The sequence below is a fragment of the Ipomoea nil genome, unplaced genomic scaffold, assembly GCF_001879475.1.
Source record: "Ipomoea nil cultivar Tokyo-kokei standard unplaced genomic scaffold, Asagao_1.1 scaffold1576, whole genome shotgun sequence".
NCBI lineage: Eukaryota > Viridiplantae > Streptophyta > Magnoliopsida > Solanales > Convolvulaceae > Ipomoea > Ipomoea nil.
This window is the reverse complement of record NW_017618004.1, coordinates 3579881-3724059: the sequence shown is the minus strand read 5'-3', so window position 1 is coordinate 3724059 and position 144179 is coordinate 3579881. Positions and strand designations below refer to the sequence as shown.

General features: G+C 33.9%; 14 protein-coding genes and 4 non-coding genes across 24 annotated transcripts; 12 read left to right on the top strand and 6 right to left on the bottom strand.

Moving 5' to 3' along the window:
- Positions 1 to 1206: 1206 nt before the first annotated feature.
- On the bottom strand, positions 1207 to 20101 carry LOC109190787. Of its 4 annotated transcripts, none has more exons than XM_019341387.1 (3): positions 19697 to 20101; positions 9088 to 9375; positions 1207 to 1443 (listed from the first exon to the last, which is right to left on the bottom strand). In XM_019341387.1, the coding sequence occupies exons 1-3, from the start codon at positions 19975 to 19977 to the stop codon at positions 1428 to 1430; spliced, it is 585 nt and encodes a 194-aa protein (XP_019196932.1). In that variant the 5' UTR covers positions 19978 to 20101; the 3' UTR covers positions 1207 to 1427. The 4 variants fall into 4 exon arrangements, with proteins under 4 accessions (XP_019196932.1, XP_019196931.1, XP_019196934.1 ...); XM_019341386.1 differs by having other exon boundaries at positions 1207 to 1461; positions 9106 to 9375; XM_019341389.1 differs by having other exon boundaries at positions 1207 to 1628; positions 9276 to 9375.
- A 6269-nt stretch (positions 20102 to 26370) lies between these two features.
- Positions 26371 to 27351, top strand: LOC109190272 (thioredoxin-like protein CXXS1). The gene is made up of 3 exons (XM_019340747.1): positions 26371 to 26516; positions 26666 to 26788; positions 27037 to 27351. Exons 1-3 carry the CDS (start codon positions 26415 to 26417, stop codon positions 27181 to 27183), a joined length of 372 nt encoding a protein of 123 aa, XP_019196292.1. The 5' UTR covers positions 26371 to 26414; the 3' UTR covers positions 27184 to 27351.
- A 4927-nt stretch (positions 27352 to 32278) lies between these two features.
- LOC109190273 (thioredoxin-like protein CXXS1) lies at positions 32279 to 33841 on the top strand. Its single transcript, XM_019340748.1, has 3 exons — positions 32279 to 32511; positions 32634 to 32756; positions 33538 to 33841. The coding sequence occupies exons 1-3, from the start codon at positions 32410 to 32412 to the stop codon at positions 33679 to 33681; spliced, it is 369 nt and encodes a 122-aa protein (XP_019196293.1). The 5' UTR covers positions 32279 to 32409; the 3' UTR covers positions 33682 to 33841.
- A 3515-nt stretch (positions 33842 to 37356) lies between these two features.
- Positions 37357 to 38952, top strand: LOC109190255 (GATA transcription factor 9-like). The gene is made up of 2 exons (XM_019340729.1): positions 37357 to 37788; positions 37992 to 38952. Exons 1-2 carry the CDS (start codon positions 37450 to 37452, stop codon positions 38745 to 38747), a joined length of 1095 nt encoding a protein of 364 aa, XP_019196274.1. The 5' UTR covers positions 37357 to 37449; the 3' UTR covers positions 38748 to 38952.
- Positions 38953 to 49815: 10863 nt separating this feature from the next.
- LOC109190339 lies at positions 49816 to 50940 on the top strand. Its single transcript, XM_019340806.1, has 3 exons — positions 49816 to 49834; positions 49959 to 50058; positions 50146 to 50940. Exons 2-3 carry the CDS (start codon positions 49960 to 49962, stop codon positions 50938 to 50940), a joined length of 894 nt encoding a protein of 297 aa, XP_019196351.1. The 5' UTR covers positions 49816 to 49834; position 49959.
- Positions 50941 to 52881: 1941 nt separating this feature from the next.
- Positions 52882 to 54223, top strand: LOC109190338. The gene is made up of 4 exons (XM_019340805.1): positions 52882 to 52911; positions 53096 to 53395; positions 53473 to 53577; positions 54166 to 54223. Exons 1-4 carry the CDS (start codon positions 52882 to 52884, stop codon positions 54184 to 54186), a joined length of 456 nt encoding a protein of 151 aa, XP_019196350.1. The 3' UTR covers positions 54187 to 54223.
- A 5945-nt stretch (positions 54224 to 60168) lies between these two features.
- LOC109190400 lies at positions 60169 to 60777 on the top strand. The gene is made up of 2 exons (XM_019340868.1): positions 60169 to 60377; positions 60474 to 60777. The coding sequence occupies exons 1-2, from the start codon at positions 60243 to 60245 to the stop codon at positions 60663 to 60665; spliced, it is 327 nt and encodes a 108-aa protein (XP_019196413.1). The 5' UTR covers positions 60169 to 60242; the 3' UTR covers positions 60666 to 60777.
- Positions 60778 to 60944: 167 nt separating this feature from the next.
- Positions 60945 to 61765, bottom strand: LOC109190337 (stellacyanin). The gene is made up of 2 exons (XM_019340804.1): positions 61579 to 61765; positions 60945 to 61295 (listed from the first exon to the last, which is right to left on the bottom strand). The coding sequence occupies exons 1-2, from the start codon at positions 61763 to 61765 to the stop codon at positions 60970 to 60972; spliced, it is 513 nt and encodes a 170-aa protein (XP_019196349.1). The 3' UTR covers positions 60945 to 60969.
- A 10230-nt stretch (positions 61766 to 71995) lies between these two features.
- LOC109190593 (ethylene-responsive transcription factor TINY-like) lies at positions 71996 to 73072 on the bottom strand. The gene has a single exon (XM_019341112.1). It carries the CDS (start codon positions 72979 to 72981, stop codon positions 72205 to 72207), a length of 777 nt encoding a protein of 258 aa, XP_019196657.1. The 5' UTR covers positions 72982 to 73072; the 3' UTR covers positions 71996 to 72204.
- A 7684-nt stretch (positions 73073 to 80756) lies between these two features.
- Positions 80757 to 88208, top strand: LOC109190590 (tRNA(His) guanylyltransferase 1-like). 4 transcript variants are annotated; one of them, XM_019341106.1, is made up of 15 exons: positions 80757 to 80864; positions 81428 to 81500; positions 81866 to 81971; positions 82309 to 82440; positions 82523 to 82567; positions 82726 to 82895; positions 83025 to 83110; positions 83912 to 84022; positions 84562 to 84818; positions 85413 to 85544; positions 85634 to 85678; positions 86729 to 86898; positions 87042 to 87127; positions 87528 to 87632; positions 87971 to 88208. In XM_019341106.1, the coding sequence occupies exons 3-15, from the start codon at positions 81868 to 81870 to the stop codon at positions 88142 to 88144; spliced, it is 1617 nt and encodes a 538-aa protein (XP_019196651.1). In that variant the 5' UTR covers positions 80757 to 80864; positions 81428 to 81500; positions 81866 to 81867; the 3' UTR covers positions 88145 to 88208. The 4 variants fall into 4 exon arrangements, with proteins under 4 accessions (XP_019196651.1, XP_019196654.1, XP_019196652.1 ...); XM_019341109.1 differs by lacking the exon at positions 82523 to 82567; XM_019341107.1 differs by lacking the exon at positions 80757 to 80864 and having other exon boundaries at positions 81364 to 81500.
- A 326-nt stretch (positions 88209 to 88534) lies between these two features.
- TRNAG-GCC lies at positions 88535 to 88605 on the bottom strand. The gene has a single exon. It is a non-coding gene; the product is annotated as a tRNA-Gly (tRNA).
- A 148-nt stretch (positions 88606 to 88753) lies between these two features.
- On the top strand, positions 88754 to 88826 carry TRNAK-CUU. The gene has a single exon. It is a non-coding gene; the product is annotated as a tRNA-Lys (tRNA).
- A 243-nt stretch (positions 88827 to 89069) lies between these two features.
- Positions 89070 to 91262, top strand: LOC109190595 (photosynthetic NDH subunit of subcomplex B 3, chloroplastic). Its single transcript, XM_019341114.1, has 6 exons — positions 89070 to 89381; positions 89491 to 89601; positions 89728 to 89784; positions 90398 to 90460; positions 90580 to 90642; positions 90985 to 91262. Exons 1-6 carry the CDS (start codon positions 89160 to 89162, stop codon positions 91096 to 91098), a joined length of 630 nt encoding a protein of 209 aa, XP_019196659.1. The 5' UTR covers positions 89070 to 89159; the 3' UTR covers positions 91099 to 91262.
- Positions 91263 to 92615: 1353 nt separating this feature from the next.
- LOC109190594 (aquaporin TIP2-1-like) lies at positions 92616 to 94210 on the bottom strand. The gene is made up of 3 exons (XM_019341113.1): positions 93933 to 94210; positions 93322 to 93572; positions 92616 to 93239 (listed from the first exon to the last, which is right to left on the bottom strand). Exons 1-3 carry the CDS (start codon positions 94057 to 94059, stop codon positions 92871 to 92873), a joined length of 747 nt encoding a protein of 248 aa, XP_019196658.1. The 5' UTR covers positions 94060 to 94210; the 3' UTR covers positions 92616 to 92870.
- An 8580-nt stretch (positions 94211 to 102790) lies between these two features.
- LOC109190591 (uncharacterized WD repeat-containing protein all2124-like) lies at positions 102791 to 105086 on the bottom strand. Its single transcript, XM_019341110.1, has 2 exons — positions 104304 to 105086; positions 102791 to 103627 (listed from the first exon to the last, which is right to left on the bottom strand). The coding sequence occupies exons 1-2, from the start codon at positions 104904 to 104906 to the stop codon at positions 102893 to 102895; spliced, it is 1338 nt and encodes a 445-aa protein (XP_019196655.1). The 5' UTR covers positions 104907 to 105086; the 3' UTR covers positions 102791 to 102892.
- Positions 105087 to 109566: 4480 nt separating this feature from the next.
- TRNAS-CGA lies at positions 109567 to 109648 on the top strand. The gene has a single exon. It is a non-coding gene; the product is annotated as a tRNA-Ser (tRNA).
- A 98-nt stretch (positions 109649 to 109746) lies between these two features.
- On the top strand, positions 109747 to 109828 carry TRNAS-CGA. The gene has a single exon. It is a non-coding gene; the product is annotated as a tRNA-Ser (tRNA).
- Positions 109829 to 109944: 116 nt separating this feature from the next.
- On the top strand, positions 109945 to 114115 carry LOC109190592 (peroxisome biogenesis protein 2). Its single transcript, XM_019341111.1, has 8 exons — positions 109945 to 110292; positions 110832 to 110945; positions 111076 to 111229; positions 111669 to 111805; positions 112294 to 112394; positions 112662 to 112779; positions 113006 to 113172; positions 113648 to 114115. The coding sequence occupies exons 1-8, from the start codon at positions 110143 to 110145 to the stop codon at positions 113760 to 113762; spliced, it is 1056 nt and encodes a 351-aa protein (XP_019196656.1). The 5' UTR covers positions 109945 to 110142; the 3' UTR covers positions 113763 to 114115.
- The last annotated feature ends 30064 nt before the right edge of the window (positions 114116 to 144179 follow it).

The following is a 144179-nucleotide window of genomic DNA, read 5'->3' as shown; positions in this document are numbered from 1 at the left end:
TACAAAATACCAATATATTCTTTAAATTAATTGTCTAATTTGGGTAGAGTACAATATATACATTAATAAATGTGCGGACTCACTGTTAATTTACATTTTTAAAATATAAGTAAGATAAAATATATCATTCGATTTAGTATCAAAACAGACAAATTAAAAAGTTATGAATTCAAATCCTCCGTGTATTGCTTGCCTGTTAAATTATATTTGATATTATAGTTTAATAAAAATAGAAATAAAAGCAAGAATAAGAGAGATGAGAGAAGACAGGCCCTTACCGTACTTAAAAGGGTTTTCAATAATTCCTGCTTTTGGAATTAGTGGAATCACATCCACCACTTTTTCTTATCCTTACAATCAATATTAATTAAATCCTATCCTCAAAGAATTAATTAAGGCAAATCTATCTTCAAATCTCAGTCCTAAATTCTACTCCGTATATATTATGGTACGATCCTACTAGGAGGCTACGTTCATCAGATTCCATAATCAAGTTAGTAATATGATGGTGCTGATGATTTGTTGGAGTATTAAAATAATGAAACATTTTAATTAACAGTTTAGAGTAATTAATTGGTAAGCAGATGATTGAAGATACTATTATATTGCTTCAAAATATAATTATTTTGGGTTCTACAATAAGCTAGTATTATGCCAATGATAATCTTGTGGTTGAATGACATGAACGGACTCTCCTAAATGGGTTCGAGCTTCCGTTGACACAGTATTAACTCTTTGTGCTTTAATATGTTAATAAAGTATATATGAATATATACTACAATATAACAGATTCAGTAGTACTAAAAAAAGTTAGTATTATTTTTAATTATATTTAATTTGATTTGGTGTCACTATATCTATATATATATATATATATATATATATATATATATATATATATATATATATATATATATTGATAATATCACTTAGATAAGAAGAAAAGAACATTTTTTTTTTCTTTGTTAATGTTGTTGGGATGAGTTTGTCACTTTTGCCGGGACTGCCAGCTTTCTTTCCCTATTTCCCAGAAAAGGCTGGTAAGAGCGTAACTACTCCCACAAGGCCATAACTTTTTTTTTTTTTTTGGTTAAATTTTTTTATATAATAATTATAATTCTAAAAAGTTAGGAGAATGGTAAAGATATATACTTCAAGAAGTTAAAAAAACAAAAACAAAAATCTCTAAAACAATTGGACATAGGGAAGAAAACTAATTAATTTCCATTCGTAATTTGTACATGCAACAATATAATATTGACATGCACTATTCACATCTCCCATTCTAATATAATCTTCACAATTTCATTGCATTACAAGGAAAAAAGAAAAGGGAAAAAATAACCCGACCCACCCCGAGAACCCGGCCCGTATTATTGCATGCAAAATGCAAACCCACGTAACAAAATTAACTTCTCTCTCTAAATTCATTCCTTTGCAGCCCTCAGGCCTTTGTAGAACCTGGAAATGAACTCCTCCGCCTCGTCGTCCACGTGGCAGTCCACCTCCGCGTCTCGCAACGGGAAGGGCGAGTCCGTCACCCTGAGCTGCCTCACTAACGGAGTCCGCCCGAATCCCGGCAACGCAGGGGACGCCGTTTCGCTCTGCAGCGCGTGCATCTCCAGGGCCTTCATGAATGCATTGACGGTGACGACACCTTCTTCGTCGGTGGGCGGCGCGTGAGCGCACGGGAAGTGAAGCGAGTGCTTGCTGCTCTTCTTGTAGGCGGGGCTGTTGCTGCAGCTGAACTCGTACTCGTTAGGCGGGGCGGGGTAGGAGGAGCGGCGGCGGGCGGCGGCGAAGACGGACAAGTGGTGGTGGTGGTGGTGGTTGCCGTGGTGGAACATGAGGTTGTGGATGGCGGCTTTTCCGGCGATCTTGCCGCGCTTGAGCATTAGATTGAGATCAAGCATAAGCTTCCTCTTGCATATGCCTTGCTTCAACATGAAAAGCGCTGCCCTCACAATGCTCCAAAACTTCTTCGCTATCACCGGCAAATTGTTTGGCTCCATCTCTGTGTATAATTTTCTTTCGGAAGTGAAATATATGAGAGAGAGAGTTAGAGAGAGAAAAGAAAGTTGTAAGGTCCGTATGAGAAAGAATGGGGAGGTATTAGCAGTATATTTATAGTGAGTAAAGTATTAGGGTGACCGGTCGGGACACGCTAATATGATATTTGGTGTTAGTGTTAATTAATGTTTTATAATCCACCTCAATTATTGAGGCGAGTTGGTGATTCGGATCGGAGCTTCTCCTAGTTGAATTCCAAACTTAAGGGCTCCCCGCATCTCGACCCAATAGAATATTTGAGATGAAGTAAATTACGGTGACTCAATGACTCTACAATACTGAAAAAATCACTAGGCGCATGAGGACCGCCTACGGCGCCTAAAGCGCATAGGCGGGCGCCTAGAACACCTAAGCGGACGCCTAGAGCGTCTAGGGCGCCTAGGAGACCGACTGCCTAGCGCCTAGACGCGATTTTTATAACACTGATAGACAAGGCCAAATGTCGGCGAAGAGAAAAGATCTGCAGACAAGAGATTTGTCTATTTAAACATAATCTCTCTACGCTACAACCACAGAAATTTAATTTGAAGCTTTAAAGCTGGATGGGTTGTGTCAGTTTCAGTTATTTCTCAGCTCAAATTCATTTGTCTACCGGCTACTGCAGTGCACATCTTCCACATGATTCATGGTACAAATCAAAGAAATTAATAATTAACAGAATATAATGTAATGTACCATCGTTTTCAAAAAAATTAAAAAAAAAAAAATAATGTAACGTACCAATATTAACGTGAATTATTCGATGTCTTGTTTCATACATTTGAACAGAAAGGGAAAATTGCATATTTAATTTGTGAGTTATACCAAGGATATATATTTATCTTTTTTCGTTAATCATATAATATATCAACACAAATGTATAATTTGACTATAAATTTAGACTTGTAGTTGGAGATGAAAAATATTATATATATAATTCCTCTGTTTTTTATTTTTAGTTTTACTATTATTTTGCTCGAAGTAGCTATTTTGGTCTTTTTTTAATTAATCAATATTCAAATACTTTTTGCCTTATTGATTTTCATCTGCATCTAATGAATCTAGTATTTTCTACATTTTTTTGAATGCTACTAGCTCTATTACATTGTAGTATCTGTTCATATACTTTCTCAACCTACTGAAACACAAAGAACTAATAACGCCTCCACTGAGACTCGAACTCATAACCTTCCAAATGAAAGTCCAACCCGGATACCATTAGTATTTTCTACATGTTTTGCGATAAATTAAAATTTGTGTCTAATATTTAAACTCAGTTTGAGTATTCACAATAGTGGATTTTATGTCATTTTTGCTTTCCAAAATCTGGTAGGAAGGTTTTTCAACAAATGGAGAACAAATTTTTTTGTGGGTTTTTATTATTGGAAGAAGTGGTTTTTAGTGGGCCTGACCAAGAGAGAGAAAATGGAAAACAAAGCCAGAGAAATGCGTGTTGAGCGCATCCATAGCACTAGGGTTGTAAATGAGCCGAGCCGCTTGCGAGCAGCTCGGTTCGAGCTCGGTCAAAATCGAACTCGAGCCGAGCTCGAGTGGCTCGTTTAGTAATCGAGCTTGAGCTGAGCCTAGATATTCTAGGCTCGTGGCTCGTCGAGCCGCTCGCGAGCTATATAATATATAATATATATAATATATAATACATAATATAATATAATATAATATAATATAATATAATATAATATAATATAATATATAATATAATATATAAAATAACAATTAGAAATTAAAATTTTAATCTCAAAATCACTAAAAGATTTTCATTATTTATGTATGGATAAAACAAAGTAGTTTGAATTTTAAATCAAAAGTATTAAAAGGTCAAATTCAATATCAAAATCGAGCTCGAGTTCGAACTCGAACAATCGAGCTGCTCGAGTTAACCCGAAAATTACTGAGCTCGAGCTCGAGCATCAGTTCTCGAGCTCGAACTCGAGCGAAGCCTCCATTAACGAGCTCGAGCTCGAGCCTACCCAGGTTCGAGCTCGGCTCGACTCGTTTACACCCATACATAGCACACACTTACTGGGCGGGTAATAGTAACTTTTTTAAAAAAAAAAAAAAAATTATTTTTTGTCAGATATTTTTTTTTTCCTTTTCTTTTACTCCCTTTTTTTCTTGCCCTCCTTTCTCTCTCTTTCCTAATTGATACCTAAAAAACCTAAAAAAAAAAATCAAAAAAAAAAAAAAAACTATAGCTTTTGAGGTTACTCTTAGTACGTAAATCATTTTCAAATAGATAAAATGCAATTGTAAAGTTGATTGTTTTGAGTTGAAAGAAGTTTCTTAAATATCCACTAAGGTTCGATCATTTTGTGCATGTATTTAAAATTAACACAAGGAATATAAAATTATTGTGATAATCATATACAACTATAATTTTAATTAAGGGTACTCAACGTTGTATTGCAACTATTTTTTTCTTTCTTTGCTTTTTTTTTTTTCCTGATCCTATGACCTTCCCTTAAGGGAAATCACAGATTCACAAAGGTCTAAGCACAATGTGCTTATTAATCACATAAGATTTCAAAATGTATGACAAACGTGGAAACTATTAGATAATAATGTGTTTTATAGGACTTGTTAATTATTTGCTGAATTAAAACTGAAAAAATAAGTAAAAATAGTGATTTTGAATGAGAAGATCATTTTACTATTGTACTCAACAAGTTATCACAAGAGATTAATTCAAACTTTTATAACAAAGGGACAATCCACCAAGTTGGAATAAAGTGTTGATTTAATAACCATAATATTTTAAATTTGATATATATAATAAAAATAATATATTAATCTTTTTTATTTGAGTTGATTCTTTTTGTAAATTTTTATCAACTAAAATTACAAAGTGAGGTGATAGTTGCGATTTTTCTGGTCACCCTTAATTATTAAAGTTGTGCTCTTCTTTCTTTCACAAATTAACAAGGTATGTTACATTAGTGGATTTTTCATGATTTTTAAGAAAAAGCATTGTTTATTTGAAGGAGAGAGAAGGTCTTGGGTCTTTCTGCAATAGAAGGTTTTTGTGGGCCAGGCCAAGAGAGAGAAAGAGAAAGGGAAAGGGAAAGCCATTTGCGCGTGCGTGGGGTGCACATATCACGCCCGTTGGGCGCGTCAAGCGAGGTGTTTTTTTTTTGCATTTCAACGTCAGATTTTTTTCCCTCTCTTTTTTAATTGATATTTTAAAAATCATCCCAAAAATCTCACTATTGAATATGCCCTAACGTAGAAATTGCCCCACCATGGGTGACGGGTGTAAATACACACGTGTGTATTGTTAATTCACGCGCCGTCTCACAATTTCTGCCCTTGAATACTTTTACTTAGCAGGGGGGGGGGGGGGGGGGGGGTTTCCTCTGGGCCCTACACGTGTCTCTTACAATCAAAGGAAGGTATGTTTTAGTATGTAAACTTCTGTCCTACTTAGTACTTATCTAACAAACCAGTTTGAAGGGGAAACTATCATGCATGCATAATTCTAAAACATATGTTTTAATCTTTAAATGCAATTACATAAATAGGCAATAGGAATCAATAGTACTTCTTCAAAATATCCAAGTCTCATCAATATTAATAGGCATTTATTATTTTATATTTATTCTCAAACTTTTGATCAACTTGTTTGTTGCTGTATTATAATTCACTCTTTATAATAGATGTATTTATTAAGTATTCAAGGAAAAAAAAAAAAAAAAAAGAAAGATGCAACTTCAAATATAATTTTCCTTTAATTTATAATACTTTGCAATGGCACCACATAAAAGTTTCTTATTTAATTACATTCATACTTTCCGCCAATTAAAAAAAATTGTTTTGTACGTGCCAAGACCACTCGTTCAAGTATTACTTTAATTTTATGTGCATAATACAATCCAATTTTTTTTTTTTTTTTGGTCTTTTCCTTACCTCAATTTTATAGTGAATTCTACTTTTTTTTTTTTTTTTTTTTTTTTTTTTTTTTGTAGATTATTATAAGTTGTGTGAATGTATGTACCTTTAATTTCTTTTAAAATATAAATGAAGCTAGCATATATGTTACTCCGTACTTGCTAACAAGTTTAGGACCTTTTATATTTATTTATTCATGTATTGCTTGTTTTCCTAAAGGAAGATGCATGTTTACTTTGTAGAGACCACAAGTAGTGAAAAGGTCGCACTACTAGATCCACATAATATATTTTAATTTATGCTTTTTTTTTTTTCTTTTTCATTCAAGTGGAAACAATAATCTAATATGAGTTGCCCAAAAAGAGTATCCGGGTTTAATTTGTGGAGCATAATTTTCTTAGCCAAACATTACTAATTCAATTCTTGTCAATATTCTTTTGGTCGAACTCGTTGTATATGATCTTCTTAATGCGACCTACCTCTACTATGTGGTTTGCAAAATTTACCCACACGGCCACACACCAAAGGATAGTGATCGGGGTTTCCTTCTATCACCCAAAAGTAATCTAATATGAGTTACTATTTTCATTTTCCAATTTATTCATCATATTTATTATTTGAAGAAAAATCAGATCATCTCTTAATTTTTACTTAAAAATACAATTTTAAAAAATAATTTCTAACCTTATTTTTACATTTAATAAAAATTTTAAAGTTCTTTTTTAAGTCATTATTAATATAACAAAACTTGAACGTGAATTAGTGTTAGTTAATTAATCAAAGAGTTTATTACACTTTGCTCCCTTAGATTGAGTATAGTAGTAATTTCATTTATTGTTCTCAACTTTGTTTTGTTCAACGTTTAGCGCTCAATTTAAAAAATCAGTTTTAAAATACCCAAAATGCCTTAGTCAAAATTTGTTTATTTGAGGACATTTAAGATATTTTAAATTAAAAATGAAACGAATCAATTTCAATAATTAATATTTGACTTTTGGCAATATCTTGTAAAATTCAACTATTCGTTTGAGAGAGAATTGTGCTTACACAAAAATCATCAAGCACTCAAGCTTCTTTGAATCATTTAGAATCAAGTGTACAACAGTGGCCTATTTTTACATGACAAAAATAAACTCTGTAGCAGTGTTGAAAGATTTTTCACTCAAGATAACTTTGTTGTAGATCCTTGTAGAGAAGTGGCAAGATAGTGAAGAACAAGTGGCTAGCCAAATTTTGTGATCAAATTTTGCGTAAAATCTATCACTTTATCATTTGTATCAAATACTTAGTGAATTTCTCCTTGTGTATAGGAGAATAATAGAGTAAGAGATTTTTCCAAACCAATATAAAAATCATTAATTTCTCTATACTTTACTCTATTACTTTATTTGCTATTCAATCCATAACACATACAAATACTTACATGCTCAAATCTAACGAGCTACAATATTATTTCTTAAAATTAAACTTGCCAAGTCCAAGAATTCTGCTGTGCACTAAGTGTACTTGTCTTTCAAACTGAAAATTTTATAAAATTTATTCAACCCCTCCATGTCTCTAGACTTTTATTACTTGCTCAAGACCAACAAAATGTAAACTGAAATTAAAATGATGTAGAAAAATAGTAATGAATTATAAATGGCCAAATGGGATGGTATGAGATGGAGTAGAGTCTACTTTTAAAAGTGAACTTAATTATATTTTATGTATACAGTCCAAGTTTATAAAAATGTTGATTATGGAAAGCTTGTCAAAGTACGATTAAAGGCGGGCGTGTTGACAAAAGCAAAGCATGTGGTTAATGAGTTATATACTAAACTTGGAGCTGAGATCTTTTGGTATTTTGCTTTTTGATTTCTTGCCCTTTTTGAAGCTTTATAATTGCTTTTTGGTCTGAGATTTTCAAGGACATTAAACCAATGATATGATCATGCACGTTGCTCGATTTAATTGCCCAATAAATCGCTTTGCATTTGGACTTGGGAGGTTGTATGTTCGAGTCTCAGTAGAGGCGATATTAACTCTTAGTGTTTTATTAGGTTGAGAAAGTAGCTATGAACATATGCTACATTTTAATAGAGCCAATATTCAAAAAAAAAATATGCACACTCTTTGTAAATATTTGCGTGTACCTTCAGCTAGACTACTTGCTACTCCATGCATTTTGTCTTTAATTCAATCAACTACATTCAAGAATCACATATTGCACCTTGTATATATTCCCTCTACTTATTTAATAACATATGAACAATAAACTAATTAAGTACGTAGAAGTGATACAAATGAAAATTTAATTTGAGGATTATATGCTCTTATAAACGAGTAATGTGTACATGTAACAATGTCAAGGGCAAAGTTGGGTTTTATTATTTTTTATTTTTTTTTATAACAATTAATAAATAGGTGAGTGAAATACGTCTCCCTCAACGTGTAACACTTCAACAAACTAAAAAGTACAGTAACAAAATTTTCTTGCAATGTATCGATTGGTCCGCCTTTAGTATAGGTGTTCGCCGAAGGTCTCCCAATCCCAACAAACAAGTAGTGTAAGATTTTCTCCTATAATATAAGATATACAATATATAACACCTTCAGTTTATGGTACAATAGTTGCTCAGAAAATACCAATACACCAAGATTCAGAGTAAGTATAAGTCAAAACGGCTAACATTAAACTGCAGGTCAAGCAACACAGTACAACACGAAATTAAAAGATATGAGAGATCTACAGCTTCTGCTATTACGAGGTCAAGTTCCTCGTATTTAGATTTATTCAGTCAAACTAGAGATATATCTAACAAGTAGTCCATGCGCAATGATTGGTATAATACTAATGTATAATTTAGGATTTTTGATATTATGTCATGATATTTTTGATCGAATTTCATCGTCACTTAACTTTATTTCAACCTCTGCCCTTGAAAAATATAGTATTAAGGTACACTGCAACAGCTCCCATTCTTCACCATTACTGGGAAAAAAAGCAGGCACACACCCCACCAAACCACCCCCCACCCCCCGGCGACCCGACCCGAATTATTGCATGCAAATCCAATCCACGTAACAAATTTATCATCGATCTTTGCTAGCGGCTTCTCTCTCTCTAAAGATTCATCCTACTAATTACTTTGCAGCCTCAAATCTTTGTAGAACCTGGAAATGAACTCCTCCGCCGCCTCGTCCACGTGGCAATCGGCCTCCGCGTCTCCCACCGCCGGGAAGGGCGAGTCCGTCACCCTGAGCTGCCTCGCTAGCGGAGTCCTCCCGAATCCCGGCAACGCAGGGGACGCCGTTTCGCTGTGCAACATGTGCATCTCCATGGCCTTCATGAACGAGTCGACCGTGACGACGCCGTCGTCGTCGGTGGGTGGCGCGTGAGCGCACGGGAAGTGTAGCGAGTGCTTGCTCTTCCTGTACGCGGGGCTGTTTCTGCAGCTGAACTCGTACTCGTTAGGCGGATCGGGGTACGAGGAGGGGCGGTGGGTGGCCGCGGCGGCGAAGACGGACAAGTGGTGGTTGCCGCGGTGGAACATGAGGCTGTGGATGGCGGCTTTTCCGGCGATCTTGCCGCGCTTGAGCATTAGATTGAGATCAAGCATTAGCTTCCTCTTGCATATGCCTTGCTTCAACATGAAAAGCGCCGCCCTCACAATGCTCCAAAACTTCTTCGCTATGACTGGCAAATTGTTTGGCTCCATCTCTGATCTGATCTGTGTATAATTCTCTGTTGGAAGTGCAATATTATTTGAGGGAGAGAGAGAGATTTAGACTTTAGAGAGAAAAACGAAAGAGAGGTTATTTAATTTGTTGTGATTTTCGTATGAGAAAGAGTAGGAGGTATTACCACTATATTTATATAGTGACTAAAGTATTGTGTGGAAGGTTCAACTAGCTAGGGTGACCTGTTGGGACACACTATAATATAATGATATTTCATGTTAATTAATTACTCCGTAATATATTTTTAATCCAGCTAAATTATTAAGGTGGAATCGGGACTTTAATGCTGGTTTGGGTCATAATCACATTGTGTTAATATATATATATATATATATATATATATATATATATATATATATATATATATATATTCATATCGACTGAACATTTGAGATGATGTAAATTAGAGTGACTCGATAACTCAATAGACAATGTTAAATGCGGATGGGCATAATGGATCTATCTATTTTGAGAATTTTTTGACACTAACACAATCTAAGTTTGAACAATGGTCTCTTTCCTTAAATATTGTCTACTAAACTATTAAGTTAAGCTCGTACCAGAACAAGAAGGTATGTTAAGGTACATAGAAATTGCCCCAACAAGCACTCACATATACATGTTGCTATTCAACGGCGGCTGTGGGTTTCATAAATTCCAGCCTTGAATACTTTTACTTAGCAGGGGAGGTTTCCTTTGGGCCCTACACCTGTCACTTACAATCAAAGGAAGGTATGTAAACTTCCCTACTACTTACCTAACAAACCAGTTTGAGGGGAAAAATATCATGCATGCATGCATGCATAAATTTAAAACATAAGTTTTAATCTTAATTAAAATTATAAATCAATAACAAATATGTATTTATTTTAAATACATTGTTTATGTGTACGGCAATTTTTTTATTTTTATTTTTATATATGAAGAATATATATTGTCAAATAATAATGAATGAATATTGTGTATAGAAACAAGGCTAATCATATAATATAATCTTTTTCCATGCAAATTCAAAGAAAGCTCAGTGCCAGTGTGCCACCGACCTTGAATCTAGCCTCCTAATGCACATAGGCGGGTACGGGGTACCTAACCCATTTTTAGGAATCGCATGTCACCCTCAAGGCTTCAATTATATCAGAAAAAAAAAAAATGTTACGTATACTTTCATTCTTTATTATGATCTCAATTTTTATTTTTAATTTACATTTAAAATCTTGATATAAACACTTGTAAAGATGTCTACATAAAAAAATAATATATTAATGTCCGTCACATTAGTAAGTAAAATTCAAAGAATAAAAATTAGATGTACATACAATAAAACAACCCAGCTAGTACTCCAGAATATCTAGCCTCATTCACATAAATACCAGTTATAATGTTGTAATTTTATTTTATAAAATAATTATATTTTCACTTTGCCAAGATACAATCCAATTAATTATGGCCAAACTTTGCACGAATTTCTTTTTTAAAAAAGTACGTGCCAGTACGCCTCATTTGAGCCTTATTTTAATACTAGTTTTTTATGCGCATTGCGCGATTGGGATAATGCCCAATGCCTTTTTTTAAATAAGTACTTTAAAATATATTAAGGCAAGATTATATTGAAATTGTTTATGCATAGATAATTGAAGGTTGAATTTGCGTATTTAAATAGGTAATTCTTCTCCCAAAGGTTGAGTCCCCAACCCCAAAGGCCCCCCCACACTCCGACCCGACAGAGCATTGTGGGAAGTTATAAATCACGGTGACTCAATGGTTCAGCAGACAGGGCCAAATGCTGATATGCACAAGGAATCTGCCCATTTTGGACATAATTCCCGCATTGCCGCCGCCGAGGTTCAAACCTTGGTCTCTTCTCCCAAATACTACCCACTAAACCATTGAGCTAAGCCCGTGCGGGTTAAATAGGTAATTCTAAGTTTACAAATGCAAGATAATATAGTCAATATTGATTATAATTGTCAATAAAATAATTGTATAGGTATGGTTGAAACCAAATAGGGACATAAGGGAGAACAAATAAAAATTAGGGCATAAAATATTAAATATATACTAATATTGTTTGAGGAGATTCCGACATTAGGATTTGTGGTTAAGTTCTATTAAGAATTTAATATTAGAATTAGATTAATGGTGTAGTTATAATTCTATATTAGACTTTAATATTAGAATTAGACTAACGGTGAATTAACGGAAAAGTTAAATGAATAATCATATAATTAATGATAAATTAGAAAATCTTAAAAGAAAAAAATTAAAATCTGAACAATATGAACCATTCATTTGATTTAACAATTTGGCGGTCATTTTTTCTACCAAATGTTAATAATTAAATAAATTCGCTGGTCAAATCCACTAGTATAATCCGCTAACGCTAACCGCTAACTGCTGATTGTCAAACAAGGACATTGCGAGGTAGTTCTCACTTCAATTTGTTGTGTGATTTGAATACTCTCTTTGTCACAAAATCTCTCAAGTAGTTAATATGGTTGGCTTTATTAATTATATTTTTTTAATTTTTTTCATGGTATTAATAAAATACTTGGTAAATAAATACATAGCATTATTTTATGTTATAACTTTGATATTTAATTAAAAAAATAGTGCACAAAAAAGATAATAGATAATGTAGTGAATATAATCAATTGATGAATTTGAATGTAAAAATTTTTACATTTGAGAAAAATAAATACAATATAACTAATGAAAATATTTCTTTTAATTAATTTATTGATAATTAATAATTTGTTTTTCACGGAATAAAGACATTGTAAGGACAATTTAGCGAATATAATCAATTAATAAATTTGAATATAAAGAATTTTTATATTGAAAAAAAATAAAGACAATATAACTAATAAAATTATTTATCTTATTTAATTTATTGATAATGAATAATTTTTTTTTGAATAAAGACATTGTGGACACATAATTCTAAATTAAAGAAATGCATATGTATTATTTTTTGTTGTAACTACTAAATTATTATTATTTATATTAATTTAATAAGAGTAAAATAGAGTACTAATTATGCCAACTTTGATTGGATGAGGTTCGAACCTAAGACTTTTTTTTATTGAAATCAATGAGTAAGTTAACGGTGAACTAACGGCAAATCTTAAAATTTTAACAGAATTAGTAACGGTGTGTGGGTATTTTAGGAAATTTTAGTGTAAAATTTAAATCTGATCAATCTTTTAATCAATCTGAGCCATTCATTTGATTAAAATCTGTAACCGCCATTTTTTCTACCCATTATAGGCCTAACTCTCTTGGGCTCTTATTAGTATATATATATATATATATAGTAGATATTATTATTGTAGATTAAGTTGTCTGTGCTTTAAATTGTTTTAAAATATAAATGAATTGAAGCTAGTTTATATACGTTACTTGCCGAGTGCCGACAAGTTTAAGACCTTTTATTTTTATTTTTATTTTTCTATTTAATATTTTATTGATTTGCTTATTTTGCTAAAGGAGGATGTGTACTTTGTAGAGACCACTACTAGATCCACAAAATATATACTAACAATTTATGTTTGTTTACATTCAAGCACAAAGAATAATTTAATTTGAATTACTATTTTCATTTCCCACTATTATTTATAATATATGTTTATTATTCAAAATTTAAATCATCATCTCTTAATTTAATTAGAATTATTTCTATTTTCTTTTCCCACTATTTATAATGTTTATTATTCAAAATTTAAATCATCATCTCTTAAGTTTCAATTTTATTTTTTTTTAAAAAAATAAATTCTAATAAGTTCAAAACTTTATTTGTACATTTATGGTCCATTTTGAAAACACGAAAAATATTTTCTAAAAAATAATTTCTGAACTAAACACGCAGAGTAATCTTAGATCATCATGAACTCATGCTCTCCTCATAAAGCAATCATAATACCCAAAATAATTTCACGTTCAGTGAACTAAACGTGATCTTTAATATTTCCATTTAAGAGTATTGGTTTAAAATAAGATTAGGGAAGCACATTGTATATTTGTAGTTTGAGTAATGTTTATACGTACAGGCACAGCTGTGCGCAACTAAGTTTACAAAAAACGTTGATTACGGAAAGCCTGTGAAAGTAGAGATTGTTTGCAAAGTTAAGCATTGTTTACTAAACTTGGAGATCTTTAATTTGGTATTTTGCTTTTTGAATTGAAGCTTTAGAATGGGTTTTTGGTAAGGGTTTAAAGGGTGATTGAGCGAATCAGGAGTTCGCATTTCTGGACTTAGTTGCCCAATCCATGGTTTTGCATTTGGACTTAGAAATCAATAAAAAAAAATGTAAATTCCAATTAATTCCTTTGACTAGTTTGTTTTCTCTTGTCTTTCTGGCGAGTATTTCCCTCTCATTTCTTTAGCGAGTTTTCCTCTTGTTTCTTTGGTAAGTTCTCCTCATAAGCGTGGAATGATAAAATGGTCACATCAGAGTGCACCGAGTTCATCCAACAACTTTGGCTTCAAATTTATAAAACAGTCTGCGATCCAAGTTTTCTATAACATTGCTAGAAAATTTGTTTCTATGTTTGATTGTAAAGAATGCACTGTCATTCTAACGATCTGTATTGTAAACATTTCTGTTTATGATTAATGAATTAGCCTTTTATTTTCAAAAAAAAAAATATAATTTTTTAAAAAATAATTTCTAACTTTATTTTTGCATTTAATAAAAACTAGTATTTTCACCCGTGCGATGCACGTAATGGAATTGTTGTAATATATTAAGAATATTTAAATCGATATATAATTATTTAAGAGTTAATTTCACCAGATGTGGCTTATCTCCTGAAAATTCTAAATTTAATCCTAGACAATAGTTATTAATTATTACGATTTATTCTATATCATAATTCTTACGTTAATATTCTTACTATTAATTATTATTAACACTTAATTACTTTTAGATATTATTATTAGTTTCTTTTCAAGTTGTGTTAGTATATAATGGCCGTGAGGCACAATAATAATATAACAATAATTAAATATTCTTGTATTGTATTCCGTGAGTCACAATAATAATGTAACAATAATTAAATATTCTTCAATTCTATATTCTTCTAGGATTTCTATTACCATCATTAATTATTCCTTAATTTTCCATAATTAAATAATTTAACCAATTATGAAGAGAGATTATTAAATAATACACAGGACATTTTTTAATTAAAAAATTTTAAAATTCAAGACAATATAAAACCATTTGAAGACTTGAGTTGTTTATACAGCGAACCAAGGGTGCAGTTTGATGCCAATGAAGTCTTTCTGGATCGAGCAGCAACTTGTGTTGACATGAGGGAGTACTTAAGTGAGTCATACAAAATTAATGAAGGGCTTAGCCTATCAGATTTCAAAATCTTATCACCGTCTGGATAGTACATTCCACCAAGTACACTGGAAGATTTGATCTTGACCTTCCATATTCTTGCATTGGAAGAGCTCTAAGAATCTCACAACTCTCAGCAATATTCATTTCCTGATCCAGAAGGATTATCCGGTGTTTCTCTAGCAAGAGCAGCAATGTATTTTCCAAGCACAAATGATTCAATATTTCCCTTGCAGACCACACTGTCCTGTTCAGATGGAGGTTTTCTCTTGCTCCATATAACTTCTAAACGTGGTGCATTCTTTCCTGAATCAATGAGTACATGTACTCATCAAATGACTGGAAGACAGAAGTTTCCTTTTTCTCCACTGCAATGTTTGGTGTGCAAGGAAGTTGAATGTTCTTCACAAAGGGATAAATTCCATAAACCTTTCTACTTCTCTAGGTTGCCCTTCTGAAGCAAAAGCATTGACTGCATCTTGAATTATCGCCGCTCAGGGAGAAGAAACAACTGTTTTTGCGACAGTGGACATAGGCTCTTTCCCTGAGCGCCGAGTTTGTTCCCTTTGTCCTCAAGACTTAGAAGGAAGCCTAGATTTCTGGTTTAAAGAATTGAAATAAAAATCAGCAAAACTTGAACGTGAATTAATTAGTGTTAGTTAATTAATCAAAGAGTTTATTTCACTTTGCTCCCTTGAGTATAGTAGTAATTTCTTTTCTTGTTCTAAACTTTGTTTTGTTCAATTTTTAGCACTCAATTAAAAAAAATCAGTTTTAAAAAAATACCCAAAATGTCTTACTTTGTCAAAACTTATTATATTTGAGTACATTTAATATATTTTAAATTAAAAATGAAACGAATCAATTTCAATATATAATCAAAATTTGACTTTTGACAATATTTTGAAATTAAAAATCCAACTATTCGTGTGAGAGAGAACTATACTTACACAGAAACCATCAAGCACTCAAGCTTCTTTGAATCATTTAGAATCAAGTGTACAACATACCTATCTTTAAATGACAAAAACAAAAACAAAAACTCCGTAGCAATGTTGAAAGACTTTCCACTCAATAAAACTTTGGTGTCGAGAGAAGTGGCAAGATAGTGAAGAACAAGTAGCGTAGCTCCATTTGTAAAACAACTTTAATTTGTGATCAAGTTTTGCGTAAAATCTATCACTTTATCTTTTGTATCAAATACTTAGTAAACTCCTCCTTGTGTATAGGAGAATAATGGAGTAGGAGATTTTTCCGAACTAATATACAATTCTTTCTCTATATTTTTCTCTAATACTTTATTTGTTAGGCAATCCATAACACACACAAACACTTACATGCTCAAATCCAACCAGCTACAATCTTATTTCTTACAATTAAACTTGCCAAGTCCAAGAATTCTTATGTGCACTAAGTGTACTTATCTTTCAAAATGAAAAATTTATAAAATATATTCAACCCCTCCATCCCTCTAGACTTTTACTTGCCCGAGACCAACAAAATGTATAAACTGAAATTACAATGATATGATGTAAAAAAATAGTAATTAATGAATTATAAATATGATGATATGAGAGTAGAGTCTACTGTCTACTTTTAAAAGTGAGCTTATATTTTATGTATACAGTTAGTCCAAGTGTTAACAAAAGCAAAGCATGTGGTAAATGTGTTATTTACTAATTAAACTTGGAGATCTTTTGTTATTTTGCTTTTTTGATTTCTTGCCCTTTTTGAAGCTTTATAATGGCTTTTTGGTCTGAGCTTTTCTAGGACATTAAGCCAATGATATGATCACGTTGCTCGACTTAATTGCCCAATAAATCGCTTTGCATTTGGACTTGAATGGGATTGGGTATGGAAAAACAAAGGCAATAACATTATTGCAGCTTTTGCTTGGAAAGTCCACATGTTCTTCATATGAAAAATGTTTGTCCAATATGCGCCGACCAGCATCCGTTGGTTACGAGGTCATTCATCAACATGAAAAACAAAGGCAATAACGTTGCAACTTCACATGCATTCTTTGTAATTATTTGCGTGTACTATACCTTAAGCTAGACTACTTCACTACTTGCTACTCCATGCATTTTGTCTTTAATTCAATCAACTACATTGTATTCAAGAACCACATCACCTTATTAGCTTGTATTCCCTCTAGTTATTTAAGTAGATCGAAGTGATACAAATAAGAATTTGAGGATTATATATATGCTCTTATAAACGAGTAATTTGTACATGTAACAATGTCAAGGGCAGAGTTGCTTTTATTTTTCTTTCGTAATAAATAGATGAGTTAAATACGTCTCCCTCAATACTTCAACAAATTAAAAGTCACCACAAAGTATAGTAACAAAATTTTCTTGCAATCGATCGGTCTGTGTGCCTTGTCAAGACTACATGCATTGGTTGAGAATTTCTAATATATCTTTCCTATTTGTATTCCCATAGTTTATGATTGTTGTAACTTCCTCCTACTTCTCCTCATCTATACTCTAGTCTCTATTTATACTATGTTCATTTTATTCATCAATATATGAGTTTTATATAATCTCTACATGATATCAAGAGCCTAAATCTCCAACAACGTTTTTTTTTTCCTTTCTTTCCTTTATTCTATTATCACGGGCTACCATCACTCTTGCAACGCTTATCGCTTATTGCTTCATCACCTGGTACAGCCATTACTGAAATCATCCAACTAAATGCCCCTGCTCACTTTCCCATCAAATTCAGTTCCACAAACTTTCCTGTTTGGAGACGTCAAGTCCAATCAACTCTTATTGGCTATAATTTATTTGGCTACATTGATGGGTCTGTTGAAGAACCAACCAAGTTCACAAACACTGCTCACACCAACAGGAACCCATGCCATTTAATTTGGTATTGCCAAGACCAAATTACGATACAACCGCTTATTTCTTCAGCTGCAACGGCCCACGACGCATGGCAACGACTTGTCGCTAGTTACACTAGTGCCTCTCGAGGTCGAATTATTTCACTCAAGTCAAAGCTAACAAAAAATCCGAGAGGTGCTCGGTCTGTTACTGAATATCTCAATGATATGAGGTCCATCGCTGACGATCTTGCGTTGGCTCAAAGTCCAGTTTCTGATGAAGACCTAGTCCATGCCTAATGATTGGTATAATACTATAATGTACTCCATCCATCCTATTTTATGTGTCTGGTTCTATTAACGGGCTTGACTAAAGTTATTTTTAATTCAATTTTTCATAATGTTAAGTTTAATATTAGTATATAAAATTTATATATTTACAAACTACACTAAAAGTACTATTAAACACTAAAAATTAAATTTAAAAATAGTTTTAAAATACTAAAGAAAATTAGCAAAGAGTTGGTTTGACTAATAAATAATAAACTGGATAGATAAAATGGAATAGAGGGAGTATAATTTATGATTTTTTATCGAGTTGCTTGAATTTTATTTTATTTTATTTTTGAAAATAAAGAAGCTCATTCATTTAATCATAAGTTGAAGCGATTACAAATAGGATCGATGAAACAGTATACCAATCCTTACAATCAGACATAGAAACAACTTCCTTAACCATGCTACAGAGAACTTGAATCGCAGACTATTTCACAAATTTGAAGCTGAATTCATTAGATAAATTTAATGCTTCTTTAATATCATTGAAGAATTGATCAAACGTAGTCAAGACTAACTTTGGTTGAAAAGTCTTGCACACCACTTGAGTATATATTTTCCATCTGTAGTTATCCATCTAGTTGAGATGCAGAAGCTCTTTTACATTGTCATCTTTGTCACCGAGGATGAAGTTCACATACGCCACGACCAACTTATATGTTTCAGAAGAAAAGAACTGGCCAAAAGAAACGAGAGGAAAACAAACTCGTCACACAAACTAGAGAAAAACACTGAAAGAAGCAGAACACAAAAGAAAAGAGAAGCAGCAGTACACCTCTTGAACTTTACTTTATGGATCCACAGGAATCAAACTACTTCTTTATCTAGATCTTGAGGAATCCTTAAGTTTTAGATCTTTTGACGGAGCATCGTTTCTTAGCCGCGGTCGGGCAGAGGCCGGCGGCCACCAGATGATGAAACGTCCAGAAAAGAAGCAAGGTTTTGTAAGATAGAAAGAGAGGTTTCGAAAGAATTGAGTTGCTTGAATTTAATGGCCTGGTCACTTAACTTTATTTCAAGCTCTGCCGTTGAAAATATATAGTATTAAGGTACACTGTTAACAGCTCCCATTCTTCACCATTACTGGGAAAAAAAACAGGCACAACCCACCGATGACCCGACCCGTATTATTGCATGCAATTCAAATCCAATCCACGTAACAAATTTATCATCGATAGATCTTTGCTAGCTAGCTTCTCACTCTCTCGCTAAAGATTCCTTCTACAAATTACTTTGCAGCCTCAAATCTTTGTAGAACCTGGAAATGAACTCCTCCGCCGCCTCGTCCACGTGGCAGTCCGCCTCCGCGTCTCCCACCGCCGGGAAGGGCGAGTCCGTCACCCTGAGCTGCCTGGCTAGCGGAGTCCTCCCGAATCCCGGCAACGCAGGGGACGCCGGTTCGCTCTGCAACATGTGCATCTCCATGGCCTTCATGAACGAGTCCACCGTGACGACGCGGTCGTTGCCGGTGGGCGGCGCGTGAGCGCATGAGTGCTTGCTCTTCCTGTACGCGGGGCTGTTGCTGCAGCTGAACTCGTACTCGTTAGGCGGGTCGGGGTAGGAAGAGCGGCGTTGGGCGGCCACGGCTGCGAAGACGGACAAGTGGTGGTTGCCGCGGTGGAACATGAGGCTGTGGATGGCGGCTTTTCCGGCGATCTTGCCGCGCTTCAGCATTAGATTGAGATCAAGCATAAGCTTCCTCTTGCATATACCTTGCTTCAACATGAAAAGCGCCGCCCTCACAATGCTCCAAAACTTCTTCGCTATGATTGGCAAATTGTTTGGCTCCATCTCTGATCTCTGTATAGTATAATTCTCTGTTGGAAGTGAAATATTTGAGAGAGGGTTAGACTTTTAGAGAGAAAAACGAAAGAGAAGTTATTTAATTTGTTGTGATTTTCGTATGAGAAAGAGTAGGAGGTATTACCACTATATTTATATAGTGACTAAAGTATATTGTGTGGTAGGTTCAACTAGCTAGGGTGACCTGTTGGGACACACTATAATATAATGATATTTCATATTAATTAATATTTTTTTTAATCCAGCTCAATCATTAAGGTGGAATAGCGACTTTAATGCTGGTTTGGTCATAATCACATTGGGTTAATAATTTTTTTTTTCCTCATATCTTCTTCAAACAGAGGATTTGGGATGATGTAAATCACGATGACACAATAGTTTCACAGATATAGTCAAATGTTGGTCCGCTCAACAGAGATGACCAAATACCAAAAAATCTATCCACTTTAAACATTATCCTAATATTATCATCACTAAAGTTCAAATCTTGACATCTTCTTTTAAGTACTGTTTAGTGAACTATTAAGCTAAGCTAGTGCGAACAACAAGAAGGTAGGTTAAGATACATAGAAATTTCCCCAACAAGCACTCACATATACATATTGCTAATTCAACGGCGGCTGTGGGTCTCACAAATTCCAGCCTTGAATACTTTTACTTAGCGGGGGAGGTTTCCTTTGGGCCCTACACCTGTCTCTTACAATCAAAGGAAGGTATGTAAACTTCCCTGGCCTCCTACTTACCTAACAAACCAGTTTGAGGGGAAAAATATCATCCATGCATGCATAAATTTAAAACATAAGTTTTAATCTTAATTAAAATTATAAATCAATAACAAATATGTATTTATTTTAAATACATTGTTTATGTGTACGTCAATTTTTTTTATATGAAGAATATATATTATATTGTCAAATAATAATGAATGAATATTGTGTATAGAAACAAGGCTAATCTTATAATATAATTTTTTCCATGCAAATTCAAAGAAAGCTCACTGCCACCGACCTTGAATCTAGCCTCCTAATGCACATAGGTGGGTACCTAACCCATTCCTAGGCTTCGCATGTCACCCTCACGGCTTCAATTATATAGAAAAAAGAAATTATGTATACATCCATTCTTTATTTTTTATTTTTACTTTTACATTCAAAATCTTGACATAAACATTCGTGATAGGACCTACATGAAACAATAACATATTAGTATTCGTCATATCAAAGTAAAATTCAGAAAATAAGAATTCCGAATGTTAGATAATAATATTAAGACTAACATAAACTGTAGTAAACGAGTAACCTGCCTCGTTACAGCGGAAGCTTTAGGATCGCCCGAATATCCCCAGCCATAGTCGTTGGTATTGCCACGAGATGGTAAACCTGCAGAATAAAGGTTAATGTTTTGTCTACCACTTCTCTCCCGAATACCTGGTGCGTGTATTCTGAACACGGGAGCTGTGGGAGAACTGTTTTACTTAGAAGCCTACATGCCATCAACGTAGGCAGATATTCAGTTAAAGCTTAACTGAATATCCTGAGTTGCCTAACAGATTAAGCCACCAACTGACTTAATCTTCCACTTGCACCACAACCACTTAATTAATACAATATATTATAATATATTATATTAGGAAAAATACTTACACCGAATACATATAGTAGAACAACCAAGCTAATACTCCGCAATATCTAGCAACATCCACACAAATACCAGCTATAATGTTGTTATTTTATTTTTTAAAATAATTATATTTTCACTTTGCCAATATCCAATTAATTATGCCAAAACTTTGCTCAAAAAAAAAATATATGTACGTGCCAATACGGCTCATTTGAGCCTTATTTTAGTTTTTTTTTTTTTTTTTGAAAAGTTATTTTAATATATTATTATGTGCATAATACAATCTAAATTAAATTTCCCGCGCGTATTGCCTTTTCGTAGTGAATTCTACTTTATTTTTATTGTAGATTAAGTTGTCTGTGCTTTAAATTTTTTAAAATATAAATGAATTGAAGCTAGTTTATATACGTTACTTGCCGACAAGTTTAAGACCTTTTATTTTTATTTATCTATTTAATATTTTATTGATTTGCTTATTTTGCTAAAGGAGGATGTGTACTTTGTAGAGACCACTACTAGATCCACAAAATATATACTAACGATTTATGTTTGTTTACATTCAAGCAGGAACAATAATTTATTAATTTGAATTACTATTTTCTTTTCCCACTATTTATAAAGTTTTTTTTTTTTTTTTTTTTTTTGCAAATTTTTTTAAATGTTATTAACTCTATTACAATGTAGCATTTGTTCCAACATATTTTTATACTTTCTCAACCTACTGAAGCACAAAGAGTCAATGCCCACACACTGCTGGAAATTATGAAATTTTCGACCACTTGAAAGTGATCGTAAATCAAGTTGAAAGCCTTGTTCCGACCACTTTTGGTATCCGGAAAAACCTTTATTGCTAGTTTCAACCACTTTTTACTTTCAACTTGATTTAAGATCACTTTCAGGTGATCGGAAAATCCATAATTTCCAGTTGTGGCACTCGGGTTCAGGGGCCACAGCTAGCTCGGCCACAAGGCCTTTAACATTCAAAATTTAAATCATCATCTCTTAAGTTTCAATCTTTAAAAAAAAAAAAAAACAAATCAATTCTAATAATTTTTTAACTTTATTTGTGCATTTATGGTCGATTTGGAAACATAAAAAGTATTTTCTAAAAAATAATTTATGAACTGAACACATAAAGTAATCTTAGATCCTCATAAACTCATGTTACTATTAGAAAGCAATCCTAATACCCAAAATAATTTCACATTCAGTGAACTAAACCTGATCTTTAAAATTTTCCATTTAAGGACATTCGTGTAAAATAAGATTAGGCAAACACATTGTATATTTGTAGTTTGACTAATGTTTATAGGTACAGATACAGCTGTGCGCAACTAAGTTTACAAAAACGTTGATTACGGAAAGCCTTTAAAAGTAGAGATTGTTTGTAAAGTTAAGCATTGTTTACTAAACTTGGAGATCTTTTGGTATTTTGCTTTTTGAAGCTTTAGAATGGCTTTTTGGTAAGGGTTTGAAGGGTGATTGAGCCAATCAGGCCGGAGTTCGCATTTCTCGACTTAGTTGCCCAATCCATGGTTTTGCATTTGGACTTTTGAATGGAAAAAAACAAATTAAAGGCACGCACTTACACCCCAACTTTTACTTGTAAATTCCACATGTTCTTCATATGATCGAAAAATGGTCATATAGATTAACTATTCAACTATAAGGAAAACAACTATTAGGCGTTATGCATTTCACCCTTTTAGTTGGTAAACCCATAAAAATTGTTAGTGAATATTCTCCTAGACAATATAAGAAAAGTGAGGTACAATAATTAATATTTATTTTCGATGTGCAACTTTGTTTTAACTTAGCCCCTAGAACTCCTGCATTCCCAAATCCCAACTACCACTAGAGCAGATAAATCGCGAGTCACTCTATCAGTTCTCAAGTTCCCACCCATTGTCTGTACACTCTACGCACAATGAGTCTTCATCACCTTTGATTAGTCAAGTTCTCCCAATGACTATAGGTACCAATGAGACTCGAACCCTGACCCACACTACTGCTGGAACAAGGCTTTAAGGTAATTGGACGAAATTCATTTGTTATTTTTCACATACGTTGCAGTATCCGGTGGAAGTCATCGACCTATTTGGTAGGTTGTAGTTGTAATTCATCTACAACCTAATTCTTTGACATGCAAAACTCCATGACTTCATTGTTTAGTTGGAGGGAATTAGAATTCATAGCCTACCCCCATTAATAATGGAAAGGAAAAATATGAAATTGACCTATTATATTTGCCCATTATTATTATTAGTTATTACTAGTCTTTTCTATGCGCGATGCGCAAAAATATATGCCCAATATTTATATCTTTTAAAATAACTAACAAATCCCTACTAATTAAAATCTATATGAATCAAATTTATTTATTACAATAATCCAATATATAATGTCTACAAATATTATTATTATTAAAGAATATAAAAAAATATATGGTGGATGCATGTACATGGTAACAATAATGGAAAAGATAACGGAAGTTATAACGGTAGGGGTATTTTTGTCCAAAAATTTATATAGTACAACTCTAAAAGCATAAATGTACAAAATGATTAGCATTAAAAACATGGACATAAATGTGAGATATAACTTTGATTGAGACTTATTTTGTTTTTAGATTATTATTATTATTATTATTATTATTATTATTATTATTATTATTATTATTACACAAGGACATTTTAGTCTTTACATCACCTCTTTCCTCTTTTCATCCATAATCATTCTATTCCTCCCTACCAAACAATGTGATTTGAAATTCTACTTTATTTTCACCTTTAAAAAAAAAACAGAATTACAATTCTTTTTTCTTTAATTTCTTCCTTCTAACTAAATATCCACCAATTAAATGGTAATGCTGGCCTCCAAACATATGGCATATATGCATTATGCTGCACACATATTATCGATCAACTGACGCAACATTCACCTGCATATGACTGTCAAAGGAAAGCAATTGTGATAGCAGATCAGATCATGTTGGGCTGCATTAAGTGTGGCCGTTCAACAATTTATTAACCGCCCTCTTAGTCCCCACGACAGAACTAAGGGCTAGGACTACACCGTTTTATGAATGAAAATATCAATTGATACGATCTCTTATATCAGTTGATATAATTTTTTGTATCATGCAAATAAATACTACTTTGAAAGTGATCATTTTTAAATTAATATTCAAAAACAAAAAGGGAAGAACTAATCTAGATTGGGCAGGAAAAAGTGAATCTAAGAGAGATTAGAGAGACATCATAGGGAGTAAGATTATAAAATGAAAGAATAATATTATTAATGAGTTAATTCCAGCAATGGTCGTCCGACTATTTTGATTTTCCAAAATTGATTATTGTATTTTAATTTGAACAAAATAGACCATTGACTATCAGATTTGTTCCATCATTGGTCCTTCTGTTAAATATCAGTTGGATAGGCGTTAAGTGAAGGGCTAAAAGGGCCATTTCCTTTGTTTGCTTTCTTCTTCCTGATGTTGGTGAGTATATGTATCAACTAGTTACTCACCAACATCAGGAAGAAGAAAGCAATCAGAGGAAATGACTCTTTTAGCCCTTCACTTAATACCTATCTAACTGATGGTTAACGGAAGGACCAATGGTGAAACAATCTGATAGTCAAGTGTCTATTTTGTCCAAATTAAAAGGTGATGACTAAATTTGAAAAATCACAAAAGTCGGTAGAACATTGCTGGAATTAACTTTATTATTAATTATCTAAAGTGACAATAAACACTTTTAATTTAGTAGTTACCATGAATTAACGGATCCCAACGCTTAAAAAAGAATCTATGAATCATATGTTGCATATAACATGGTGAAAATTTGCGGACCATGATCCTTTACAAATTACAATATATGTAGTCTATTATATATAGGGAGGGTTCAGGTGTGAACACCTCCCTGTAGAAAGTGTGGACATATCCTGACGCTTCATCTTGACAAACCAATGGTTATGATCTTATCATAACTAACTTGGAGACAAAACTATAATTCATCTCAATTATAGCTATTTTTAAAAATTTTAAAAATATTAAATTAAACCAAAACACTAGGTCCATAAGATCAATATAAATGGAAGGCTTGGATACATTCTCCTTGGGAGCCAGTGATCGGGTGCTTGGGTTTCAAGACTCAACCCTCCTCATGATAGAAAAAATATATAATCATATAATAAAAGTATACATACACATGCATAATCCTTTTCTTACAACTTGAAGGAATTCCATTAAACCATGAAAGTTGGTAGGTGAAAAAGATGATATGTACTTGATTTTACAAGCGAAGTAAATGGTTTTTCACAGCATACAATACCCCACATTAAATTATTATAATGCTATATGATTTATTAATTAATTAAATTTAATCTTTTAGAGTTGTTTTTCTTTGGCTGTGGTTTCCCTTTTGACTTTAAAAACAGTTGGATTGAAAAGGATTGAGTATGATTGTTACAGCAACTTGCACGACGAACTGGTCTATTCAATTCACGTATAGTACATTATATTCAAGCTGCGCTGTATGTTTAATTTAATTGATACGTGTTTAATTAAGAAAAATATTAACCTTAAGAAAACGAAAATATAATATACATCTTCATTATTGGTTATTAACTTATTATTTATATATCAAGATTTCTTTAAAGAGGGCCCTGCCTAATTAATGTTGTCACTCATTCTTCACATGTATGTTTTCCTTCCACACATCCTATATATAAAACACTCTAAACGTACTATGAGTAATTAACAATAATCTGCCATTCATACAAATTAAAAGAGATCAGATCAGATGGCATTTGAAGAGGGCCAAAAACGCTGCAAAGTCATCAAAATAGATTCCAAACAAACCTGGGATATCTTTATGTATCATGCCAAAAATCAAGCCCGTTCAGTAAGTCTTCCTTTTTTTTTTTTTTTTTGAAAACGTAATAAGTTTTCCTTTTTTTTTTTTGAAAATCGTAATAAGTTTTCCTTAATTACTCCTAAATTTAAGTCTTCGTGACTTCAAGTTTTATTAAATTTACCTAATTTTGAGTGCAGATTGTGATACATTTTACAGCTTCTTGGTGCATACCATCAGTAGCCATGACTCCTGTTATAGCAAAACTGGCCTTCAGCTACCAAAACATCCTTTTTCTGTCGGTGGATGTAGATGAAGTCAAGGTATATTATATATATATATATATATATTATATGTACTTATGTTTATTGATTCATATTTAGTCTAGTCTTACTCAATATGACGGTTCAAATAGAGGATGTATTGATGGAAAATTTGTTTCTTTATCTCAGTATATGAAATGAAACGTAATTAATTAAAAAAATATATATAAGGAGGGATATTTCTGTTATATAATAAGGATATATTAATAGTTATGTTTGTGTTAATTTAATTAATTACTGGTGATTAGGAGGTAGCGGCTGAAATGGAAATCAAAGCCATGCCAACCTTCATGTTTATGAGGGATGGAGTTGAGGTAGTGGATAAGATTGTGGGAGCTAATCCAGAGGAAATCAGAAACAGAATTGCTGCTGCATTCATCAACTCTACTACTTAAGTTCATAATTTTAGTATAAGGTGTACATTCCTAGCTAGTTAATATATGCATGGTTTTAGGTTGGATGATCTACATACTGTGCAAATGGTTGTCATCGATCATAACATGTGGTGCTGATAATAAATCCTTTTGATTGAAGAGTATAGCATAAGGTAATTGATTATTGAGAATACTAATATTATTTTTAATAAAAATATTTGCAAATATATATATTATATAAATTATATAATTATATGTGTTTGTAGTTGTCTCCAGTAATTGTCATACACGGGTACACACTTTCGTGCAAGACTCGAGAAGTATCTTGCACACGTAATTGTATTTTGTGCATTTCTTAGCTTCTCTAAAGTGCAATATCTAATTTAGGTTCAAACAAGTGTGAGAATGCATACAAGGGAATGAATTACTCCCGTAATTTCAACCTAAAATAATGTGAATAAATATTCATTCCCATGATATAAACGCTCTAACAATTCAAGAACAAACATTCAAGATAAATCTTTAACTAAAATGCCATCTCCTAATCTGCAATAGTTAAGTGCAATTGTGAGTGCTCTAAAATATGCGCTAACTCCCAATTAAGACATAAAAATAGCATTGAAACGAGTAATTTGGGGCCTTAATTACTAGCATCAACAAGATAGAACACAATTGCAACACAAGCTATAAAACCCAAATGTAAATATATTAATAAATTTAAGAACTAGGCACATAGGTTCATAAACACTTTCACCCAAAAATCCCAAAGTTGTTTTAGCCACTCATGGCTAGAATAGCATTCATTTCAATAATATAAAAGCGCCTACAAGAAACAAAGAAAGTAAAAGAAAAGGAAAAAATATTCTCCCGAATCTTCCTAGTTTTTCCTCCTTCTTCCAATGTGACTTGTGGCTCTTGATATCTCTCTCTCTTTGTCTCCAAAAACGCAGCTTAGGCCCTAGGGTTTGAGGAAGATGGGCCTTTTATAGCGGGAGCCAAATAAGGGCATAATAGGAATTTATACACAGCCCAATTTTCGCACAGGACGGAAATTTGACGCGTCGAGTCTTGATCTTCATTCTTCAGGACGCCTACTGGAAATTTTCGATGCATTGAATGTGCTTCTGCATCATAGGTCCGGTTTGTAGGCTGATTTTGACCCTTTTTCCTTCAAATTAGATTTTGAAATCTTCATAAGAGTTGTAGCCCTTCGAGTCTTCTTTCCAATGGCGCAAGATTCACTTGAATCGGACATTCCTAGAATGATCTATGATCAAAATTCTAAGATGTCGCCAAATTTAGCGGGAATTACAACTCTTTGGTCTTTTACTCCACTTTTTCCGTGTTTTGTTCTTGTGGTCAAACCCATTGAAAGTACCACTCTTTGGCTATCTTTGAAGCATTTTAGCCACATCCTTCGCTTCATCTTGACTCACATTGACTCGAGATTCACTCAAAATGCCCTGAAAAGCATACGATTGTCTTCAAATCAACAATTTATGCACAATAAGGGTATAAACAAATGAATTAAGGCACATATTACATAAAACTAAAATATCTTTCACTCAAAATAGGTCTATATATGGGATAGAATCAAGGACATAAACACAGTCATCAATAATCATATTATAACGTTTGAAATTGTCATACTTATTATCGAAATAATTTAATAGTTATGAAATTAAGTACAATTAATACGTACTGACTATTAATAACCAATTTCAAAACTCCTGAATAATAAAAAAGTCTATACAAACCGAAGAGTAAACTTACTCTTCAGACCTTTTGAAATTAAATCAAAGAGTCAAAGAATCAAATTGCTTAGCACCTTTCGAAGAGTACTACAACTTAGCACCTTTCGGTGCTATTTTAATTATTCTATGTAATTAAGGTGCACAATTAGCACCTACCACAAAGTGCTAATTGCCTAGTACTCTTCGTGAGTGCTGCATTTGCACCTTAAGTTTACTCTTCGGATGCTCACTAAATTAAAGGTGGATGCACCCTCCTGCATTGTAACATTTGACATCTCTCAAATTGGTTTACATTAAAAAAATCAATTTCTCATCCACTTATTAACCGTTTTGAGCATATAATATATCAAATTTTTTTTCTTACTACGAAGAACTCGAATCTACTTTGACCTGATATAAATCGAAAGTGAAACTCACATATATTTGTACCACAAAATAGTAACTCAAAATTGTCATTTTATCTAAAATTTCTAACATTATATACATTCAATTAATAAATTATGTAGCTATTACAATTAACATATCATTATATACATGCAGTTAACATATTATTGCATAATTTTTTAGTATTGGTATATATAAACTTTTACCTCAAATTTTGTGATGATTAAAAATAATTTTAATATTTTCTCTTTTATTTCTTTGAGTTTCAAAAAAAAATTAAATAATTTATTATTCAACTATATATATTATATATTTGATGGTATAAATTGTTGAATGCTGAATATAATTGATGATTACTTAATATTTTTTAGAATACAATATGACCAATTGATGGTTTTATTGGGACCAGGTATAGGACGGGGTAAGAAAGTACTGACTTTATTACCCAGGGCACTAGGCCCAAAATAATGCGTACAAAGCCCGAGGTACATGCCCAGAACGATGGCCCAAATACAAAGAATAAGGCCCATGTGGTGGGCTATAGCTAACTATGCTACTGGTAGGAATCGAACCCAGGTAGTTGGGTTGAAAGTATAGATCAAGACCACTAGACCGTAGGGCTTGTCGTGTCTGAGTTGCCCTTAGCCAGAGATCCAGGACCCCTATTTATAGCAAGCCCCCCTCCTCCTCTAGCGTCCACGTGTCCCATGCAATCCATCCCCACTTCCCCATTTATCGGTATGCAAGCGGGCATGTTCGCCATACTTCCAAAACTCCCGCGCATACCACCCCGGTCCACCATGCTCGGCGCACCCGCCCAGCACCCCCTCGGGAAGGGGGGGGGTGCCGTTGACCATCTGGGGGGCGCACTGCCCCCACTGGCCGCGCCTCGGCCTGAGGGTCCCGCCGGCCAGTCGCCGGCCGGTGGTCGTGGCTGCCCTGCCCGCATATATAAGGGGTTATATATTATTGCCGCGGCTCAGTAAACAATGGTTGATGTGGGCTGGTGGAATGGTGCGCGCCTACTGTGTTGGAGGGCGTGGGTTCGAACCCTGCTGACCGCGTCCATGCTATTTTACTCCAGTGCCACCTATCTGCCCCCCTTCCCTGGCCGCGCCGGTGGGCGCTGCCGGCACGACTGGTGGCGCACCGCCCCCGCCGGCCACGTCTTGCCGCGGGGGTCCGGCCGGTCACCCCGCCGGCGGTGGTTCTTGTCCGGAAACGTCTTCTCACTTCTTTTTGGGCCACCACACCCCCTTGTTTTCTTAGCCCAATAGGACTTGGGTCAATCTCCTATCATCACCACCCTCACTTGGGTTAATACTATACCAATAAAATGGACCTCTGGGTCCCATATCCCCATCACCAATAGATATAAATTTCAAATTAAATTAATAGTTTAACAAAACTATAATAGTTTTATATTTATTTTGACAATATAATTTTATAATTTTTTTAATCATTATGCAATTTAATTGTGCAGCGTATTTCACTTAACTAGTTATATATACAATTTACTTGCCGACAATTTTAGGATCTTTCTTTATTGCTTATTTTGCTAAATTAAAGGAGGATGTGTACTTTGTTGAGACCACAAGTAGTGATGGCTTTCTTCATCCGCAAAATATTTTGATTATTTATGTAATTATGTTTGTTTTATGAACACACAATAATCTAATTTGAATTACTATTTTCTTCAATTTGTCCACTCTATTAGTTTATTTCTCGTGTTTACTATTCGAAAATAAAATCATCTTTTAATTATCATTTTTTCAACAAATTTTTATAATTTCCAACATCATCTTTCACACCTCTCTCTCTCTCTCTCTCTCTCTCTCTCTCTCTCTCTATATATATATATATATATATATATATATATATATATATATATATATATCACATGTTCTTCATATGACAAATGTTAGTCAATTGGCCAGAAATTCTATAGTAACGACGTTGGATATAGCCATCATTCTCTATACAAAATGAATCAGATATATTTTCAAAAATCAGAAGAAATCAAACTTACTTGCATCAGAAAAATGACTCTTTATAGATGAATGTTAACATAACACAGTCATTTTATCAAAAATTTATTATTTTCAATGTATTATAATTTTTTTAAATAAAATAAAATTAAAACAATTTAAAAAAAAAAAAAAAAAAAAAAAAAAAAAAAAAAAAAAAAAAAAAAAACACACGCCTTCATCTTCTCTGGAGACAAAGGAAACATCTTCGTCTTTGGGAAAACGAAGGGCTTTCCTTCGCTGAACAAAACCTCTTTGTCTTTGGCAAGATATGAAGATGGGATTTTTGTTTTGTTTTTTTTTTAAAAAATTATTTTATTTAAAATTATTATAATAAATTAAAAATAATAATTTTTTAATAGGATAACCGTCATGCCTGCGGTAATTTGGAGAACATATCAATTTTGATTTAATTACACAATTTTGAATTGTTTCAATTGTAATTTTTAAAAAAAAAAATTAAAATTGGATGACTCAATTGAATTTTCGTGTGTTGTTCGTGGATCTATTTGAGCATGATTATATTCCACTATAATATTAAGCTAATTGGTTGGATTTGATCCATGTTTTAGTCTTGATTAAATTGGTGGTCCACTAACTATCAGTAATTAATTTCTATCTTTTTTGTAAGTGACAAGAAAAATCTACCATCACTAGTTCTACTCCTATGTAATTATCTGCAAATCAGAGTATATATAGAAACTAGAAAGACTAGCTCAACCGAGTCATGTTTTCTTTTTGGCTTTAAAAACAGCTGGATTGAAAAAGATTGTTACAGCCAATTGTATGGCGAACTGGTCTATTCACTAGCTATATATATATAGCTGTACGTACATTTTTCATGTGTTTCAGACAACTATTTGATTAAATAAATAAATAAATAGGGGTACCCTCAAAATTTCATCATATTTCTAGCAAATAAAACAAAAACATTCACCTTATTAGGTAATTATTAATGTCGTCACTCGCTATATTCTTCACATGTTTAATTTCTTTAGCTAGCTTTCAGATCAGACATCCTATAAAACACTCGATCCTAGTAATTCACAATCCCAACCTGCTACTCATACAAATTAAAGGAGATGGAGTTTGAGGAGGGCCAAAAACGACGCGAAGTCATCAAAATAGAATCCAAACAAACCTGGGATACCTTTCTGTATCATGCCAAAAATCAATCCCGTCCAGTAAGTGTTTTGAGTTTTCATTTATTGTTTGTTTGTTTTGATCAATGTTCAATGTTCAATTCGATAGGAAAGGCTTATCTTGATCATCAGAAATCCTTTTCTCCCCTTCATTTTGAGTGCAGATTGTGATACATTTTACAGCTTCTTGGTGCATACCTTCAGTAGCCATGACTCCTGTTTTAGCAGAACTAGCCTTGAGCTACCAAAACATCCTCTTTCTCTCTGTGGATGTAGATGAGGTCAAGGTACTAATGTTTCTACTTTCTTGATTCATATTTTGTCTAGCTTTGCTAAATTAACTTGTCCACAAAAAGTGTCCAACAGAATAGTGGAGGGATAATGGTATCTGATATGAAATGTTGTAGAAGGCGCTACTTGGGCGCCCAGGGGCACCTAGTGCCTAGGCACCCAAGTAATTCGAGTGTACTCTCTTCACTTTTTCCACTCAGGGTAGGAGTTGTTACTTGTTAGACTATTATAATCCCTCAAAGTAGTCAACTGCATATATTATAGGGTTAGTTGAATACATGGGTGGAGAAATATAGAAGAGCAGTAGCCGGGTAGGCAAAAAAAAAACACTCAACCGAGTTGAGTGTCAACTTGACCGAGTTAGGCACCGACTCGATCGAGTCGACGCCTAAGGTGCCTAGTCGAGTAGTTGGTCGGCTGACTAAAAGTCGCCTAGGGCTGAAATCGTCTCAGCCTAGGCGGCCACCTAAGCCGATCTTTACAACACTGCTCATTAGAAGCCCATTAGGTCACTGCAGCTATCCGGATTCAATCTTGTGCATTTGGCCACAATCAACCATGCGTTCAGAAATCAACTAAGCTACTCGTGGGAGTTCTAGCTCCGCTTAACTTGATGGATCAAATAAAAGATATTAATAATACTCAATTATTTACCACTATATCAAACAAAAAATAATATTTAATTAAAAACTGAGTTTTTTCTTTTATATATATAAAAGTTAATTGGGTTAATGAAGATGGGATAGTTATGTTTGTGCTAATTTAATTAATGATTAGGAGGTAGCGGCTAAGATGGAAATCAAGGCCATGCCGACCTTCATGTTTATGAGGGATGGAGTTGAGGTGGATAAGCTTGTGGGAGCTAATCCAGAGGAAATCAAAAAGAGAATTGCTGCATTCATCATCAACCCTACTACTTAGTTCATAATTAATTTTAACACATTTTGTACATACCTAGTTTATTTATGCATGGTTTTATGTTAGGATGATCATCATAACATTGTGCTGATTATATATAAATCCTTTTGATTGTAAAGTATAGTTTAATGTAATTGATTATTGAGGATATTAATATTTGTTAATAAAAGTATGTGTAATTATTATATAATCATAATTATCATTTAAATAATAATGATGAATAGTCAATGCAAAATGTATTAAAGTACATAATTCTAACCCATAAAATAGATTATCTTATCCTAAAATGTATATTATTTTAACACGCGCAAAATAAGAAATTTTTTTAACATCAAAATAATAAATTTTCAACACACACTTAAAAAAACACAATTAAACCATGATCTACACAGTGGTGTGGACCTTACAGATGAGTGAGTGTCTGGGCCACTTTCTCTCTGGTGGTAGGTTGGGCCTTACTAGACTGGCCCGACATTGTATTCTTACTTCAATCCTTTGGGCTTTTCGCCTCTTTTATTTTCAATCCAATATTTAAAAGAATTGACATGAATTAAGAAAGATTGGTTGATTTGCAATAAATTTTTTTAATATTGGCAAATTCTTCATGTATCTCAGTAGCTAAAAGATTGGTGCTCAATATTAAAATTATGATTATATTAAAATAAATCTAAAATAATAGTTTATACATTTTTTATTTAAAAAAAAAAAAATGTTATGTAGCTATGTATATAGGGGGAGGGTTAAAGTAAGAACACCTTGTCATGTAAAAAGTGTGGACACATCCACACCCTCTATATTGAAAAATCAAAAGTTAGGATCTTATCATTACTAAATTTTCAAGTTTGCAATAATTATAAAATGAACCCCGTTCTTAAAAGTTTTCAATAATTATAAAACTGACCCTGTATTTTTTACTAAAGTCCTCAACTATTGATGAACCATTATGGACAGCTGAGACCAGTCATCATGTTTTACAGGAGGGGAATTTCATGACAAATGATACAATGTACAATACTTTAAAAACAATGTACAAATCTATTATTAAGACAATTAATATTAACAATATTCCTTCTTCAAAAAAAAAAAATATTAACAATATTCCTATACTTTAAAAATAATATTGAATTATTGACTTCATTTAAAAATTTTCTAAATATGGTACTACAGTCAATAAACCCATTATATTGCTTAAGCCTCTAACCAATTTGAATCAATAATTTGGTGCACAAATGTGCCAACATCTTTATTGACCAGTTACACCTCAATTGATCAATCAACCCAAAATACATCAGTTACTGAAAATCGAGATATGGGCATAAAGAAAATCAAACTCTTTGCTCGTGATAATGAGTTCATAAACTTTGTTTTATTAGTAACAGTAAGGTGTAGGATTCAAATTCGGTATGAATTTGGCCTGCAAGTGCATGGTTCAAGCGCAATTTATCTTATCCACTAGTCTTCATGACATAAACGGTGAGAGATTGGGGTTCAAAGTTATCTTTATATTTTTATTTTGGAATTTAAAAAGAGTGTGGTGATTGATGCTTAATCATTTGGAAGTGCGATCAAGTTGTTATTAAAGAATACAATCAAGTTTTTATTATTAAGAATTAAAATAATTGAGGCATGAATAGGGATTAAAATTTAAATTTTATAAAATGAGTGATGAAATAGAAACTAAGTGCATGCCAAGAGGCACGTGCAAGCTACAGGCTCGAACGTGAGTCTCTCACACGTGCAACCACGTTTAGTCCCATTGAAGTAGTCTACTCCAGTTGACACCCAGGCCAATTAAAATCATAGATCTAAATTCAAGCTATATAATGTTTTTTAAAAATATTTAATTTCTTATTTATCACTCAACACTGAAGCAACTATTAGAATTAATCTAGCTAGAAAATCTAATTTATCAAAAAAAAAAAAAAAATGAAACCTAATGTTATTGCTGAAATTGGTACCCCATTTTTGTTGTTTAATTTTTATTTTTTGTTTTGGAGTACAGAACCTGGTAGAAGTGAACATGAAGGTATGAAAGTGTCACATGATGGCTGACAATATCCCCCAACTCCGTCACGTGCTACGTCGGAGCCCACCACCATTTTTGAAAAGCTTCTTCAACCGCTTATGAATTTATTTAACAGGATTATATTATAGTGTAATGTTTAGGGCAAAAAATATAATGTTCCTTCAGAGCATCTCTTTACTTTTACAGTCCTTTAATTTATTCTTCTGTAATCTGTAATAATTAAGCAGAAGTTTGAGCTGTACGTTGAGGAAGGAAAGAAGAGGGAAATGATTGGTGGTCCGTAATGGTAAACAAACGTTATCCATTTGTTAATGGCAATTAGTATGGGGATTTGTGATTTGAGTACATTAGTATGGGGATTTGTGATTTGAGTATATAAATTAAGCCATATTTAAACTCTATTATAAGGTAGTATGTGTTCTATACTTTCACTACTGTAGTCTAAAGAGTCAATACCCCATCAAAGGGATTCTGTCCTGTGACTTTCTCTCAAGGAGAGTCACAAAGGTGTCATCTAAGCACAAGGTGCTTGCCTGATAAGTTCCAATTCATTAGTGGTTGAGTTGGTAAACATTGTTACTTTACATTTTGCTATATTTTTTTTATTATGGTCTCGTGGAACATATTAATCGAGATATTGAACGCAATCCAAGAAGATAAGCCCAATGAAGGGTGAAGTACTAGTCCAAGAAGCAAACATAGAACCGACGACTTGAGGTTCAATATTGGAATTGACATGGTCAACAAATTGATCAGCGCGAGAGATTTTAGTCCGTGTCAAGGTCAAGGCCATATATACTATGCCCAAAGAATATAAGGTCAATGTTTGTCGTTAGGAGTGCTCGTATTGGTTGATCAATAATTCAAATGATCGAATATTGACACCTCTGTAGCTCTCCTTGAGGGAATGTTACATGATCGAACCCCGGTGATGGGGTGGGACGATATTGACTATTTGGTCTGCAATAGATAGAGAAAGTATAGAACATATACTACCTTGTAATAGAGTCAATAGTACTCAAAAAAAATTAATGGATAAAGTATATTATCTCAACAATTATAAATAGAAAGTATAATTGGTAAACATGAATGGACATGTTAGGTTATTAAAGCTGTGTATGGTATGTTTTAATGGATGATTAGCTAGTTTAACCAAAAGGATATTTAATTTGGTAGGTAACAATTTTTGGAATTTGTTGTCTCTTAATTGGTTAACATAAATTCCTAATGGAATACTGTAAAAGGATAAAAGTGAACTTCTTCATGAGTGACATGTTGCTATCATTATGAACTTTGTTTTTTTATACATATAAGTTTAGCTGTAATGTACTATGTCCTTAAACGTGGTATAAAATGATAATTTTATCTTTCTACATATTTTTGTGTTATTTAATTTAACATTACTAAATAAAATGTATATTTTTTACATAAGAATAAGTATTGTGGGAGACTACTAACGTAAATATGTTTAGTTAAAATATACAGAAAAATATTACACGTTTCAGGTAAGAGTAAGACATTTTATACATTACTCTTTAAAGTTTAAATAAATTCAGTATTCATTATTCCTTTTTTTTTTTTTTAATATTAGAAAAAAAAAGTATTATAATAATATTTTACTTAATATGAGCATTGCCCTTCTTTACCCTCATTGAATTATAACTTGCAGAGTTGCAGGTAGAGCGCTCACTCCGAAACCAAACAGCACCTTTCCATTCTCCTTATTTCTGACACATTTTTCTGCAATGGCTGCGCGAGGATTGTTCATCGACGGCGGTTATCTGCTGCCGGCCGGAGAGGCAGAATTCTCCTCGGAAAGCCGTTATGTGCTGGAAGGAAAGGCGGCGGCTATGGAGAATAACAGCAATAATTTCCCTGTTGATGACCTGCTTAATTTCTCCGTGGAGGACGAGGTCATGGCAGACACTTTCTTCGACAGTGTTACTGGTGACTCCTCCACCGTCACCGGCGTCGACAGCTGTAACTCCTCTATCTCCGGCGGCGGCGGTAATTTTAACGGTAACCTTGGTTGCCGCAGCTTCACCGACGCTCCTTTCCCTCCGCCGTCCGAAATTTGCGTTCCGGTGTGTATTGTTTGTTTGTTTTGTTATTCATAGCCGCGATTTCCGCGCTCAATTTTGTCTAATTATTACACGATTTAAATTTCACACATTCGTTAGAAATTCATGCTTGATATGGAAATTCTCCGGTTTTACTTCAGAAATTTTCCTGGAGATGATGAAATGGTAATAAATTTCATCTATTTTTTTGTTTGGTATGTGTACAGTATGAAGATTTGGCGGAGCTGGAATGGCTGTCAAACATCGTTGAAGACTCATTCTCAAGCGACGAGCTTCAAAACCTTCACCTCATTTCCGCCACTAAAACTGCCTCCACCGCCGCCGCGGCCGCCGCCAGTAACATAACGGATACTCTTTCCTCCGTGACCAATATTGCCCCCAAAGACGAGGTTTCACCTCCGGCATTCCGTTCCGACGTATCTGTTCCCGGCAAAGCACGAAGCAAACGCTCCCGAACTGCGCCTTGCGACTGGTCCTCCCGCCTCCTCCACCTCTCCTCCCCTGCCACGTCATCCTCCGACAGCAATTGCTCAACCGCAATTCCCCGAGCGACGAAAACGGCGGCGTGCAAAAGGAGAGAAAACAGCGAAACTCCAGGCAGGAAGTGCCTGCACTGTGCTTCTGAAAAGACTCCGCAGTGGCGTACAGGTCCGTTGGGGCCGAAGACACTCTGCAATGCCTGTGGGGTCCGGTACAAGTCGGGTCGGCTCGTGGCGGAGTATCGACCCGCGGCGAGCCCCACTTTCGAGTCAAATAGGCATTCCAACTCCCACCGGAAAGTCCTGGAGCTCCGGCGGCAAAAGGATCTCCGGAGACAACACCACCAGCTGCAGCAACAGCAGCATCAATCATTGATCAGTCAAGCCTCGATTTTCGGTATATCCAACGGTGCTGAAGATTACTTGCTTCATCATCATCATCATCTAGAAAGTGGTTGTCCTGATTTCAGGCACATCATCTAGTCTGCCCAGCAACATTAGTTTTCACCTTTACCTTTAAACAACCCTTTTTCCCCCATTGAACCGGACTTAGATTTATTTGAATTATCGAGGAGGGAAACCAACCAAAAAAAAAAAAAAAAGTCACTTGAATTTTGAATTGCGCAATGCTTTTGTTCATCAGAATTAAACCATTTCTTTAGATAAAAGTATTAAAAAGTTTGTGTCTGATCTATCTGCTCATCATCGTCAATCTATCTACCTAAATTTCAGCAACTCTCTTCTCTTTTGTCAATTGTACTCTTATGGTTGTTAGTAATTAATCATGAATTGAAGACGAGAAAAGCTGAAATGGAATTGATTCGCTTGTTGACAAAGTAAAGAGGTGAAAATGGCAATAAGGTGGTGGGGTTAAGCAATGATATGATAGATCGAAATGCAACTTAAAGAAGAAGGATGGGTTGTTGCAGGTAGAGGTAGTGCAATAAGCAGCATCGATCGGGCATGGGCCATGCACGGAGGTGGAGGGTGGGCACTGGGCATGTCTTGAAATTTGAAAGATGAGGAATTTGCACATGGATTGCTCCCGGAATCAACTATGCATGTCTACAACTTGGTCCATACGCTATTAAAACTATATCTACTCTCTTTCTTTTACCTTCTTTTTCCACTTTTTTTTTTTACCAATTATCTGATGGCATCCCAGTTACCCAGTTAAATAAATGATCATAAGTTCAAACTTGGATGATGGGAACTTAATTTCTTTGAGCTGAAATTGTGTGAGAAAGTATAGAACATATACTACATTGTAAACAATTATAAATATTTCAAAAGAATTATTAACTGGTTGAAGTACAATTTTCGGGCATATTTTTCTATGGATCGTAATTAAAAAGATATATTTTTAATATATTAAATATATATATATATATATATTATTTAGGTACTAAATTTATATTATTTGATAATATATAAAATAATGTACATTCAGTACATAAAAAATATATCTTTTATTCATGGACCATGATCCATAGAATAATGATTGAGTTTTAGGTACTCGCATGGGCAGCTCAACTGGCCATAAAGGTGAAAGTTTAGAAGAATAACCTGGAATTGAGTCTCATCAGCGGCAATGTGGGGGGTTCCTTGTGCGCAGTGGGCAAAAGGTTTACCATCGGGGTGTGGGGGGCCCTTAGGGTTGGGGTTCAACCTTTGGAAGAATGATTGAGTTTTAGGTTGGAGCTAGTTTCTGGAGCTAAGTGATGACTACTGATTTTGTATAGGTGTTTTTGTCTCAAGGTTTCCCCTCCATTAATTTCAACCAAAAAAATAAAAAGAAGAAAAAACAATAATAGTGTTTATATATAGTCAAAAGAATCAATACTCCACTATCGAGGTTTGATTCTATGACTATTTATTTAGAATGGTAATAAAATTATCATCGGACAATATAGTAGTTGGCACGGTATCTTTATATTATTATACTTACAAATTAGAATTAAGTCTTGTTTTCCATAAACATAAGGTTTATCGGTGAGTACCAGTTTTTTTAAAAAAATAAAAAATAAAAAATCGGTGAGTACCAAAATGTATAATGTTAATACTGTTAGTGCATTATTAATTCTTAAAATTTTAATACAAAAATCAATTTGGTTGGCATGGGTGACCGTGCACTTTTGTTCCTTAAGAGATCGGAGGTCGGAATTTGAACCCCCTTTCATATAAAAAAATAAATAACTAAATAATCTGGCCTGCACTTTGTCAATTAGTCCGTTAGGGCATACTCATGACACTTTGTGAAAAAAAAAAAAAAAACCTAGGGATTAGTTACGCACTTACGCTACAACCAATGGTTATAAATTCTACCATATATATTAGTTAAAAAGAGATACTAGTAAAATAATCACAAATTTAATCTACATACTGTACATTTATGGATACATGTGCATATTTCATATTCATTATGGGTATTCAATCTCATTATATTTATTATTGTATTTTTATTGTTTTATATCCTAATTTAAAAGAAAAAAAATGTTAAAAATCATAGATTTATATTCTTCATTTTTGAGTACATATATAATAATTCTTTAGTTTAAAACTAAAGAACCGTGTGCCATGGTGCTAGCTACCTAAATTAACTATTGAAATCTTGAGTAATGCTTTTAAAAAAGTTGCTCCGCATGAAACTTAATTGAGACACCTCCAAATCAATAATTATATTGTGGTTCAGAAACTCAAATCTAACATCCTACTATCGAAACGTAACTTATCACTTCGCTAGATAAATATACAAAATAAAACTGTATCTTCACTATTAACTATAACATTTAACATAAAGAAATAAAATTGTACATTTAATAATGGTTATAACTTTTGACTTTTGTCGTAATACAACCCTACCAAATTAGAGCATATGGGTCTGTGCCACCCGGCAATGACCTTGTAGGTAGGCACGTAATTAAGTGCTACAGTTGTAGGAGAAATTGAGGGAATTAATGCACAGAGATAATTGAAGAACATGGTGGTATGCATATATATACGTACGATCCTTAACCTTGTTCGCAGGTTGGGTCGTGCCCATGGTACGACCAATGGGACAAGCATTTAGCTAGCTGTGTTTGTCTTATGTCAATCTCTATCCATCTATCATATCCTCCATGCATGCATACATATATGCTCCATCATATGCCCTGCACTCTGCACACCATATATTATATATCCTATCTCTGCACTCTCTCAACTGTAGCTAACTTTCTATCTGATGACCCGCAACGCCAACTCAGTTAATTTAATTGATCACTCTAAAGTTTTACTTTAACAATATTTAATTCTACTATCTAAAACCTAGAGTTATTAGAAGACATCGATTGATTAGAGGTGATGAAAACTCCTTGTATATAGAGTGTATAGGCAATTCACCTCTCCAAATTATTATTGGGCGGGATTTTGGATTTTAAGGGTCCAAGAAAAATGATTTCAAAAATGAGTCATATTTCAGAAAATATTTTCCTACCAAAATGGCTTCATTTTCTCCTGTAAACGGAAAATGTTTTCAATTGACTGAATTTTCCTATTGCATCCAAACACTGCAAATTCGAAAAACATTTTCTACAAGTCATTTTACTACTTTCCAAACTGACCATAAGATTAGTCTAGTCTAAATTGAAACTTTGTGTATCAGGAAAAAAAATGTATATATATATATATATATATATATATATATATATATATATATATATATATATATATTCTATCTGATCTATTTCAGTCCATCCGCCGACGACTCAAGCATAAATTAAAAAAAAAAAAAAAAAAAAAAAAAAAAAAAAAAAAACAGTGTACTTCAAAGTACAATGTATGTACACCAACACAGAACCCTCCAGCAAGATGTAGGGGCCAGATCATGTGTTTGTGTTTATTGGCCCTTTTCTCTTATCTCTGTGATATGTATACATATCGAAATGGAGATCAGATGGAAAGATAGATAGATGTAAAATAAAACTCATGAAATCCTAGCAGAAATAAGGTAGGATTGATTAAGTAAGATTAGGGTTAAAATAATGGAATAGCAGAAACCATCACGTGCAGGTGACATGCATGTGGAGGAGCACATGCAGTAAGTGACATACATGACTGGACTGTACTGTGTTTATATATGTATATAAAATATATATATATATATGTAAGGAAAGGGTGGTCTGAGTATATGGGGGTTGGCTTAATACTTTCATGTCTTGGGAGGATCTTTCCACGTTATTTAGTAACACTGCAATTATTCTTGTCCCCAGCTGCGCTTAATCCCCCCCTTTCCTCACACGCTACCTAATCTTTACTATGAAATAGTGTCAACAAGTAAATTACCCAAGTTTGAACAGAGTCCTAGCTTGAAGAGTTCAACAATATGCTCTCCTAGAATCAAACCCTTACCATCCATTATGTCAAAAACACTCTTGTTGAAGGTTTAATCAACCACTAATCACTACACCAAAAGTTATAGTTAATAGCGAAAACGCAACTTTATTTTCTTATACTGTCACATTTACGAGAAGCAATGTGTGTCAGGCCTCAGCCCAACAATCCCCTAACCACTTAGTGTTGGACTTAGTCTTTCACTGACCTACGCCCAACATACTTGATCTTACCACAGGAGTGGCTGTAACATGAAAAAGAGTTAAGCGTCATGACTTTTCATATTTATTAATCGGTCATATGTCAATTAATCGATTATATTATGTGTTAATAATAAGATATACCAGGCCAGCTGTGTCACCCAAAAGAGATGGCTACAATTCAACGAGAGGATTAATCATTGTGTCCGAAGGTGGAAACCCGGGGTATACCCAGAAAAAAAAAAAAAAAAAAAGATACAAATAATAATATTTGGTATCAAAATAAGTACCAATATTAAAAAAAAAAATTAAGTGTCATGACTTTTCATATTTATTTGGCCCTATTTGGTAACATGTAAGTCAATTTTGGTTATTGACTAAGTTTAGCTGGTTTAACTAGTCAATAGACTACTTTAAGAGGGCGTTTAAGTTATTAAATTAGCTATTCAATAAAATTTGAATACTTAATTAGTGAGAATTATACCCCCATCGAGTACATCTATGATCTATTTTTTTTCCTCCCAAATGCTCTGTCATGTCGGGGTGTGGGGGCCCATAAGGTTGAGACTTGTGACTGTGTGGCTAATTTGGGTTTGCTTAATGGAAATGGTTTGGTGCTAATTTTCTTTCACATTATGGTGATATTTCTGCATCCAACATATACATTATTAATTAGGTTATTCAAATTAGGATCAATCGGATACATGATGTTTTGGTAACTAGTGGTTAATCGATCTAAACATTGGAATAGTATTATGACCCACGTACGAACCACTAATATATGGCATTCGTTAATATTATGTTTTAATTCATTAAATAAGTATATTTCATCATTCAATTGTTAGATAAATCTAGGGATGACAATGTGCCCCGTCCCCGACGGGGATCTCCGATCTCCATCCCGAAAAAGACGGGAATGGGGAAAATTTTTGGGGATCGGGGACAGGGACGAGGAATATGTGTAATTCCCCGTAGGGGACGGGGATACCCCTCCCCGCCCCGCCCCGTCCCCGAATAATATATATATACATATATATATATATATATATATATATATATATATATATATAGTTAATGTTGTTATGTTTATATAAGTTGCAGTATTGCTACTGTATATACTTCATTGCATATATAAATATAAATAGTATATTGTTAGTATTTTATTTATTTATTTATTTGTAGAGTTAGTATTTTAGTTTTGAAACTAAGACTTAGATTTTAAATTTTTTATTAACAAAAATTAAAAATTTAACATTTTGACTAGGAGTTGACGGGGGAATGGGGAATCTCTGTCCCCGGCTAATTCCCCGTAGGAATGGGGATGGGGAATATTTTCAATTCCCCGCCGGGGATGGGGACGGGGACGGGGATGGGAACGGGATCGCGGGGACGGGGACGGGGAGTATACTCCCCGCCCCGCCCCGCCCCGCCCCGTTGCCATCCCTAGATAAATCCTTATATAAAACCTTCTATTGAAATACAATTCTTGATTTTTTATTTTTTATTTTACAAACCAAACAAATAGAATATAATACTTATCGTATTCTTTGTCTATTCTATTTTCAATGGAATAAGATAATTATATTTTTTTTTTCAAAATTTATTTTGTGAACCATAAGTTTGTAAGTTTCATCCATCAAATCCTTTCACACATTGGGTTGTTTGGTCATGAGAGTTAATGGAATTGGGCTAGCTATCTAATCCAATCCACCAAATAAAAATGATAAAGTCTCTTACATTTGTTTTCTGGATCGAGGAATAAAGACTCTCAAATTGAGTATTAATATACTTCAATTCAATTTTGACTTTATTGTTGGGTGAAGATTGAAAGGGTCGTGTTTAATATTTTATTATTGAAATATGATGTCATTTGATAGGTAAGTACAATAAAATAAAGTTTTATATTTACTATGAGATATTATTTTTGACGTAATAGTAAGTATTTAATTCAACAATTAGTATTATAACATGTCACGAGACATAACCGAATTTGAATAGAATCAAATTACTTAAATAAGTAATTTGATATATACTCTACTAATAAGAGCAATAAAGTTAGGCCTATAACGGGAATTAAAAAATGTCCATCCATCCAATTATTTGATGAAATGAATGGTTCATATTATTTTGATTTTAGTCTTTTTTTCTTACTTTACCCTCTATTATATCATTTACTTTTCTTAAATACTTATGCACTCTGTCATATAAACTTTAGTAACGAAATATTCCGTTAACTATTTATAATTCTTAACTTATTGATTTGCACAACTAGCTTCATTGTCGTGAGTGGTTGTGCACTCTTATCCTTTGAGAGAGATCAGAAGTTTAAACCCCTCTTGTATATAAAACCAATCTTTCAAAAATTTAACATGAATTTTTATCAATATTTCATTATACTTTTGCATTATTAGGAATGATTTAGGACATTATGAAATTATAATTTTTGTCTATATTTCTACAATTGTACAATTATAAATTATGAAATATTTTATAAATATTGAACTATTATTTTTTTTTATCAGGCATAGTTGTTCTCGGGGGAGGGGGTGATATTTTTAAGGGTAACAAAGCATGCATATATATATATATATATATATATATATATATATATATATATATATATATATATATATATATTAATGCTCATATGCGGTCATGCTGTTAGGTGCGGTGGTGCGGCATTATCCTTGTCGTCCAATTAGCTTAATCTAACCGTGGCTGTAGCTTCTGAATTTTGGAAAGTCCAAATCGTGTTTATTAAGTTTGGGGGGGGGGGGGGGGAGGTGTTATGGTAATTATAGTGGTCATTTATAGCGGCCGCTTGACAAAACACACCAACAGTGTTAACAAAAGGCACAAATAGTGTTAGAAAAAAAACACAACAATGAAATGCACAAATACATCAAAAAAATACACAATACACCCAAAAAAAATACACCATATAACTCTGATCTTCACTCCTAATGGTGTATTTCTGAACACTGTGTGGTGTTTTTATTCATACCTAATGGTGCGTTTTTTGTGATACGTACCTAATTTGTGCATGTTTTTTGCTGTGCATTTCCTGAATAGATATGATGGTGTATATTTGTATAACTATTGGTGCGGCCGCATTGACCGCATGGGAAGGCGCTGCCGCACCTGAACTTGGCACCAACGGGAATCTACAAATACACCAGAGTAAAGCTAATATGTGAGACATGTTAATTCTTCGGTTTCTTTTTATACATAATGTAGTTCTATTTCAGCAAAACTAAAGTATTATTTCTACTCAACTATAGTTCTATTGTGGAAACTGTTATTTAATTTCATTTTATATACACTGTAGTTTCACTGCTGGAAATCATCGTATTTCCGACCACTTTTCCGACCACCACAAAAAGTGGTCGGAAAAATCATTTTTTTGCAATTTTCCGGCGAATGGGTAAGGGGGTCGGAACGGGGTCGGAATTTCCGACCATTATTAGTAGGTGGTCGGAAGTTCCGACCACATGGTAACAGTGGTCGGAAACTGTCGGCGGTTTGAATTTTAAATATATTTTTTCCGACGACAATTAATGGTGGTCGGAAATACCTTTATATATAAATGCTTCCACTGCGTATTTCCAGACCTATTTTCTCTGTTTTTTACCCCCTTCTACTGCTTTTTTTCTTCTTTGCAGGTTTTCTTTCAATAATTCATGCATAATAGTGCTAAAAGCAAGTTGTACTACATCATATCAAGTTAAGGTATGTGTTTACATTCTTAAATCTACTATTTATTAAGACTTTTTTTTAGATCTAGTTCAATTTTTTTAATATATTTTTGTGAATACTTATTTAGATTATTTATTTTAATATGATTGAAGAATGTATATGTGTGTATGTGAATATGTTTATAATTATTTGTGTATTTTTACTTTTTAAAAATTACATTTTATATGTGTGTGTCTATTTACTAGTGTGAATTTTTTTAGATCTAGTTTAATTTTTTAAATATATTTTTGTGGATACTTATTTAAATTATTTATTTTAATATGATTGAAGAATGTATAGTGTGCATATATGTATATGTGTATTTATGTGAATATGTTTATAATTATTTGTATATTTGTACATTTTTAAAATTACATTTTATATGTGTGTCTATTAACTAGTATGATTTTTTTTTCCTTAGATCTAGTTTGATTTTTTAAATATATTTTTGTGAATACTTATTTAGATTATTTATTTTAATATGATTGAAGAATGTATAGTGTGCATATATGTATATGTGAGTATGTTTATAATTATTTATATATTTGTACTTTTTACAAATGACATTTTATATGTGTCTAATTATTAGTATGAGTGTATATGATTATTTAAAATATTAGTATTATTTTTAATACTTTTATATTTGTGTTTGCACTGTATATATGTTTTTACAGTTGTTTTACATGGCTAATATACCTGAACATCGGAAATGGATGTATAATCGATTGTTACCCGGAAAAAGGGGGTACACAGATGAGTTCTTATTGGGTGTTGAGGAATTTGTAAATTATGCAAGCACACTTCCTGTATACAAGGCTTCAATGAAGATTAGGTGCCCATGTAGTAAGTGTAAGAATAGAGTACACTTGTCTGCAGATGATGTTCGTGTTCATTTATATAGGAAGGGTTTTGAACCAAATTATTGGATTTGGACATGTTACGGTGAGCTTCCACCTTCAATACAACCACACATGAATGAGGGCCCTAGTGAAAATAACCAATATGAACAAATGGTTTTTGATGCATCTGGTCCATCATTTTTTTCCATTAAATGTCGAAAATGACCAAGATGAAGAACCACATAGTAGTGCAAAAAACTTCTACGAATTGTTAGATGCTGCGAGACAACCTTTATCAATGAATGTTAATGAAGAAACAGAGCTGGCATATACATTGAGGATGATGAATATCAAGACAACTTTTAATATACCACAGCTAGCAATGGATCAGATATTTCAGTATATTAACCATTTGATGGGTCCCGATAATCGAGTACCTACCAGGTATTATGATGCAAAAAAGTTACTTACAAAGCTTGGTCTTGGACATGAGAAGATTGATTGTTGTGTAAACAATTGTATGTTGTACTATAAGTCTGAAATAAATGACAAGCACTGTAAGTTTTGTGGTGAGACAAGATTTAAACCTTGCCCATCTGGATCTACTCGTGCAAAAGAGGTGCCTCGCAAAAGAATGCATTACCTTCCTCTCATTCCTCGATTGCAACGTTTGTATGCATCACATAGCTCTGCTTCACACATGCGATGGCATTATGAAAATCGTCGCGAACCTGGTATTATGTGTCATCCCTCTGATGGTGAAGCATGGAAGCACTTTGATAGAAGGTTCCCTGATTTCTCAGTAGATCCCCGAAATGTAAGACTGTGCTTATGTTCTGATGGATTTACTCCTTTTGGTTTCAATGCAAAGCCGTACTCTTGTTGGCCTGTTATGGTTGTTCCGTATAATCTCCCACCTTCAATGTGTATGACTACACCATACACATTCTTAACCTGTATTATTCCTGGACCGAAGAATCCAAAGACCAATATTGATGTCTATCTTCAGCCTTTAATTGATGAACTTCAATTGTTATGGGAAACAGGTGTCTTAACTTATGATGCATCACTTAAACAAAATTTTATGATGCGCGCTGCGTTAATGTGGACCATCAATGACTTTCCTGCATACGGTATGTTATCTGGATGACAGACAGCCGGAAAACTAGCATGTCCTTATTGTCTTCATTATTCTAAATCATTTTATCTGAAGAATGGTCATAAAACATGTTGGTTTGATTGTCATCGTCAATTCCTTCCAATGAATCACTCCTGGAGGAAGAATCGAGATACCTTCGTCAAACAACGAGCTGAGAAATCAAGACCTCAACCAATTTGGACAGGAGATGAGTTGTTTCATAGTTTGGAAAATATCCCAAGGATTATTGATGGTCCAATTGGTCGCATTGAGGGGTTTGGACAAGCACACAACTGGAAAAAAAAAAAGCATATTTTGGGATTTGCCTTATTGGAAGGATAATTTGTTACGTCACAATCTTGATGTGATGCATATAGAGAAAAATGTGTTTGATAACATTTTTCACACAGTTATGGATGTCAAAGGCACAGCTAAAAATAAAGACACGCCTAATGCACGTCTCGATATGAAGGACGTGTGTAATAGGCCCGAACTTGAGTTGGTGGAAAAGAATGGACGTTATCTTATGCCCAAGGCAAGCTACAGTTTGAATCGTACTAATCAATTAGCTGTCTATGAGTGGTTACGAACTTTGAAGTTACCTGATGGGTTTTCTTCGAATTTGGCTACATGTGTTGATTCCACATCTTCTAAATTAATAGGGATGAAAAGTCATGATTGTCATATTTTTATGCAGTTTCTTATGCCTGTAGCCTTCATGTTTTTACCAAGCTGTCACTGGAAGCCTTTGACTGAGTTAAGTGCGTTTTTCAGAAATCTTTGCTCTACATCCCTACGTGTAGACAAAATACAGGAAATGGAAAACTCAATTGTTTTAACATTGTGTAAGTTAGAACGATTTTTCCCTCCAGCACTGTTTGATTGCATGGAACACTTGCCTGTCCATCTTCCCTATGAAGCACGTTTAGGTGGCCCAGTACAATATCGTTGGATGTATCCATTTGAACGCTTCCTCAATCACTTGAAGTCCAAAATGAAAAATAAGAGATATGTTGAAGGTTCAATTGCCGATGCATATATGCTTGAAGAGGCAACACACTTTGCATCATTTTATTTTGAAGATGATGTGCAAAGTAGAAGAACAAGGATAGGTCGGAACCTAAATGATGGCGGCATTGATCAGAACTTGCCAGTTACTTTGTCAATATTCAATCGACCTGGTCGGTCGATGGGCAGGAGAAAGACAAGATATTTGAGTGTAGAAGAACGTTTCACCGCTCATCAATATGTGTTACTGAATTGTGAGGAGGTTCAACCGATTTTAAGGTATGTGTACTCCACTTTTTCCCATTTTGATTTCAAATGTGTGTGTGTGTATATATATATATATATATATATATATATATATATATATATATATATATATATATATCTAATATCAGTATTCTAGGATGTATGAAAATGGTTTACGACGTTACAATCCTGGTTGTACTGATGAAGATGTAGACAATGAAGTTGAAAGAAATTTTGCACATTGGTTTAAAGAATATGTAAGAAGTTAATTCACTTTGTCATTTTTGATTCATTATTATCTATATTTTTTTGTTATGTGACATTTTCTTTGTATTTATTATTAGGTATATTGTCCAACGAACAATGTGTGTAACCAATCACTCATTGATTTGGCATCTGGGCCGATAATGGAGGTTAACACATACACTGGGTATGTCGTTAATGGTTTTAAGTTTCAGACTGAAGAATATTGCCGTAGAAAGTCGACTGCTAACTACGGAGTGTCAATCAAGGGAACAGGTTTAACACAATTTGAATCAAATTTTTTTGGCAAATTGCAAGAGGTTGTTGAGGTTGAGTACCCCAATGTTCCAATAAAAAAGGTTGTTCTCTTCAAGTGTGAGTGGTTTGACCCAACACCCAATATTGGATCAATATTCAATTCTGAATATGGTATCGCTGAGGTGCATTGCAATAAACGATATAGGAAATATGATCCTTTTATCATTGCACAAAGCGCATGTCAGGTGTGTTATATTCCATACCCACGGGGTATACGGGAGAAAATAAATTGGTGGGTAGTCTTGAATGTACGCCCAAGAGGAACTATTGATAGTGCCTATAGCTCTAGTTACACATATCAACAAGATAACATATCGTTGCCTACATATGGGGGTGATCAAAGTATTCAAGATGACGTGCAAGAGTTAGTGCACGAACCATTACAAATGAATGAAGTGGAATTACCTCACATCGGAAATCAATGGTCCAACCAAGGTGTCCAAATTGAAGATTCAGAAGAAGAAGATACTGAAGAAATTGAAGAAGATGACAGTGATGATTCTGATGAAGATGATAGTGGAGATATTGGTGATGAAGATGATAATGAGGAATCAGAGAATGATGAGGGTGATTTTTAATTTAGAGTTGAAATTTAAATTATTTTAATGTTTACTTTAATTTTAATTAGTGTTTAAGAAAAATTTAAGTAATTGTAAAAAAAAAAAAAGAATTAGCCCAAAAAAAAAATAAAAATGGCGGAAATCTAAAATTTTGGAAAATTTCATTAAGTCTGATCTCTCCCTCCACTACTTAGATTTCCCTCTCCCTCCACCACTTCACTTCTCCATCTTCTCTCTCCCACTTCACGCGTACTTCCTCCTTCACACGGCCCACTTCCTCCTTCACCGCCTACTTCCTCCTTCACACCTCCAGCACCGGCAGTAGCACAACAATGGCAGTCGACAGTCCCTAATCTCGTATTCTGAAACCCCAGGTACTTTCTAATTCAATGTTTGAGTAACACAGTCCCTAATCGAATTTAGGGTTTTTTTTAATGGATTCTGAAATATTATATTTCTTGTTCGAATTTAGGTCCTTATGTTCTTGATGTTGTTGCTGCTTATCAAGCTTCATTGGACCATCCCTAAAAAAAGCTGTAAGCATTCTTTTCATTCCTCTAAAATTGAAATTTCTGGATGAAATTGTTTTGTATTGAAGGTTAATGGAAGAAACTATGTGAAACCAGAACTCAAAATTTCTGGTTTGTGAAATTTCTATTCTAAATTTTTGAATATAGATTATGTTCTAAATTGCTGATTTTTAATTCTATTTCTTGTTCGAATTTAGGTCCTCATGTTCTTGGTGTTGTTGTTGCTTATCAAGCTTCCATTTGACCATCCCTAAATGACTTGTCATGTGTCCTCACTCCTAGGGAAAACAATGCAGTAGACTAAGCAAGATTAACTTCACGGGAAAAAAACTGTAAGCATTCTATTCATTCCTTTAAAATTGAAATTTCTGGATGAAATTGTTTTGTATTGAAGGTTAATGGAAGAAACTATGTGAATATAGATTATGTTCTAAATTTCTGGTTTGTGCTTTGTTGTATAATTTATGGGGACTTGAGAATGTATTATGTGTAACCAACCCAATGATGGGCTGCTACTCTGGGCAGTCTCTGAGTGTTTACACTTTGTTTGGGTACTGGCAGCATAGATGAGGCTTTGAGCTGATATGCTGTGCAGATGTTGTTGGCAGATCTGCACTTTAGTGCAGGAAAGAAGCCTTTCTTTGCAGGTGCTGTTGAATGGAGCTGAAGTAAATTGCAGGCTGGATGCTCATCTGTAATCTCAAAAAAACTGCAGATGTGTAGATAATTTGAGAGTCTGCAGAGCAAAGGATCATTTTGAGTTCTGGTTTCACAAATCAGAACTCAAAAGATCATTTTGAGTTCTGATATGTGAAACCAGAACTCAAAAAATTATTTTGAGTTCTGGTTTCACATACCAGAACTCAAAACATCATTTTGAGTTCTGGTTTGTGAAACCAGAACTCAAAAAATTATTTTGAGTTCTGGTTTCACAAACCAGAACTCAAAAGATCATTTTGAGTTTTGGTTTCACAAATCAGAACTCAAAATGATCATTTACAAACACAAAATTTAGAAATGGCATTTTACACTACTTTCTTTGAATTTTAAGCAGAAAATGTCTCAACGTGCAAGGCAAAATAGTACAACGTTGATGTCCCAACCACCAATATCTAACTCTGAAAGTCCACCATCAAATACTCTCCCACAGTCCAGCTGAAATAGTGATTCGGAGCAAACTATATCAGCCTTACCAAATGGTGTTCCATCACCTCCAACTTCACCAAGCAACAGGCCCATAGTACGCCCCATTGGGAATAATTTGTAAGTCTTATATTGATAACTATAATAATTATAATGTGTTTAACATTTATCTCTAACATTTATAATTTGTTATAGGTTTGAGCCATGGCGTGCGAATAAAGTTATCGATTATGTAACTAAAATATTTCCAGATGCTATAAAATCATACAATGATGCTCCTACATATATGAAGGACGTATGGTTTAATGAATTCAGGGTAACTTATTTTATAACTGCTATTAGTAAATTACTTTATAATTACCATAGGGAACTACTAATATATACATTTGATAATTTATACCTTTACTAATTACTTTATACCTACTTTATGCTCCAGATGCTATAACTATTACTTTATACATTTACTAATTATAATTTGATTTTTTTTAATCTTATCAAAGAAAAAGTATAAGTGGAATCCAGAAGATGAGGCAGTAATTCAGAGTATATTCCACAAAAAGGCTGCTAGAAGATTATCTGACACGTTGGGGCATGTTCGCATCAATTTGGCAAGAGGCCATGCACTACCAAATTGGATGAATGATCAGGTTTTGGCCCAATACCGCAGCATTTGGAATACAGAGGAGTTTAAGAAGACTGCTGCGAAGAACAAAAGAAATAGAAATTCAGATTGCGGGGGATTGGGACCATCACTGCACACTGCAGGTTCAATCTCCATTTCTGAGCATAGGAGAAGAATAGTAAGTCATTTACTACTATTTAAATACAATTTATAGTTAAACAACAACATTAATATTTGGTTTATTGTCTTGGATAGAAAGAAAAGTCTGGAGAAGAGCCCTCTCATGCAGTGTTGTTCCAAGCAACTCACAAACGCAAAAAGACAAATGAGTTTGTTTGCAAAAAGGCTGATCATGTAAATGTAAGATACTAAAACTTTTCCTAGAATTAAAAGTGTAGGCCTAGTAAAGCAGTTTTACTTGTTTTAAAAAGTATATTCCATAATATACTTGTGCCAACATCCAAATATAGTAGTAAGAATACCTCATATCCTGATATTTAGAATGCAGATTATATTAGAGCAGAAACTATACGGACTTGAGAACTAATTAAAAGTATGCTTAGTTTAGACATGTTAGAGGATGGAACATGCAGATTATATTAGAGCAGAAACATCATTTTGAGTTCTGGTTTGTGAAACCAGAACTCAAAAAAATTATTTTGAGTTCTGGTTTCACATACCAGAACTCAAAACATCATATTGAGTTCTGGTTTGTGAAACCAGAACTCAAAAAAATTATTTTGAGTTCTGGTTTCACATACCAGAACTCAAAACATCATTTTGAGTGCTGGTTTGTGAAACCAGAACTCAAAAAATTATTTGAGTTCTGGTTTCACAAACCAGAACTCAAAATATCATTTTCATTGTAATTAATACATGATTGTCATAACATTTATTAGATTTTGAGATGATAAAATGATTGTGTTTGGTAAAAATTGTTAAATATAGGAGGCTGCAATTCAAAAATAACAAACTCAACCTGAGCTTGGAGAGTCAAATGCATGGTTCTTGGCAGCCGGTGGCCTCAAGAAAAGAGGATCTGTTTATGGATTTGGATCAGATACACCGCGCTACTTCCCTGAGGCTGTGACGCAAAAGAATTCAAAATCCGGACAATCATTGGCACATGCAGTTTATGAGGATCAAATCAAGGAACTAAAAGAAGAGAACAAGCAAATGAAGGAAAAAATGGCATGGTTAGAAGCGGAATTTGCTGCAATTCGTGGTGCAAATCAACCTTCTTTTCAGTCTACTAATCCCGCCGTTAGCCATGAAAATAGTGGTGTTGGATTAGATGATCTTGAGCAATAGATCCAACATTCTAACTTTTTTTTTTTGGTGATGGGTTAGATGATCTTGAGCAATAGATCCAAGATTCTAACTTTTTTTTTTTGTGATGGGTTAGATGATCTTCAGCAATAGATCCAAGCTTCTAACTTTTTTGTGATTTAGGAAATATTTTGATTGTATTAGCACATTTTGAATGATGGTGGATATTAGAATTACAACATTATGTATAATTAAATTTGATATTGAAATGTATAATATTTGTGTTATGAAATTACTAGTTTTAAAATTGGTAAAGCAGTGTATAATTTGTAGGAAAAGTAGCAATAGAAATTGTAAATTACAAAAAAAAAAAAAATATATATATATATATATATATATATATATATATATATATATATATATATATATATATATATATATATATTTATTTATTTATTTATTTATTTATTTATTTATTAGTTTCCGACCACCATGGGTCGGAAATCTGGAACGAACGAAATCTTGGTTCCAAATTTCCGACCGCCCGATCGTGGAATTTCCGACCACATGGTGGTCGGAAATATGGATCCGTCCAAGTATCAAACCCGTCGTTTGTTTCCGACGATTAAAAAAATGTGCTCGTTGTTTCCGACCACTCTCTATTGTGGTCGGAATTAGCGACGGGCCTTTTTCCGGATCCCCATTTTGGTCGGAAAAGTGGTCGGAAACACGGTTTCCGACCCAATTTAGGCTGTTTCCGACCACTTTTGGGTGGTCGGAAATCTGATGATTTCCAGCAGTGTTTCATTACAACACAACTACAATATCATTTCGATATCACTAAAGTTTCATCTAATAATATACACTCAATATGTGAGACATATTATTCAGTTTCTTTTTATACATATTGTAGTTCTATTTCAGCAAAATTAAAATATCATTTCTATTCAACTACAGTTCTATTTGACAATATACATTCAATATGTGAACAATGTTATTCTGTTTCATTTTATACATAATGAATTTTCATTTTAATACAACTAAAATATCATTTCAATCCAATTACGGTTTCATTTGATAATATAAACACAATATGCAAGACAATTTTATTTTAGATACACTATAATTTCACTTTGTTATAAACACACAAAAAATATGAAATCTGTTAAAAAGTAACGACTATCATTTTTTTACTTAGAAAAATAACGTCGTGTTTGAACCATAGTCTACGAAGCTCCGTGAACCATGGTCCACACTATAACAACCACACAATGCGTATATAAAACTAGTACCATTATATATGCCATGCATTGAAGTAGTTCATGGAGATTGAAATTGGGCCAGACAATACTAACGAAGCCTACTTAATTCCACAGTTCATTCAAGCATTCAATGAAGATTGTAATTAATAAATTATGTGATCTGTAAATAAATTAAAGGTACATAATATGTTAATTATAGATATATAATATATTTTTAACATGGACGGAGTTACTATGGGGTAAGTGGGGGCAGTTGTCCCCATTCCCTCCACCCCACCCCTTTATATATATGTAGTAGTTTTTTTATGAGATAATGTCCAATAATTATTTTTAAATAAATATTTCAAAGTATATCAATGCAATATTATATAGAAGATGTTCGTGCATAGCTAAATAAATGTTGAATTTGTTTATTTAAATCGGTAATTTAAAGTATATAAATGCAAGGTAATATATGAAAGATTGATTATAATTATCACTAAAATAAATGTTTGCAACTTTGTAATAACGCTAGTTTAAATACTTAGTCTTAAAACGATAGTCTAAATAAATACTACTTTTGGTTTAAATTTTTCTAATTCTTCTTAATTCTCTCTTGGGTAGCATTGTTATTGTTTTCATCTTCAATACATGTTCTTTTTTTTATTGGTAGTGTGTCATGTGCAATTAGGTTACTGGTAAGTGGTAGCAGCATAGAGGGATTCATCATGCAATGAGATTATGGTGTAGGAAGCTTTAGATTTGTAATATGAACTCTTTAGTGTACAAACACCTATTGATATTTAGTAGTGGTAGTTTTTTCCCTAGATGTTTCATGTGTTGTGAGATGTGTGTCGTAAGTTATCATGTGAAAGTATTGAACAAAATATTAATATTTATTATATTTGTATAAAATACTTGGTAAATAAATAAATAAATAAGTATATATATATATATATATATATATATATATATATATATATATATATATATATAGGGTTGCATTCAAATACAAACTCCCTTAAAATACAAACACTCCTTAAAATACAAACTTGAGCTCGTGCACACATTAACATACTTACATGCACACAAGGCGCACTGCCAATAATTTCTGGGATTAGCACGTGCACACATTATCATACTTACATGCACACAACGCGTAGGAAGAAAAATCACAACCATCCATCAAAGCTCGTGCACACATTAACATACTTACATGCACACAGCGCGTAGGAGGAAAAAATCAGGACCGTCCAATACCACCATCCAACGGCGTCAAATTGTCCACAGGTTTGTATTTTAAGATGTGTTTTTACTTGAATGTAAATCTATATATATATATATATATATATATATTTATTTATTTATAACATGTTTTGTATTATAACTTTGATATTTAATTACAAGATAATGTAAAATATAAAACAATGAACAATGTAGTGAATATAATAAATTAATAAATTTGAAAATAAGGAATCTTTGAATTGTAGAAAATAAATATAATATAACTAATGAAATTATATTTTTTTAAAGTTTTTTTATAATGAATAATTTTTTTTAATAAATAAAGCATTATAGACATCTAATTCTAAATTAATTAAATGCATATGTATTATTTTTTGTTGTAGCTACTAATTTATTTAATTAATAAGAGTAATAAAGTGTCGTACATACTTTTCTTCAACAATAATGGAATCAATGATTTTTTTTTTAATTTCCATTCCTTGTTTAGACAAATTGTTTTGAGAGTTTGTCCATGACAATTGCTACAATTGCTGTCAATAGAGGATGATAGTAAATAATTCAAAATATATGGTTACAATAGATATTAATATAATGATATAGTAAAAATTAAGTTACAAATTTCTTTACAAGTTTTCATGCATTGATAAAATTTTGATGTGTAAACTTGTTCAATTGGAGCTAGTAGGATGTTAACATTGTCAATTATTTGAAAAATGATCCTACCGTTTTAGAGTCCATGTGTAATTGTATTTATGATCAACAACTTTGTAGTTGGCCGTGCAAGTCTGACAATGATGTAAGAACAATTCTGTCTGATAAAAAAATAATAGTATAATGTTTGTCAAGTAATGTACAATTGTACCATTATAAAAAAATACAAAAAATATTAATACCATAATGACCTAAATCATTCCAATAATGCAAAAGCATAATTGAAATATTAAGTTTTGTTCTAAATAATCAGAAGAATGTTAAGTAAACCAAAAAAAAAAAAAAAAAAAAAAAAAAAACCTAAATTTCTTTTTTTTTTTTTAAATAAAAATTCAAGCAAATCAAATAATTTTAAAGTAGTTCCTGATTTATAATCTTTGATACTCAACTTTGAATGCTATGTATTTAGTCGATCTAATTATTTGACCAAAGTTTATGTTAAATTTTATATTATATATATATATATATATATATATATATATATATATATATATATATATATATATATATATATATATATATATATATTTTTTAATACATTTTAACATATTCATAATATATATTTAACAATTATGCCGACTATACTTGGGATGAGGTTCGAACCTAAGACCTTATATAAATTAAGAGTATATTAAGAATAATAAATAGTTAACGGAATATTCCGTTACTAAAGGCCGTGCAGGTCTGACAATGATGTAAGAATAATTTTGTCTGATAAAAAATAATAGTATAATGTTTGTCAAGTAATGTACAATTGTACCATTATAAAAAAATACAAAAAATATTAATACCATAATAACCTAAATCATTCTAATAATGCAAAAGCATAATTGAAATATTAAGTTTTGTTCTAAATAATCAGAAGAATGTTAAGTAAACAAAAAAAAAAAAAAAAAAAAAAAAAAAAAAAAAAAAAAACCCTAAATTTCTTTTTTTTTTTTAAATAAAAATTCAAGCAAATCAAATAATTTTAAAGTAGTTACTGATTTATAATCTTTGATACTCAACTTTGAATGCTATGTATTTTATTTTTTTTTTTGAATGCTACTAGCTCTATTACATTGTAGTATCTGTTCATATACTTTCTCAACCTACTGAAACACAAAACACAAAGAGCTAATAACGCCTCCACTGAGGCTCGAACTCATAACCTTCCAAATGGAAATCCAACCCGGATACCATTGGACCACATAGTCCTGGTTGAATGCTATGTATTTAGTCGATCTAATTATTTGACCAAAGTTTATGTTAAATTTTATATTATATATATATTTTTTAATACATTTTAACATATTCATAATATATGTTTAACAATTATGCCAACTATACTTGGGATGAGGTTCGAACCTAAGACCTTATATAAATTAAGAGTATGTTAAGAATAATAAATAGTTAACGGAATATTCGTTACTAAAGTTTAAACTAACGGAATTTAGGGTTATTTAAGGGAAGAAAATAATATAATAGAGGGTAAATAAGGAAAATCATTAAAAGATACTAAAATCAAAATAATATGAACATTCATTTTAAGAAACAATTAGTACCGACATTTTTTTTGTTCCAGTTAAGGGCCTAACATTATTCGCTCTTATTAAATTTGTAGATGTAGATAGATGTAGATGTATGTATATACATATATAGTATTAAATGATATATAAAATCTATGTTCTAAATATGAATAGTTTGAGTAGTTTAGTTGGTTGATTCTAAATTTGTTATTAAAAAGTACATATATGGTCATATAAGTTCAAATCTCATTAACAACTTCCCTTATATTTTCATTTAATTAATGTAGTATACAAGCTTATATTATACTTTATTGTATTTGAATTATTTAGAAAAACTTAAAGTTGATTTAACAAAAAAAAATTAAAATTAAAAAGTATTTATGAATATAGTGTTATTCAAATTATTTTATCTAATTGGTTATGCTTAATATTTTGTCATAAATATTTCATATTTGCACCTCACTCAAGTATATTTTTGGCTCTGGCTCTAACTATCGTGTAATCTATCAAAAACATTCTATTGTAATTTATAATGTATTGTGTATTTTAACCTTATTATGACGTATTGTTTGATACTTTGTAATTGGCATTTCTATCATCATTAAAACTCCGCCCCCACTCAAATAATATTCTGACTCCGTCCCTGCCTCTTAATATATTAATTACGTTTTTGTAGTTACCGTTATGTGCACTGTGTGTACATAGTTAGCATATTATATATCTTCAATTAATTATCGACACATAATATAGTAACCAAAAACACATATAATAATATATTAATTGCAGACACATCATTTTAAAGACCCCAACAGCTTTACTGGCCTCAATTCAACGACCAATAGGCAACAGATGAGATCCAACCTACGTAGAACGGCCCCGTGACGATGAGTTTAGCTTCACGGGATGCCAATGCACCACAAACTAACTTTGTTTTCGCTTTCTGTTCCTCGTTTCTTGGCCACATCTTCTCATGCATTATTATTATTATTATTTCCTTCTGCCCTTCAATTCCCAGTTCGATCTTCAGCCGTACGTTAATTCCGATCCCAAAATGGCCAACTTTTGCTGCTCCATTGAGACCGAACCCAGAACCTTAAACCAAGGTCAGCTCCACCTCGCTCGAGAAGTTGCCGTCGACATTGTTCAGAACAACCAACCCCAACAAGCTTCCACTATCTTTATTCAGGTTTATATATTACATATATATAATATAATTCTCTTTTTTTTTTTTCCTTTAGTTTTTGTTCCAAAAGTGTAACAGACCACTAAGCTAAACTGATAGGGGCTAAAACCGACGGAGACTGTATTGGTTGTGCCGGAAACCAACGGAGTAGACAACAAGAAGCAAGAAGACAGTGCCGCCGACGTTGTTACTGAGAAGACAATCGGGCAATGTTTGTGCAGTACGGAAATTTTGGAATCCCCAGATGTCGACCAGTCTAAGGTTAAAGAACCCCTTACTGCTCCATTTTGATATAATTTACTTAGTGTGACGTTATATGTATGTCCAATCAATTTGGCAATTCTATATATGTAATCTCACTATCATAACGCTTCTGTCAATTTTATGTTAACATCTAATTTTCTCAGAATGTTTGTTTCAACTTTGGACTCATTAATAACAAATACGTACACTCAAGAAAATAAAGTATCACCATAATATATATTTAGGATAGATGAATAAGCAAAACAATTAAAACCATATATATATCCTTAACAATCAAGGTAGAGAAAACAGCAATAGTGTAATGTAAAGCATCTCGATCCCAAGGAGTCTACTACTGGAGGAAAGCAGCGTTGAAAGCCAATAACAGTAGCGAGAAGAATTTGATCGGAATAAATGGAGTTGGATCATCGGAGTTTGAATGCTGCGGCGGCGTTGGAATGGCATCTTGATCATGCAACGGGAAAACGTCCAGGTGTAAACGCTGCCCATCCTTGCAATGCTCGTAATCGCCGCTGACGAAGAAGAAAGGGCCGGCTTTGTCCAGATTTACGGTGGTGTTGCCGTCGCTGGAGACGGCGGAGATTGGGTGGCTTGTGTCGCAGTGGTAGTACGCCCATTTGTCCACCTCCACCACTGTATCATTCTTGTACTCGAAACCTAACACATAACTCAACAACGTATGTAGGAAATAAAAGACAATGAATGTTGATCGAGCATATAAACATAAATGTGCGATCCAATTATCAGTTTAATCTTTTTTAGATGGAACACATGTTTCAATTTAGTTTCAGAACCATTTTCTATCAGTTTAGACTTTTAATTGAAACAAAACATATGATTCGATTTGGTATCAGAGCCATCTAAAAGAATGCTAAGTTTATAGGGAGAGTGCAAAGAAAGGTTGCATGCATGCATGGCCGGAAAATATAGACGAACTTACGTAATGAATCTCCGACGTGAAATATCCGGTGGGAAGCCCACTGATCGTAGATTTGAGTGTGGTTAAGGTCCGGGCGGCGCCAGCCCACAGCGCCACCGACCTGGAATTCCTCAGCGGCGGTTGTCGGAGTGGTGACGGCTAGAAGGACAACGAGAGAGCAATAAAACAGCAAGAAATTAGAACACATGATGTTTGATTGCCTTCTTAATTGCTGCTTTTTATTATTATCAAGTGAAGATTAATATTATAGTTTTCAGCAGCAAAAGCTATATATGGCCTGGGAATAATATAAGAAGGAGAGAGGTTTTGATGAGGAACGTGGAAGTTATTGGGATAGGGTCGTGGGAAGTTTTCTGCATTGTTGTAATTTTATTATTTTTATTTACTTAAATCGTATTTATAATGAAATTGCTTTTATAATTCTTACCACAAAAGTAGAGAATTTGGAATGCAGGAGGGTAGGAACACAAGATTTAATAGTGAATTGAGTCTAGCATCTTGTCATTGAAACGTGATATTAATTGTTATTATACAATTATTATAAGAAAATAAAGTTGTGTATTCGCTATTAGTTATAACTTTTGGCATAGTAATAAGCGCTTGATCTGACAATTGGTATGTATATATGCAATTGAGGCTGGTAAGTGGACTCAGGCTGAGGTTAGACATGTTTGTATTCATTGTTTAACATTATCTTTTGAAAGATTATTCACTCTTCCTTTCAGAGATTGCACCTAATTTTCAAGCTCCCATGTATTTACCATGGTTAGATTTAAAGGTTTGAGATTAAAAAGAAAAAAAAAAAAAAAAAAGATTATGATACCAATTCCCAATTTGTAATGAAGTTGAGAAATTGTAAATTAATAATTCAAACTCAATAATAGAAAATTATAGAAGAATTGGAGGGACAAGGAATTGAGGAAGAAATAGGTTGGATTTTAAAGAAAGATTTTGCATTCATAAAAAACATAAAACTCAAAATACATTGTCTAAAACAACATGACAATGAAAACAACAAAATAAGATATATAACATGTCTAGTTGTGAGCATGTTCCTACAACAATAATTTCAAAATAGCATTAGTCCAAGAAAGCAAATCGACATCGATGGCTTGATATATAGAATGTTTAGCTTTAGCTAAAAACTTAATGATGTAACCAAAACGATGTCGTTGCTAAAAACTTAATGTGTAACCAAAACGATGTTGTTTCATAATTGACTGGACTACAAAATAGGAGAACACCATCAAAGGAATTATGGGCGGAGGAATACGAAAAAAATTAATTTTTTTTAATACTATTGACTTTGTTACAACTTTCTCAACCTATTGAAGCACAAAGAGTCAATACCGTTCTGACTAAGGCTCAAACTCATGACATCTCATTTGGATAGTCACTTCATGCTATTAGACCACAAGGTCATTGGCATGAAGAAATTAAAATAAACATTACCAAAAACAATTTGTGACAAAATTGAAAATTACTTTTTTGTCCATGCTCCAAGTTAACTGGAAATGTAATGGAGCACCAAAGTTAATTTGCAAAAAAAAAAAAAAAAAAAAAAAAAAAAGATTTCCCAAAGAATATGAAGATATCTTTTTGGTAGTTGAGGACTATAGGTAGAACTATTACAATATTACACTTCAGAGGATCATATATAGATTCATTTGTCTTATTTTACTATGTTAACTTTCATTTTTAATTTTTTTAATTCGCCTTTGAAGTATGTGAATTAAATATAATTGAGCAAATTTAAATACATTGGTCATAAATTAAACAAATAATATGATATAAAGACCTTAAATAAACTTTTTAAAAAATGCCACAATGAGACATTAGTTCTTGACAAAAGTTAAAGAGTACGATGTCACTACTAACCACTTAAGCCAATAGATTATTGTTGTTACTTAAAAAAATAATAATAATAATGCCATACGGAATAAATGAATACTATATTTACTATTATTTATTAGACACGAATGCATGTATTAATGCATTAGGTAGCTAAATGACAAATTAGAATGGAGACAGTGGTCAGGAATTTGAACCTCCTCTTGTATGGAAAACTAATATGGTTAACACTTTGTCTCTTTATTGGGTCGGCTCGGTGTGAACATGAATTAATCTGAGTATATTACGAACATAAATGTGACTCCTACAATTAGTGCATGCTCGGGACACCTCGTGTTCTGACTCAAAAAAAATAATAATAATAATGGAGCATGGAATAAAATTAATTTTCAAACACACATTTCCCACGCAATCAGGAACAGTTGGCTGTGCAACAAACATTTGCATTGTTTTTTACTTTTTTATTAGTCATGATTTGGCGAACGTACAAAATGCCTAGTTGCCTACCATTTCATTCCAATCGACCCAAATATACTAACTCGTCAACAAAACAAACTAACTACCACCCATCTGGCATATACATGACTATTTTTAATTTAAAGATAAGGATCAAAATGGACCTTTGAATTTTATTAATAATAAATAAAAATTTCTAAATGTTTATATAGAGAGTATGTGGTTCAAGTTATATCACATAAGTAATAATATAATAATAATGGCTAAGTGACATGATCTGACTCTCTTAAATGAGAAGTTATGGATTTGAACCCAATACACGTGATCAATAGTACTAAAAAAAAAAAAAAAAGAGTAATATAATAATGTAAACATGGTATATGTCCTTATTTAGTTTAATTTAAGGGATTGGAATTCGAAGCAAATGTGAAGTCTTACAAATTATAAACTTGATTTTTAATTTATAAGAATATTCTTTCTTCTTTTTTTTTTTTTTTTTGAAATAATGATGATTCTTTGTAAGATAATATTTATTTTATACTTTCTCAAACATTCTCAATCCAAAGAATTTATATATTCCATCTTTAAGGGGGAAAAAAAAAGTTACGTGAGATTAGAAAAATATTATAATATTAAAAAAAATATTGTATGAACCAAATGTACTAACGGGCATTTGGTTGGCATGAGCGAATTAGAGAGAAATGAAATGTAATTCAATGGAAAAAAGAATAAAGTGAGAATTTAAATTACATTGTTTGGTATAAATGAATAGAATGGTTGGGAATTGAAAGTGAAAAAAAATTAAATTGTCCTTGTATAATAATAATATAATAATCATAAGAAAGATAAAGTGGTAATTCAACATGGAATTATAATTCCACAAAGTGTAGAATTGCAATTCCTAAGGATGAAGTCTTAAAATTAAAATTGTAAATTTGATTTTTAATTTATAAGAATATTTTTTTTTTGAAATATTGATGATTCTTTATAAAGTAATATTTGTTGTATACTTTCTTAAACATTCTCAGTCCAAAGAATCTATATATTTCATCCTTTAAAAAAAAAAAAAAAAAAAAAAAAGAAGAAGTTACGTGAGGTTAGAAAAATATTATAATATTTTAAAAAAATATTGTTTGAACCAAATATACTCAGGGTAAGTGTAATATAAGGAATAATATATATATATATATATATATATATATATATATATATATATATATATATATATATATATATAGTACGTGGTATGTAAGTTTTACTTTGATTTTATTCTACTGCTAAACCCCAACCTTAAGGGCCCCTCACACCTCGGCTTGATAGAGCATTTGGGAGGATATAAATCATGGTGACTCAACTGAACATGAACCACAGAGGCTAGACCGGTGCTCACTGTGCACAAGAAATCCCCCTCACTTTGAGAGGTTGCTCTTACACTGCCACTGGTGAGACTCGATCCCTAGTCATTCTTCCAAAGTAGGTAAGTTTTACTTTGATTTTATTATTTTATACCGACAAAAAGTAGTCATCCAAGCCAGGTAAGGAAAACCTCAAATCATACGGAGTATGATATTAATTTGATTTTATTATTATTTCTCTCTCCATAAATCATCAATATTATATCAGGAAGATTACGTCAACCCAATGGAATAAGACAATATAGAACAAGTTCTAACTACCGCTCTTCCAATGGAGATGAGGGTGGCCTGGGGGATGCCCAAAATAATTAGCTAGAATTCGTGACAAAATGTAATTAAACTATATAGGAAATAAGAAAAATAAGTGTAGCTAATAGGTACTCATCAAGCTCAAGTTAACATTCACTTTAAATGATTTTTTAACCGGAAACAAGTAGCTTAGTAAAGTTATAAAAATTAATTAAATTATAGATTTGTTCTAAATTTACATTTGGAACTATAATGACGTAAATCAATTTAGATTTTCTGTATCTAACTGACAGTTTCAAATCAAGAGAACTGAATTTGTATCCTTATAATTATTAAGTCAATAATTTAATAAGCAATTAATCGTAAATTAGTTGTTAGTTAATTCATTAGTTGGAAGTATTCTTCCGTCAACATGGCAGTCCATGAGATGTACCATGATATACGTGGCCTATATCCATGGAATTTTTAAAATTTTTCATATGATGCATGATATTGTACTTAATTACTTCTACATAAATAATTAAACGCTGTCATTATCAACTGCTCACAATTTAATTCGTTTTATTGGCTTTCAAAAGTTTTAATCAGTTTTTAAAATTAGTACGTTGGAGATCGATTGGGACTTGGATACCAATATTTATCACCACACGCTCCTATGATATGTTGAATAGATGTTTTTATTTTTTGTCACATATAATGCCTATTATTTCTTACTACTAAGTTTCAATGTCATTAATTACTTAACGGTGTAAATTGTAAAATGGTATGGTACCTAGTAATCCTCTACAATTATTGAACGTGTCTATTCAACATTATCCATTGAAGTGAGAGTGCTGGGAAATTTCAAATTATTTGAAATAAAGATGAAATATAGTAATTAATGACAATGATATTTCTGAAAGCTACACTCTCTATTTTATTTTTCGAGTACTATTGACTCTATTACATTATATGTTGAGTTGGTGCAGAAGATTTGAGGCCAACCACCCGAGTAATGCAGATAGAGAGAACGGGTAGGTTCCTTAAAGGTTTTGTATAAATAGTTATAACGTTGTAATAAACATACACCGTCCTTTTTTTTTTTTTCTTTTTGAAACTATTTACAGAATACAATTCATTTTGCTTTGTGCAATCACTTATCACTAATCTTTGTTCATATTTCTTACGAATAGTTATGTTGTGCATGGTACACACGGTTGCAAAGCGACGTCGTTTTGACTAAAAACGCGCGTTCCATTTTTAAAAAAAAAAATCAGTTTTGATTCCCTTCAACAACATTATTGTGGATATATAATTATGAATTTATGGATATTTAGTTCTTTTATTCTGAATTTTGTGTTATTTGATCATTCACTGTGGATATATAGTTATGAATTTATGGATATATAATTCAAATTATGCACAAAAAATGCTATTGTCGGTAATCGAACCTAATTTTTTTTTTTTAAAGTGAAACACGCGTTTTTAGTCAAAACGATGTCGTTTTTGCAACCGTATGGTGCAGACGGTTGCACAGCATAATTTGTGATTTCTTACCTTCCATATCCAATTGTAATGCAATTAATAATATATATCAATATCAATATTTAATATAATTTTTAAATATATAAATTTTTATTCACAAATAGTAAATTAAATATTACATAAAAATTAAAATTTTGCAAATAACTTAATTTAAATTTAATTAATTTTTTCATGTATTTTGGGTAAGAGGCAGTATATATAGAATTAAAAGATACAATTTTGGTAGAAATAATAATTCCACATGTGCTGCAAAGAGTTTATTTTCCTAAAATTAGGTGTTGAATTATACCAGCTTTTCTTTGAATTTAGAGTCTCCAACAATCATTATTTTTTAGGTTACTTGCAAACATGGAAATTTTAATGAATGGGTTAAGTACATTTAAACCACGAGATGTTGGACCGCCATCTAATTTTTTGTACTTGGGTAAGAATTTTAAAAAGACCACAAATTTGAGCCACCAGATACTAGAACACCAATGAACAAACCAAGGTTAAGTCAATACAATTTGAACATTTCGTTTTTTTTTTTTTTTTTTAAATAATAGGTATATTATTATTATTATTATTATTATTATTATTATTATTATTATTATTATTATTATTATTATTATTATTATTATTATTATTATTATTATTATTTTGTGGTAGTTGTTATATATGTTAAAGTTTTCATGAGGCACGTTACATTGATGCATCAAACAGTTTTAGAAAGTTAGAATTGTTCCGGCAGACTTATATGTATGAAATAATATCGGGTGCATGAACATTTGATAATTTATCAGTCTGTATAAAAAAAATCTGCTGATTCTCCAAACTTTATATAATCTTTCATGGGAATATCAAATATTTGAACTCAATCACATAAGAATTTAACTTCTCAATAATAATTTTCCTTAGCAAACAACTAATAACGTACTAATGACATTTATTTTTATCAATCTTAAAATAATATTTTTTTCTCTATAACACAAAAAATAATATTTAAGTTTCCGATAGCCAACAACTTTGAGTATCTATTAACACTAAATTTTCTTTAATTTAACTTTCTTATTAGAAGTTTCACACTTTTTCTAAAACACTTATTTAAATTTTGCACCCCATATATGCTTCTAGAATACTTTTCATTTTACAATATTATCATTATAAAACATTCAATTTGTTTATGATCTTTTTAATTATACCTTGTTACTTTATTATAAATTTTAGGAGATAACAATAGTTATGTCGAGTAAATTTGTAGATATTATTTGCTAAATGTTGATTGAATTCCTAACCCAAGGGCTCTTACGCCCGGCCTAGGATAGACAGAGCTTCTGGAATGATGTAAATCATATTAATTCAGCTAAACATAGAACGGAACACTGTCGCTAGCTAGTGAGACTCGATTACGGGTTATTATTCTCAAACTTCAACTATGTGACCAATTGAACTACCCATACGGACTTCAGAGGGAACGGGGTGTATTGGCGCCAGCCAGTGGCTAATCAGATTGCACAATGATTGCCCACTGAGACGACCTTTATTCAAAGTAAATACAAAATCTAAGCCAACAAGTAATTCTTCAACACGAACCTATACTGTACAAGCTATCATCCCAAGTTTTAAAATTGTTTTTTTAAAAGAAAACAGTTCAGTAAAAAAGGAGAAAAAGTCCTGTAAATTAAGGTTTGGTGATTTATACTAAAAGTTGGACAATGACCTGTGAGTTGATATGAAGAAATTGACATGCTAACCTATGATTTTGCTTCTAAGAACGCGTTTCTGGGAAAGTGCAATAGCATGTTGTCTTTTGATTTTTGAATATGATCAATTGGGACATATAAGAGAACTAACCATCCTAGTCTCCTGATCTTATCTTGTTCTTTAGCATCCTAGGATCATTAATGGGCTCAGTTACAGCACCAATATGAATATGATTCTTTCAACGGACTTTAAAATATACATATATATATATATATATATATATATATATATATATATATATATATATATATATATATATATATATATATATATATATATATATATATATATATATATATATAGAATTGAATAAAATATTGTGGGGCGAAATAATGTTAGAATTGAGGGAATTCCATATATGCTGAATTATTTTTAAGTTTTTAGGTTAGATATTTTTGGGATATTGTTGATATAACCACTGTTGGTAGAGAGGATTTATTTAGGCTTATCGTGAAAGGCAAAGGGAATGAGGTTTTGTGGTATTGGCAGACACACAAAGGTTTTCCCTTTTGAGAAGAAAAGAAAAGAAAGAGGAAACAATAATGGAGCACAAAGGCTGTAGTGGCATTAGATTGGAAACAACTATTACTATTAATGCCCGCATTAATGTGCAGTTTGAATTTTAAGGAATAGGAGAACATTGTTTTAAAATGGACCATATTTTAAAGATATTATTATATATAGAAAAATAAAAATTTGTTAAATAAACTCTTTAAAGCAAGTAAATAGTACAACTGAGTTTAGCTTTGTGATTTTCTGTATTTGCAATATTAAAAAGAATTTTGGTTACAAACTTTATTGTTTGAGAACTTGTATTAGTGCGGTGTAGTTTCAACTGCTAGTTTCCAAAGGCTCTGGTGTAGTGTTTGTTCTGTCAAATCTTCAATCCGTATTTTAACTGACACTAAACCTAACATATCTAGTTTGTCATAATAATTCTAACAATTACAAGTTGGGGTTTAATCTACTTAAACACTAACAGGGTGTTTGGTTGGAGGGATTTTAAATTCCCTTTCCACTTAATTCCCACCTAATTTCAAAGGCCATTAAATTCCGTAGTTTGGTTGGAGGGAATTGCAATTCCATGGAATTGCAATTCCCCCATTTTCATGGAATTAAAATCTCATGTCCCCCCCTGTGATTTTAATTCCTGGGAAAAAAAGATAGTGATGAGTCAAAATTATCTCTTCCTTTTTTAACCTAAAATTAATGTCTAACAACAATAATGGACATTTTTTACTTTATACTACTTATTCCCTTTCAATTCCCATGTATACCAAACATTGGAATTGAAATTTCCAGTAATTCTATTCCTGTCAACCAAACACTGGAATTTAAATTCTCACTTTATTCCCAGTAATTCAACTCCCATGGAATTACAATTCCTTTCCCATATTGGTTGAAGGGAATTTAAATTCCCTTCCCACTTAATTCTAAAGGCCACAAAATTCCCTTGTTTGGTTGAAAGGAATTGCAATTCCCCCATTTTTATGGAATTAAAATCCCATGCCCCCTCCTGCGATTTTAATTCCTGGGATTTTAGGAAGAAAAAAAGACAGTGATGAGTCAAAATTACCCCTTCCTTTTTTAATTTAAAATTAATGTCTGACAATAACAATGGACATTTTGGACTTTATACTACTTATTCCCTTTCAATTCTCATGTATACCAAACATTGGAATTGAAATTCCCAGTAATTCTATTTTTGTAAACCAAACACTGGAATTTAAATTCCCAATTTATCCTCAGTAATTCATCTCCCATAGAATTGCAATTCCTTTCCCACGTAATTCTCTCTCTCCAACCAAATGCCCTGTAATTAGCAAGCTCGTAACCAAAAAAATCATATAAATTTTTTTTTGGAGAGGTAGAAGGGGGCCCCAACCAGGCTAGTGTCCGGTTCTCATGGCGGTCATGAAATGCACTGCAGCAGCTTTGTCTTTCTCAAGACTAGGGCCGTATTTTAAGTTTTGGTAGCCCTGTTCTAGTAAATAAATGTGGCCCTATCAAAATCACAATTTTTAAAATCAATACATGCAAATTTTGAACATTTGACCTCCAAGTTAAAATACAACAAATACACATTTTTACAATCTCTTCATAGAACCTTTTAAATTTAATTGAAAATTTTTAATTTTTATTTCTAAACTAGCTAGATAAAAATTAAATACTGGACCTATAAAATTTGGGGGCCCTCTAAAATTGGGGGCCCTGTGCGGTAGTCCAACTTGCACAGCCTAAAATCCGGCCCTGGGGTCAAGACCTTCAAGAATATCGTTCAGAGGGTTTTTAAACTCAATCCAATCGCATTTCATTATGCTAGCTACAATCTTGGCCAAATATTCAGTCATCATATTAAACTCCCAAGGGACATGGGTTACCTTTACCTCCCCGTCCTTACCAATCTAATCTTTGTAATCATATAATTTTTTTTTAAATCGCTAAAATGGTGCAATTAAGTCTTATGATAATTTATTCAACAAGTTATTACTAATTTAACAAACATGTAAACATTTTATGCCCACATGGATTTTAGGTGTAAATTTTATTATTACCATTATTATCAACTACATAAAATTATTAATTTGACAAACTACTAGTGACGGTCTTTCGTGTTGGACGATTATGACTATTAACAAACAACCACGATTGTTCAGAAATTCCACAAAAGAATAAATTTATGCAGAAAAATAAATAATAGTAATAATAATAAATTTTATCTGTAGGACCCACCTGAGTACAAAATATCTTCATATTTTCCAAATCAACAATAACCTAGTGGATAAGTGACCATAGCATTTGACTCAATTACACTTATTTGTCATTTAAAGGAATTAGATTGAACTTCTTTTTAGTTATAGATTTAATTACACTATTTACACTTTTGTGCTGAGTTGTTAATACCTATGTGGATGGTATGCATTACCATACAAATAACATACACATATAATTGTACCTACATTTACAAAAGACTATCCAACACTAGAAATTCTTATCTATGTATATGAATCATTAATTGGTCCAAATAAGATGGACCGGTAAATTATCATAAAACCTTAATCTTATTCGCACAAAATGAATAATAATGGATACACAATTATACAAAGTACAGATATAAGTTATTATCATTCAGATCAATCTATTTTAGTTTTTATCCGATTTAAATATACAAGAATATATAAAAACAGATCAAATGTATGACTTTGTATTGACATTATAAGAAATTATATATTTATATACACATACTACCAAAATATTACAAAAGGATGGATAAAAATGAAATGTAAAGTGCGGCACTCCTACATAGAACGAACATTATTGATTATAGGATTAGTATTTTGGTGGGCAGTAGAGAAACCTTAATTGAAGAATAGTACGTCAAATTGGATTAGCCAAAGCTCTCTGGAAACACACAATCTCCAAGACTAACATCACCTTCTTGATCAAGAAAATAGCCAAAGATTTCTGCACCGTCCGACGCCCACCACGGCGGATACACCCACCCCTCCGCCGCCGCCGCCGCGTCAGCCACCGTCAATTCGGCATTTGATTCCAAAAAGTCAACGCTCCCCTCCAGAGGCGGCAGCTCAATGATCTCCCCTAGCAGGAGCTCATCCGACGCTAACGTGGCTGCTGACGCACACTCCGATGAAGATGCTGACGTCGACAAAGGAGAAGAAGGAGAAGAAGAAGAATTCAGCTCCTCCATTGCGGCGGCTTTGGCGGCGGCGGCCTGAACGTCTCTGGGCGAGCGAGACGTCGGGGTAGGGAGGGAGGCGGCGAGGTGGGGGAAGTTGAGGATGGCGGAGCTCCCCTTGATGCTCAGCGCCGCCACGTCGTGAGCTCTCGCCGCCATTTCGGCGGTGGGGTAAGTTCCCAGCCATATCCGCGACTTCTTCCGCGGCTCCCGAATTTCCGACACCCATTTCCCCCAGCTGCGCATCCGCACGCCTCTGTACACAGGGTGTCTATGCCCACCGCTCTCTCTGCCTCTCTTCCCACGCCACCTACTACTCTCCGAAACCTTCGGAGTTTTCACCGCCTCTGCGCCGCCGGACGACGAGCCCAGAAGAACAGAGTTTTGCATGGACGAATTGGGGGAAGTAGAAGACGATGAATTTGCATAGCTTTCCGCTTCCGAACTCTGCGTTTCTGCTTCCGCCATTGTTAAGAAGAGTGAGTTTGAGCTTTTACAGAGAAGAGTTAATGGAAAAACAATTGCCCGTTGGAGAAAAAAGGACAGGGATACGTAGATTTATATAAAGAAAAAGAATTGAAGATTTTTTTTTTTTAAAAAGTAATTTTTAACGTGGACTTGGTACTATTGGTATTGGTTGGTGTTCTCGTGCTTTTTATTTTTACATTTTAAACAACAATCAATTTAAAATAAATATAAGGAATAATAAAAGATTACAAGTAAATCATACCCGTGATTTTTAAGATTTCAACTCAATCGTGTGAATTAATTTATTGATCTATCCGCCACAAAATTCTTGACATTAAAAATTCCCACTAAATTACAAATAGTTCAAGACTAAATAGAATTTATAACAGATCATGTTCAAAAATATTTAGAACCAGGCAACCCAGTCGACATTACCGAGTTGTTGACTTGGTAACTAAATGTTTAAAGTTTAACTTTGCAGTAGAACGATTTATTTACTTTCCTAATTTGACTTGATCAACATAGCAACTTAAGTTAATTTATCATTTTATCTTAGTGTGGTCACAAAATAAAATTTACCAGAGTTACCACCATCTAATAAAATTTACCAAAGTTGAACAGAACGAAGTCCAACTTGATCGATCTTTGAGTGATTACCCCTTTGTGTAAGTTGGTAACTACATTATGCTACATGTAAGAATTTCACTTTCTATAAATATCACACCATCCATTGTAATCATCTTCAATAAAATGAAGTTTATAAATACTTTATGGTTTAATGATATTATTGTTAGGAACTTAAGATCTCACTCTTTTATAAATACCACAGAAAAATTTTATAAGCTAAGGGAGAGAAGTCAAAAAAACATTATCATACAAACATCTTATACTCTTCATTTGACCAATATCTATATCTCAATTTTGTAATGTCTTCACGGACTTTAATTCAAACTGAGATATATGGGGTAGGCAACTATATATAGTAATTAGTAACGTTGTTAATTGCCGGGTAACCCTAAAATCCACCACCTCATATAATGGATTTAGCTTAATGTTTATTTTTAATTTTCTTTTTTCATTTTCAAGATTTAAAAATTGTTAGAGTATCACTATCAATGGATTTTAGTGAGTTTTTTTTTTTGGTTTTTTTGGTTTTTTTGGTTTTTTTTTTTTTTTTTTTTTTTTTTTTTTTTTGGAAGGGTTCACTAAAAAAAAAAAAAAAAACAAAAACAAAAAGTTTTTTTTTTCGCATTATGCACACCTATGCACTCACTCGAGCGCGTATACTCCACGAGCCCGCTAGACATGTAAATCCACATTTTTATACTATTTTTTTCTTTCTCCTTTTTTCCTACATACTTAGACCTAGAAAAAAATAAATAAAATAAAATAAAATAAAATAAAATAAAACTCCACTATTGACCTTGCTCTTATAGCCTCCCCCAACCCCCCCGCCCCCCACCACTTGCATTTGGATTCCTTCAAATATCCAGCATGACTCCTCCATAACTATCCTTTTGTGGACGTTGATGCTAGCCAATTGGTTTTCAAACTCTTCTGTAATAAAATTTGAAAGTTGATTCTTAAAAAAAAAAAAAATTAAATTTTTTTTTTGAAAGTTGATGATCATTGATATAGTCAAATTAAATTATGCACTAATAAGAGATTAAAATTATTATATATCACTATAATAATATAATTTAGAAATTAAAATCACAATTTTTCTTATAAATACATCTGATAAAACTCTTTGGAATACAAACCCTTAGCAGTCAACTTAGACTTAATTATTATATATTCTATATAAAACATAATTATAGACTCATTGATTTTTGTATATGAGAGGTGTTTGAATTCTTGATCTCTCTTAATGAATGAAAATGCACAACGATCAATGTTGCAAAAATCTAGCCTAGGTACCAATTAGGCGTTAGGCGCTGGTCAGCCACCTAGCGTATTACCATAATTGGTGCTCTAGGCGGCTGACCGGCTAGGCGACCGTCTAAGCCTCTTAGGCGTCGACTAGGCCTCCTAGACACCGACTAGGCCGCATAGGCACCAACTAAGTCACCTAGTCGGTCGATTAGCTATTGTACGTTCCATTCTTTTAAAGTGGATTATTTCACTCAAAACGATATCGTTTTGAGCGAAATAACCCTAGATTGTTCAAACCCTAGGTGTTTTTAGGCTAATATTTAATATTTTAATGTTAACTATTAAAGTATTAAATAATTTATAATTATCAAGTCTTAAAAAATAAAATAAAAAACAAATTTTTAAAAAATAAAAAATACACGGGCGCCTAGGCTCCAACTAATTCCTGCCTATGCGCCCGATGAGCGCCTAGTGATTTTTTCAACCAATGACGACTCATGCAAACCAAGCTAGTTATAACGACTAAGATTAGTATAGTGGTTTATTGACATTAATTAAATAAGCCATGAACCAAAGATCTATATATAAATCATGTGACAAAATTTTGTGTGAAACCGTCTCACTGATTCTTGTTCGTGAGACGTGTCAGGTCAATATGAAATGTAATACTTATACTGCCAAATGTAATACTAAATCATGAATAAAATGTTTATTACTTATATGAGAAAATATAATTCTTTTGAAGGAAAATGTAATATTTTATATTTTTATATAATAGTATTATTTTTTTTCATCAAAAGTACTTACAAGTAATTTCAAAACTATAATACTTTTGATATAAAAAAAAAAGTAAAAATATTACATTTGTCCTAAAAAATATTACGTTTTCTCTAGTAACAAATACTTTATTCTTAATTAGTATCACATTTGCTAATATAAGACTATAAATATTACATTTGAATATGTCTTACGGATAAAGATATGTACAGCCTAATACAAATGGGATCCAAAACTTCTTTTACCTAAACTCTCATAATAGAGATGGTCAGCAAAGGTTTTTTTTTTTGGTTTTTAAAAAAAAAAAAAAAAAATTAAAGTCGAATCCGATGCCATTCAATGCTGTAAATTAATAATATTTACACTTACTATTTTTTTTTTTTTTTTGACTGCACTTACTAATTATTATTATTTTAATACATGTATAAATTAGGGAGTAATATAAGGTCTTTTTCATATCCCACGAAATTTGCTGTATGAACAAACATATGTTACAGAAATTGAAAATGTATTGGACCGATTTAGTCTAACGTAGTAAGTATTACATATATTATCCCACCAAATACAAAAGACGGAATATGAAATTTCATTGATAAGAAGAAAGCAGATAATACGCGTCAGTGTATAACTGTATAGAGTGCGGGTAGCCGTAGGAGAACGGAACGAGAGAGGTGCGCGCGTGGGACCCATGATCCGTTAGTACGTGGTGTTCTGAAACGTTCACGTACCTTTCACTCATCTGACCGTTGGATATAGACCAAGTCCGTAGAGCCTTTAACTATACACTTTATGTATTTATGGCTTTTTTTCCCGTTACGGCCTACGGCTATTGTTCAAAATCCCAAACTTCATGTTTCACCCCCGTTTTTTGACTTTCTTCTTGTGTATGTGTTTCTTTTATTTTTCCACTTTCTTTTTTCTAATTGCAGTCATTTTTATGTTAGCTTCATCATTATTTATTTTTTAAATGCACTATAATCTTCACCTAAAAGGTTGAATCCCCAACTTTAAGAGTCTACACCCGATCTGACAGAGTATTTGAGAGAATGTAAATTACGGTGACTCAATGACTCAGCAGATAGAGCTAAATGCCGGTGCCTACAAAAAATCTGTCAACTTTAAGCATAATCCCTACACTACTGCCACCAAAGTCCAAACCTTGATCTATTCTCCCAAATATTACATACTGAATCATTGCGCTAAACCTGTGCGGACAAGACATGCACTATAATCTATTCATAGATTTGGGTGAGTCTCGAACCTAAATTTTTTTTTTTATGAGAATAAATAATGATGTCATCAAGTATTTGGCAAATTTATCACTATTTATATTTTAAAATTTTTAAACATTATAAGATAATTTTATAATTTTTTCATTTTTATTAGTTTATATATTATTAAGAATTATGAATTAATAGGTAAAAAAAATATGTGCATTTAATGTTTATTTTAAAGGAAAATTGTAAAAAATGCCCCTCTATAATTGACCAATTATTAATGTCGCCCCTGAATTATGAATGGTGTAAATGTTGCCCTTCAATTATCAAAATGGTGCACATATAGCCCCTCCCGTAACGGACCTGTGAGTCAACGTTAGTCTACACCGTTTAGTTGGGGGTAATTAAGTAATTTATTTATTTTTTTTCCTTTTTCTTTTTATATTTTCCATTTCCCCTCATCAGACCATCGCCATTGAAGGGAGCGTCGTTTTACCTTTTCTCTTTAAGTATGAGTGGAACCATCACCCACTTCACCAACTCACTTTCGCCATTTTTTTTTTCTCTGTAAATTCCTCTCATACGCCACAAGTAATTGAAACGTTTTTCGTTGTTCGTATACTCTTTGGTGGATTTTGAAACCGTAATGGCGGCGGAGCAGATTCGCAGCAGAAAGCTCATTGTGGAGATATGTAATGCGAAGAATTTGATGCCTAAGGATGGGCAAGGCACCGCTAGTACCTATGTTCTGGTGGATTTCGACGGCTAGCGACAGCGGGCGGCGACTAAGTTTCGGGATCTGAACCCGCAGTGGGAAGAGCGGCGACTAAGTTTCGGGATCTGAACCCGCAGTGAGAGGATTAAGATCGCCCGGAGTAGTTTTTTGCAGGAGGGATCAGAGGCGCTGGTTTACTATTCTTTAGAGAAGCGCATCGTTTTCTCACAGATTAAGAGCGAGATCGGGGTTAAGGTTTGGTACGTGGACAAGGAAGCGGTGTCGCCGCCTCCGGAAGATAAGACGGAGGCGCCGACGGAGGATAAGCCGCCGGAAAAGGTGGAAGAGGGGAGTCCACCGGCCGCGGACGGGGATAAGAAAGAACAGACCAGGAAGATCAGGAAAAGAAGCAGGAAATTTAGGAATTGAAGAAGAAGGAAGATTAGCCGCCAGAGGATCGGAAAAAGGAAGAGGAAGCTGCTCCTCCTCCTCCACATCCACCGGCTGCTCAAACCTCCGCTTCGACACCAGGACCTGCCGATTCTTCAATCAGCGATGGTCTCAAATGAGGGGAAAGGGAAAATATAAAAAGAAAAAGGAAAAAATAAGTAAATTACTTAATTACCCCAACTAAACAATGTAGACTAACGTAGACTCACATGTCTGTTACGTGATGGGCTATATGTGCACCATTTTTATAATTGAGGGGCAATATTTACACCATTCATAATTCAGGGGCGACATTGATAATTGGTCAATTATAGAAGGGCATTTTTTACAATTTTTCCTTATTTTAATAAATTGACTCAAATTCGTGATTAATTTAACATAAGATGTTTTAAGAAGACACTTTAAACCTTGGTGACTAGGGAACAATGATCTAATTTGGTTTTCTTTAATGAATTAAACTTTTAAGTAAGAAATAAAATTGTTTACCTATTTGAACATTTCAAGCAATTTCCATTCAATAGAGAATTATAATTCCTTTTGTAAATAAAAATTACAATTCTGTAATTTTTTTTTTTTTTTTTTTGGAATTAAGAGCAAATCATAGATAAATTTGATTTTTGTTAATTTTAACTAATTCTGTAAATCAAACACGTGGTCGTCCAACATATAGCTTAATTGGTTAACAAATTTTATTAAAAATAAAAATAAATTAACAGCTCTGTAAATTATATAAACACTTTGCAAAACTTATAAATTGTTGAAGTACACCTATGATTGAAGTACTTCACTAAATTTTTTTTTTTTTAAATAATGATATAATTGGGTCGTGACATTTTGTTTCAAAATTAAACGTGGGTTTTAAAAAAAGTTGTGTACTATTTTGTTTTTACTAATTATGCACCACAGCAAAAGCGGAAGGTGACAATAGTACATTTTACTCGTTTTGGTTTCTTTGTTTTTTTATATGCTAAGCTTGTTGAAATATATAGAGAACATCAGAAGAGGATAAGAACATGAATCCGAATCTAATTATTGTACGTACAAAAATGAAGTTTCAAAGGACTTCACTCTTTGTCCTTTCTTAATCTTTATCCCTTTTTCTCATCTACGTACCTATACTACCCCTACCTACATTACTTTATTTTTGCTTGCTTCAATGGCCGGCTAAATAATAGACCTTGCCAAATTATTGTAAAGGAATAATATTTGGAATAAGAGTCAAATAGGCCGCTCAACTGCACACTAAAGTGTAATTAGGCCATTGAACTTAAAAAGAATGCAATTAAGCCATTGAACTACATAAAAACATGCAATTTAGTCCAAAATGACTTGTTTACCTAGAATAGCAAGTTACCAATTTCAAAATTAATTTTTAAAAATAATATTTAATAAATAAATAATTAAAATATTAAAAAAAAAAAAAACAGAAACTGCAGCCAGAGTGGCTTTGTCTCCATGGCCGGAGACGAACCTCCGTCTCCAGCCATGGAGACAAAGACCTTCGTTTCCATGGCTATGGAAACGAATGTCCCTTCATCTCCATGGCTATGGACACGAATTCGTCTCCGGCCATGGAGACGACGTCCTTCGTTTCCGGTCATGGAGACGACGTCCTTCGTCTCCATGGCCAGGGAGACGAAGGGACCGTCCCTTCGTCTCCCTGGCCATGTAGATGAAGGTCTTTGTCTCCATGGCTGGAGACGGAGGTCCGTCTCAGGCCACGGAGACGTAGCCGGCCGGAGACGATTCGTCTCCGGCCGGAAGTTTCTGTTTTTTTTTTTAAATATTTAATTATTTATTTATTAAAAGTTATTTTTAAAAATTAATTTTGAAATTGGTAACTTGCTACTCTAGGTAAACAAGTCATTTTGGGCTAAATTGCATGTTTTTGTGTTGTTCAATGGCTTAATTGCATTCTTTTTTAGTTCAATAGAGTTAATTTTTAAAATGGTCTTCCGACTATGACTTTTTCTCAAATTGATCACTTGACTTTTAATTTCACTAAAATGATTCTCCGACTTTTGAATTTTAAGTCAAAATGATTCTCTGTTAGCTTTGGCGTTAAGTAGGTGTTAAAATGAATGGTAAAACTGGAAATTTAGGTTTTGCACTCTAATTTAAGACAATATGCGACTCCTTTTAGCAATCTGCACACATATTTCTTCATATTAGGTTTTTACTCTCATAAATCTGCAATCAAAATGTGGAAAAATAAACTAAAATGCTATAAATTTTTGACTTGAAAAGTTTGTGGATGAACGTTTTTGGCCTAATTTGAAGAAATATGTGTGCATATTGCTTAAAGGAATCACAGATTGTTTTAAATTATAGTACTATTAGATTATTTAGATATTTGATTTGATTTGGTCAAAAAATCAATATAAGTGTTTGGTTAATTAGTTTTTTGTAACTATAAAATGTTAAAATTCAAAAAGCTACTCAAAATAATTTTTTCAATTAACTTTAAGAAAAGAAATTATACCAAACAACTATCAGCTAACAACTTATTTACCAAACATTTTTCTATAATCAGTCAATGTTATCAACTAATTATAATAAGAAAACTAATTATACATTATAATTAACCCAATCAACTAACAGTTAACATCTATCAGCTATTTACCAAACAAGCATTCATATTTTTAGCTGTACTTTTTAAGGTACAACCTCGTAAATCATAAAGTATAACTTGTTAATGCACATATAAAATCTCGACTCTCAAAAAACGCAACACAACTCTCAACTCTCGCGCCAATCTCTAGAATTTGGACTCTGGCTCTCTCAGTCACAGAACCACGCCTCACAGTTGTCTCGCCGTCGTCGCTCATCGGAAGCAGCCACGGACTTGCGTATGAGATTCTCCATTTCTTCTTTCTGCAACGACTATGTATTCGGCGAAATTTCATTAAGTTTGATTTGTTTGGTCTTGATGAGTTTTCTAGTGTTCAGACATTTTTTTTAGGGATTTAAAAGTTTTAAGCAATCCATAGGATTACCTCGCTTAGTAAGCCAGTTTGTTTTGACATTGCTTGAAATATTAGGAGACCAAGATAGTATAATGCTATGCAAAGATGCGTGACTCTTGCTTTATGAGAATATTTGTAGTTCTCTCTGTACAACACAGTTTTTTTAACTTTTTATTTCATGGTATAGCTCTACACCATATTTGTTAAGACATATTAAAAGATGAAAAAGTAGAAGTTGGATGAACAAAAATGGGGCAAGCAAGATTTATAGGGATGGGGAAACGAATTCTGGGAGGTGACATGTATCTTTACAAATAATGTGGCTGTTTGTAACGTACTATTGATCTAATTGGTTCCTTTATTTGTATTTTTTAGTTTTTGAACTATATAGTTATAATCTTAAATTTTCTGTGGTCGTTTAATTTGATTCAACCATATATTTACAGAGATGAATTGAGTAATCTAATAAGCCGTAAGGATGAGGATATTTTAAAAGGTGAAGCTGTGAAAAATCACAAGGTACGATGCTGCTTACTAATATCTAAAGAGATTGTGTTCTAATGTTCATTGTTCTTTTGGATTTTGTGTTTTTTTGTTACACCTCAATAATCCATTTGACAGGGTTTTGATCTAAAATTGTAGTTCTAATTTGGGCTTGAGTAGTTGTTAGATAATACATAGACACATAGTATTAAAGTGCTTTTCAGATTTTGAGGATTAATGTTCCAAACACATATAATCACTTAGATTGATTTAAGTTTACCACTAGGATAAAAATTACCTCTTCCTTACGGATATGACACCCCAATACTTAGTACTATACCAAACTAGTGCACTTGGAAGTGTAGGGTAATAAATTAATTGAAAATCACTTAATCATGCAGGCATGGCAAACAGCAAGTATGAGTATGTGAAGTCATTTGAAGTTGAAGATGAAGTCATGGTACCCAACATCGTAGTTGTGCGCATAGATGGCCGTGATTTTGGAAGGTAATATTTTTTTTTTCCCTCTCTTTTTCAAAAAGTATCTCTCATTATTACATTTCAATGAGAGCCAAACAAACACTAAGAATGAAATCAAGTTCATCAATGTACCTAACATAAAATCCATATAGAAATCTAGATGTTTGAGGTCTAAATATTAGACAAATTATAATAAAATTTTGAACAAAATTGTGTGGATATTGATGCCTCAAAACTTACCTTCCATCAAAAATAATTTCTGATGCCCTCAGTTGTTAATGACTACTCCTTTTAAATGAAACTCATTGTGATTGCCACATTTTTTGTTTGGGTTTTAATTATGATTATGCATTCATTTCATTAGGTTTTCAGAAGCTCACGAGTTTGACAAACCATATGATGCAAAAGCCTTGCACTTGATGAATGCTTGCAGTATGACAGTCCTAGAGGAGTTTCCAGATATCGCCTTTGCATATGGATTCAGTGATGAGTTTAGGTACAATGTGCAGCCATGCTTTACTTTCCTTCATTGTACAGGTATTATAACTCAATATGGTGCTATTGTTTTGCTTTTGCAGTTTTATGTTCAAGAAAGAAACCAAATTTTACCAGAGACGAGCCAGGTAGCACATAACCTGATAGTCTGAGTGTTTTATATTTGCAGTGTCTTATTACATTAGAGGTGCATAATGTCAAAAAAGATGTAATGTCATCTTTTATTCCTTTCTTTTATATAACCTTGAAATATTCATAAGATCTGATTAGTAATCATACTTTGCAGCAAAATATACTCCCTTATTGTGTCTTTTTTCACATCTGTATTTGTCACCAAATGGAAGGCCTTTTTTCCTCAACTGGAATTAAGGATTCCTCCTTCATTTCAATCACGTGTCATTTGTTGTGCTTCAATGGAAGTTCTTCAAGCATATCTCACCTGGAGACAAAATGAGTGTAAGCTAGTGACTAATTTCAATTAAGTGTTACAACAGGCATACTACTACCTTATTTTAATATTTTATAGAGGCCTTCTATTTTATTTATTTATTTATTGTTATTATTATTATTATTTTTTTTTTGCAGGCCACATAAAAAATCTGTATGCTACTTGTTTTTGGGAGCTGGTAAAATGTGGAAAGCATGAAATAGAAGCCAAATTGATTCTGAAGGTGATAGCAGTTTAGTTTGTTATACTTAATACTTTGTTCATTCTTTTAGACCCCAAAAAAATTGAGAAAAAGGGTATGTGGAACCCAGTTCTATGATAAACAAGAAATTTTGACTCGCATTTCTCATGTTGACCTTGCATGTTAAGATCAAACAACTTATAATAATTATCCGATCCATCCAGTTGGATTGAAAAATCTTCAATTTGTTTGTCTATGAATGGGACGATTGATAAATATTTGTTCCTTCACTCCAGGAGAATGGTGCCGTGGAGGCATCTCCTCTATGTTTAAATGAAGGGAAAGGATGCAAATAAGGAATTTAAAGTTCCTAGACATCATCTCATTTTTCTTTTTCCTTAATAATGTTCTGAGATGGGATATATTGAACAACCAGTTGCTCTTAAAATAGGCATTTAAATGATTTCCAGCATAAATGACTAATTCAAAGCAGTTATAATTCATATTACTTGAATGTAGTGAGTTTGGAGTTTTTATATAAACTTTTCGGAGTTAATGTTTCAGCTGTTTTATTTTGAGTTACTTGTAGTTTTCTCAATTGAGTATTCCCACAACTGTCATGTCTTCTTTCACCCACTTGATTGTCGTTCAAAGGCAATTTTCAATTTGTTTACTTTACATGGGTCCATAGTTCACTTACAGCTTAATTACTTAATATATTTGGGTATATTCAGCATGGATATAGACATATAGTTTTAAGAGAAAGTTGATATTAATTCAAATGCAATATTCAGTTATTACTATTTTCTTTTCATTTTATTTTATGTTATTTTATTTTGGCAGGGAACTCAAAAGCAAGAGAAAAATGAACTGCTTTTTCAACAGTTTGGTATCAACTACAAAAAGGATGTTCAGGAGATATTTCGTCAGGGATCATGTGCTCTTAGGAAACAGGTACCAATCTCAAGTATATGCCACATCCTTTGGGCATTCAAATGTTCTAACTGGTCAAATTTGAAACTTATCATTTTAGATGGGATAGAAGTCACTATAATGGGCTCCATTTCATGTTAGTTCCATGTTGCATACTATAAAAGATTTTCAGGTGACAGACCATATGATGTTGCATTCTGATCAATCTAACTTAGGAAGTACCAAATTGAGTGAACTCCAGGTTTAAGATAGCTTACATTTTTTGTGATACTCTTTCAACATTTGGCATTTGTGTAATCCCCACAGTGTATGACAAACACACTTTGGAGGATCAAAGTTTCCACTTTTTAATACCAGGAACTGCTATTCACCACATTTTTAGACATTTCCCGTGTAATTCATGAAGTAACCTCCAAATCCCCCCCTCCCCGGCCCCACCCACCCACCCACCATGTCGGAGTTAACATAAGGTATCGTTTGCAAACCAGTATATGATTTACTGCTTTTCTATATCTGTGTATCTCCAATGTTTACGTCATTCTATATCCATTATGATTCAGGTTGAAGATATTGTGAAGTACCAGGAAGATGGCACTCCTGTTAGGAGGAGGAAGAAGAAAGTAATTATTCTGCATTCAGAAAATATAACAGCTAGAAGCTTCTGGAATGATCAGCGATCTCTTAGTAAAGATGTGGGTTTGTTTGGAGAATGCATTGAAAATATTAAACCCGAGTATATCAAGTCTTTCCAATTTGAAAGCAAACTGATGCCATCTACTTGGATTGTCATCCGAATTGATGGTTGTCACTTCCATAGGTAAAGTTCCTTGTACTTCACCTTTTAATGTTCATTGTTCCAATGGATGCAATCTTATTGAATGAATAACTGCACCCTCTGATACATTTTGATCACTTTACAATAATAAACTAAAGTAATCTTTGATTAGCATTTTCAATCATACACTTCTAAAAATTTGAGATTTCAATTGTTGAAACAAGTAGTAATTTTCATGTAGTTTACTTTTTAACTACAATTTTTTACTTTAAAAAGAAATACTAATTTTATAATTGCTGAAACTTAATTCATAGTTGGTCAAATTGACTAAATGAACGGTGCAGTGGCTAATTATTTAGTCAACAAAGTAGTATTAAACTTATCTGACTTATCTGTACATTCTTTAAAAAAATTATTTCTACTTTATTTTTCTGCTTTGAAATGTGCTAGTATTTTTGTTAGTCATTGATTGTTTATTATTTTCAAGTATGAATTTCATTTGCTTAATAAGGAGAGTGAATATTGTTCTTAGCTTTGACAAGCTTTTAAAATGATATGTAACCAATAATGGTGCCTCATAATGTGACTTTTTTGTGCAGCAACTCTGAAATAATTCAATACTTATATGTTTCATAGGTTCTGTGATGCTCATGGTTTTGACAAACCAAACGATGTGCAAGCTTTGAACCTTATGAATTCTTGCGCAGTTTCTGTGGTGGAGGAGTTTAAAGATATTGTCTTTGCATATGGGGTGAGTGATGAATACAGGTAATAGCTTCCTCAGAATATTTTATTTGCTTGTGTGTTACTTCTTTTTCTCTATAATAGATTCTGGTTCACTTTTTTTTCTTCTTCAGCTTTGTTCTGAAGAAAGACTCTTTGCTCTATGAAAGGCATGCCAGGTAACTCTTTCATCATCCTACCTATAGTCTTAAATTGTATACTCCTTGCATAGTGTAGATATATGTTGAGATGTAGTTTGATGAATTGTATAAGTAACCGTAATGTAGAGCATATTGGAAGGGGTAAATGACTTGGCCTGGTAGAATGGACTATAGAGGTTGTTCAAGTGCAGTTTCCATTGTTCAGAACTATTTAAATTGAAGTTGGTAAAGCCAATCGCATATTCAGATTAACTTTTGTGATGATGCTGGACATTACAGGGTAGTACCTGATGGTGAAACAGGGGTTTAAATTAAGACTTAGCAAGTTCACAACAAGTCAAGATTGTAGAAGGATTCTATATTACTTTCCTACAATAGTTAGGGATATTTTTGGTGTTTTCCTTTTATATTTAGTACTCCGTAAATCCCGTAATTAGTATCCTTAATTACACTAGACGACTAGATTATTTTGAATCCTACTTTATTTGTGATTCATTTTGTGGAATTAGTTTCTTAGGCTAGTTAGTTTTGTAGTTAGATGAAGAATACTGTATGCTTATAAATGCCGCTATAACTGTTGGCAATAGGGCATTGATTGAAATACAGGAATTTTAGAAATCTTCTAAGCAAGTAAATTGTGTTTCTTTCTATATTCTTCTCCTGCTTCTAGCAAGAATTAGATCCTAGTGCTTTTGAGTGTTTCTTTGTCTTGGAGAACTACACCTTTGTTCTTTCTGCTTGCATTAGATGGCTAACTGGCTTTTGGTAACTTAGACTTCTACAGGATGTTTCTTTATGTAAGACAGTTATTGATTGTTAACATTGGAGTCAACCTAGTAGTACATGATCAAACTTCAATCAATAGCACAAACCATCATAATATGTATAGTCCTATTCTCTTTCCTTCTTTCAACTCTGTTTGCATCTGGTGATTTTTGCTTTGAGGTCATAATTTAACAAATCAAGTTTTCTTATGTGAGATTTAATATATTTAACCAATTTCAGCAGTACACTAGGACCTTTTTGATTGTCAAATGCTAAAACTAGCTACTTTGATCTTGTGTGCAGTGAAATAGTCTCTGCCATTGTCTCTCTCTTCTCGTCCATATATATGACGAAGTGGAAGGAGTTTTTCCCCAAAAAAGACTTGAAGTACCCACCATACTTTGATGGACGGTGTATTTGCTATCCTTCCTCTATGATTCTCCAAGATTATTTGGCTTGGAGACAAGTTGACTGTGAGTACTTTTTTAATTATACGTTTCATTTAAAAAAATTATAACAAATTTATTAACTGCAATTCTAGTGGTCTAGTCTGAGAATATCAAGTATAATAAAGTATTATGTCCCTTTCTCTTGATCATATGTTCAGAACATGCAGGTCACATTAATAATCAGTACAATACTTGTTTCTGGATGCTTGTAAAATCTGGCAAGAGCAAAACTGAGTCCCAAAACTGCCTTAAGGTGCAATACTTCTTTTCAGAATATCTTTTGGGGATGGCCTTTCTTAAGTTGAAGCGGCAGTGGGCAATCCATTATGCACGATTATCAGAACAAATTAATATCTTTTGCATATTTCTCCAGCAAATGTTTGTTCATTTGTACTTTAAAAATAGTATTTTTTTTTTTAAAAAAAAGAGATATTCTAATAATCAGTCCAAGAATCCCTAAGATGCATCACATATTCAAGAGAGTAAAACCTTATGGGAAAAATAAGATCTATATATCTGAAAGCCGTACAAAAAGCTTACATACTTTTATGAGGTGTCCAACAGTCGTCTGTTTTAGCGAAATTGACCATCACTAGTACCTACCAAATGAACAATCATCATATTACTCTCTGCTGAATATCTTTGTTTTGCAGGGTACTCAAACTCGAGAAAAAAATGAAATGCTTTCCAAATTTGGGATTGATTACCACAATTTGCCAGCCATTTTCCGTCATGGATCCTCTGTTTTCTGGGACAAGGTAGTTCTTCTTTCCAATCTGGCATCGATTGCCACAATTAACTAGCCTTAACTCCTTAAACTTTAGATGCTAGTGATCTTCACTTCACTTCATTTTGTTTTATGATGTTGATCAATACTAGCATGAAAGTTTATTTCATTTGCAATGAACATTTTCGTTAAACACACGAGCATTCATTCATCGTAATGCATTTTGTTTGGAGACTCCTAAAAAACATTAGGTGGGTTCTGGTGCCACGTTTGCTTGCTTATGTTTTTCTTATTCGTTTGCATTCCCCATATATATTTCTACAATGGGGATACTTAAATATACTTGGGCTTATGCTGTGAGTTGTCCAGGAGGAAACAAAATCAGAGTGCGGTACCGAAGGGGCAGTAGAGAAATACCGCAAGAAAGTTGTGGTTGAGCACTGTAATATAATCGATACAAGCTTTTGGAAAGCACATCCAACAATACTTGAAGATGAGGATAACCAATGCTGCCAAGCACTAGGTACCTCAACTTGTAGCTAATGCAACTTTTGATACTTGTGTGCAGTACATTAACATTTTTATGATATATATCTTGATTCTTTTACCTTTTCAAAAACATTTTTGTTGTCTTGTGTGTGTATTTTCTTTAAAAGGAAGCATTGGTGTGGTGAAATTTGAATTTAACTGGATTAACATCTCATTGTGTATTTTTTTTTTTTTTTTTTTTTTAAAAAAAAAAAACATTTTTCAGAACATTTATTTAGGGAATTTTACATTTCCATAGGATTAAATCATTAATGTCAGTTTACATAAAGTAATGCAGATTAAATTGAGTTCTGGTGAGAATATAGAACCAACAAAAGAAGAGAAAAAAAAAAAACGAGCACTCTATCAAGTATTGAAATTTAATTTAATAATGATGAAAAAGATTGCACCAGCCGGGAATCGAACCCGGGTCTGTACCGTGGCAGGGTACTATTCTACCACTAGACCACTGGTGCTTGGTTGTCTTGGAGGCGGCTATCTCACTATGTGTTTCTTTGTCAGTCACTAAAGCCTAACATGATGCTAAGAGGGAGTGGATGGTCATTTTGTTTAAGTCTAGGGCTTCTGAATCTTATATCTCTCATCTCTAACTTATATCAATAAGCCCGTCTAGCTCAGTTGGTAGAGCGCAAGGCTCTTAACCTTGTGGTCGTGGGTTCGAGCCCCACGGTGGGCGTTAGTTTTTACCTATTTTGACCCCTTCTTGTTACTGTATTAGCTATTTAGGTGTGACCATCTTCCCATTCCTGAGCGCCCAGCTCCATGGAAACAATTATTTCTGTCATTGTTCTTATGGATAAAAAAAAAACCTACATCTTATAAAAATTATCACATAAATATATATATATATATATATATATATATATATATATATATATATATATATATATCTCCAGGTAGAAGGATAAGATAATGAGAGCCACACAAAAATATCCAATTGATCTATTAGACCTATCTTCAAATGAATTAAGTGTAGAGTTTTTGAGTAAATATATGAAACGAATTGAAAATGAACTCATATGGCCTGCTACCTTCTTTTTCATCACCTTCCTACAAATACAATTTCAATAACCCTAAATATCTTACCACCATTATCCATCCCAAAAGGTTTACAGCCTCGCCCAATCTCAGCAGAAACATTTCTGGAGGTAAAATCAGGGCTTCTGGCAGTACTGTTACACCAGATGAAGCAGAAGAAGAAGAAGCAATGGTGAAAATTGCATTCGTCCATGTGAGTTGATGTAGTGTATGCAATGTGGAATTATTCATTATATTCTTCAATGTACTTAATTGTGATGAATAAATTAAAAGAAATTGTGGGTTTTATTTAATGTGGTCAGTCGGTATTGTTTCCGGATGGGAGCCCAGACGTGCATTATCGCAAAGCTAAGGGAGGCCAAAAGCTGAGAGACATAATGCTGGATGGTAATGTAGAGTTGTATGGACCATATGTAAGCACCAACCTCAACTAACATTCTTAGCTTGCTTTAATCTCACTTGCTGTTTCTTTTTCTATTTATAATAATTATTTAATTGTTTAGTCAAATTAAATGATATATCTATATCTAAATCTTCAGTCCAGAGCTCTGTGTAACTGCGGCGGATTAGGGACCTGTGGCACATGCATGGTTGAGGTCAGATTTCATTTTCTCATTACCTTTCTATTTTAGTGTTCATTCATTCATTATGCTTATTAATTATTTTCATTTACTGCTTTAATTTCTTATTATTATTAGGAAAAATACAAGTCTTGATCTCTTAAATTCGATTGTCATCAATTTAGTCTCTCAGTTATATGGGTTATTAATTGCCACATTTATTCCGATAGGTTCTTAATGTGACTGAAATGTTAATTTTGATTGTTAAATATTCAAAATTCTAACTTTTTAAGTTTTGTGTGTGTGAATTTTAAGTGTTACTTTTTTTTGTAATAAAATCAAAATTTCAACTTAGAGAGAGAGAGCATAGACTAGTGAATAATTAGAGAAGAATGTTGCTAAATTTACAACAACAAAAAAAATGAAAATTTAGAGATTTTGAGTATTTAATAGTGAAAAGTAACATGTTTTTTGGGTCTCAAAGACTAATTCAGTAATTCTGCTACAACTTTGATAACATAAGGACTAAATGCAATAATATATATAATTAAGGAACTAAATTTAGTATTTTTTTTTTAAAATAATTAGAGAATTAAAATTGTCATTTTCCATTATTATTTTTATTAATTAGGGGTTTTGGTATTGTTAGGTAGTGGAAGGAAAGGAGCTACTGAGTCCCCGGACAGAAAAGGAGAATGAAAAATTGAAACGGGTATATGCTTCTATAATACTCATCAATTAATATAACCATTTTGAGAGAAGGAAAAATAAAAAAGTGTAGAAAGTAAAAGTCCATACTAATTTTGGGATTATATCAATGCATATATCCAGAAACCCAGGAACTGGAGACTAGCCTGCCAAACCACAGTTGGAACACCCAATTCCAAAGGCACGGTATGTATATATGCGGCTAATAGACAATTTTTTTTTTTTTTTTTTTTTTTTTTAAATGTCTGCAACTGCTTAGCTCACTAATTCAGTAGACAGTATTTGAGAATCGAGATCAAAATTCGAATCTCGACTAATGTGAAAATTATGTCCAAAGTGGACAGGTCCATTGTGCGAACCGGTATTTGGTCGCACCAGTAAGACAAGCCGGGGTGTGACCCTTGAGTCATATTATTCCAAATGTTTTGTTGGACGGGGTGTGGGGGCCCCTTGAGGTTGGGGATTCAACCTTTTAGAGAAGAGAACTTTTTTGATTAATAAACACTGAATTGTATCGTTTGTGTACAGCTTGTGATTCAGCAACTACCTGAATGGAAAGGGCATGAGTGGAATTATAAAGAATTGAAATCATCAGGAGGAGCATGGGCAGAATTGGAAGCATCCACTTCAACACCAATATAATATATCTTAAATACTACTCCCTACTAATTAATTAATTAATTAATTACTCCTGCTTTTTAGTCCCAAAAAAGTTCTAATGATTGCATGCTACAATGAAAATAGAGTAATGTCCTTCACGTCCTGTTTCAATCTATTCATTTTATAAATAATTATTTTCATCTTTATAAGTGCTATTTGATTTCAGTCTTACTAAACTAAGTGTATAAAAAAAGTCTAAGCGTCATGTATTATTCGAGGTCGAGCCACTAGTCAAAATACATCTAGCCTAACAAAAAAAACATAGAATTATGCTAACAATTTAATAGATAGTACTTTGCAATAAATGTTGTAAATCAAAGCTAGGGCCAAAGTCAACCTGTTGTAGGTGATGTATTAAGCAATGGTAATGCTAAAATTATTACAAGTAAGGATTTATTAGAATTTTTTATTGGTCCCAACAGGGCAAAGATGGAATCTGAAACATAACAACTCATACATGGTCCCATTAATCATTGTACATGCATACCTTATGGGGATGGATGATCATCCACTATTTTATTTTTCTATTTTCTTCCCCTGAAATTGGATGCATAATCTGCACACTGCACATGGGTGGTTTGAATAGTAAAGCTATTATTTTGTCATATCCCAACTCCACTAAATCTCAACCTTTCTACTCCTTCAAATAATTCACATATAAATCATGTCATATTCTCAATTTTAGACTAAACTTCTTGTAGCTCAATGATAGAGTTAATACCCAAAATCGTCCTTGACTATAATGGTTTTTCTCAATTTCGTCCTAAACGACTTTAGTGACCTAATATCGTCCCAGACTTTTGTGTTTCACTCAATTTAGTCCCAGACTTTTGTGTTTTTACTCAATTTAGTCCCTCATTTGTTATTGTGTCCATTTGGTGTTAAATAAATAGACAATTCAGTAATTTTAATATTGACATCTCTTTACTCATAGACATGTGAACTGTAGAATCCCTTTTTTTTTACGAATTACTCCCAGAATTACTCCTAAAACTGCGAATATAAAATTTGATTTGCAGGTCCGGGAGTAATTCTGAGTGTAATTCGTACAAGAAAGAGGAATTTCGCACTTCACAAGTTGAAAGTAAAGAGAGATCAATATTGACATTACTGAATTGTCCCTTTATTTAACACTAATTTGACGGAATAACAAATGGAGAACTAAATTGAGCGAAACACAAAAGTCTGGGACGATATTAGGTCACCATAGTCGTTTAGGACGAAATTGAGAAAAATCACTATAGTCGAGGACGATTTTAGGTATTAACTCCTCAATGATATTTATGTGACTCTTTCAAGTAACTTGTAGCTGATCGAAAAAATTATTTTGAGCAATTTTTTAAATTTTAGCATTTTGAAGCAATAAACTGATACAAAAAAAAACTAATTAATCAAACAACTAATAATGATCAAATAAGTCAAAATTAGTTAATAAACTAACTATGTTATTAAACAGAATTTATAATATATGGTCTTGAATTATTGAAGATTTAATGAAGAAAAAAAAAAAAAAACATAGTGCAATCATCATTTTTAGACTTTTAGCAAGCCACATTCCAACAAAGAAGGATTTACAGCTGCAAATTAAACCAAAAGCTAGCAGAAAGAAAGCAAAAAGAAAGAAAGAGCAAAATGTTGCTTTTCTTCCTCTCATAATTATTATACAAGAAAATCAAGGGAAATGAGATTTGAACAACAACATCATCTTCTTCTTCTTCTTCAATTCTTCATCATCAAAGTTGAAATCAATCAGATCAGAAGTCGCTGGAGAGAGGGGCGTGCTCGTGGGCCATGAACACATTGGGGTAGATGAGGCCGGCCAATCCACCGCCGACGAGGGGCCCCACCCAGTAGATCCAGATGGAGCTGAAGTCGCCGCTCACCACCGCGGGCCCGAAGGATCTGGCCGGGTTCATTGACCCACCGGAGAATGGACCGGCTGCCAGGATGTTTGCTCCGACGATGAATCCGATGGCGATGGGTGCAATTGTGCCCAGTGAACCCTTCTTGGGGTCAGCTGCGGTGGCGTACACGGTGTACACCAAACCAAATGTGATGATTATTTCCATCACAACTCCTCCCACGGCTCCCACTCCGGCCGCCACGCTGTGGGTCGGGACAGCCTACATATATACGTCCGGTTTCATCAAATTCAAGTTAAATAAAATGCAGAACTATATATACATATATATATGTTTGACTTACCAAGCCGCCGGTAACAACTGTGAGGAGGTAGCAAGCAAGAATGGAGCCCAAGAGTTGAGCAATCCAGTAGAAGAGGCCGGTGAGGATGGTGATTTGGCCGCCGACAGCCAGTCCAAAGGTGACGGCAGGGTTAACGTGACCGCCGGAGATGTTGGCTCCGACGGAAACAGCCACGAAGAGAGCGAATGCATGGCAAACCGCAATGGCTACCAGGCCTGGTGCGTCAAGAGCCGCATCCGACGTCAACTTGTCTGCATCCATAACAAAAATCTTCCATTAATTCTCTAAATTAAACCATGCATGAACAATAAACAGAAAAATGTATGTGCAATCCAGCAACCTGGTCAGATACTTGACTTGATAACTAAAATATTATAAGTTCAATTCCAACATATATAAACAGTCTATTAATTTTCTTGATTTGAGTTAACGACAACATAAGCTGATTTAATTTGTCTCTTTTAGTGTCATAAGACAGAATTTACTCAATCCGTACCCTCATGTACTGAATGTGGGTTAGTTTTACTCGTGACCCAAAAAAGAAAAAAAAAAAGAAAAATGTGTGATGCATGCAAAAAGAGGGTCGGAGGCTTAAAGGTATGGAAAATAACTGAAAGCAATGGCGGAGCCGACGCCGGCGAAGACGAAGAGCAAGGTGGAGATGAATTCAGCGATATAGGCCTTGATAGAGGCGAAGCTGAAAGAATCATCGAACCGTCCAAAAGCTATGCCAGGCATATTGATCAAAAAATGAGGCTAATGCTACAGAAAAGAGTAAAGAAAGAGCTAATAAGCTAGGATAGGTATGTAGAAGTGAATATGGTGTTGGAGGGTTGAAGAAGATGGGCTTTCTCTATCACATATAAATACTGGGGATGTGGAAATATTATCGAATTAAAAGATTATATTATATGTGTAGATAAGGAGGAATGAATAGGTGACAATACATCCAGGGACATCCAATCAAAATTTAGAAATTTTTGTTGCAAATCCTAGCTGTCAATAACATGTATGATGGATGTTCCTTTTGTGGAAGTGTCTGGACTCTCTATACATGTGAACTTATCATGCTTTTCCCTCCCAAAAGGTTAAGGTTTTTTTAGAAATTTTTGAAAAGAACAAAATGACTCTTAAAAATTATTGTATAAAATTTATAGTGGTTGGTATTAACGAAAAATATTTATTTTGATCAAATGGAAAATGATTTATTTTAGCTGAGAAATTATCTTTCAAAATTTTTACTTGCTGATATGTATTGTTCATATTCTTATCTCAGCTCATTTCTCATTCTCTTATCTTTGAGTGACGTCAAATGTGATGGTTGACATATCATTTATCTGGTTATTATTTAAATTAGATTGAGCTAATTTGATTAAAATATAAGTATAATCTACCCTCGGTTAAAGAAAATTATGTTTATATTATTAATAAGAAAAATGAAGTGATAATTAGTACATAATAATACTCCGTATATCTTAATTATACATATTTTGGTTAGCTCAAAACTTTAGCCAGCCCATTGTTTCTTAAGGTTCTCCAAATGCATGTTATACTCATAATATTATAATAAAACAAATTCACTCTTTAAGCATAAATATATCGTAACTAGTTGAACTCAAAATAATATAAACATACTTTTCTCATATAGTTTTTATTTATTTTAAACATAAAACATACTTTAACATAGGCTGGCAGACTTGAATTTGGGTGTGAATTGGTCACGGGGGTGGATGAGGAAGAAGTCTCAAGAAGAATCAAAAAAAATTATTTTAATTTTTAAAAGATTTTATAACTCAACCATGTAAATTTATTTTAATTTTAAAAAGATATTTTATAAAATTATATAAAACCCAAAAAAATAAAAAATTTCATCACATCAATCCTAGTCTCCGATTGGATGTCAACTCATCAAGTAACATACTAAAAGTGTTAATTGATTTTTTAAAAGCTTAAATACTCATGTAAAATTAAACTTCCTTAAAATTCATGAAGAAATTAAATATTTCTAAATAATTTTTTTTAAAAAAAAAATTCTCTTACATTTAACAATGATAGTGTACAAGACAATTGACAATCCTTCACAAGCCTTTTAGTTGCAACTAGTTGCAAGTAGAGAATTAAGGAAGAAATTAATTGTAATTTTATGAGAATAAAATATGAATTCAAATTTTATTGTTTGAAATTTCAATTATAATATTTGATATATATAAAAATTGAAAGAGAATATAAGTAATATAAAGATCAAAATACATATTTGTGTGATTGCAATTCATAGGAAAATATATAAAGACTATTTGGGAAGATAATTTGGTTCTTCTACTCAACCTTTATTCGCATGTATTATGAAATTCCAAGTCTTAGGAGAATGTGAGATTTATAGCATCTCCAAGGGAGCTGCCAAAAGTAAAAATTGAACACCATCTCACTATTTTTTTGAGCTCCAATGTAGGGCAGCAAATCGGCAAAAGGCCAAATATTTTGGGGTTGATGAACAATTCATCTACACAAATTAGGGATGGGAAACAAATGTACCATTTTGCCCTCTTTTTTCTTTTAATAATTCCAAATTTATCCTTTATTTGTTTATATAGAATTTTATTATTTTGTTAAATACTTATATTTAAAGTTTGTATTATTAAATATAAATTATATTATTTTAAAGATCTCATTGCAACGATCGAAACAAAACTAATATTGAATATATATTAATTAAAATTTCAAATACATCAAACATAACTAGATATAATAAAAATTAAAATACATACGACTTAACATTAATATTAGAAAATACAACATAATTTTAAAAATAAAATAAAATAAATAATTTCATCCGATAATTAAATGTACTAGATGTTTTATACTATATTATTATTGTTGAATAAACTAAAATTTCAAAAATATTATTCAATTCAATTTTTAAAAATAATTAATGTTATAAAAAATTAATGTTAATAAAAATTATTATTTACACACATCACAAGTTATATTTTATATTAAACTAATTAAGTTCGAACTAAATTATATTAAACTAATTAAATTCAAACTAATAATTGAGAAATCAAATTATTTTAGTGTCGAAATTTAGTATTTTGATGTAAATGGATTGGAGATTAATAAAATTTGTGTAAAAATATGCTGAGAATATTATTTTTGATAGGCCATTTGATGGAGAAATTTAGGGTGTGTTTGGTTGGCACATAGGAATCGGAATCGGAATGGGTATCAAATACTTGGTAATGGTAATGGGTTTTGGTGAAAGTATTTAACATGTTTGGTAGTAGGGTGGAATGAGAATGGTTACTAATAGTAGTGCTTGAAAATAAATAAGGGAATGAAACCCTTATTGTATTTTGGTATGAGTTTTTCAATTGATGGGGTATTCGAAACTCATAGTAGTGTTCTAAAAACCTATCAAATCAAACAACAACAATCACTTTCATACCCATTCCTATGGGTAAAATCCACCAACCAAATACACCCTTAATATTTTGGTGTTGAGTGGATTGGAGATGCTTTTACAATTCCTCAAATTTAAATCATTATAATTTCATAGAATTACAACTCCTCCCAATCAAACTCCATATGAATTTTCCACTTCTTAGAATTAAGTAAGAAAAGAATTACACAATATAATTTTTGTCTACTGAACACCACATAATAATCCTTTATATAATAAAGCTATATGGTTTGGGAAATAATTAATGCTACAATTAATGTCACAACATCTTTTATTATTAAAAAAAAAACATTTAAAAAATAAAATAGCTATATATTATATAATCATATAAAAATATATTTTTGAAAAATAAAATAGCTATATATTATATAATCATATAAAAAATGTATTCAATTAGAGTTTAAATTTACACATACAAAATTTGAAATTTGCTTTCCAAATGTAATTATCTTAGTTATTATTCGTATTGTGAAAATTATAATATAGATGAAATACAATTAAGAACAAATCAATGTAATTATGTAAATTCTCTCTATTATAAGTTTATTTGAATATGCACATAATTAGAGATTATATTAACCATATAAAATTATAATTTTAATTTTAATTGTAATTTTGTATTCTATAAAAATAATAAATACTTGACCAATGGAAGCTCAAAAATATTATTATATTAAATAATTTAAAATATTTTAGTTTTTTTATTTTTTATTTATATTTATAATAACATAATCTTTTTCTCGTGCATCGCGTGGGTGAATTACTAATAATAATAATAATAAAATATCTTGTGGAGCAATAGAAAGCTTTTGGGGTGTGAGTTTGAATGAGAAAATTAAAAAACGTTTGAAAAGTGGGGCGCGAGGCGAGAGAGACGTGGGTGTTATGGGCCACAAAGTGGCACCGCCCAAGAACTATGAAACAGCTGGGCGGTGGTGACTAATGAGTGATGAGGTTTCCTTTTCTGAATGTGTGGATAACAATTTTTATCAATTTTTTCTTTCTTTCTGCTTACCTAATTCTATAATTATTATGCAATATATTAGGGGTTTAATAATGGGGATCAACCGTCTAATTTAAATTAGTGAGGATAAGGAATCTTAGGCGGCTACTGACACGTTTGCCAACTGCATGTCTTGGAAAATAAATGTTAAATTAAATTTACACCCACAAAATAGAAGTTTAAATAATACACAGTTTTGTATTTATATATGCAATTTGTGAAAATGTTTTTTTTTTTTGAAAAAAATTAATTCATTAAATCATTGTTTAAAAGGTTCACAATAAAGATGGGAGGAATGTAGTGACTCTTCTATATGGGAGATCATGAGATAAAGACTCAATGGAGGTGATGTTAACTCTTTGTGCTTCAATAAGTTAAGAAAGTATAAATGAACAGATGCTAAAATGTAATAGAGTCAGTAACTTTAAAGAAAAAAGATAAGAGAAATGTCATGTCATTCAATATAGTTAAATGAACAACTTAATTCGCAGACGGTCTCGCGTAATGAAAGCTAAAGTCTCTAAATGTACTACAAGCTTCTTTAATATCTCCCATACAAATGTTCTATTTTCTTAATTTTCATTTTAAAAATTAGCAGAAATAGGAGATGAAAATATCTCCTCTTGTCGCATATTTTCAAATTTCAATATTGTTCTCAAGTCCAAAAAGTATATTGTTTTATCCATTGTCTTTGTTTTCTTCAAATATTCTTCTTAATAGGTAATATTCATTTTTCTAATATAATAATCCATTTTTGTATTTTAAAAATATTATTTTTCTCTCAAAATAAATATCTTAATTTAAAACTTCATTTCCTAATTAAAAATGAATATCATTGCATCTTATTAGCAATCTGATTTTTAAGTTTGGATTAGTGCTTTTAGATTTTTTTTTTTGTTACTATTGGTGCTTTAGATGTCATTATATATTTATATTAAGATGAATTACCTTTTTTTTTTTTTTTTTTTTTTTTGTATTTTTAAAATTTTTATTTCCATTATAGGGTCATATATAACCAAACATCAATATTAGTAATCATTTCAATTTCACCATACTACCAAGTACCAAACATGTAAAATATTTTACCAAAACCCATTATTATCAGTATTTGATTCTCATTCTGATTCTGATTTAAATGTGTGAACCAAACACCCTCTAAATATAAAATAAGGTGAATGTTACATTAGCATGTGAATATTTGAGTTGAGGTAAATATAAGAAATGAATGTAGCACCACTCGTCAGGCGAAAAGGACACTTTGAATTTTGAAACCAAACATACCAGCAAAATAATGTAGAACCAACATATAATGCGGTTTTTAAAAAGCTTGCTTACTCCAATAATTATGTATGTCATTTTCCTTTCCTTTTTCTCTTCTTTTTTCTTGTTTAAAGGCGTTTTGGATATTCTGCTTCGATTCTTATGTGCCCTTGATTTGATCGTCAAATAATGCGATGCACAAGGACCTAACAATATTCCATTCTACACAATTTTTTTTTTTTGAGTAGTAGCATCCTAATAAGCTATGCATTTTACACGATTTTTGATGTGTCAATTATGAGAGAAGAGGGTGTAGAGGAAAGAGGAAGAAAAGGAAAAACAAAAAAAAAAGAACAAAGTTCGTTCATGCATCCAGCTGTGCGCCTGCGTCTCCAACAACACGCGAAGAAAAGCATTATGCTTTGTTTTCATTTCTCAATCAGTGAACCCCGCAAAAATTTTGGATTTGCAGGAGAAAAATACACCAAAAAATATCATCTCCCATTTGTGCAAAAACTACATACTTGGTTTTTACTATTTCAAAAACCACAAAAAATGTTTTGGTGTAGATACTCTAATGCTAGAGACCCCTAATATTTTTTCCTCCAATTCATCCCTCGTGATGTGACCACATTTCATTGGTAGTTAAATTCTATTTTGAAGAGCATCCAGATCAATTTGTTTTTTTTCACAATTTTTTAGAAGCCAAACATGAAAGAGAAAGGGAAAATGGAAGAAGAAGGAAAATATCAATTGTCAAGAGCACTAAGACTATGTAGTATAGTGGTATTTTGGTTGGACTTCTATTTTAAAAGTTGTGAGTTTGAGGGCCTCAGTGAGGGCGTTATTGGTTCTTTGTGTTTTAGTAGGATTGTAAATTATTTTTATTTAAATTCAATGTCAACATTATGGAAGGCTCTGATGGAAACTTACATAAAATGAAAATGTTTTTTTTTTGAAAACTTACATAAAATGTTAAATGAATACAATTTTAAAAGTAAATATGACTATTTAGATCTTATTTTAAAACAAAAAGTTAATTAAACATTTGCGAGTGATAGATGGAACTATTTGACACCTATACCAATAACGAATAAAATGAAGGAGTTACGTGGCTTTAAATGACGCAGGTGTAATAATTAAGCCACACTTGTTACTGTATCTGCAATAAATTAAGGTCAATTTTATGAATAATATATATGGCTATATGCTTATTGAAGTGAAGAAATTGTAGTTGTGTTGAAATGAAATTACAGTGTATACAAAATGAAACTAAATAACAATTTTACATATTTGAATGCATATCATTCAGTAAAATTGTAGTTATATTAAAATGATACTGTAATTGTGTTGAAATGAAACTGCAGTGCATAACGCATTGGGGACTGCGGTCCACAATATAATTTGCCTTGATGAAACCAATAGTTATGCTCTGAAATCGTGTTCACCATGCGTATGGTGAACACGGGATAGATCTATAATTTCTAAGCTGTAGATTCATAATTTCTATATTGTAGATTCATAATTTCTGTACTATAGATTCATAATATTTGTATTGCGAAGACAAAATAATGCGATTGTGAAGAGAGAAACGTCGTTAACAGCAAATGAAAAACAAAATTATGAATTTATAACATAGAAATTATAGATCTACCCTTGTGTTCACGGCAAATTATGCTGTGCATCCGTATGCACCATGCATGGTGCATACGGATGCAAAAACGACGTCGTTTTAATAAAACGCGCGTCTCCCTTAAAAAAAAAAAAATCAGGTTCGATTCCCAGCAACAACATATGAACTAAAATTATTCCATAATCGATGAACTATATTTCCATAATCGATGAACTATATTTCCATAATCTAATCTATGAACTAAAAATTCCAGAATGAATGAACTAAAATTCCATAATCTATAAACTAAAATTTCAGAATCGATGAACTACAATTCCATAATCGATGAACTATAATTCCATAATCAATGAACTATAATTCCATAATCTATGAACTAAAATTCCAGAATGAATGAACAATATAATGTTGTTGTTGGGAATCGAACCTGAATTTTTTTTTAAAGGGAGACGCGCATTTTTTAATAAAACGACATCATTTTGACATCTGCATGGTGCATACGGATGCACAGCATAACGATTGTGTGTTCACCATGCGCATGGTGAACACGTTTTCAGTCAGCATAATTTGCGTGATGAAACAAGGTGGGCTAACTAGCCCCTCCACTAAAGCCCATAAAAGTCTTAAATGAAGGAAATCAGCCCTATATTCTCCGATTGACTTCAGTTATTTATGTTTTTGAAATCAGGCATGTAAATCAAGGTAAATTATATCATGGACTTGCGTTTATGTTGTAATATAGATCTATGTCTATTAAAATAATATATTGTAAGTTTATCACAAATTCAGGTAGATTAAAGATGAGTGTAGGCAGATTAAAATAATATTGCATATTCATCAAAATGATATCAATTGACCAATCATCAATTACGTACACATATTATTCTATTATATATATATATATATATATATATATATATATATATATATATATAAGAAATGTATAAAATATATATTGTTAAAAATATCTAATTGAAAAGTTTTAAGTAATATTTATATTGATAATTTTTCAATATATCGTCTCAGTAATTGTGAGGTGGACCAAAACATACATAAATGATTTGATGGACTTATAGTAATAAATTGATAGACATGCTAATGACTTAATATATTTGTGAGTTTATTATCATTGTTTATCATATCAAAAAGAAAATTAAGACTACGAAAACCAATCGTGTTAATTTTTTGCCTAAATGGAGATGTGCCACCTTCTTGGGAGATAGTCTAAGAGTTCTCCTCTCCACCAAACCAAAAAAAAAAAGTTAGTTGAAAACAAAAATTTCTAATATAAAAGTTGACCTGAGTTTGGTGAAGCAATGGCTTGAGACTTCATTCTTTATCCGAAACGGACGTTGTGGGTCTCCATTTCTAGCTAGCTTAGGTACATGTGTGGATAGGCTATTTTTGCAATTGGTTGGCCAATCACGATGGAGATAACTACAAGAGGAGCTAACTAGCTTAGCGCCATTAAATCCCAAAAATATAATGTTTTACATCAAGGGGAATGCATGGGCCCCATATTTTAAGAAATTTTCCTGTTCTCTTCAGTTATTAATACTTTTGAGATGGGTAGGTACATCCATCATATCACTCCAAAGACCAGACATCTGGAAAATAATGTCTGATTTGATTAACCAGGTTTGACTAAAATTATTTTTAATTTAATTTTTCAGTTTAGTATTAATATATAAAATTTATATATTTAAAAATTATACTAAAAGTATTATTAAACATAAAAATTAAATTTAAAAATCAGTAAAAATATATTAAAATAAATAAAAAAAGAAAGAGTTAATTTGACCAACGAACATAAGTAAGACAAATAAAATATGACACAAGGAGTAATAAATAAATCTACGCTCAGCTCCAAATTTGATCGTTTGAACACAAGGTAGTGAAGCGGTTGACTGACTTGATTCTGGCATTTCTGCTACTATACATTCAGGTTACGTACGTACGTTCAGCCTTTTGCACACGTTTTTGTTTTTATTTTTTGAAAATCAAACGAATAGCATTCTTCCATAAAAAAAATGCTATTGTTTTGTGAATTTATGGACTTAATCATGCATGCTTAATTAATGCTTTAATAAAGAATAATAAAATAATGAGATGGTGAGTAATAGTTAAATTAATAAAAAGTGACTTATATAAGGATGTCTACTGTTTACATAATTTCTATATTCTAAGAAGCTGCAGACTACTACTGTAGATGGGGTTTGTTCTAAGTGAGATCAAAATAGTCGCAATTCTGGGACGAGACTTTGGCGGTGTTGCTGACGCACTTTACACGCCACATCTTGAGCACCCCGTCGAGACTCCCCGTACACACCGTGTATCCATCCTGATCGCTCTCCTCGCCGGCGGCCCGCGCCCCCGCCGGAAACGCCGCGATACACCTGACAGGACCCCTGTGACCCTGCAACACCGCCAAGCAAGAATGCTGCCCGTCTTGCTCCCTCACCCACACCCTGCTCGTCGCGTCCGCCGACCCACTCACCACGTAATCCCCCACGCTCGTTATGCACATCACCGCGTGCGTGTGCCCCGGCAGCGCCCCGCCGTACTGCAACTGCCCGGAGAACCACCCTTTGAGCCAGTAATGCACGTACCCGTCGCTGCACCCGCCGTACAGCACCGCCCCCTCCCCCGACGACAGCGCCAGCGTCTTCACCGGCGAGTACTTCGCCGGCAGCGTCACCGTGAGGGAATGCGGCCTGTCCCCGCTGCAGAAGTTGCGCCGCCACACCCGCACCGTCGCGTCGTCCGAAGCCGTGTAGAGAACCCCGTCGTCCGCCACCACCACGGCGTTCACCGGCTCGTTATGCGCCTGAATGGTCTCTATACACTTCACATCGGAAATCCGCCACACTTTCACCGTCTTATCTAGCGAAGCAGAGTATAGAATGTCGTCCGATACGTTAATCGCCACCGATGATATTGGTCCCATATGCTTCATCTGCTCATTTTCATTTTATTTTATCAATCAAACCATTAATATAATAATATAATTTTCCTTTCCGTCCATAAATAGTAAATATCATACCTAATTAACCAATTCAACTTTTTTTTTTTGGTACTATTATTCTGTTACAATGTAGTATACTAAGTATCTGTTTATAGCTACTTTCTCTACTTATTGAAGCACAAAGAATCAATACCGCCTCAGTCCTACCGATGCATAAAGAGGGGCTTAAATCCCCGACCATGACCTTCTATTTGGGAGAGCCACTTCATGCTTCTATACCACACTCAACTTAATTTATATAGATCGGTATAATATAAATTTTCTTATCTATATTTCTGAATATACATTAAATGCAAAACTGCATGTATAGCTTCAGCATTTATTCATCTGAAAGCAATTTTAATGCCCAAAAAATGATAAAAACAAAAGAGGTAGGAGAAGAAGGAAGTGCATGTTTCCACGTTTAAAGCTACGTAATAATAATCCAATACTGGACGGCCAATATAGAATCAGACAATATTAATAATATTAGGTGCATGCAATTAAGTGAAGTTATTAGGAGTTTAAATTGTTAGCTTCACGGCAGCTGAAAATGGAAATGCACAATAAAGGTAGAGCTATAAATGCATGCCAATTAAGAGAGTAAAAAATTTATTATTGTGTTCACCATCTTGTCTTTGCCGGAGATGTAGCTCCGGACGTAACTTCCGGCCTTGGGGATGGTAGCGACCCGGACGTGCTTGATGACGCCTTCCCAGCTCCGGTGCCAAACCCTAATCTTGCAGTCGGAGTAGGCGGCGAAAACCTTGTCGTTGGAGACCTGCAGGGCGACGACCATGGTGGCCCTGGTCTTGAGTTGGTCGCATTCGGTGAACTCCGGGAGCTTCCAGACGCGGATGACGTTGGTCTGGGAGCCGGTGTAGACGAAGCCGTTGGCGACGGCGATGGACAAGATCTGGCCGTCCTTTTTGAGGACGGAGGAGATGCATCTGTAGGTGGTGTTGAGGGAGAGATCCTGCAGCTTGTTGGCCGGAGAGGTAGCGAAGGAGAGGCGGGCGGGGGAGGAGGGCTGGGAGGTGAATGTTTGGGAGCGGGGTGGGAGAGTAAGCTCGCCGGAGAAATTATTGGTACCGGCGGCGTCTTTGGTGGAGATGCTCCTTAGAAAGGTGTCGTCGTATGGGTGGGAGGCGGCGGCGGCGGTTCTGAGTGTGAAAGATGGCGTTGGAGAAGGAGAGTTTGGAGGTTGTGATGATGAGTTTAATGTAGCCATCTTTCTACTACTTCTCAACTAGCTGGAAATCTGGAAATTCAAGAAATGGAATGAAGACGATATAATGGTGTGTTTAAATGCCCATATATAAAATAGTCCACTTTCCACCCAGTTTACAAATACTCTATTAATTATTGGAATTAGTTGGCATTAGACTGCAGGGAACAAAGATTTTGATGAAGAAAAGCGAAAGCATGCCATATTCCATATGTCCACTTTCCACCCACTTTACAAATGCTTACTCTATTAATTATTGAGCTTTATTTGGCCAGTTAAGTTGATCATATAAATAAAATTTGGAACGAAATGGAGTCTTACTAGCCGCAGTAAAGTGAACGATAATGATAGAGATTTCATTAATGTTAAGTTGTTGGTGGATTTTAACTTTTAACCCAAGAAGTTTTAACTTTGTTAAAAAATAAAATAAAAAATTGACTTACTCTTAGAGATTATTTGGTGTTTGCCCACTGATTAAATTTAATTATGAAAGGTGTATTTGTGTTGAAATTTAAGATTGTGTTCAAGTCCCTCAACCAAACCGGTTTTCCACAATATTAAGAATCCAATATTAGAAAGAAAAAATTAATAGGTTTGACTAACTTATTGATTGGACTAAATCTTTTAATGTTCAGTTAGAAATTTAAAAATTTATTTATTTTTCAGGTTTTTCCATGTCTTGGTATTCAAAGAAAATAAAGTCAAAGAAAAATATTCATTTTGGTTAACGAAAAATGTTCAATTTGGCAAAAAAAAATTTTTTTGTCATTTTTAGTCCGAAGATATTGTTCAGATTATTTATTTTTCTGATCAGTCTATCTCTTTTCCCTATCTCTCTTCAAGGTAATTTTCGCATTATTATTACCATTACCACTACCACAACTACTAATACTACTTTATTATGACAAATAATATATCCAATTTTTTTTAAATAGAACTAAACAGAAAAAATGCAATTTTAACTTCCAATAAAACAAAATAAAAATAGTTTTATGACTTTCAACCAAACACCAAAAAATTTAAATAATTTCTAAAAAATGAGTCATATTCTTAAAATCATTTTCAGAAAAAAAAAAAAACATTTTTTAGATTTTCAAACAAACCCTTAAATAGATTTGGCCTATGTGCACTATTGGATTGGATTGTTGGTAGACGAATTACCAATATAATAGTCCAATACCACGGTAATGTTTGAGCTAATTTTTACTATATAAATTGTGGTCGATATTATTAATGGTGTTCTTATTTTAATTTCTTGATTTTCCTCCCACTCGAATATTTGTGTATAAAAGAAAATCAATAAATGAGGTCAGACATGGATCGTTGTATACTCCGTTTATTTAATTTCACGTTTAATTAGTATGTAGCTACTAAAGGTTATGGGGCTACCCTGTCCAAATTCGAACTTAGCCATTACTGTACTGCATGCCCACCTCATTAATCTATCATTAACTCAATATGGTCCTTAGAATTTCCAAAGAGGGTGGCTCTACGTGAGCGTGTCTAACGCTTCATGAATCATAACTTCTCACTTGTACCAGAGAAGGTAATATGTGACCTAAACTCATAAATTTAATTGGTTATAGTATTGTACATGCACGGATAGTGTTGACTCACTATTTTATATAATTTGAGCCAAAGTCAGCTTTAACTCAAAAGAAATCCTAAAATCATTCATGACATGACTTATAATCATAGAGTATTATGAATTGGTTGATCAACTTCACTAACTTAATTATTATCAAAATTAAAACTAATAAATCATCCAATGAAAAGCTGCTATTACTCTAAGTCAAATTACTTTTGTTATTATTATTTTTAAAGAAGTTTGAAATCTAAAAATGATTTTATAAGTTGTATTAATTAATTTTAATTTTAATGAAAAATTTAAAATTATAAGCTTCAAGTTTTTAAAGTATGAATTTTAAGTTTATAAAATGCATGTATGAATAGCATAATTTTAAACAAGTGTATAAATATGTAATAATATCAACTTCAATTCAAAAGTGATAACATGTGTATATGTCTTCACAATCTAGCTTGTAGTGATTGTTACATTAATTGTATCATTGGCTAATTGCCCACAACTTTGATAAAGTCCGGCCTCTTGATAATTATTGTTGTGCCCAAAAGCCTAGCCTACAATATTCATAAGTCATGGACCATCATATATTAATGTGCAGAAGTGATTTTTCCAACATTTAATTAATTTGATCGTGTGTGTGTGTGTGTGTGTATATATATATATATATATATATATATATATATATATATATATATATATATATATATATATATATATATATTCTAAAATCACAAAAATAAAACTTGAGTTGTATAACATAATCAAAATTATTAATTTGTAGTCTTTGTGTAATGAGGAGTAAAAGAGAGATGGAATATGCTTGAGAAGAGAGTATAAATTTGTTGAGATTACAAGAACAAGAAACAATAATAATGGCTGAAAGTAAAGGGTAAAGAAGACAAGATTTACGTGGTTCGGCAAAGTGCCTATATCCACGGGAGTGAAACAATACTTTTATTATTTGTGATGGTAATGGTGGTGACACACCCCTTTAGGGATACAACCAATATATTTATAGACATCCAATCCCTATACAATAGGTTTACCCGTTTCACTCCTACTCCTAGTATTAGACAAACACTTATTCCTAATCCATATATGAGACAGACTCAACAAAATTGATGTTAGAAATTATAATTTCAACAAATTAAAATCGATAGTGTGGAATATTGGGGATATGGTTGGTCTAACACGGCTCAACTTAAGCTAATAAGAAGAGGAAAAGGTTCAAGAAGAACCTCAACCTTCCATTTGGGAGAGCCATTTCATTACCACTAGACGATAAGATCATTGACAACTATTAACTATAGAGTTAATACCCAAAATCGTCCTCGACTATAGTGATTTTTCTCAATTTCATCCTAAACGACTTTGGTGACCTAATATCGTCCCAGACTTTTGTGTTTCGCTCAATTTAGTCCTCCATTTGTTATTCCGTCAAATTGGTGTTAAATAAAGGGACAATTCAGTAATGTCAATATTGATCTCTCTTTACTTTCAACTTGTGAAGTGCGAAATTCCTCTTTCTTGTACGAATTACTCCCGGACCTGCAAATCAAATTTTATATTCGCAGTTTTAGGAGTAATTCTGGGAGTAATTCGTAAAAAAAAAAGATTTCGCAGTTCACATGTCTATGAGTAAAGAGATGCCAATATTAAAATTACTGAATTGTCTATTTATTTAACACCAAATAGACAGAACAACAAATGAGGGACTAAATTGAGCAAAAACACAACAGTCTGGGACTAAATTGAGCGAAACACAAAAGTCTATGACGATATTAGGTCACCAAAGTCGTTTAGGACAAAATTGAGAAAAACTAATATAGTCGAGGACGATTTTGGGTATTAACTCATTAACTATATCTAAGCAACCTAAAAGAGGTTTTCGATCTTTCGGTACATGCAATATCACAAGTTCTCCAACAACCTTTGATTAAAAACAAAAAAAATAAAGACAATAAAATTGTGGTCTAAGCAAACTAACTGCGTTTAACCAATTAGCACGTAGGGTTGACTAAAGCTCATTAGTGGCGTCATTTGTACCATCCATGACGAAATGCATGCTATCCACTTTCTACTCAATATAATGCCACAACACAAAGTTGTGTTGACTAGATCATGCAATGAAACCAAAGGAAAATGGACTCACACTATGTCCCCAACAAAACCATAAGTCACATTTAGCAAGGAACCTAGGGGACCTTCGAGCTCAAATCAAGAGGAATTATGCACACAATCACAAACAATCGAAGATATATATCTCTAAAATTCTTGATGAGTTTAGTATCATGGGAGATGAGTACCTCATCACCACTCCTAACTAGTGATCTCCTAGCTCTCATATTCAATTACAAAAGGAGTGAATTAAGTGAGTAGGGTTAGATCACATCAAACGTTATGTGATGCTAACTAAGACAGTGAAGGAGGAAAGGATGACTGACCTTTTGTTTGAAAGAGTTGCATATATGTATGTATGTGTGTATATATATATATATATATATATATATATATATATATATATATATATATATATATATATATATATATATATATATATTTTGTTAATGAATTTTGAAAATTTTGTGCAAATGCTTCGATCCCTTGACTCTTAGAGCTTGATCAATGAGTTTGGCAAAGTCTACTAAAGACACCACAAACACCCCCGGCCCACCCCTCCCCTGCTAAATCCCCTACTTCATTGCCATAATTATTTTACTACTTCGATTCTTGATAGCCTACGAAAACTCACCAAAGTTTAGGGGTGTCAAGGGGGGCCAGCTTGCCCCAGCCTACATGCCAAAATTTTGGTGGTGCTTCGTAAGCTAGAATATTAGAATCTAGTCCACCCTAATGATCCGATTAAATTTAGAAGAAATTATAAAATAAAAAATTTCAAAATTAAAACTGAAATGAAATTCGCTATACTCAAAGATTAATACTTAAAATAATTCCTAGTAAAAGATTCTTAAAACTCCTCTCTTTTGTTTTCAAAAAAAAAAAAAAAAAAAAAAAAGCATCTCTTTTAGTATAGATATATATATATATATATTATAATGATTGGATTTTAACACAAGCGTCGATATGTCCGAGTGGTTAAGGAGACAGACTCGAAATCTGTTGGGCTTTGCCTGCGCAGGTTCGAATCCTGCTGTCGACGTTTAATATTTTATTCTTGATGGCCGTAACTCCTTAAGTGAAAGTTTGACAACTTCCGGTATAATATATATAACATAATGATTGACTTTCACCGTAAGCGTCGATATGTCCGAGTGGTTAAGGAGACAGACTCGAAATCTGTTGGGCTTTGCCTGCGCAGGTTCGAATCCTGCTGTCGACGTTTAGTATTTAGATTTTGTTTCTGACGTCCGTAACGCCGCAAGTAAAAGTTCGACAACTTCAATGATTTTTATCCCCAGTGAATTTAAGAAAAAAAAAAAAAAAGAAATAGTACGAACTACGAAGCATCGTGAAAAACACCAAAAAGTTTGGGCGACAGTAAATTTCATGGAAAAAGACCACAGAAGAACGCAGTCCACACCAACAAAACTTGTGTGCTGTGACCTCTGGGAATCAACAGATTCTCCACCGTAGCAGATGAAGCTATTGCAGCTCTCTTTCTTCCATTCTATGCTAAAATAAGACACACCAGACATGGTTAGAGAAACCCTAGCTTCATCGTCATCATCTTCCCCAAGTGGTAGCCCTGCCACCTCTATCAATCCGCCGCCACCGGAAGATGCTTGGATTAATACCTACCAGAAATTGATCCCTCGCTGGCAATCTCTCACTGCATCTCACCAGGTTCTCCCGCTATTCGCCCGTTTCTTCCATTACTTCTTTTGTTGTTTTTTGCTCTATTCAAGTAATTAAGATTATTAGACGCGAAAAATAAGATATAGTTGTTTCTGCCCGCCCCGATTATTACCGAAAAAGCAAGTAATTATGAACTAAGTTTTGTTCTCATATACGGAGTATACTATTCCTTTGGTTAAATGCAACAAAAAGGTAGGGAAAATGTCACGGAGAAATTGTGCTTTTGCTTGCTAATTTCCATACCTAAATTGCACCAATCACAATGCGGTCAAATGATATCAGAGAAATCTCCTCATCCTCCAACCGAATTAACATGATAACCTACTGAATTACCTTATATCTCTTGTAATTCTTGGTGATTTTGAACTTTATATTTATATGTTTTTATTTACGAAGTAAGGAAGCTTTTCAGAAATATTTTCGTTTGTAGGGGCACGGTTTTGGTGGTGGTTTAGAGTCTTTTCTCTGCATTGCTTCAGTTTATAGTTATTGGTGATAATTTCTTTTTGATTTTTTACACTTGGCAGTCAGCTATACCAATTGCAATATCTAGAGTAAATCAGATTGATGCAGGCAGACTGGACATTGAAATGTCAGCTATGTTAAAAGAACAGTTGGTTAAGATCTTTTCTTTGATGAAGGTAGTGTATATATGATTCCTCTTATTTGGTTGGATGAATAATCATGTCTATTAACTAATAAGGAATGTGAGACAGCTTTGGTAGGCATTTAATTAATTTCTCTTTTTTTTTGTTCTTTCGTTGACATTAGCCAGGAATGTTATTTCAATATGAGCCAGAACTTGATGCTTTCCTCGAGTTTCTCATTTGGCGGTTTTCTATCTGGGTTGATAAGCCAACTCCAGGCAATGCTCTAATGAATTTGCGGTATAGAGATGAACGTGCAATTGAGATGCGAGGAAAAGGTAATAACCTCCTAGCTTTCTCTGCTTGATCCTGTTTGAGTGGGCCAAACATAGCTTAGCTAACTGCCAATTTTGACTTTAGGTAAAATAAATTATTGTAATTGCAAATGAATTCCTGCTTTGTACTGTAAAGATCCTTTAGTGTATAGATAACATTGACCTCCTCCAGTTAAGCATAATTCTGGTAACCTCTCCTGAAAATTTTAACTTACTTTCCCTGTTGGAGATGAAGGCTTTATCTTCTGTTGCGCAGATATGTGACTTGAGATGCATAAAGCTGTCCATTTCCATGACTTCTCATAAACAAATCCATAAAACTCTATTATCATGCTTTAACCCTAATTCCAGTTAATTATTGTCCCATCCCTGATTCTCAGTTTAGTATCCTTTTCGGTCCTGAAAGGTAATAACTTCACCCCTCCCCTATTTCACCATTTAGTCCGAACAGGATTAGAGGGACCTGGGCTTACTGTTGCTCAGAAGATCTTGTACTGTATTGCAACTGTTGGTGGTCAATATTTCTGGGCCAGATTACAATCTTTTTCTGCTTTCCGGAGATGGGGTGACTCTGAGCAGGTATTACATTCCTTTTTTTGCTAAATGTTTTCTGTTTTTAAAGATACACTAGTGTATTTCAAAAAGAACCTGGTCTTAGTGGGTTCAGCATTGCAAAAGGCAAAAATATCAACATGCTCTACATGTGTGGGTTTGAAAAATGAAAGATAAGGTTAATGGATTAAAACCCTTTGGTACAACACTACAACCTAACATGGAGCACTAAACTACCATAGCATAAGGACAAGAATCTTCATAAAAGTGGTTTTGGACCAGCAAAGTTTTCAGAATCCTTTTGCCTTTGTCCTCTGGAGCAGATTCTGGGTTATTCAATTTGCTGATGTTGTATATGACCATGCTTTGATTTCTGTCCAGTCCGCTTGCTGAAGTGGTCTAATTGATGGCTATATTCAAGTTTATTGTCTGAAAGTAATGACAAAACCAATGTAATTGAGAAAATTGATTTAGAGCATGCTTACTAAGTGTTCTACTTTCTGTTCCTTCTGCAGAGATCTTTAGCACGCTGGGTTTGGCTGTTAATACAACGTGTAGAAGGAATTTATAAGGCAGCATCTTTCAGCAACCTCCTCCTATTCCTTTACACTGGAAGGTAGACTATTGAAATGCAATGTTTTGGCCTTTTTACTCCTTTTGGTTGCATCAAGTTGCCTTAAAACAAACTGATTGGGCAACCTCCACCTATAAAGTAGGGGTTCATTTGTGATTTGTTGAGTACAATTGACTTCTTTTTGTGTAGATGTTCATTTTTAATCTGTTGTGCATAATTTACTTCTGTATTGGACTAGAAGCATGGCTGTAGCATTTGCACAGCTTGCAACTATTATGGGTTTTCGCTCAAATGATCAACTTTGTGCAGGTATAGGAGTCTTATTGAGAGAGCTTTGAGAGCAAGGCTTGTTTATGGAAGCCCTAACATGAATCGAGCTGTAAGCTTTGAGTACATGAATCGTCAGTTGGTGTGGAATGAATTCTCGGTAATTCTCCTCTCAGCTTTGTTAGGAGTTTGCCTGAACAAGTAAAATTTTATGTCCTTGTCCTCCCTGAAGCAAATGACTAATTGTTGATGGGAAATTTTTCCATTACATGGGAGTAAAAATAATTACTTTTTATCTAATAGTAGTTTGTGATGGAACTGGCTTTCTTAAAGCATTTTTCTTCTCTGGGGTTTCATCTATTCTGAAGTCTACTTTTTATATGCAGGAAATGCTGCTACTGCTTCTTCCCCTGCTCAACTCATCATCCATAAAAAACATTCTTCGTCCATTCTCAAAGGACAAATCCTCAAATTCTGCAACTGATGAAACCTTGTGTCCCATCTGTCAAGCGATTCCCACGCTTCCTTTTTTAGCCATCCCTTGTCAGCATAGGTATACAATTATACTATTTCATGTCAGCTTTGCATCTTTATGTAACTGTCTCAATAGCATTGGGTATTAACTATGTTTATAATTTCGAACAATTTTGGATTGTGAAGATATACTTTTTCAGTGCACTCGTTGGTAATTGGTTAAAGCAAAGCCTTGCTAGAATGGAAAACATTAGTGGGCAATTCTTTGATTTGAGTTCAATCCACCTCTGATGAGATGTCTCTAAGAAAATGAATTATGTGTCATATATTTCTTAGAGAAAGTTTGGATGTAGAACTAACATTTCTTGTTATTTGCAAGGAATAAGGATCTCAATGTGTTTTAGGTTGTTTAACTAAATTGTTTATTGTCATTGACATTCGTCATAGCATGGCAGCAGTCGCATAGAAGTTACTAGTCTCACTACTAGATTCACATTTCAATTTATCATTTTTGAAGATATAACGGTAAATTAATGGAATTTCATCATTGGCAGGTTTTGTTACTACTGTCTTCAAACTCGGTGCTCTGCAGCTCCATCATTCCGGTGCCCAAGGTGTGGCGAGCTGGTTGCAGCAATGCAGCGACATGGTGGTTCAGCCAGTACGTAAACGATGAATATTTGAAAGGTCAATCACAGTAATTGGAGCTATAACGGAGATATAGTAATACTAAAAAAGCCCGAAAGATGGCATTACTTACGAATCACAATCAAAATTCATTCCAATGAGCAAACCAATTTTTTTTTTTTACAACTTTATATGCTCAGGTGAAGTAGCTTTCTTTAGATGGCATTCATTGATTCAGCTTTGCAGGAATGTGCATAAATCCCTTCTTTACTACAAATCCAGTTGGTCCCCACCCCTTTAAAAAAAGTACGGAGTAATTTTTAATGTAGATCATATTCACATTATGTGTACGTTTGTGACTATAATTGCATATATATATTTTCAAATCTTAACAATGTTTTAGTTATAAGGTTGTTTCTGAGTGATGGTTGGAAGAAAGATGGTGAGAATATTACTTGTAGTGTTGTATTTACTGCCATTTTGTTTGAATGACACTTGTATACGCTTTAGTAATTAGTACTTGTTGGTTTTTGCTTTTCAATAAGGAAAATATAGTTTGTACTAAGGATGATTCAACAGATCTGAAAGGAAAAAAGGCCAGTCATTAATGTGATATTTGGAAACCTAGAAGATGACCAATAGAGCCTTTATGTTCATTGATGATGATCTCTCATTGACTTATATTTTTATTTTTTACTTTTTTGAAAAAAATCATAACTCAGAGATAGAGTCTATTCTCTTCTTATCCGTAGCAGTGCCTCTTCATAGCAATGAAATGACACATATATTTAGGGAAAAAAGGAATCTAAACCAATATTATGTGATTTAAGAGGAGTAATTAGTATACTTACTCTATAGTATAATATTTAGGTAAGTTCTTTTATTTTTATTATTTATTTTCGTAAAAATGTTTTATTTTGTGATAAATTTATTAATATATTGTTAAAATTTTATTTACAAATTTAATAAAAATATTGTATATAAATTTCATGTATATTTTATTCCACATCACTTATGTAATAAAAGAATACTCGTAAGTAGTGATATTAGGCTATCTCACTAATTTTTGGACTAGTTCATTTGGGCCATTGAACTTATTGATTTTAGACTTATTGGTTAAAATATTTTAGCTTTAACCTTAGAATTTTTTAATTTTTATCGGATTAGTCCACTAGCTTCATAATGTTAAGAAAATGTAAATCATTCTTTGACCAATAAAAATGTTTTGATTATTTAACATTCTTTTATTTAGAATATATTAAAATAAGGTATCTAGAAAGTAAAAACATACCATACTTATTAAAAGTACATGTACATACTACATATTACGGAGTATTTTTTTTTTTTTTTTTATAAAAGAAATATTACGGAGTATTTGAGAATAACATTATTATTATTATTATTATTATTATTATTATTATTATTATTATTATTGGTGTTGGCCTGTTGGGGTTTTGGCCACACGAGATGGATTTAGGAGTGAAGGGATTTGGATATCACAAATCCCTATGGAGCAGACAACATATGGAATCAGAGAGTGATAGGGTGTCAGCCGCTGTTGAAATTACGTGCAATCCCTGCTTCATAGGTTTGAATGATGAATACTTTTCTTACTTTTTTAAAGTGATTTTGGACAATAGTAAAAGCGATTTTATTCCCAAAAAAGAGTGATTTTTAAAAAGTCGTTTGAGCAATGTTTTTTTTTTTGAAAGCTACTGACTCTATTACAAAGAACCAATAACGCCTCCACTGAAGCTTGAACTCACAATCTTCCAATCTTCCAAATGAAAGTCTAATTCGGGTATCATTAGACCACATAGTCCTGATCGTTTGAGCAATGTGATTAGAGTAATTAAAAAAATTTTATCATTTCAATCATAAATTCTAATTATATTATTTATAAAAATCAAATTTTAATAAAAGTAGTATATTAAACTTTAGGGTGCGTTTGAAAATTTAATTTTCTAAATTTTTAGTGTTTGACTAGAGGGAAAAATGAAAGTCAATGGAAATAAGGGAGTGGTCAATGGAAAATAGAGGTGATTTTTTCGAGAATGACTTCCTTTTTTGGGAGAAGTTATTTTCCGTTTGCAGTGGAGTAATCAATCTTTCGCCACCACCACCACCACCACCATCATTGTATATTTTAAATATTTAAAATTAAAAAGAATTATGTTCATTTTCAGAAAATGAACCAAACACACCAAAACAATTTTTTGGAATACAACCAAACACGGGAAATAAAAATATTTTGTGAAAAATGACTTATTTTTTCCCGAAAACATTTTGAAGAAGTCATATAAGGAGGGGAAGATTGGAGGAAAATTTTTGTAGAGTACCAACAAAGTGACACATTCTACTTCAACACATCAGCATTACCAAACATTTGATTCTCATTAACATTCTATTCTAATGTTTGAACCAAACACACGCTAAATTATTATATATTTATATCCGTTTAAAGAATGTGGATGAAATTTTGTTCACTTAAGAACTGAATTTCAATATTTAAGCCCACTTGAAAGATTTATTTATGTGTGTATCCTCAGATGAGTCCTCACCCCTCCACTACCCTGCATAATTATGCCCATATATTCTAATCTGGATCAGCTTGCCTCTCCCAAAGGCCAAAGGCATGGATGAATGTGAATTGCGGAAGACTGCATGCAAGCTAAGGCCATCCACACTTGTGGATATTGTGGGGAGAATTCAGAATTAAATCTTCTCTTCATGAGATAATAGCTAGTGTGGACATGAGATAATTGAAAAATAATCTCCCTGCAAATGTAGGGAGATTGTCAGAAAAAAAAAAAAAAAAAAAAAAAAAAAAAAAAAAAAAAAAAAAAAAAAAAAAAGAGAAAGAAGAAGAAGCAAGGCTGTGCGCGTTCGCGCACAGCCTTGGGCAAAAGCCGGGCGCGTGCACTGCACGCGCCCGGAGGCGCGTCAGGCGCGTCGACGCGTCTGACTACTTTCTTTTTTTTTTTAATTTTTTTTTTGTTTTGTTTTTTCTTTTTTTTTTTTTTTTTCTCTCCTCTCCCACACTCTCTTTCCTAATCACTCTTACATTATCTCCCCATTCTTCCCAACCAATGTGGATGCTCTAAGTAAGTGAACAGAACATACACTGCATGCATCCACTGCTGCTTAATTAGCTTAGCTTCTTCAATATTATAAACTGCTACTTTGTGGAGTGTGGAGTGAAGAAGCTAGCTAGGGTGGGTGTACTTTACTGTGTACGTTGAATGGAACAGAAACTTTAATGAGAAGTGTTGTGTTTGGGTGCAGGGGGGGAGAATGACCTAACCTCAAAGTAATTAGCTTGCCTGGACTGGACTGTGACTGACAGGTCGTCTATGATAGCAAGTGTATCAACCTTGCTTCTTGTTACATCACTTATATTATTACTTTTATGATGCACTCGTGGGTGAGAGACTGCAGATTTTGCAGGCTAGCTAGCTAGGAAAATGAGTTCCTTGAAGAAATGACCACTCATATCAATTCTCACTTCTCCTGTCCTGTGTGCGTGCTGAGTGCTGACTATTATCAAATTTCTTTTCCCTCAGCTCTGACAACACGCCAATGCCTATTCCAAATTGCAAATCCCTTTGCTTTGCTTTGCTGTGCGTTGTCCCCACCCCCCTCACTGCTACTACCTAGCTGTCTGCCTACCTATCATCGCTTTTTCTAAGTTTTATTAGCTACTGGGACTGGGAGTGGAAGGTGCATCTGTAATGTGTTTCGGGGCTGCATTCTCAATCAACTTGACTCGTAGACAGCGCCTCGTGGTGTGACAAGATCCAAGCACGATGAGGATCTTATCCTTTCCGGTGTCCCTTTTCACGAGATTTATATTCTGTTTGAGCTCATTTTAGGACACTTTACGTTATCTTTTAATAGATGTGTCGTCCCAACCAAATTTCTCACCTGACAATGTCTTCCGCCTAGATCGGCCTGCGAGCAAGTCTTGAGTCCAAAAAGAGAGGTGTAGAATAAGTGAGAGCTAAAAGGCGAAAGTGAAATACCACTACTTTTAACTTTATTTTACTTATTCCATGAATCGATACAGGGCATTGCCCATCTTTTTTAATTGATGACTTGAACAAGCTAAAAACCAGCACTGTTCAATGAAGCTATGAATATGGAATAATGGAAATGAAACAGTTACACCCATAATTTAACAACTTAAATTAAAATAACTCAGTATTGCTTTAATCATAGCTTACACTATTGGGGTGTTTGGTTCGCTGGAAAATATTTTCAAAATGTTTTTTTAAAAGTTAAAGGAAAATGGTGTTTTATGTTATTTGGTTGGATGGAAAACATTTTCCATTGGATAAAGTTTTCCTCAAGAATGAATTTAAGAGGAAATTTCAATTTTGGTCATATGACTATAGAAGTCTTATTAATTTCAGTCCCTGACTTTCAAAAGTGTCAATTTAGTACCGCTTAACTATGCAATTTTTGTCAATTTTAGTTACTTCGGCCAAATTTCGCCGAAAAAATTTTAATAGTTAAAATAATGAGGGTATTTTGGTCATTTCACGCCTCTTTTCTTCTTCCCCAGCGAGTCCATCTCTTTCTCTCTCATTTTCGGCATTCTTTATCCCTCTAAACCCTATCTTTAATATCATCAAGCCTCCTTTCTCCATCATCTTAGTTCATTGCATTCACCAGAAACGGAAGAGGAAGGGATGGACTTGCGTGGGAAGAAGAAAAGACACGTGAAATGATCAAAATACCCTCATTATTTTAACAAATAAAATTTTCCGACGAAATTTGGCCGGAGTGATCAAAATTAACAAAAATTGCATAGTTAAGGTACTAAATTGACACTTGTAAAAGTCAAGGACTGAAATTAACAAGACCCCTATAGTCATATGACCAAAATTGAAATTTCCTCATGAATTTAATTATTACACAAGTTTCACTCTAAGTGGAGTGGTCTATTAGCCTTTTTATTTAACTCCATCAATTATAGATAACCTGGGTTACCAAGACTATGTGGTCTAATGGTATCCGGGTTGGACTTTCATTTGGAAGATTGTGAGTTTGAGTCTCAGTGGAGGCGTTATTGGTTCTTTGAAATAGCATTCAATAAAAAAAAAAAAAAAAACCCTTTGAGATTTATCATGTGCACACCATTAATAGTGGCTGCAAGTTTTCGATGTTAATAAAAATTTGAATTTATATAATTGAACTAAACCCATAATAAATTAAATAGAAAATTGCTACATTTTTCGTCACATTCTAGCATCAATCAAATTTTTTTATGGAATATGTTTACGGATGTTCGTCATTGAAGGGTCTGTACATACGTCCCGTGATCCACCTTGCATTGTGGGTCAAGGTCATTCAAATTATGTACATGTAATTAATATATTATGTATTTTTAATTAACAAATTATATACCTATAAATAAATTGAAGTTACATAATATATAATTGTATGTAGATAATTTATTAAATGCATATATAATAATATGCAAATTGTAATTGCAATCAGTACATAATTTATTAAATACAAATAATAACTACAAATACATAATATGTTAATTATAAAATGTATATACTTTATTAAGGTAAATAATATGTTAGCGTCTATAATCTGAATGTCATTTTGGATCAAGAATTCAAGATCTACAATGAGAGATGGATATGGTCATCTTATAACAACTGTACTTTGCGTTGGTTGACTGTGTGTTGGGTTATCCTCTCCCGTTAGAAATAATATATCAAAATGTCATAGCATATATTATGTATCTTTCATGTTTATATGGTCATAAATCTTTAAATGTGATTCCGTAAATTTCAAAAAAATTTGTTGCTAGCAACATATTTTGGTTCAATACATTTGTGAGTAAGTATTGTACAGGATGGGGGCTTTGTGACCCTAACCACAACGAGGCTAATATGCCACTTATATATAAATGAAACTAACCCATTGCTTTTTTAACAATAATTTTTAAATTTAATTATTCTCAAACCACAACAATCGCAACCATAGGACAACGTTAATGTAAATGGTTGCGGACTTGCGGGGGCAGTGATGTTGTCTTCGACTAATGGTGGTGATGACACGAGATGGAGAGAAGCAATAATGGAGGTAAGGGTTTAACTTGGAGTGTGGGTTTGGTTTGAAGTAGGGATAACAATGGGTTAGGGTGGATTAGGAGTGTTTACATCCACCATCCGACCAACCTTTATACCTTTTTCATGCACTTCAACCCCGATCTCCTTAGGTGGATTTTTTCAACACGTACGCACCCGCTCCCCAGGATGCAAGTACCCACTGGGTGTCCAACGTTGCTGGGCAAGGGCTGGTGAATTGGCAAGTTCAACACCATGTGGTTAGAAAGATTATTGAGTAGAAGCCTATAGGGTTAAATGGCCAAGTCCAACACCATGCCTCTAAAAAATTTAACAGTATAAATAAATAAAGTTACACATTCGAACTATATTTTTTATTACAATGATAAGCATGCATTTAATCCTAACAGCCAAAAAACACATGATCCATGCGAGATAAATTCATGTAAATATCCACAAAGCGGATTGAAATTGTCATCCCTACTACAAGAATCCAATGACCTAATAACTATCAATATTCAATAAAAAATTTCATTACTAGTTTTAGGCATTAATCAAATGAAATATTTAAAATAAGATGGATAAGTATTAAAATTGAGAGAGTGATTTAACAAATTATATCTCTAATTTTTGTCCAGTTTTGCGATTAAATAATCCTCACCCGGCCCACCACCACAAATATCCAACCAATTAATTAAAAATTGACTACAAATTCAACTAATAATTGCATGCAATATGTACCCATTGTCCTTTTCCCTTTGTTGCCTTCCTGCAAACCTTGAACGAGCAACATGCCCAATTGGCCACCCAACCAAGAATGAAAGCCTTTTCTTTTTCACTGTTTATCTTCAGATCTGGCCTGCATTCATGTCTATCTATATACACAACTGTTAGGTAATTACAATCATTAACTTTTTTCTTAAAATGATAAAACAATATAATTAATTATTTATGAAAAACGTGGTCCCATAATATATTCTGTTAGGTTCAGAAGAAACCTTGAACTTAATTGCATCTTATGTTATATTTAAATATGTTTAGAGGTTTTAATGAGTAATTTGTACTTGAAGAGGCCGGGTACAATGTTTGACATCCTGAATTAAATAATAATGTGAGTAGCCAACGAAACAACATGTGTTCTTATAAGACCATAAAGATAGTCTGCAACAACCTAACCATGTGCCCTGCTCCCTTATAATTTTATTATTATATTTTTCTATTAAACAGTACAATTATAGTCCATCTTTAGCTACCTTCTTACTGCACCTGGCCTAACCTAACCTAACTTTATTATCTGCGCACTTCTACTTAAACTTTTGTATTTGCTCATTATTATTCCCTCCTCCTAAAGAATTGTACATTTGTACCCCAACCTAAAAGGTTGTTACTGCTCGTGTCCTAAAAATTTGACGTGTTTTAATTAAATCAAATCATACACCTTGCAACTACTAATAAAACAATTCAAAACAATTAAAGTATTTTGGATTGATTCACCAGTTGAACTATGCTCAAGAATATTATTATTCCCTCTTGAATCTATGTATCGATGGAATCTCAATAAAAATGTTTTGGTGATCAGAAATTCCGAATACCTAAACATTAGCATATATCATAAGACTATCTTAAGCAGTCTACTCTACTAAACGTAGGAACCAAATTTATTATCAATTATAATCGAGTAGAAATCAAGTTGAATATGTGTGTGAATGTTTTCTTTTAATTTGCCATAAGGAGGGAGGGGAAGATGGGCGATGAAATAAATTAAAACGGAATCCGTATTAATTCTAAATAATACGGAGTATACAAGAACGAAAATAAGGGAAAGAACCATTATTATACCATGGATCAGGGCTTACGATAGTGTACTGTGGATCTTGGTGTATGTGTATACACTGGCAGAGTTGTCATGGGGATAGCTGCCCCAAATCCCACTATCCAAAATTAGTCAACTCCAAAACGACGTTGTTGGGGTTGAAATATATAGATATGTATTTTTTTTTTTTTTTTTTTTATCTATTCTCCAAAGTCCAAAACCGTAGAAGGTCGTCTCTGCATCCTCGCGCCCTCGCCATCGCCCACCAGACTCGCTCTGTCGGACTTCTTGTCTAGTCGTCCAGACACCAGTTGACGACGCGGCCCCCGCCTCTGCCTCGCCACCGACCCACCATCTTCACCCTCAGGCATCACCTCATTGATTGAGGTTCGTAATTCGTAGTCTCATTCTCTATTTTAATTTCTTAATTTCAATAATTTGTTCAATTGTTTGCCTAAGTTTTGAGATTTGAAATCGTTTTGCCTTAATTTCTATAATTTTTTATTTGCCCTAATTTCCTTAATTTCTCTAATTTTTTTGTATGCCCTAATTTTCTTAATTTCCCTTTTTGAATTTTGATGTTACTGGCTCTGTTGCATGTTTAATTTTGATGTGAGGGCGTGAGAGCCGTGATGAGTTGCCCTTAATTTTGCTATGTTAATTTCCCTTTGGAATTTTGATGTTAGATTATTAGTTGCCCTTAATTTTACGGCAAATTATATCGTGGATCAGGGTGCACAATACATTGTGCTTACTGGTCCAAAACAACGTCGTTTTGATCCTATTAATTTACTATTCTTTTTTTTTTTTTTTGAAATCCAATTTTCTATTTCTGCCGTTAACTTCTAAAAAAATTCCCTCATCCACATATATTTTACCTCAAAACTAGGAAAAACTCATTGATGGGTCAGAGTTGTCCTAAGAGCATCCACACTTGTGCATATTATGGGGAGATTTCAGTATTAATTCTTCTCAATGGGGATAATAACAAATGTGGGGTGGGGATAATTGTAGAGATATTCATCCTGCAAAATTGGGGAGAATGGCAGAAAAAGAAGAAAGAGAAAGAAAAGAAAAAAGGGGCTGTTGTGCGCGTTTCGCGCACAGCAGCCCGCCCACACGGGCGCGTCAGGCGCGCCGAACAGCGCGCCTGACAGGTTCTTTTTTTTTTTTATTTTTTTTTTCGTTTGTTTTTTAATTTTGTTTCTCCCTTCCTCACATTCTCTCTCATAATCACTCTTGTATTATCCCCATATTCTTCCCAACTAATGTGGATGCTCTAAGTTTAATTTATAATTTTTTTGTCAGCTTTAGTCCTAATGAAATAAATTTTTTTTTTTTAAAAAAAAAAACATTGCTGCAAGTCATGCACGCACCCAGCAGGCGTGTGTCTTCTATGTGCCAAGAAAAAGTTGACACACTATTTTTTAAAATTTTATTTTCTATTTTTTCCCTCGCCCCTCTCTTTTCCCGTTGTTGGCACCCGAAACCCCAATTTTTGTGATTGCTCTAAAAGCAAGCCAAATAGTATGAAATTTCACCCAGATTTTTCAAATCCAACAACGAAAGAGGGGAAGGAGAGTGAAGGGGAAAAAAGAAAAATGTGAGAATTTTTTTTATTTTTTTTAAAAACAAAAGTAGTCCGGGTGGTCGCTACTTTTTTACTGCCCCCTACACGCCGAACGAGCGCTGCTTTGCTGGTGCATGAGAACCGCACCAGCTAGGTTTTTTTTTTAAATATTGTGAAAAAACCTCATCTTCCACAAGCACCATCCTCTCTCTCTCCTCCCTTCTATCTCTGCCACTAAGCAAAAAACTCTACCATAAACTCAACAAAAATGATTATTGGGGTTGCTCTATATGATGCTAAAATCTCAATAATCAATGCTAAGTTGCCACATGAAAATATTTTTATACGCATGAACTGATGAACGGTATGTGAATTTAGCATCAAGTATAACGAACACTACATATTATATAAACTGACATGGAGGTGTCTTTCGAAATGATATTATTTAAAAATAGCATTAATTATTTAAATTATGCTAGAAATATCACTGTTGGAAATTATGACATTTTCGGCCACATGAAAATGGTCTTAAGGGGGCGTTTGGTTCACGGAATCTTAGATTACCCCAGGTAATAGGATTACCTCCAGGAAGGTAATGTGAGATGTTGGAAATGTAAGATTACCTTGTGTGTTTGGTTTGGAAGGTGTAATATAATATTACCTTGTTTGGTTCAAGGTTATATTTGATTATATAAACATATATTAATTTCATTATTATTATTATTATTATTATTATTATTATTATTATTATTATTATTATTATTATTATTATTATTATTATTATTATTATTATTATTATTATTATTATTATTATTATATAAGGATTAGTTAACAAGGGCAAAATTGGAATAATTCAAGGTAATCTAAGATTACCTAAAAAAAATGGGGGTAATCACATTACCTTGAAACATTACTGCCACATCCGCTTTCAGGTAATATAACATTACCATGTAATCTTATAACTTGAACCAAACAAGGTAATATAACATTACCAGACTCAAATTACCTAGGTAATCTAAGATGACCTGAACCAAACGCCCCTAAGTGTCGAAAGTTTGTTTCGACCACTTTTGATATTCGGAAAAACCTTTGTTGCTATTTCTGACCACTTTTTACTTTCGACTTGATTTAAGATCACTTTCAAGTGGTCGAAAATTCCATAATTTCTAGCATTGTATTATTTCGTATTAAAATAAAATCAAAAATAAATTATCTAGCAATACTAGCATCATTTACTCATTTATAATCAACGCTAAACATCATAATAATCAACCGTAGATTTTGCAAGAAAATTTTACTTGACGCGCACAAAGTGAATTTAGTATCTAGTATAACTGACATGAAGTATTATCGATCACATCCTAAACAAAAGTACCTTACGAGATGAAATTAAAAAATATTTACACCACGTTTGGTTTACGGAATGTATTTTGAAGTAATAAGAATGCTATTTCATAAGGAATGGAATAGGCCAGAAATAGAATATGAATTGTATTCTATTGTTTGGTTCGCGAAAGGAATAGACTTTAGGAATTATATTAGTGTTTGGTTGGTTTAAGAATAGAAATGATATATGTTTTAAAAGACATAAATACCTTTATAAAAATATGTGGTGATGGTGGTGTTGGTGTTGGTGGTGGTGGTGGTGGTGGCGGCGATGGTGGTAGCGGTAGCGGTGGCGATGGCGGGGGTGGTGGTGGTAGTGGCAGCGGTGGCGGCAGCAATGATATATATATATATATATATATATATATATATATATATATATATATATATATATATATATATATATATATATATATATATATATATATATATATATATATATATATATATAATATGATATTTTTGGTATTAGAGTACAAAAGCTATTCCCAAATACTTGGGAATAGCTAATACTAGGGAGTCCCCTAGGAATGACTATATTCTCTGCGAAGGGGATAGCTCATTCCCAGCCATGGAAAGACAAACCAAACAATGAAATATGTTTATTTCCAGGAATAGTATTCTACTCCGATCTATTTCATGAACCAAACACATTGTTAGTGTATGTTATTACTTATTAATAGCGAACACTAGATATGTCATTTCATTTAAAAATTAATTAAAAAATAAATTGGTAATCTAGTGTCGGATATATCCGACACTAATTAAGCAGCTCAATAACTGACACTAGGTTTTTTTAGACAATTTTTCACAAGGAAAAACAACAAGTGCTTCTAACAAGAGTAGAATGACCAGGGATCGAGTCTCACCAACGACAGTGTGGGAGCAACTTCTCAAAGTGAGGGGGGACTTCTTGTGCGCAGTGAACACCGGTCTAGCCCCTGTGGTTCATGTTCAGTTGAGTCACCATGATTTACATCCTCCCAAATGCTCTGTCGGACCGGGGTGTGGGGGGGCCCTTAGAGTTGGGGTTCAGCCTTGGAAAAAGAGTAGGCATCACGGGAATATTCTTCTTATAGACAAGAACATAGCGAATTTAATGCTGGCTTAAATCAATGTAAAATGCCTCTGCAACTAAAAATAGAGGACATTCAATTCGTTGTAATTAGAGATTGGTCGGGTGAATCAAGGAGGAGTACATCCATCACTTATCCCACTCTTTACCCATATTGGGTGTATTTTTTCAAAACTCACAACATCCCATTGGGTACAAATGCCCACTATGGATATTCCCTACTTATATAACATCTTATTATTTTTTTAAAAAAAATATTTAAATTACTTATACGTAACAAAAGAATAAAATTCATTAGTTATACTAAAACATAAAATAATAAAAATATTTAAACTATAATAACTAAATTGTTAATTTTTAAAAATAAATTTAGTAGTTTAGATATAAAAATAGTAAAAAGTTACACGAAGTTATAAAAACTTTTACAAATAACAACATACTAGTTCATCATCGACGAGCGCCGCTGCCTTCTACCGCCAGTGCATCGACGATCCCTGCTCGCCCGAAGTGTTTTTTCGATGCTGGTTACCGGCCGACGACGGTTAAGGCATTATCCTTTGGCTTTGTCTTGCTCTCGCACGATGGAGTCTTCACGGCAGCTTGTGGACTGCTTCTCACCACTCATGGCGGAATAGTTGGCATGCAATGAGGTGTTATCATAGCTTAAAGATCGGAGATTGTTATCTGTGGAGCTGATCACCGACTGCTCAGAACTTCGCAGTTGCTTGCTATCTGCACAAACACCCATCTTTTCCTACATTGGGTTGATTGTTGACCACTATAGGGCAGCTATGTCTACATGTAATCATTGCTATGTTACTTTAGTGCCTAGATCTTTAAATTTACATGCTCATACTCTTGCTACAGCAGCCTTCACTCAAGCTAGCTCGCTGTATTGGGACTCTGTTCCTCCAGACTCTATTATGCTTCATTAATACATCGCAAAACTTTACTTTCAAAAAAAAAAACTACATACTAGTACTTATTTTACTATTATATATATATATATATATATATATATATATATATATATATATATATATATATATATATATATATATATATATATATAAAATTAGGTTCTGGTGCAATTGGCAGTCCCAGGTGCGGTTGTGAAGTTAAATTTGAGTCATTGATCTTGCTTAAATCAAGGTCCATATTACCAAAATTTTTTTAAAAAAACGCGATGGCAATTTGGTAATTTTTGCATCTAAGTCAAATTTAAGGTGCGTGAGATTTGTATTTAAGGTACGTGAGTTTTGTGCTTAATATGAGTAGTTAAAACTTAAAGTGCATGTGTTTTGTGCTTAAGATGCGTGAGATTTGTGCTTAAGGTGCGTGCGTTTTGTGCTTAATGTGCGTAAGTTTGTGCTAAATGTGCGTAGATTTTGTGCTTAATGTGAGTAGTTGGTAAAACTTAAAGTGCGTGGATTTTTTGCTTAAGGTGCGTGAGATTTGTGCGTGGGTTTTGTGCTTAATGTGCATAAGTTTGTGCTTAATGTGAGCTATTTTAAAATCTTAGGTGCGTGGGTTTTGTGCTTAATAAGTTTTGTTTTGTGCTTAAAGTGCATAGTTTATGTACTTAAGGTGAGTGATTTGTGTTCTTAAGGTACTTTGTTTGTGTGCTTAAGGTACGTGGTGAGTTATATATTTAAGGTGCGTCTAACCGCACGAGAAATCATTCCCGCTAGAGCTGTCAATACGAGTTGGCGGGGCGGGACGGGCCAGAAAAGCCCGCTCCTTGGCGGGTCTGGGTTTTACTGGCCTGCGGGCTAGGCGGGCCCCCACCACTTTTTTTTTTTCCTTAACCCTTAAATTGTTAGTTTGATACTTTGTTATGTTTTACCATTTGTATATTCTAAAAATAATTAAAATAAATTCTTATGTACCTCACATAAGATATAGTTCATCAAACATTAGACATTACATAATACATAACAATAATTATAAAGTTCAAAGTCTTAAAATTTTAAAACATTAAACTATAGTTATGGTTATTACTTATTAGTTATCAGGTTATAGTTAGATTTTATAAAATATTACTAGTTTTTTACGCGCATTGCGCGATTGGGATAATGCCCAATGTTTTTTTTTTTTTTTTTTTTTTTTAAATAAGTACTTTAAAGTATATTAAGGCAAGATTATAATGAAATTGTTCATGCATGGATAATTGAAGGTTGAATTTTCGTATTTAAATAGGTAATTCTTCTCCCAAAGGTTGAGTCCCCAACCCCAAGGGCCCCCCACACTCCGACCAGACAGAGCATTGTGGGAAGTTGTAAATCACGGTGACTCAATGGTTCAGCAGACAGGACCAAATGCAGGTGCGAACAAGGAATCTGCCCACTTTGGACATAATTCCCGCACTGCCGCCGCCGAGGTTCAAACCTTGGTCTCTTCTCCCAAATACTGCCCACTAAACCATTGAGCTAAGCATGTGCGGGTTAAATATGTAATTCTAAGTTTACAAATGCAAGATAATATAGTCAAGATTGATTATAATTGTCAATAAAATAATTGTATAGGTATGGTTGAACCAAATACGGGACATAAGGGAGAACAAATAAAAATTAGGGCATAAAATATTAAATATATACTAATATTGCTTGAGGAGATTTCGACATTAGGATTTGTGGTTAAGTTCTATTAAGACCTTAATATTAGAATTAGATTAATGGTGTAATTATAATTCTATATTAGACGTTAATATTAGAATTAGACTAACGGTGAATTAACGGTATTTAACGGAAAAGTTAAATGGATAATCATATAATTAAGGATAAATTAGAAAATTTTTAAAAAAAATTAAAACCTGAACAATTTGAACCATTCATTTGATTTAATAATTTTGCGGTCATTTTTTCTACCTAATGTTAATAATTAAATAAATTCGTTGGTCAAATCCGCTAAAATAATTCGCTAACTTGCTGATTGTCAAACAAGGACATTGCAAGGTAGTTCTCACTTCAATTTGTTGTGTGATTTGAATACTCTCTTTGTCACAAAATCTCTCAAGTAGTTAATATGGTTGGCTTTATTAATTATATATTTTTTAATTTTTTCATGGTATTAATAAAATACTTGGTAAATAAATATATAGCATTATTTTGTATTATAACTTTGATATTTAATTAGAAAAATAGTGCACAAAAAAGATAATAAACAATATAGTGAATATAATCAATTGATGAATTTGAATGTAACAATTTTTACATTTGAGAAAAATAAAGACAATATAACTAATGAAAATATTTCTCATAATTAATTTATTGATAATGAATAATTTTTTTTCACTGAATTAAGACATTGTAAGGACAATGAGCGAATATAATCAATTAATAAATTTGAATATAAAGAATTTTTATATTGTAGAAAAATAAAGACAATATAACTAATACAATTATTTCTCTTATTTAATTTATTGATAATGAATAATTTTTTTTTTTTAATAAAGGCAGTGTGGACACATAATTCTAAATTAAAGAAATGCATATCTATAATTTTTTGTTGTAGCTACTAAATTATTATTTATATAATTTAATAAGAGTAAAATAGAGTACTAATTATGCCAACTTTGATTGGGATGAGGTTCGAACCTAAGACCTTTTTTTTATTGAAATCAATGAGTAAGTTAACGGTGAATTAACGGCAATTCTTAAAATTTTAACGGAATTAGTAACGGTGTGTGGGTATTTTAGAAAATTTTAGTGTAAAATTTAAATATTATCAATCTTTTAATCAATCTGAGCCATTCATTTGATTAAAATCTGTGACCGCCATTTTTTCTACCCATTATAGGCCTAACTCTCTTGGGCTCTTATTAGTATAGTAGACTAGTAGATATATATAAAAGAAACTGGAACTAATAGAAAATTCATAAATTTTTTACCAATATTGTGAAATTCTCTAGGAGTATTTGGTAATGAATTTTGATACAGGTCGTGTTTGGTAAATGACTGTTAGCTGTTAGCTGATTGTGTTAGCTAATAGCTATTTGGTATAATTTCTTTTCTGAAAAAAAACTAATTGAAAAAGTTGCTTGGAGTAGCTTTTTGAATTTTAGCATTTTGGAGTTGCAAAAAGCTAATTAACCAAACACTTATATTGATATTTTAACTAAATCAAACAATTAATAGTGGTCAAATAAGCCAAAATTGACCTATAGGCCAATTTTTTACCAAACAAGGCCACAATTTTTTCCAGATATGAAGTTCAGCAAATCTAGAACATACACAAAAATTTTCATATCAATTCAAGACCTAGAAGTAATTTTCTCAATTTTTTTTTTAAACTGCGTCAGCCAGAATTTTTCTGGACAGCACACTGCCAAGAACTTAACGGAATTTTCTGTGATTATTGGAACATGTTTTCAACCCAAACTTTTTATGGATATCGTAAAGATATATAAGTGTAGGTTCTCCCAAAAAAAAAAATCAAGCAAAAACGAGTTTAGGAAGTATTTTTTGTAAATTTATTTTTCTGACTGCGCTACACAAAATTTTCTCGGACAGTAAAATATTATACATATATTATTTTTTGTATTTTTTTTAAATATGACGGGCAGCCCGCGGCCCACGGGCCTAAGCGGGGTGGGCCAAAAGGCCCGCTCCTTGGCAGGCTGCGATTTTCGAAACCCACCCCATACCTAAGTAGGGGACGGGATGAGCCGGCCCAACGGGCAAAATTCATTTTAACGGCTCTAATTCCCGCACATGAACTCTTTCCTATATATATATATATATATATATATATATATATATATATATATATATATATATATACACACACACACACACACACACACACACACATAGTGATCGGGTGGGGTTTTAGCGAATTTTGTACATAAAATTTGAATCCAACCCGACCCATTGTGGGTTTAGTTTTTAAAGACCCACTGCCCACCCCCAACCCACTATAATCCAAAAAAAAAAAAAATCAACTCATAAGAATGGATTCAAGTCGATATCCGCAGGGCATATTGAAATTGTCATCCCTAACTAGTTGTAATATCATATCAATTTGTAAAATTAACATTGGTCACGCATCTAGCGTTAGTTATGTAGATCATATATCAAAGGAGGATGTATGTTTTTTTGGGGGGTGGGGAGGGTGATGAAATCAGTAAACAAATAAGCTGAAAGAAGCTACTGGCTTGTGAAGTGTTGAAGCCTGATGAAGCCTCTTCTGCTGAGCTGTTCTGCTGAGCTGTGTGCCTAGCTGTGCTTAGCTGGATTCTGTTATAACTACCTGTTAGTTTCATAGATATATAGTAGCTTGTCCTCACCAAGTTCTGTAACATACATATACATTCTTTTCTTTCTCCTCTTCTTCTGCCCCAATGAAACAGTAACCATCATGAATAAGATTTTCCTTCTTTCCATTCCATCAGCCAGTTTAATGCTCTGAATTCTTCATCATGGTATCAGAGCGATATCGGAGCTACGCCGCCGCTGTGATGACAGGCGATGTAACCGGAGAAGGAACCTCAACCGGCAATCCACCACCTCCGGCGAATCAGATTCCAGCAACCTTGAATCAAAGGAATGATGAGTTCGATGATCCGTATTACCTTCACGTCACAGAAAATCCAAACCTGGTTTTGGTGTCTCCTCCCCTCTCTGAGCTTAACTACGCTTCATGGAGCAGGTCCATGAAGATAGCTCTGGAAGTAAAGAACAAATTCAACTTCGTTGATGGAACGATTCCTAATCCAGGAGAGTCAGATCCGAGATATCCAGTTTGGAAGAGGTGTAACAACATAGTTTGCTCCTGGATTTTGAGGTCTTTGAATTCAACCATAGCTGAGAGTGTTCTGTACTATGAAATAGCAGCAGACATCTGGAGTGCTCTTAAGAAAAGATACTCACAGTCGGATCCACACAAGATAGCTGAGTTGCAGAATGAAATCTTCAGGAATCTGCAAGGTAACAGATCTATAAATGAATATTTCACTAAATGTAATGGTTTATGGGAACAATTGAATTCTATGAGGCCATTGCCTGTTTGTGAATGTCGACCTAGATGCTCATGTACTTTACTTAGCAAAATTCAAAAGGAGAGGGAGGATGACAAAGTCATCAGGTTCCTAGAGGGATTAACTGATGAATATGAGTCTATTAAGACAAGCGTCTTGGTCATGGATCCGATTCCTTCTGTGGAAAAGGTCCTCCATATGGCCTTGAAACTGGAAAGGAAGATCAAAGGTACCATCAACCAAAGGAGCACTGATCTGATTCAATCTAATGCTATTCAGAATCAGACTCAGTCTGCCGATGATCAAAACTTAGTGGCAGTCTCAAGCATAAACAACAAGAAGAGATATGGGAATAATGGGGGGAAGAACATACCTAAGTGTACCTATTGCAACATGAGTGGCCATACTGTGGAAAAATGTTACAAAAAGCATGGTTACCCCCCAGGCTGGATTCCAGGGTATAAAACCAGAAACAAGAACCATGTTGATATCCCAAATGCTGTTAATCAAATTGGTGATATAGGGATATCAACAGATCAGCTCCAAAAGTTACTGACACTCCTGCAAGGTCATAACCAAGGGAACCAAACTGATAGCCAGTCCTCTAGCAATGCTGCCATCACAGTGACCAAGCCAGGGATGAGATCAGATTTCAGAAGTCATTCTGAGGAGTTGAATGAAGGCAGGTTTATTTCTAACTTGCATATCAATGATGATTTACATTCTCATGTTGTGTGGATATTTGATTCAGGAGCCACAGACCACATAACCTGTTCTTTAGACTACCTTGAAAACTATTATGAAGTGCAAGGTACTTCTGTCAAATTACCTAATGGAGAAGCTGTGGATGTGACACACATAGGGGAAGTCAAACTGCATTCAAATGTGTTGCTAAGAAATGTGTTATGCATCCCCTCATTTAACTTTAATATCATATCTGCCAGCAAACTAACCAGGCACAGTTCATGCAACATTGTTATAAGTTCTAACTTCTGTAATATTCAGGGGCCTCATGGGACAATGATTGGTTTTGCTAAGGAGAGAGGTGGCTTGTATCTGCTGACTGATCCTCCTATTGGAAGAAAGAAGTTCCAAGTTAATAAGCTTCCTGATTGTAATAAGCTTTCTGATTGTAATAGTGTGTCCCTAGAAGTCTGGCATCATAGACTAGGACACTATCCCATGAATAAAATACAATCCTTGAAAGGAATGAATCATATTATGCGCAAAGCTTCTGATTTCATCTGTGATATCTGCCAATTTGCTAAGCATAAAAGATCCAAGTTTCCTCTCAGTGAGTCTAGGGCTGAGAAATGTTTTGATTTGTTGCATTTGGATGTATGGGGACCCTTTGCAGTTGCCTCCTTGAAAGGAGAGCACTATTTTTTGACCATAGTGGATGATCACAGCAGGTTCACATGGTTACATTTGATGAGTAGCAAGTCAGAAGTTAAGGGATTAGTTCAAAAGTTTTACAATTATGTGAACACACAGTTCTCCTCTAAAATCAAGATGATCAGAACTGATAATGGCAGTGAATTCTTCATGGATAGTTTCTATGATGAAAAAGGGATAGTGCATCAAAAGTCATGTGTATACACACCACAACAGAATGGTGTTGTAGAGAGAAAACATCAGCACATCTTGAATGTGGCTAGAGCCTTAAGGTTTCAGTCTGGCTTGCCTATGGAATTCTGGGGGCATTGTGTGTTACATGCCACCTACCTGATAAATAGACTACCCACCTCTAAAATAGGTGATGAGACTCCTTTTGAAGTGCTTATGAGAAAATCAGTGGACTATGATCAAATCAAGTCTTTTGGATGCTTATGTTATGGCCCTACTGTGGCAAAGGGAAGAAATAAAATGGAAGCCAGGGCAAGGAAGTGCATTTTCCTAGGGGTTCCTGCCAACATTAAGGGTTATATTCTCTATGACATGGTTAACCATCATGTTTTTGTTTCTAGGGATGTTCAATTTCATGAGCACATCTATCCTTTTGCACAGAATCAGTCTCCAGGAACTAATGATGTTGAGTCTTTCAATCCCACTTTGCCTCTGATTCCTATATCAACAGAGGTAGCACATCCCTTGGAGATCACAAATCCCTTGGAGGTCAACCTTGATGAAATTGGTACTGCATCCAATTCCAGTGACAGGCCTACTCCTTATGCTGCTGAAAATAGTGAAGATAGCAGTACTGGAGAACTGTCTATGAGTTCCAACACTGATGCCCAACTGGGAGATGAAGCATTCACAGTTGACAACAATCATGGTATTCCTATTAGAAGATCAGAAAGAGTAAGAAGTGTTCCTACAAGATTAAATGATTACTATTGTCATTCAAGTAAGTCACAGTCTAAGTCCTCTCCACACACCATTGATAAAGTCATTTCCTATAAGGGATTGCATCCCATACATAGAATATGTGCCTCATCTATTATGACCACACAAGAACCCCAGTCCTACTCTGAGGCAGTGAAGCATGAATCATGGAGAAAAGCCATGGACTCTGAGATAGCAGCCTTGCTTGAGAACAAAACTTGGGTCCTAACAGACCTACCAGCTGGGAAAACACCTATTGGATGTAAGTGGGTGTATAAAGTTAAGCATAAGGCTGATGGATCAATAGAGAGACATAAAGCTAGGCTTGTGGCCAGAGGTTACACTCAACAATTGGGTGTGGATTACCTTGAGACATTCTCTCCTGTGGCAAGGATGACTACCATAAGGGCTCTCTTGGTTGTGGCTGTAGCTAGGGGATGGGATATTCAGCAGTTAGATATTAATAATGCCTTTTTACATGGAGATCTTGAAGAAGAAGTTTACATGTTGTTGCCTCCTGGTTTTCAGAGTGAAAAGCCTAATCAAGTGTGTAAATTGTTGAGATCTTTATATGGCTTGAAGCAGGCCAGCAGACAATGGAATGCAAAGCTCACAAAAGCTCTACAAGATAATGGATTCTGCCAATCCAATGCTGATCCTTCCCTGTTTATCAAAGCCACAAACACATCCTACATTGCTTTACTCATCTATGTTGATGATATAATAGTGACAGGCACAGATTTCTGTCAGATACAAGAACTGAAAGGGTACTTGGACAGAAGGTTCAAGATAAAGGACCTTGGTCCCTTGAACTATTTTTTAGGCATTGAAGCTTTCAGAACAGCTGCTGGTCTCAACCTATGTCAAAGGAAATATGCACTGGACATTTTAATGGAGAATGGTTTCTTGAATGCTAAGCCTGTATCAACTCCAGCTACTGCTGGACAGAAACTTACTAATATGGATGGGACAGCCCTTGCTAAGCCTGAGATTTTTAGAAGATTGGTGGGGAAACTACTCTATTTGACCAATACAAGACCAGACATCACTTATGCTGTCCAACAGCTAAGTCAATTTGTTGACAAGCCCCTAGACACTCATCTCATGGCTGCTCATAGAATCTTAAGATACATCAAAGGATCACCTGGAAAGGGCTTATTTTATCCTGCTGATTCTCTAGTCAGGCTACAAGGATTCTCTGACTCTGACTGGGCTACCTGTGCAGAAACTAGGAGATCAGTCACTGGCTACTGCATCTTCATTGGGCAATCATTAGTCTCTTGGAAGACAAAGAAACAAGTGACTGTGTCAAGGTCATCTTCTGAGGCAGAGTATAGAGCTCTAGCATCCACAGTGTGTGAGATTCAATGGCTCTTGTATTTGCTGCAAGACCTAGGGGTGAGATCAACCAGTCCAACTGCATTGTTCTGTGATAATCTATCTGCCATTGCCATTGGTGAGAACCATGTATTCCATGAGAGGACCAAGCATATTGAAATAGATTGCCATGTGGTCAAACAGAAAGTTAATGAGAAGATTGTTAAGCTGCTGCCCATTTCTTCACACAAACAGATAGCTGATGGTTTCACCAAAGCTTTACCAAAACAACCCTTTGATGTCTTTCACTCTAAGCTGGGCCTTCAAGATCTTCATGCTCCAGCTTATGGGGGGGTGATGAAATCAGTAAACAAATAAGCTGAAAGAAGCTACTGGCTTGTGAAGTGTTGAAGCCTGATGAAGCCTCTTCTGCTGAGCTGTTCTGCTGAGCTGTGTGCCTAGCTGTGCTTAGCTGGATTCTGTTATAACTACCTGTTAGTTTCATAGATATATAGTAGCTTGTCCTCACCAAGTTCTGTAACATACATATACATTCTTTTCTTTCTCCTCTTCTTCTGCCCCAATGAAACAGTAACCATCATGAATAAGATTTTCCTTCTTTCCATTCCATCAGCCAGTTTAATGCTCTGAATTCTTCATCAGAGGGGGGGTAGGTAGTGAACTAATTAATTGTGACATGAATGAGCATTATATTGGTGTGGGGAAAAGGTGGTAAATTAAAGCAAAGGATTGTAAGATTATTATAGGATAGCTTACCGTCCAATCCGGCCAATGGTTTAGGTTTTGGGGCAGCTCCGTTGTAACGTAACATCGCCATCGCTTCTGTACTTGTGTAAGCAACAACACAATAATCATACCCTCTCATCTCAACTTCTATTATTGACCTCTCATGCATCTCACCTCAACATTAAAGATCAGAAAACACAGAATTGAAGTTGGTGCATCATATCATCCATTATTTGTTTTCTCAGTATGTATTATATATAATAATTCACATTACCACTATTATTACCTTAACTTTTTAAGGATCCCACACGTGCATTGTCCATTGGACTGCATGCCCTAGCTAGCAAAACCTTACACCTTTTATGAGATCTAAATTATTAGTATCATAAAGTAAATGATTTTATTTTTTTTTAAATAAGTGATAGATGCATCATGGCGCCTTTTACTATCTCATAGTTTCCATGTAATGCATTGGCAATCAACAATGCTGTTTGTGTCCTTTCAAAAAAAAAAACAAAAAAAAAAAACAAAAAAAAAAAATAATGCGATAACAATTTAACAATTTTAGTGTGAATGCATTAATTGCTAATAACGTTGTCTAAAAGATGTATCGAGATCTGCCTGTGAAAATGACAGTTTCAGTGTCAATGCATTCCACTGATGCTGCTTGAAGCATGCACAGAGATAGATGTGTAACAATGACAGTTTTAATATGAATGCATTAACAGTCAATGACACTCTCCAAAACATGCACTGATCGAGATATCGGTGTGTATTGACGACAATTTCAGTATGAATGTATTAATTGCCAATTATGTTGTATGAACCAAACAGTAAAATGGACTTTCAAGTCCACAAATGCATTGAATTAGACATTCATATTCTAGGAATTGAGATCACACAAAAGCTATTTCTCCCATATTTTACTCTGAGAGAGATTTTGGACGACTTAGCTTGAATGGATACAAATGGCATGCCGGCCTTTCCCATGCTTTCCTGCAGAGATTTGAGGAATTCAAATCATATGTTAACTGACAGCCATAAACATGCGACGAAACTTGAATTAATCTCCCCAACAATTCCTTTTCTACGTTAAACATTGTTTTTTTTTTCGGCATTTACAGAGATTAAAATTGAATCTTAAATTACTTTTACATATAAGTTACTGGATTACAATATTTTGTTTTACTTCAAAAATGCAGCCAGTCTAATTTAGTAGGGATGGTAATGGATATGATTAGGATGATTACATCCACCACCCAAGTCTCTTATACATTATATACTTAATATACTCCCCTCCCCACGACTTGCCCCACCCCCTCCCGTCCCCTTTTTCCCTCACTAGGTGGATTTTTTTCAATAATCACCTCACCTCAATGGATGTGGGTGCGACTAATAGTAATAAGGGGTGTTTGGTGATAAGCAAATTTTGGTTGATTTTAATTATTTGACTGGTTTATATATTATTTTAACTGTTTGGTAAAATTTGACTTATTACATTAGCTTATTGGTGGAATAAGTTAAAATTTAAAAAGTTAAGAAGAGTAAAGTTTTTTATTAGCTTATTAGCCTTAATTATGAAATGACCATTTTAACCTTTGACATCCCTAAATAACATTTATCTCTCTTGTTGTTGTTCATCTCTGTTGGCATTTTTGCTTTATGTTTTCGTAACAACAGCAATAAACTAATAATAATAATAATAATAATAATAATTGTAAAAGTAATTTAAGAGTTGATAAATTAACACAATATGTTTATGGCCTTATAAGTCATTTTACATCCAATATGCTAAAAGTAAACAGTTAATTTACAAAACACTTTTTTTTAACAATCAGATAATATTATTAGCTAATACTATTAGTTGGTCAAACCAGCTAACCCAATCAACTATCAGCTATCTTTATCAGTTTTCCATCATTTGCCAAACACCCCTATAAATATTAACGGCCTATTATCTTATTAAAAATATGTTAAAAAATAATAGTAATATTTAAATTATTTTTATATAATAAACTTTATTAGTTATAGGAATAAGGTCCAAATTGGCCCCTGAACGAAACGTGAAAGTGCAATTTGGTCCCTAAACGTAAAAGAAGTGCAATTACCCCCCTCAACATCTCAAATATGTGCAATTTGACCTGATAGCAGGTTAACATTCCATCCAACCAGTTATATGATGATGTGTATGCTGACTTGGCATTTTTTTTTTTAATTTCCTTTTATTTCCTTTTCTTCCATTCACCGTGTATTAAGGCAAAGCTTCAATAGAAATTCTCAAATCACGCATCAAAATTCCCAAACCTGCATCAGAAATTCCATTCATCGTGTACCTGCATCAGAAATTTCATTCACCGTGTACCTGCATCAGAAATTCCCAAACCACACGCCCGCTATTAACTTGTTCGTTGTTAATATAACTATGTAAAATTGAATATTTTTTCATGAAATTTATCCTGCTTGTAAATTTGAGAGAAGATATCTTTGTAAAGAAGAAGACAAAAGAAGAAAATAAAAAAAAATGCCAAGTCATCTTTCCAAAAAAAAATATGCCAAGTCATCATCCACGTCACACATGCAACCTGCCAGATGGGATGTTAACCTGCTATCAGGTCAAATTGCACATATTTGAGGTGTTGAGGGGGATAATTGCACTTTTTTTACGTTCAGGGACCTAATTGCACTTTCACGTTTCGTTCAGGGGCCAATTTGGACCTTATTCCTTAGTTATATTATATTAAAATGTAAAATTATAAGGATATTTAAACATATAATAACTAAATTATTACTATTTTCTAATAAACTTAATATTAGGACTTTATATATAGGGCGTGTGTGGGGCCGCACTCCTATGAAAACCACTCCCATGAGAGAACTAGAAGTCTAGGACCTAATTAAAATCGAAAGGATCTAAAGCAATTAGAAAAAAATAATGGTGGTATTTTTATAACTCAAACTTTAAAGTGTAACTCTCAATATTATAAAGTGCAACTAAGCATAGTTACATAGTACATTTGTTGAAAAATATAATAGTATTTTTATAAATAACTCAAACTTTAAAGTGCAACTAGTAGTACTATAAAAGTATAAATCATAGTGCAACTATTAACACTATAGAGTGCAACCAAGTAAAATTACAAAATGCATTTATTCCCTGCATTTATTAAATGCGTGTGAATGATTTACTCTATGGTGTTGTTAGTTGCATTTTATAGTATTGGTAAGGGCATCCCCAATAAGGGGACTATGCACAGGTTATAAAAAAAAAAAAAAAAAAAATTGTCAACATGGAAGGGTAATAATGAGGAGAGAGAATGCTAGAGTTGTTACTGTAAATCTGGAGATTTTGCAGACAAAGTGGGACCCACTCATTTTAGTGGTTTCCGTCTCTGTTCGCGTGAAGGCCACAAATGACAATCTTTTTTTTTTTTTTTTGAAAATCAGTATTTTTTTTTTTTGTTGTTTTTTTTTTTTTTTTTTTTTTCACTTTTCTATCATTTTTTCTTTTCCAATCACACTTACAAAAACTCATCAAAACCCACACCAAAATCCCTACTATTGAGGATGCTCTAATTGATTTTTGAAATTTAATTTATAAAAATGTCACCAATTATTATTTTTCTTCTTTCATTACTTTTAAGTCATTACAAATTTTTAGATTGACCACGTGACTTTGAGTAATACCTAATTCTCGATCTCTTGCTATAGTGTTCTTATTTGATTTTATATATATATATATATATATATATATATATATATATATATATATTGATACTGCTAATTCTACGTAAGCAATATAAATAACACAAGACCAATTAAAGCAGGTAAAGTCTTTATTGATCAAGGTAGAGTTCCTAAGTACAATCTACTTGGTTGCTCTGAGTACCGACTGAGTGCGGTCGGGATTCTCTAATAACAACCTATCGATCGTCCAAAAGTCCCCTACACTGTAGCTACTGTGGGTATTTATAGCCGCGACGCCGGAGACAAGCTTCCGGCCGTTCGGCATGCTCTCCACGTAGCCTCCACGCGTCCTCCTCCCGGGTGCCCTGCCTGTCGTCGTAGAAAGCCGCCACGTGTCTTTAGCCAGCTCTCTCGCCTAAGGACCACCGCTCGGGGTTCATAGCATCGCTCGGGCAACTCCCGGTCGGTCACCGACCGGGTTCTCCTCAAGGAGCCCGACCTGTTACCTGCAAAGATATAGGCAAATGGACAAAGGCATCTCGGTCGTGGTGGAGCTATGTCGGTCGGGATATTCCCTACCAAGAGCCCCCCAGCCCGGGCCTTTTTGATCAGTCGGGAAAAAACGGGACGGGATGAAGAAGCCCAACCGTCAGCCACCAGGCCGACCTGCCAGCTGTCATTCCATTCTACGCCACGTGTCGGCCTCTGCCGGCCTTGGCAATCCCATCTGTCGTCTCGGATTCAGCGCGGGTCGTGTCAGGCAAGTTGGCCCATTTCCCGCCTAAATGCCCTCCTATAAATAGGCCCTTGAGGCCCTCATTTGAACTTTCCTCACTCTTTCACATTAGTCGGTACCTTCAGAGAGTCCCGAGCAGAGCGGCTTAGCAAAGCAATCGAGCGAGCAAACTCCAACTTTCAAGCTCCGAACTTCAATCTTCTCTCAATCGGTAAGCCCTCAACCCCCCTCTTTACTTTAGGCTCTTATTTATAGGTAGAACTGCTAGGGCAACTAACTGTCCCGGACGTCTCAAGTCCTTACTAACTCCGACCGACCTTTAGGTAGATCGATATGACGGACTCCGACAGTCAAAACGCCTCGATTGCTGATTACGACGAGGAGGTCGAGCGCATCAGCGACGGGGAGGTGGACATAATGTCCTACACCCCGGACGCTAGTCCCCGAGCGACGCCAGCCCCCGAGCAAGCCGCCGAGCGAGACAATGCATCGAGCTCCTCAGGATCGTCAAGCTCGAGTTCGAGCGGATCGGGGAGCTCCAGCGAGGAAGAAGAAGAGAGAGCCACGTCAAGCGGGCGGGGTTCTCCAACCGAGGGCGTTAGGGAAACGCCTACCCGGGTGGTTGGGGACCACCCGGAAGCTGCTCCTCGAGGGGGCGATCGAGAAAATACCCCCGAGCAGACCGAAGAAGACCCGGCCGGGCCGGCCAGACCAGCCGTCGAGCTCGAGTTCCTGAACAGCGAGAGCGTCGAGCAAGAAATGAGCCTGCTGTCCAAAGGCGAGGCGGCTCGGATTGCTGAAATACTCAGGGGTCGGGCAGAATTCGACACGAGCCGGCAGCTGGGAAATGTAATTGACAGGCATCGGGGCAAGTGGATCGGGATGCACTATGACTCCCTGACAGCCCCGATCGCCATTCCCTTCACCCCCCTCTTAAACGCCTTCTTGGCCTATTACCGAGTCGTCCCGGCCCAGATCTGCCCGAACGCACATCGGATCTTGGCCTGCTTCCCCCAGATATGCGCTCGGCACGAGGCCGAGTGCACGATGGAGTTATTTAACTTCATCTACCAGATCAAGGTTCTCCCGGGCCGCTACGGGGGTGGGTTCCTGATGCTGCAGTCCCGAACGGATATGTGCTCGATCAGAGGCTTGCCCGGGAACAACAAGGGGTGGAAAAACAGGATTTTCTCCCTCAAGTACGAGCCCTGGATCTTCCCGGTCGATCGCGTCTGGAGCACACATTTCCGGAAACAAGTGGTGCCGGCCGAGACGCAGGCGCTGAGGGACGCGGTCAGCCGGATCTCGAGCGAGGTGCACGAATACACAATCTACCGGACGGCTGAAAGTCTCGCAGCTGCCATGCTCCCGCCCCCCACGTACAAGCTGCCGGAGAAGTATCTGCCCGTTCCGATGGGCGTGACGGTCGCCAAGCCTTTGAAACGAAAGAAGAAAGGTTTAGCTTGAGCTGTTCTTCCCGACCTAGCTTTATTTTTGAATAAACTAACTGCTCTTGTTTTGCAGCTATGGCCGAGTTTGGTGACGAAGACGCCGCCCTTCCCCCACCCGTCAAGATCTCGCTCGGCGGGAAGAAGAAGGCCAAGACCAAGGCGGCCGGGGAGAAGGAGATCCCATCTGCCCGACCTCTGAGCGCCTCGACCGTGACGACGGGCGAGGGCTTCATCGTGGAGCAGCCGGACGTCCTGGTCACTCGGGTGGAGGTCGCCCGGGGAAAGGAAAAGGTTGCCGACCAGGGCGCGACCGAGGCGGGCAGCCTGAAGCGCCGCCGCGAACAGCACAGCCCGACCCCTTCGGCCGGGCGGGAGAGGGATCATTCATCCGTGCTGGCACGGATCGGCAATGCGGCGCCAGCCCGAACGGACCTGGGGAAGATGACCCCGACCCAGGTTGCTGAGCGGATCGGCCACGATCTTGCTGAGGTAAGTCCCAACTTTTAATCTTTCTTTGCCCAAATATCGTTGATCGGGCTAACTTTGATTATCTTCTTTGTGTTGCAGATCTCCCGGGCGACCCAACTTCTTCAGGGTCAAGCTTTGCTGGCCGAGGAGGCCGATCACCACAAGAAGACGGCTGCTCGTCGTCTAAAGGAGATCAAGGAACTCCAGGCTGAGCTAGAGAAGACACAGAAGGCCCTGAAGAAGGGTGATGAGGAGCGGGTGCTGGCCGAGAAGGTCGCCAGCCGGGCGATTGGGGAGGCCCGGGAGCTGAAGGCTCAGCTCGAGAACCCGAGCGAGCTGGTGCGGGCGGCCTTCAAGGACAAGGAGCTGGGCACGGCCTTCCTAACAGCAGCCCGAGGAGACGAGGTCGGGAACGAGTTGATCGTCTCGTTCGGGAAGTGGGCCTTTACGGCCGGGAAGCAGAAAATGCTTGAACGCATCCGCAAGCGGTTGGAGGAGGCCCTCGACGCCGATGATCTCCAACTGGTCTTGTCGGCCTTACCCCCGGACGTGGCAGATCCCGGTCCCTCCCCCTTTACCCCGACCCCGAAAGCCAAGGTAACCGAGCCTGGGGCTTCGTCGGCGGCTGCCCCGAGCGGGAAAGAGGCGACCTCCGGTGCTCAGGAGGCGAAGAAGTAGATTTAGGCTTCTTTCCTTCTTTTTGTGAGACCTTAGTCGGGAGCCCGGTCCCGATTTGTACCGGGCACCTTTTGGTCGTTAATAAAATTCCTTTTTGCTCCATCTTATGTCGCTCGTTTTTTATTTTCTTGCTTCTCCCTTTGCACGCATTGATCATAATCACTCGACCACCTGGCCTTTAGACCCGGTCTCGCGATACTCGATCCGCTCAACGCCCGACCTTACGGCCTTATGGCCTGGTCGTGCGTTCGATGTTTCGACTTCAAACTGGCCAACCGATCGGGTTGACCCGACCTCCGGGCCTTTGCCGAAAAATTTCAAGCCTCTACGGTCGGAGTATAACCGAGCGACGGGCCGAGAGCAAGCCTCTTCGGTCGGAATGTAACCGAGCGACGGGCCTTGTATACTTCCTTGTCCCAGCCCCCACACTATTGCGCGCACAAGGCACGAGTGGGTGCGATAGTGGACAGAAGTTGGATGGATCGGGGAATAATGCTGAGAGCTCCTGGCTTCCCCGATCGGTGGCGTGACTCGAGTGTCCGCCTATGTGGAGCGCGTTTTGACCGGTCGGCAGACTTCGCCCGATCGATTGAACGTTGAACTGACCTGCTGATGAATTAAAATAACCGATCGTGCCGCCGCATACAAACGGTCGAGCAATCATTGATCGTATATACATTGAACTTTCCCGCTCGCAGGCGGTTGAATTAACTTTACAACCATAAAATTTACATAGAAATGACGACCGGGACTAACTCGCAGGTCCAGCCCCCACTTCGTCTAAAAATACAAAAAATAGGCTAATGCCTAAAAAGAACGAGGTGCTCGGAATTCCAAGTCCCCTCTATTAACCGACCCATCGTTGTCTCTAGTCGGTATGTTCCCGGCCGGATGACAGCGTTGATGATGTACGGCCCTTCCCAGTTCTGAGCTAGCTTTCCCCCTTCTAAAGGTTGACTGGCCTCCCTTCGTCGTAAAACGTAATCTCCGACTTGAAAATAACGAGGGTTGACCCGAACGTCCTTCGAGCTCTTGACGCGCTTCTGGTATTCGGCCATACGCCGAGCGGCTAGCTCCCTTTTTTCTTCGACCGCATCGAGGTCCACAGCCATGGCGTGTTCATTGTCCTCCGCGTTGTAGGTTCTC

Excerpts from the sequence above, each read along its gene's own strand:
- LOC109190787 (XM_019341387.1), bottom strand. The coding sequence starts at position 19,977 with ATGGAGCCAAACAATTTGCCAATCATAGCGAAGAAGTTTTGGAGCATT. Across the intron at positions 9,376-19,696 it reads AGCTGCAGCAACAGCCCCGC|CCCCGCGTACAGGAAGAGCA; the intron begins GTACAGGAAGAG and ends CTGCAGAAACAG.
- LOC109190272 (XM_019340747.1), top strand. The coding sequence starts at position 26,415 with ATGGCATTTGAAGAGGGCCAAAAACGCTGCAAAGTCATCAAAATAGAT. Across the intron at positions 26,517-26,665 it reads CCAAAAATCAAGCCCGTTCA|ATTGTGATACATTTTACAGC; the intron begins GTAAGTCTTCCT and ends TTTTGAGTGCAG. Across the intron at positions 26,789-27,036 it reads TGGATGTAGATGAAGTCAAG|GAGGTAGCGGCTGAAATGGA; the intron begins GTATATTATATA and ends ACTGGTGATTAG.
- LOC109190273 (XM_019340748.1), top strand. The coding sequence starts at position 32,410 with ATGGAGTTTGAGGAGGGCCAAAAACGACGCGAAGTCATCAAAATAGAA. Across the intron at positions 32,512-32,633 it reads CCAAAAATCAATCCCGTCCA|ATTGTGATACATTTTACAGC; the intron begins GTAAGTGTTTTG and ends TTTTGAGTGCAG. Across the intron at positions 32,757-33,537 it reads TGGATGTAGATGAGGTCAAG|GAGGTAGCGGCTAAGATGGA; the intron begins GTACTAATGTTT and ends ATTAATGATTAG.
- LOC109190255 (XM_019340729.1), top strand. The coding sequence starts at position 37,450 with ATGGCTGCGCGAGGATTGTTCATCGACGGCGGTTATCTGCTGCCGGCC. Across the intron at positions 37,789-37,991 it reads CGTCCGAAATTTGCGTTCCG|TATGAAGATTTGGCGGAGCT; the intron begins GTGTGTATTGTT and ends GTATGTGTACAG.
- LOC109190339 (XM_019340806.1), top strand. The coding sequence starts at position 49,960 with ATGTATGAAAATGGTTTACGACGTTACAATCCTGGTTGTACTGATGAA. Across the intron at positions 50,059-50,145 it reads CACATTGGTTTAAAGAATAT|GTATATTGTCCAACGAACAA; the intron begins GTAAGAAGTTAA and ends ATTTATTATTAG.
- LOC109190338 (XM_019340805.1), top strand. The coding sequence starts at position 52,882 with ATGAAGGACGTATGGTTTAATGAATTCAGG. Across the intron at positions 52,912-53,095 it reads TATGGTTTAATGAATTCAGG|AAAAAGTATAAGTGGAATCC; the intron begins GTAACTTATTTT and ends ATCTTATCAAAG. Across the intron at positions 53,396-53,472 it reads CTGAGCATAGGAGAAGAATA|AAAGAAAAGTCTGGAGAAGA; the intron begins GTAAGTCATTTA and ends TGTCTTGGATAG.
- LOC109190400 (XM_019340868.1), top strand. The coding sequence starts at position 60,243 with ATGGCCAACTTTTGCTGCTCCATTGAGACCGAACCCAGAACCTTAAAC. Across the intron at positions 60,378-60,473 it reads CTTCCACTATCTTTATTCAG|GGGCTAAAACCGACGGAGAC; the intron begins GTTTATATATTA and ends CTAAACTGATAG.
- LOC109190337 (XM_019340804.1), bottom strand. The coding sequence starts at position 61,765 with ATGTGTTCTAATTTCTTGCTGTTTTATTGCTCTCTCGTTGTCCTTCTA. Across the intron at positions 61,296-61,578 it reads TCACGTCGGAGATTCATTAC|GTTTCGAGTACAAGAATGAT; the intron begins GTAAGTTCGTCT and ends GTTATGTGTTAG.
- LOC109190593 (XM_019341112.1), bottom strand. The coding sequence starts at position 72,981 with ATGGCGGAAGCAGAAACGCAGAGTTCGGAAGCGGAAAGCTATGCAAAT.
- LOC109190590 (XM_019341106.1), top strand. The coding sequence starts at position 81,868 with ATGGCAAACAGCAAGTATGAGTATGTGAAGTCATTTGAAGTTGAAGAT. Across the intron at positions 83,111-83,911 it reads AAGCCAAATTGATTCTGAAG|GGAACTCAAAAGCAAGAGAA; the intron begins GTGATAGCAGTT and ends TTATTTTGGCAG. Across the intron at positions 84,819-85,412 it reads GATGGTTGTCACTTCCATAG|GTTCTGTGATGCTCATGGTT; the intron begins GTAAAGTTCCTT and ends TATGTTTCATAG.
- LOC109190595 (XM_019341114.1), top strand. The coding sequence starts at position 89,160 with ATGAACTCATATGGCCTGCTACCTTCTTTTTCATCACCTTCCTACAAA. Across the intron at positions 89,382-89,490 it reads TGAAAATTGCATTCGTCCAT|TCGGTATTGTTTCCGGATGG; the intron begins GTGAGTTGATGT and ends TAATGTGGTCAG. Across the intron at positions 89,602-89,727 it reads TAGAGTTGTATGGACCATAT|TCCAGAGCTCTGTGTAACTG; the intron begins GTAAGCACCAAC and ends CTAAATCTTCAG.
- LOC109190594 (XM_019341113.1), bottom strand. The coding sequence starts at position 94,059 with ATGCCTGGCATAGCTTTTGGACGGTTCGATGATTCTTTCAGCTTCGCC. Across the intron at positions 93,573-93,932 it reads CGGCTCCGCCATTGCTTTCA|ACAAGTTGACGTCGGATGCG; the intron begins GTTATTTTCCAT and ends TTATGGATGCAG. Across the intron at positions 93,240-93,321 it reads CAGTTGTTACCGGCGGCTTG|GCTGTCCCGACCCACAGCGT; the intron begins GTAAGTCAAACA and ends GTATATATGTAG.
- LOC109190591 (XM_019341110.1), bottom strand. The coding sequence starts at position 104,906 with ATGGCTACATTAAACTCATCATCACAACCTCCAAACTCTCCTTCTCCA. Across the intron at positions 103,628-104,303 it reads TCTCCGGCAAAGACAAGATG|ATGAAGCATATGGGACCAAT; the intron begins GTGAACACAATA and ends GAAAATGAGCAG.
- LOC109190592 (XM_019341111.1), top strand. The coding sequence starts at position 110,143 with ATGGTTAGAGAAACCCTAGCTTCATCGTCATCATCTTCCCCAAGTGGT. Across the intron at positions 111,806-112,293 it reads GATGGGGTGACTCTGAGCAG|AGATCTTTAGCACGCTGGGT; the intron begins GTATTACATTCC and ends TTCCTTCTGCAG. Across the intron at positions 112,395-112,661 it reads CTATTCCTTTACACTGGAAG|GTATAGGAGTCTTATTGAGA; the intron begins GTAGACTATTGA and ends AACTTTGTGCAG.